The 103706-nt window shown below is 46.5% G+C and overlaps 1 protein-coding gene across 1 annotated transcript; it reads right to left on the bottom strand.

Moving 5' to 3' along the window:
* Positions 1-32708: 32708 nt before the first annotated feature.
* On the bottom strand, positions 32709-74989 carry c24h15orf39 (chromosome 24 C15orf39 homolog). Its single transcript, XM_038784416.1, has 3 exons — positions 74875-74989; positions 44102-47628; positions 32709-35443 (listed from the first exon to the last, which is right to left on the bottom strand). Exons 2-3 carry the CDS (start codon positions 47583-47585, stop codon positions 34347-34349), a joined length of 4581 nt encoding a protein of 1526 aa, XP_038640344.1. The 5' UTR covers positions 47586-47628; positions 74875-74989; the 3' UTR covers positions 32709-34346.
* Positions 74990-103706: the final 28717 nt, after the last annotated feature.

Raw genomic sequence — 103706 nt, 5'->3', positions numbered from 1 at the left:
TCACATCTGCAGCACAGTGGCTAGCACTGCCGCCTCACAGCGGCAGGGTCCCGGGTTCAATTCTGACCTCGGGTGACTGTGTGGAGTTTGCATGTTCTGCCCTTGTCTGCGTGGGTTTCTTCCCACAGTGCAAAACTGTGCAGATTAGGCGGCTTGCCCCTGCTAAATTGCCCCTTTGGATGGGGTTGCAGGAATAGGGTGGGAAATTGGGCCAAGGTAGAGTGCTCTTTCAAAGGGTCGGTGTGGACCCGATGGGCCGAATGGCCTCCTACTGCACGGCAGGGATTCTATAATTCTAAGGTGGAAAAGTAAACAGCACACATAAACATTGAAAGAACTCAGGGCGAAGTAAAAATGAGACCTTGGACTCCTGGGTAGAGTCTATGCTGAAAATCTCCAAGCTGTCAACAAAACCGATAGAATGCCGAACCTTATAGTCAAAAATGTTGTCTTTAAAGTAAAGGGAGCCATGATCCAAGTATACAATGCCATACTTTGATTATTGTGACCGATTTTGGTCACCAAGATACAGGAGGCGCATTCAGTGAGGGTAGAGGGATGCATTGAAGAGACACAAAGCTAATCCCTAATATCATGGAGAAAGACTTTTTTTTTTTTTTTTTATAAATTTAGATTACCCAATTATTTTTTCCAATTAAGGGGCAATTTAGCGTGTCCAATCCACCTACTCTGCACATTTTTGAGTTGTGGGGGCGAAACCCACGCAGACACGGGGAGAATGTGCAAACTCCACACGGACAGTGCCCCAGAGCCGGGATCGAACGTGGGACCTCAGCGCCGTGAGGCGGTTGTGCTAACCACTAGGCCACCGTGCTGCCCACATGGAGAAAGACTAACAGAGAAACTTGGGCTTTATGATTTGGGCTGCCACGTCACTTTGTGTTCAGTAAAAAGTCTTACAACACCAGGTTAAAGTCCAACAGGTTTGTTTCAAACACGAGCTTTCGGAGCGCAGCTCCTTCCTCAGGTGAATGGAGAGGTATGTTCCAGAAACATTTATATAGACAAAGTCAGAGATGCTGGACAGTGCTTGGAATGCGAGCATTTGCAGGTAATCAAATCATTACAGATCCGGAGATAGGGGGTGATCCCAGGTTAAAGAGGTGTGAATTGTCTCAAGCCAGAACAGTTGGTAGGATTTTGCAAGTCCGGGCCAGATGCTGGGGGGTGGATGTAATGTGACATGAATCCAAGATCCCTGTTGAGGCCGCACTCATGCGTGCGGAACTTAGCTATAAGTTTTTGCTCGGCAATTCTGTGTTGTCGCGTGCCCTGAAGGCCACCTTGGAGAACGCTTACCCGGAGATCAGAGGCTGAATGCCCTTGACTGCTGAAGTGTTCCCCAACTGGAAGGGAACATTCCTGCCTGGTGATTGTCGCACGATGCCCGTTCATTCATTGCCGCAGTGTCTGCATGGTCTCGCCAATGTACCACGCTTCGGGACATCCTTTCCTGCAGCGTAAGAGGTAGACTACATTGGTCGAGTCGCACGAGTATGTGCCGCGTACCTGGTGGATGGTGTTACCACGTGTAATGGTGGTATCCAAGTCTATGATCTGGCATGTCTTGCAGAGATTGCCCTGGCAGGGTTGTGTGGTGTCGTGGTCGCTGTTCTGAAGGCTGGATAACTTGCTGCAAACAATGGTTTGTTTGAGGTTGCGCGGTTGTTTGAAGGCTAGTAGTGGGGGTGTGGGGATGACCTTGGCAAGGTGTTCATCTTCATTGATGATGTGTTGAAGGCTGCGAAGAAGATGTCGTAGTTTCTCCGCCCCAGGAAAGTACTGGAAGACGAAGGGTACTCTGTCAGTGGTGTCCCGTGTTTGTCTTCTGAGGAGGTCGGTGCGGTTTTTTGCTGTGGCGCGTTGGAACTGTCGATTGATGAGTCGAGCGCCATATCCCGTTTGTACGAGAGCATCTTTCAGCATCTGTAGATGTCTGATACGCTCCTCCTCGTCTGAGCAGATCCTGTGTATACAGAGGGCTTATCCATAGAGGATGGCTTCTTTAATGTGTTTCGGGTGAAAGCTGGAGAAGTGGAGCATCGTGAGGTTGTCTGTGGGCTTGTGGTAAAGCGAAGTGCTGAGGTGACCATCCTTGATGGAGATGAGTGTGTCCAAGAATACAACTGATTTTGGAGAGTAGTCCATGGTGAGTCTGATGGTGGGATGGAACTTATTGATGTCATCGTGTAGTCGTTTCAGTGATTCTTCGCTGTGGGTCCAAAGGAAAAAAATGTCATTGATGTATCTGGTGTATAACGTCGGTTGAAGGTCCTGTGTGGTGAAGAAGTCTTGTTCAAAATTGCATGAAGATGTTGGCATATTGAGGTGCAAATTTGGTCCCCATGGCTGTTCCATGCATCCATGCAAAGACAAACACGGGACACCACTGACAGAGTACCCTTCGTCGTCCAGTACTTTCCTGGGGCGGAGAAACTACGACATCTTCTTCGCAGCCTTCAACACATCATCAATGAAGATTCGCTTTACCGCAAGCCCACAGACAACCTCACGATGCTCCACTTTTCCAGCTTTCACCTGAAACACATTAAAGAAGCCATCCCCTATGGACAAGCCCTCCATGTACACAGGATCTGCTCAGACGAGGAGGAGTGTAACAGACACCTACAGATGCTGAAAGATGCCCTCGTACGAACGGGATATGGCGCTCGACTCATCGATTGACAGTTCCAACGCGCCACAGCAAAAAACCGCACCGACCTCCTCAGAAGACAAACACAGGACACCACTGACAGAGTACCCTTCGTTGTCCAGTACTTTCCTGGGGCAGAGAAACTATGACATCTTCTTCGCAGCCTTCAATGCATCATCAATGAAGATGAACATCTTGCCAAGGTCATCCCCACACCCCCACTACTGGCCTTCAAACAACCGCGCAACCTCAAACAAACCATTGTTTGCAGCAAGTTATCCAGCCTTCAGAACAGCGACCACGACACCACACAACCCTGCCAGGGCAATCTCTGCAAGACATGCCAGATCATCGACTTGGATACCACCATTACACGTGGTAACACCACCCACCAGGTACGCGGGACATACTCGTGCGACTCGACCAATGTAGTCTACCTCTTACGCTGCAGGAAAGGATGTCCCGAAGTGTGGTACATTGGCGAGACCATGCAGACACTGCGACAACGGATGAACGGGCATCGTGCGACAATCACCAGGCAGGAATGTTCCCTTCCAGTCGGGGAACACTTCAGCAGTCAAGGGCATTCAGCCTCTGATCTCCGGGTAAGCGTTCTCCAAGGCGACAACGCAGAATTGCCGAGCAAAAACTTATAGCTAAGTTCCGCACGCATGAGTGCGGCCTCAACCGGGATCTTGGATTCATGTCACATTACATCCACCCCCCACCATCTGGCCTGGACTTGCAAAATCCTATCAACTGTTCTGGTTTGAGACAATTCACACCTCTTTAACCTGTGATCACCTCCTATCTCTGGATCTGTAATGATTTGATTACCTGCAAATGCTCGCATTCCAAGCATTGTCCAGCATCTCTGACTTTGTCTATATAAATGTTTCTGGAACATACCTCTCCATTCACCTGAGGAAGGAGCTGCGCTCCGAAAGCTCGTGTTTGAAACAAACCTGTTGGACTTTAACCTAGTGTTGTAAAACTTCTTACTGTGCTCACCCCAGTCCAACGCCGGCACCTCCACATCATCACTTTGTGTTGTCAACAGAGTTTGCCTTGTTGGCCTTAACTTGTTTGGCCTTCCAACGCAGTTAAGTTCCTCTTACTCTGAGCGTCGTGGAGATTGTCTGTATCTAGGCTTTCTTCAAAATGTTTATTCAGGGCTGTTTATGTCCAAGATCTAATGGTAAATCTATTATTCTCTGGGCACCGGCTTTTTTGTGTCTTGACCCCTTGGAGTCTCCTGGTCATGTAACTCTGGTGTCACGCTCGCATCATCATTAACGTCATTGTCTAATTACTGTAACCATTAACCCTTTATTCTGCACTTTTCAGCCCAGAGAAGAGGAGTCTTGAGAGGTGGAACTTGTAGATAGTCAATGGTACGGAATGGTAAATTACGAATATTAGTTTAAATTGCGGAAGTAGGGCAGACAATAGGGTTAAGGATAGGATCACGCTTCCCTATGATGCCTCTCTTGGCCAAGTGGTTTGTCGACACTCTTGGTCTGGACTCACACCTAAAGAATGTCAACCTGAGGGAACTTCACACCCATTGCCTTGAACAGGGTTTGTGCCCTCGAGAGAGGAGGAGAGGAACAATAAAAATTAAATTAAAAAGAGACTGACGGCAAGGAGGCAAAAATACTGTAGCAAAACAGGTTCAAAAGGATTTAAGGGCAACACTAATTGTCAGAATTATTCCCATGACAGGTACTCATTTGTGCTAATGAGCAGATAATTCAGACCAAGTTGTATATGGAATAACTTGGGCGCACTAGTATATTAAATGCTTACCTTAGATGCTTGATTCGCCAACACTTGAACGAGGAAGGATGGTTAAGTAAAATATTGTTGCCTTGGGTCAGGTTTCCCGATTAATTTGATAACACACTGGGCACAACTCGGGCAGCACGGTGGCGCAGTGGGTAGCATTGCTGCGTCACGGCGCCGAGGTCTCAGGTTCAATCCCGGCTCTGGGTCACAGTCTGTGTGGAGTTTGCTCCCAGTGTCCATGTGGGTCTCACCCCCACAACCCAAAGATGTGCAGTGTAGATAGATCAGCCATGCTAAATTGGCCCTTAATTGGGAAAAAATGAATTGGGTACCCTAAATTTATTTTAAAAAACACATTGAGCACAATTATTGATAATGGGTTCCCTCACCTTCTGCGATAAAATAATTTTTTAAGAAATAAATTTATTTAGAGTACCCGATTCTTTTTTTTCCCCAAATTAAGGGGAAATTTAGCGTGGCCAATCCACCTACCCTGCACATCTTTGGGTTGTGGGGGTGAGACCCACACAGACACGGGGAGAATGTGCAAACTCCACACGGACAGTGACCCAGGGCCGGGATTGAACCCGGGTCCTCAGCGCCGTGACGCAGCAGTGCTAACCCACTGCGCCACCGTGTCGCACTGCAATAATATCATGACGTAACTTCAAAAGTCCTTCAAAGAAAGGCACCGTGAGATGCTTTTTGTGAACCGTGCTATAAAAAGTCTTTGTTTGAATGTACGTGGCTATTTTGGTTGCCAGGCTAATTTGATCGATAGGCTAAAGAGTCATTTAGCTCAGAGAGTCGCACCAAAGGCCTCTTTTTTCCACTGGTGTCATGACAATCATATTCCCACCGGATTTTGCAGTCTTAATGAACCATCCTCTCCCTTGATACCTTGCTTGGGTAAAACGGCCAATGGCATTCTGCCTCGTGTCAGACGATAATGCAGTAATTAGTGCTAAGCAAGCTGCCCCAGCTGTCGCGCTGTTGTTAGCAATGACATTAAGGGTAAATGAACGCTCTTCATTCCAGAGATTAAAGTTTGGAATCGAAGCAGGCACCTTACCGCCATCGTCTACAGACGAGTTCATAAACCTGATGATGTTGAAATGTCAGAACCGTCCCATTGTCCGATCTCCACAGTCCTTCAGAGTCAAAAAAAATTGAAGGGAATATTTCGACAAAGCTGTACGCATTGAGTTCCAACGAAAACCCATAGGGAATCTTTCAGTCCCCCCCCCCCTCCCCCCCCCCCCCCCCCCCCGCCCCCGAGGGGGTAGAACTGGCATTGTGAAGCAGCAGCGTGGTGGAAACCACTCGATTTTTCTTTCCATGAAAAACAAGCAAGTTTCCCTGATGGGAGGGGTGGGTTGGGGTGGAGTGAGGGGGGGGGGGGGGGCAGACTTCCACTCGGGCGAGTTGAAATTGAGTTCATTGAACTGTGACGAGGCTCCAATTGGAACTCTGCTTCTTTTTCCTAGTAAACTAGGCTGATGGGAAGAATCAACGGAAAGCTACTTGCTTGGAAGTGCTGTGAATTCCACTGAGTTACGCAGCGCGAGGGCCCATTTTACCATCAGTCACACCCAATCTCACCTATTCATCGCTGGCACAACGCCCCCACCTGTAAGGAACAGTGTTAAAAGGGCCGAGTGTGGTGGTGGCTAGGGCTTTATTAAAATCCTAAACAGGATTGGAATCCGGGGCACACGTGCCACATTGGGGTAGGGGGTTAGTTTCGCCATTGGCAACTGATCATAGAATCCCTACAGTGCAGGGGGAGGCCATTCGACCCATCGAGTCTGCACCGGCCCTGGGAAAGAACACCAAACTTAAGACCACACCTCCACCCTGTTTTGTTATTCTCTTGACGTAGCATAAGCTCCTTCCTTGATGTGCACTCTGATAAAGGAAGGTTCAGACTTGGAGATAGCTTTAACACATTTATTAAACTGTTAACGATTCTCCTACTTGGATTCGACTCTCCTGTTAATCCTACTATAGCTACTCAGACTGACGAACCAGTCTGCTACAATCCACGTGGTGGGTGTGATGTGTTTCAAATCAACCCTGTGTACTCACTGAGAGTCTCCACTGGAAAGAGGAAGATCATGTGTGCTGTGTCCTGTTATATAGGTTGGTGTAATGCCCCCCTGTGGTAGTGTCACCTCTGTGTGTGTCGTGAATGGCCATTGGTCATGTCCTATCTTACTGACCTATTGGTTGAGTGTCTGTGTGTCATGTTTCTGATGCTCCTTCTAGTGTCTAGCTAGTCTACGTGTACTTACATGAACCCCTTGTGTACTTACAGTAATGCATATCACCACACACCCTATCCCCGTAACCCAGTAACCCTACCTAATATTTTGGACACTAAGGGGCACTTTAGCAAGGCCAATCCACCTAACCTGCACATCTTTGGACTGTGGGAGGAAACCGGAGCACCCGGAGGAAACCCACGCAGAGACGGGGGAGAACGTGCAGACTCCACACAGACAGTCACCCAAGGTCAGAATTGAACCCGGGTCCCTGGAGCTGTGAGGCAGAAGTGCTAACCACTGTGCCGCCCTTTTGTACTTGCACTTGCCAAAACTCTTTGTAGATTGTTCACCGAGGCCAGAGCGCTAACATTAGTGCTGTTCTGTCCTGTCGTGGACTCTCCTGTGCAGCTCTCTCCAGTGGCTTCCAGTGTAATATCCTGACCAGTGGGTATACTGCCTATTTGTGTCTCTGGCCGTCTCTTTCTTGTAAAAAAAATCCATCTTCAATCCTCTTGTTTGCTAGCAGCTCAAACATGGGAGAAGTACACCTCTGTGATTTTACGCCAAAAGCATGCACATACGGGGCATTGGCATCAAGTGTACGTGCAGGACAGGTTACCTGCTCACTGCAGCCTCTTGTGGTTGTGCATTTGTGGGGAGGAAGGAAAATTCACAACCAAACTAACAGATCTGGTAGCACAGTGGTTAGCACTGTTGCTTCACTGCACCAGGGTCCCGGGTTCAATTCTCGCTTGCGTCACTGTCTGTGCGGAGTCTGCATCTTCTCCCCGTGTCTGCTTGGGTTTCCTCCGGGTGCTCCGGTTTCATGCAGCAAGTCCCAAAAGGCGTGCTGTTAGGTGAATTGGACATTCTGAATTCTCCCTGTGTACCCGAACAGGTGCCGTAGTGTGGCGACGAGTGGATTTTCACAGTAACTTCTTTGCGGCGTTAATGTAAGCCTACGTATGACAATAATAAAGATTATTATTAACAGATTCAAAAACAGCTTCTTCCTCGCTGTTACCAGTCTCCTAAATTACCCTCTTATGGACTGAACAGATCTCTTCACTCATCTTCTCTACACAGTAGTACCACACTCCGTATGCTTCACCCGATGCCTGTGTCTCTGTATTTACTTTGTGCATTTATGTATGCCTTATGTAACCGAGTTCCCAGGCTCGATCGCGGCCCTGGGTCCCTGTCCCTGTGGAGTTTGCACATTCTCCCCGTGTCTTCTTGGGTCCTACCCCCACAACCCAAACAATGTAGGGTAGGTGGATTGGCCATGCTAAATTGCCTCTAATTGGGAAAAAAAAATTGGATACTCTAAATTTTTTTTTTAAATGTATGCCCTATGTTTTTTTTAACGTATGGCATGAGCTGTCTGGACTGTAAGCAGAATACTTTTCACTGTCTCTCGGTACGCATGGCAATAAACAAATCCATTCCAATCCTCTGGTTGTTGTTGGTTAAACACTGGACTACATTGAGAATTGAGATTGAGAAGTCCTATGATTCGGTTTTTTCTACACTTCCAACCAGAAGGATCATTGGTGTTGGGGAACTTACGAAGAATAGAAACCAGCAGAACCACGCAAATCAACAAGAACAATTTACGTTTGCATCACGCCTTGAACAATATCCCTCGGCACTTGTCTGGAGTGTTGTGAAGCAAGATATGACATCAAGTCACGGAGGTAATAATCAGGGTAGACGGCTAACGGGGTAGATTTTAAGGAACAGCTTTAAAAGGTGAGAAAAGTGGTAGAGACATGGAGAGGTTTAGGGAGGTAAGTTCTAGATCTCAGGGCCTTGGCAATGGAAGGCCAGTGATGCAGTGAAGTAGAAGACCACTGACGCTCAAGAGGTCAAAGTTAGACAAGTGCAGACATCTCTTGAGGGTTGTGCGGCTGGAAGGGATGACTGAGGTGATGCCATGGAGACACAGATGAGAACTGTCTTCGACTGGGAGCCACTGTAAGTCAGTGAGCAGGAGTGATACATGAACAGGACCTCGCTCAAGCAAGGGCGCAGGCGTGAGAGTTTTGAATTACCTCAGATTTATGGAGGATAGAATGGGGGATGTTGGCCAAGGGTAGGTTTGAAGCGTCAAGTTTAAGAGTTAACCAAAATGTTGGAGACGCAAGGAACAATCTGAAATGATATTTCTACACTTCCTCTTTTTTTTATTACACGTTAGTGGTCATTTTTAGCCAAAGTTGCTTCATTTCCTCTTTCACTTCCTTTTTTAAAGCCGAATGTCATCTCAATCTGATATTTGGTGAGCAGCTAGTTTCTAACATTTTTTTGCTAATGCACTGCTTATATTATTCTGTCTTCGTTGGAACCTTTGTGGGGCTGAGGAACATTGCTGTGGACTCCGAAAGGGAAAATGCTGGAAAATCTCAGCAAGTCTGGCAGCATCTGTAGGGAGGGAAAAGAGCAAACGTTTTGAGTCCGATGACTCTTTGTCAAAGAGTCTTACTGTGGACTCTTATGGGTGCCGTTGAAGAAAATCCCCAAATTATTTCTTTATACAAACTGAACAGTGTGGATCATTCTCAAGTTGACTTTGGACATGAGAAACCTGCTTTACATTGACTTTGTCCGTTTGCTCTCAACTACTCTTGCAAATGGTTTTTAATCTTCTAATTTATTTGATTCATCTTTTTAGTCATCGCTGAATCGCAGTGAGCCCCTTATTTTACAATATTGTTATTTTGTCTTTAATAATCTTTATTTATTAGTGTCACAGGTAGGCTTACATTAACACTGCAATGAAGTTACTGTGAAAATGCTCTAGTCGCCACATTCCGGCGCCTGTTCAGGTACACCGAGGGAGAATTCAGAATATCCATTTCACCTAGCCTGCACATCTTGCAGGACTTGTGGGAGGAAACCCACGCAGACACGGGGGAGAACGTGCAGACTCCGCACAGACAGTGACCCAAGCCAGGAATCGAACCCGGGATGCTGGCGCCGTGAAGCAACAGTGCTATTGGAATTGGTTTACTTGTCTATTTTGTCAAGTATCCTAATTCATTTTTCTGAAGACTTTATTGATCAAATATATTTTAAATGGACTGAACGTCATGCTTACTTGACCGCCAATTCCAATTACGAATGTACGAATTAGGGGTGGGAGTAGGCCGCTCGAGCCTGCACCGCCATTGAATAAGATCGTGGCTGCCCTGTTTGTCACCTGAACTCCACATTCCCACCTGCCCTGGATAATGGGCAGATTTTTCCTTTTTTTAAAACTAATTGTCGTTTTGTTTGGGGAAGAGGTGTGCTGGCCGCCGGCTCCACAGCCATATTTTCCCGCCGTTAATTTTTCGCTGACTTAGTTGAAAAAAATGCTGGCGGCAGTGTAGACATCCGGGATGGCCACTTTCAGTATATAAAATGGACGCTCGCAGAGCCTATAGGGAAAAATGGACAATACAAAGCAAACGAGCAGGCACAGAGCCTGAATGTATATTTGGAAGGTAGTTTGCAGACGGAATCAAAACTCTGGGTCGATTAGCATATCGATGGCCCATCTCCGAGGAACAAAGGACTAACACTCAGGTAGCCGATCCTGTCTCAGACATTCCGGCGCCACGACCCCAATCGAAAGACACAAACAAAGCAAGGCCAACGGCCACCTAGCACAGGCCCAGCCATCAAGGCACCCACCCCTTTATTGGTTTAGATCGATGACAATGGTCAAGAAGCTGCCCAATTAATTGGGACCAAGTTTAAGGCCCGCCTAAAAGCGCGTGAAGCCCCTCCAAGTATAAGAAGGAACCCCCGCCAAAGGTTCAGCCTCTTGGATTCGGCTCTCAAGCGGAGAGACCCGTCCGCCAGCATCACCAGAAGCAGTTCAAGGTCAACGGTCGCTACCAGACGGACGACCTTAGCTGTTCTCCTGTTACCTCTTCAAACCCTACAGCCTCAGATCCGAACAAGGGCCATTGTTCCTTTGACCTAAGTGGGCACCCGAAGTTAAGTATAGGTGTTAGTGATAGAGATGGTTGAGCTTGTTGTATTATTGTGCATGAGTAAATCATACTGTGTGTAAATAAAGTAGTATTGACTTTGAACTAACTAACTGGTGTACTGACTCTTTGGTCGGTATTCGGGTTGAACCTTGTGGCGGTATTGAGAGATACCTGGCGACTCTGAAAGTATGCTCATAATTAGGATTAAGAAAGGCGACCTTGTTAACCGCCATATTTATAGCAAGTAAACAGAGCAACAGCAGGTCCCGCAATGTCACACTGGCAGGACAGGTTCTGAACGAGCATCCCTCACTAGCAACCTTGGCCTTCAAGAGATTGGGGTGCCATTGTTTAAGTGTCTAACTGAGATAAAAATATACTACCTGCTGGGGGCAATGTGAACGAGGAGTGCAAGAGTAGCCATGGAGGCTGTTCTTACCTGTGTGTCGCTGGTGGGTTCTATTTCCCAGGAATAAGTGAAAATGACTGTGGATACTGGAATCTTGAACAGTAAATACTGGACAAGCTCAGCAGGTCTGACAGCCTCTGTGGAGAGAGAAGGAAGCTAACGCTTCGAGGCTGGATGATACTTTGTCAAAGTTCCCTTCTCTCCCTACAGATGCTGTCACATCTGCTAAGATTGTCCAGTATTTTCTGTTTTTGTCTCTTTGCAAGATCCCTATTGGTCCAGACCTGTTGTAAACCCCACCGACGTGACATCACATCGGTGGGTGGGTAATCAGAATGTGGGGGGACGATACAGCACGGAAGCAACCTAATGATGTGAGAACATATTTGAATAGAGTTCCTGTCACTGCAAGGCGGGAACCCCCTTATGTCACTGTTGGGGTCAATCGAGCGGGGACGTCCCGTTAGCGTGAAAGCCATACCGGGAACCCTCTCATCCCACCCCAATTCTCCGCTTCCGCTGCCATTTCCACCTGCCAAAGACAAGCGGGCGGGTGCGGAAAATCCCACCCAACGTTTCACCCACTTGCCGATCAGCAATCTATCTAGCTCTGCCTTGAAACATTCAAAGGCTCTGCTTCCACAGCCTTTTGAGGAAGTGAGTTTTGAAGATTCACAACTCCCGGAGAGGAAAAGAAACTTCACCGCGTATCTGTCTTAAATTGGCTTCAATAGGAAGTCTTACAACACCAGGTTAAAGTCCAACAGGTTTGTTTCAAATCACTAGCTTTCGGAGCACTGCTCCTTCCTCAGGCGACAGAGCTTGACGGAGTGAGTCCTTCTAAAACAAAAGCAACCCTGCATGTAGATCGGGGGAGGCAAACTCCAGCTTCAATGCTGAACTTTTGACCCACGTTGCAGAAGATGCACTTCCATAATGGTTTGGTTTACGTGCTCTGGTTGTGAAACCTTCAACTCCTGATAGTTTCACTTCCCCAATGTCGGACATGGCTTCGATGACTCCCAAATTTCTATCCAACTTTAGTGGGAGGGTGACAGGGACAGAGACTTGGCTGTGACATTAAAGTTGTCGTGTATAGGGCAGCACGGTGGCGCAGTGGGTTAGCCCTGCTGCCTCACGGCGCTGAGGTCCCAGGTTCGATCCCGGCTCTGGGTCACTGTCCGTGTAGAGTTTGCACATTCTCCCCATGTTTGCGTGGGCCTCACCCTCACAACCCAAAGATGTGCAGAGTAGGTGGATTGGCCATGCTAAATTGCCCCTTAATTGGAAAAAATGAATTGGGTACACTAAATTTATTTTTTTTAAAGTTGTCGTGTATGTCTTGTTTATATTCCAGGGGATGCAGTGACGTCCAGTGCAACATAACCCAAAAAGGAAAACACTTGTAACCCCTTTAACACTGTGGCGCTGTCAAATTTTATTCATGCCCTTTTATTATATAGCCTTTAGGCATTCATCCTTTATTCAGCTGAAACAAATCTCCATCCATCATCAGATAATAGTAACCTCGAAATGCATGGGTAGCACGGTGGCACAGTGGTTAGAGTAGTCGCTTCACAGCGCCAGGGTCCCAGGTTCGATTCCCAGCTCAGGTCGCTGTCTGTGCGGAGTCTACACTTTCTCCCCATGTCTTGCGTGGGTTTCCTCCGGGTGCTCCGGTTTCCTCACACAGTCCAAAGATGTGCAGGTTAGGTGGATCGGCCATGCTGAATTGCTGTTTGCATCCAAAAAAAAGTTAGGTGGGGTTACTGGGTTCCGGGGAATGGGTGGAGGTGTGGGGTTTAAGTGGGGTGCTCTTTCCAAGGGCCGGTGCAGACTCGTTCTGTACTGTAAGGATTCTATGATTAAACATTCATCGAATGGTGACAAATCACACCATCTACATATGTGTGCGTATGTGTAAATGTCTGTGTGTACTTTCTTAAAGTAATTCTAACAAACCACTGGTCAAAAATGCATTCTGGCCATACTTTTTGTTAATAGTTACAATGGAGCAGGAGTAGGCCATTCGACCCATCGAGCCTGCTCCACCATTCAATACGATCAAGGCTGATCATCCACTTCAGTGTCTTTATCCCACACGATCCACATATCCCTTTATTTCATTGGTATTTGGAAACCTATCAATCTCTGCTCTAAACACACTCATTGATTGAGCCTCCACTGCCCTGTGGGTGAAGAATTCCAACGGTTCACAACCTCGTAACAAAATGTTGCTCAACTCGTTCCGAAGTGGCTTCCCCCTTATTTTGAAATTATTTCCCCTGGTTCTAGACCCCCCCGCCCCCTCCCCAACCAAGGGAAACACCTTACCTCCATCTACCCTGTCTATTCCGTCGAAGTACTTTGTAGATTTCAATTATATCACCTCTCATTCTTCGAAACTGTCGAGTGTACAGGCCCAGTTTCCCCAATCTCTCTTCAGAGGACAATCCCGCCAGCCCGGGGAATAAGTCTGGTCAACCTTCGTTGCACTCCTGCTGTGGCAATAAGATCCTTCCTGAGGTAATGGGACCAAAACTGTGCGCCGTACTCCAGATGTGGTCTCACCAAGGTTCTACACAATCGAAAGAAGACCTCACTGCTGCTGCACTCAATTCATCTTGCGGCAAAGGCAAACACACCTTCCTAATTGCTTGCTGACCTGCATATTAACTTCCAGTGATTTATGACGAGGACACCCAGCTCCCCGTGTACATCTGCACTCTCTAACTTACCGTTTGAGAAATAGTCTGTTCCCCCCACCAAAGATTGCATTTTGCCACGTTTTTCCAAATAATTCTGATTAACGTGATTATTGTAGTAGCTGGGCAGATCTCCGTCACTCACTTGACTTTGGGTGTCAGATACCCATAGGCGCACCTCCCTCGAACCCCCCGCAGTGACGGCCCTTCATCTTCTGATCCCGTTGCTGTCAACGGGGTTTCCCATCATTTTGCATCCACCGCAGCTCCAAACCTGCAGCGGGGGGGGGGGGTTAGGAAATTTCATCCCACGTCACTCCATTACTATTGATGGTCACTCTACACTGGTACCTTTTCCCTCTTCTCTCATGACCTTTTTTGGTAGGATTTGGTTAAAAGCCTTATGTTGGCCTGTGGGGGGTGGGTGGGGTGAGGAGGGTGTGTGTGTTGAGGGGGGGGGGGGGGGGGGGAGCGTTATATCATGGGTCGTTGCACTTTATCTGGCAGCAGTCATTCTCTTTCTGTGCCCACATCTGAAAACACATTTTGAAGTTTGTCATCGGATTTGATTAAATTCAATTGTTTAGCCTGATTTATATCAGGGTTAAAGCTATTATCGAGCCTTGCACTCAAAAGGTCAGTCACTAATCGACTTGGAGGCGGCATATCTGCAATCAGCGCTTGGGAGGTAACCGTTCTCAAAAGAAACTTTTGACAAACAATTCATTTATCGATCATGTGTGGTTGATTCCTGACCCGTTCGGGAATCCGACCCAACTCCCTCTTCATGGTGTGGCATTCTATGGCATGATGCCATATCAAATCACTTCTAAGGCACACCCAGTGTGGTTTACTGGTTTAATTTGGCTGCAGTGCGATCGTACATCACAGGCAGAGGAAAGGCGGCAATAATTCTGGCCCTTGACCCTTGTTTAAGGAGACCTGCTGGTGTCTGAATACCAAGCCACTCTAGGTCCTTTGGAATAACCTGATTGCCACCAGTTCCGAAGCGAGGATCAGCAGGGAATTGTACTTCACTTAACCGTTGGATTTTTAGGGAACAGCCATGTCTTTTAGTCAATCGATGCCATCTTTCCCTAGACTAAACTTGCGTCATATCAATGAAACCTTCAATGAATGATCAGCCAATTTTCATTCAGTACACGAGATATCACCCTCTTCTCCTTTTTATGAAGACATCTAGCAACACATGACGCGATCCTCCCAGCCCTGCGCCGGGCTGGAGAATCGCCGCATACGCGCCGTGCCGCCCCGACGACGGCGCGCGATTCTCCGAGGTGCAGAGATCGGCGCCATTTTGCGCCGGTCACTGGGTGCTGTACAAGGCCGGGCGGCCGATTCTCCGGCCCGCATGGGCTGAGCGGCCGCGCAGAAAAAGCAGAGTCCGGCCGGCGCCGTCCACACCTCGTCGCTGCTGGTGGGAACTCTGGGGGGGGTGGGGGGGGGGGGGGCAGAGGTGCAGCTCCGTCCCTGGGGGGGGGGGGGCCTCCAATGGGATCTGGCCTGCGATCGGGGCCCACCGATCGGGGGACCGGCCTCCCCCCCCCCCCCCCCCCCCCCCCGGGCCTACTTTGTTGTGCGTCCAGCTCCAGAACCCCCGTGCCATGTTGCGTTGGGGCCGGAGAAATCCGTAAAGCCACCGTGCATGCGCAGGTTGGCGCCGCCCCCAGTGCCGCCCCCCCCCCCCCAGGAAGTGAGGCTGCAGCGGCGTGAACCGCTCCAGTGCTGTGCTGGCCCCCTGTGGGGGCCAGAATCCCAAGTCCCCACCCCAGTTTCGTGCCGTCGTGAAATGCGACGGCTTTCATGACAGCGCGGCCACACTGTCCCGCGATCGGAGAATCGCGCCCAGTCTTCCTCATGTAGAACTAACTCAGAGATCCAGTATTCCTGAATATTCACAGGCATCACTTGAAATGCATAAATTATGCTGTCATCTAATATTTGCCAACGTTTTGTCCTGAGTTCCTCTTCGTCAGAAACCCACTGTAAACAAGGCTTAAAGGAAAATTCATGCCACAAATTATTTGTAATTAAATCTATATTGGGATTGGGATTTTCTGTTGGGGAGCGGAATTTGATCTGTGCAGGTGTTCGGGGAGGAGAATGTGTGAGCATTCCAGGGAGATGCAATATTGGTTACCACTGATGTAGAAAGAGCAAAGCACACCTGGTCCACATGGTTTACCCATCTGGTTTGTTAATGTTCTTTAGGGAAGGAAATCTGCCACCCTTGCTTGGTCTGGCCTACATGTGACTCCAGATCCACAGCAAATGTGGTTGACTCTTAACTGCCCCCTGAAATGGCCGAGCAAAGCCACCTTAAACCTATGCCCCTAGTGATTGACTCTTCCACCCTGGGAAAAAGCTTCTGACTATCCACTCTGTCCATGCCCCTCGTTCGTTTATAGACTTCTATCTGGCCACCCCTCAACCTCTGTTGTTCAAGGGAGAACAAACCGAACTTCTCCTCATAGCTAATGCCCTCCATACCAAGCAACATCCTGGTAAACCTCTTCTGCACCCTCTCCAAAGTCTCCACATCCTTCTGGTTGTGTGGCGACCAGAATTGAACACTATGGGCTGGATTCTCCGCCCCGCCGCACCACATTTTCATTTCACCCTGTCGGCGGGATGCTCCATTACGCCGGCCAGTCAATGGGGTTTCCCATTGTGGGGCAGCCCCACGCTGTCGGGAAACCCCCCGGGCTGCCGGCAAAATGGAGAATCCCGCCGGCGGAGAATCCAGCCCTATATTCCAAGTGTGGCCTGACTAAGGTTCTATACAGCTACAGCATGACTTGCCAATTTTTATACTCAATGCCCCGGCCGATGGAGGCAAACATGCCGTATGCCTTCTTGACTACCTTCTCCACTGCATTGCCACTTTCAGTGACTTGTGGACATGTCACATGCCTGTCAATACTCTTAACGGTTCTGCCATTTACTGTATACACCCCCCCCCCCCACTTCCCACATTTGCTGTAGACCTTCCAAAACACACTACCTGACATTTGTCTAGATTGGCCATTCAGCCCATTGAGTCTGCACCGACCCTCTGAAAGAGCACCCTAACCTGGCTCCCATTCCATCCCTGCAACCCCACCTAACCTGCACATCCGTGGTAAGGGGCAATTTAGTGTGGCCATCCCACCTAACCTGCGTATCTTCGGACTGAGGGACGAAACCGGAGCGCTCGGAGGAAACCCATGCAGACACGGGGAGAATGTGCAAACTCCACACAGACAGTCCTCCGAGGCCAGAATTGAATGCGGCTCCCTGGTGCTGTGAGGCAGCGGTGCTAACCACTGTGTAACCCTGAGTCGTCCAAATCACTAATGTAAATTGTAAATAACTGAGGCCCTCGCACTGATCCCTGTGGCAGCCCACTAGTTATAGTTAGTCAACTTGAAAATTACAAATTTATCCTGACTCTGTTTCTTGTTAGTTCGCCAGTCCTCTACCCATGCTAATATAATTAACCCCAACCCTGTATGCTCTTATCTTGTGTAGTAACTTTTTATATGACACCTTATTGAATGCCTTTTGGAAACCCAAATACACTACATCCACTGGTTCCCCTTTATCCACCCTCTTTATGGATCCAGGAGACAGTGACATGGTGGTAATTGGATTGGATTGGATTGGATTTGATTTGTTTATTGTCACGTGTACCGAGGTACAGTGAAAAGTATTTTTCTGCAAGCAGCTCAACAGATCATTCAGTACTTGAAAGAAAAGGGAATTAAACAAAATTCAAGAAAGTACATGAGAATACATAATAGGGCAACACAATATATACAATATAACTACATAAGCATTGGCATCGGATGAAACATACAGGGTGTAGTGTTAATGAGGTCAGTCAATAAGAGGGTCATTTAGGAGTCTGGTGACAGTGGGGAAGAAGCTGTTTTTGAGTCTGTTCATGCGTGTTCTCAGACTTCTGAATCTCCTGCCCGATGGAAGAAGTTGGAAAAGTGAGTAAGCCGGGTGGGAGAGATCCTTGATTATGCTGCCCGCTTTCCCCCGGCAGCGGGAGGTGTAGATGGAATCAATGGATGAGAGGCAGGTTTGTGTGATGGACTGGGCGGTATTCACGACTCTCTGAAGTTCCTTGCGGTCCTGGGCCGAGCAGTTGCCATACCAGGCTGTGATGCAGCCCGATAGGATGATTTCTATAGTGCATCTGTAAAAGTTGGTAAGGGTTAATGTGGACATGCCGAATTTCCTTAGTTTCCTGAGGAAGTATAGGCGCTGTTGTGCTTTCTTGGTGATAGCGTCGACGTGAGTGGACCAGGATAGATTTTTGGTGATGTGCACCCCTAGGAATTTGAAACTGCTCACCATCTCCACCTCGGCTCCGTTGATGCTGACAGTGGTGTGTACAGTACTTTGCTTCCTGAAGTCGATGACCAGCTCTTTAGTTTTGCTGGCATTGAGGGAGAGATTGTTGTCGCTGCACCACTCCACTAGGTTCTCTATCTCCCTCCTGTATTCGGACTCGTCGTTATTCGAGATCCGGCCCACTATGGTCGTATCGTCAGCAAACTTGTAGATGGAGTTGGAACCAAGTTTTGCCACGCAGTCGTGTGTGTACAGGGAGTAGAGTAGGGGGCTAAGTACGCAGCCTTGTGGGGCACCGGTATTGAGGACTGTTGTGGAGGAGGTGTTGGTGTTCATTCTTAGTGACTGTGGTCTGTTGGTCAGAAAGTCAAGGATCCAGTTGCAGAGTGAAGAGCCAAGTCCTAGGTTTTGGAGCTTTTATGTGAGCTTGGCTGGGATTATGGTGTTGAAGGCGGAGCTGTGGTCAATAAATAGGAGTCTGATGTAGGAATCCTTGTTTTCGAGATGCTCTAGGGATGAGTGTAGGGCCAGAGAAATGGCGTCTGATGTGGACCGGTTGCGACGGTATGCGAATTGAAGTGGGTCAAGGCGTTCCGGGAGTATGGAGGTGATGCGCTTCATGATCAGCCTCTCGAAGCACTTCATTACAACTGACGTCAGGGCCACCGGGCGGTAGTCATTGAGGCATGTTGCCTGGTTCTTCTTTGGTACCGGTATGATGGTGGTCTTCTTGAAGCAGGTGGGGACCTCAGAGTGAAGTAGGGATAGGTTAAAGATGTCTGTGAATACCTCTGCCAGCTGGTATGCGCAGCCTCTGAGTGCACGACCAGGGATCCCGTCCGGGCCCATCGCCTTCCGTGGGTTCACTTTCAGGAAGGCCGATCGGACTTCGGAAACTGTGATGGTGGGTATGGGTGAATTATGGGCTGCTGGGGCACTCGACAGCGGATTGTTGGTTACCTGCTCAAACCGAGCATAGAATGCATCAAGTTCATCGGGGAGGGGTGCGCTGCTGCCAGAGATACTGCTCGGCTTCGCTTTGTAGCCCGTTATGTTGTTTAGTCCTTGCCACAACCGCCGAGAGTCTGTCTGTGACTCTAGCTTGGTTTGCTATTCTCTCTTGGCATCTCGGATGGCTTTGCGGAGGTCGTACTTGGATTTCTTGTATAGGACAGGGTCGTCTGCCTTGAACGCCTCAGATCTGTCCTTCAGTAGGGAGTCAATCTCGCGGTTGAGCCATGGTTTCCGGTTGGGGAACGTACGTACTGCTTTCTTTGGCACGCAGTCGTCCACACATTTGCTGATGAAGTCTGTGACGGTGGTGGCATACTCATTTAAGTTAGTCACTGCGTTCTTAAATATGGACCAATCCACTGTCCCTAAGCCGTCACTTAAGAGCTCTTCTGTTTCCTCGCACCAGCACTGCACAACCTTCTTAGCTGGATTCCCCCACTTGAGTTTCTGCTTGTAAGCCGGGAGAAGGAGCACAGTCTTATGGTCTGATTTCCCAAAGTGCGGTCGGGGGATGGGACGGTAGGCGCCCTTGATTTTTGAGTGACAGTGGTCAAGAGTGTTGTCGCCCCTGGTGGGACAGGAGATGTGCTGGTGGAATTCTGGCAGTACACTCTTGAGGTTGGCTTTGTTGAAGTCTCCGGTCACAATGAACAGGCCTCCGGGTGTACTGTTTTGTAGTTGTTTATGACTGTGTACAGTTCATCCAGCGCCTTCCTCACTTCTGCCTGGGATGGGATTTAGACCACTGTGATAATGGCTGAAGTGAACTCACGTGGAAGATAGCACTTTACGGTCAAGTATTCCAGGTCTGGGGAGCAGTAGGTCGCCAGGGTCACCACATCCAAGCAGCAGGAGGAGTTGATGAGGAGGCAAACCCCTCCACCCTTCGCTTTGCCTGAAGATGCCGTGCGGTCCGCCCGGTGAATAGAGAAGCCTTCAGGTTGTATGGCACAGTCCGGTGAGGCGGGGGTGAGCCATGTCTCTGTGAAACAGAGCACACAGCAGTCTCTTACTTCCCTCTGAGAGGTAAGTCTGGCGTTAAGTTCATCCAGCTTGTTTTCAATCGCTTGGACGTTTGCCAGGAGTATGCTGGGGAGAGGGGTTTTGAAACCGCGTTGCTTCAGTCTAACCTGCAGACCGCTGCGTTTCCCTCGCTTTCTCGGTCGGCGGCTGCTGCTGGATGATCCTGGGATCCGATGGGAGACGTCAGCCCTTGCGGAAGGTAGGTGGTTGCGTCTGGCGGGGTCCAGGGCACTAGCGAGGTCCAGGGCGCTGTTTACATTTCCGGGGTCGTGTCTGGCAGGGTCCTGGGCGCTGGTTGAGGTAGCGGGGTTGCTGGGGGGGGGGGGTGAGTTTGCGATCCGGATGGGTCCCGGCGTTCTGCAGGCGCGGGAATACCTTGCAGCGTGTTCGGGTCCTCGCGCGCGGTCTCCGTTGTTTCTGGGGTCCTGGGTCGTGGGCAGGGGCTTCCTGGGGCAGATTGGGCTCGGTCCCATGGTCTGTTCCCTCCCTGGGCGCTCCTGGGGTTGGATCTTGAAGTCGGCACGGTGGGGCCTCCATGTGGATCCATGTCATTGAACTAGTAATCCAGAGACCCAGGATAATACTCTGGGACATGGGTTCCAGCTGGTGGAATTTAAGTTCAATAATAAAATTTGGAATACTAAGCTAGTCTCAGTAATGGTGACCATTAAAGCATCCTTGATTGTCGTAAAAACCCATCTGCTTCACTAATGTCCTTTTTAGTGGAGGAAATCTGCCTTCCTTACCTGGTCTGGCCTACATGTGACTCCAGGTCCACCGCAATGTGGTTGACTCCCTGAAATGGCCTACCAAAGCCACTCAGCTCAAGGGCAATTAGGGATGGGCAACAAATGCTGGTCTTGTCAGCAACGCCCACATCCCATGAAAGGATAAATAAAACGAAAAATCCTCAAAGAACTCTAATAAATTCATTAAACACGATTGTCCCTTCAGGAAACGTTAGTTCTGTCCCATTGTTTGGTTTTCTAAATGTCTTGCTACTATCTCGTTAACGATGGATTCTAGCCTTTTTCCAACATCTGTCATTGCGAACTGGTCTATAGTTTCCTGCTATTCTCTGTCCCCTTCATTTCTTGAACAGGAATGTCACATTTGTGTCAGCAGAGAGAAATGTTTTCTTCGTGAATCCTCTTGTTCCAGGCCAAGATGATAGGGAGATGCGTCAGTTGCATCATTCATCCAACTTCTGTCTTAAAGCACGGAGGTAGTATCCGCAACATTCCGACTCGGGTTTTGAACTTTCTCGAACCTCAAGGCAGGAGGTGTGCCCAAGCCTGTCCTGGATCTGCCAGGTTAAGTGAAGATCACCCCACCCCCTTCAATTTGTTACAGATCGTCCTGAATCATAGAATTTACAGTGCTGAAGGAGGCCATTCGGCCCATCGAGTCAGCACCGGCCCTGGGAAAGCGCACCCTACCAATTCCACACATCCTCCCTATCCCCGTAACCCCACTTAACCTTTTTGAACACTAAGGGCAATTTAGCATGGCCAATCAACCTAATCCGCACATCTTTGGACTGTGGGAGGAAACCGGGGCACCCGGAGGAAACCCACGCAGACACGGGGAGAATGTGCAGACTCCGCACAGACAGTGACCCAAGCCGGGAATTGAACCTGGGACCCTGGAGCTGTGAGGCAACTGTGCTACCGTGCCAAAGTCCTTGGAGGACAGGATTAAGGGTTTCATTCCGATGCAATTCAAAGTCAGAAAGCTCATTCTGAAAGACCCCTTTTTGTAGCCATTGTCTTCACCTCCTCTCCTGAAGTCAATGAGTCGTGCAGGGGTTTGGTTGAGAGGAACCAAATATACGAGCTATCGCATGAATGGGCCTGAATAGAAGGGGGTGGGGAAATCCACCGCAAGGAAAGCAAAATCCAAGCAGTGCGTGTTGGAAATCTGAATGAAAAGCAGAAAATGCTGGGAAACAGTCAGCAGGTCACGCAGCATCTGTGGAGAACCAAACAGAGTTAATGATTCAGGTCAATGAGTACTCATCAAAACTCGAACAAAGTTAGAGATTGAACAAGCTTCAAACAAGCACAGAGGCAGGGGAAAGGCAAAGGTAAAGTCACGGTGGGATTGACTGACAAGGGGTAGATGCTGAGAAGTAATTTACCCCTTGTGGGAGAGTATAGGATCATGTGACATAATCTCAGAGTAAGGGACTGCCCATTTAAGACAGAGATGAGAAGGAATTTCTATCTCAGAGGACAGTGAATCTGGAATTCTTTACCACAGAGGCTGGGTCGTTAAGTATGTTCCCTTATTTAATCAGTAAGGGAATTGAGAGTAATAGGTATAAGGTGGGAAATATATTGAAATAAAGGTTAAGGCAAGATTATTGGAATGGCTTTGAACTTTAAATGATTTTTTATCCCATCCTTAAAGTTACAAAGCCAATGCGTAGAGTGGACAGGGCAAACCCTTAATCCACCTTATTGCTTGCTCCAAAAACCAACTCGAATTGAACCCAATTCATGGTCTCCAGAATGGAGACGTACATGATCCAAGCTGACAAAAGGCTTCGCACCTAATTTTGGGCTCGATCTGACCCTTGATCTTAGTCAAACGGCCAAGAAGCGATGGCTTTGAACTTCCCTCTGAGACTAGCTAACCCTTCTTAAATGTGTCAGCTGTGGCTTAGTGGCTTGCACTCTCGTCTTTGACGAGAGTGAGTTCCACTTCAGAAACTTCCAACGCAAAATCCAGGCCGACAGTCTGGTAGTGGTGAGGGAGCGCCGCACTGTCAGGAGCGTGGCTTTATTAGATAGGATATCCAACCAAAGCCTCCTTTTCAGGATGGCTGTGACTTTCGCCCCCCCCCCCCCATTCCCGCCCTGTTTTGGGGGGGCGGAAGTGGCTTGTCATTGGCCATCAGCAAGATGTTCCTACCCCTCCGAGATCTATGACATTTTGTCGGGCTCGTCCAAGTTGATCTGATCCAAGGAAATTACCACTGTATAATGCAAGTAACAAGAAATGAATCAAGAATAACCAAGAAATATAGATCATCCATTAATTAAATGGTAGAAACATCTCAAGGGCCTGAATGATTGGCCTGTAGTTTTTTTCTATTTTTTTAAATTATTTGTTCTTGGGATGTGGGCGTCGCTGGCTGGGTCAGAATTCATTGCGCATCCCTAATTGCCTTTGAACGGAGCGGCTCGCTACACCATTTCAGTGGGGGGGCAGTTAAGAGTCACATGTAGACCAGACCAGGAAAGGGCGGCAGATTTCCTTCCCTGAAGGATGTTAGTGAACCAGGTGGGTTTTACGACAATCGGCAATGGTTCCATGGTCATCCTTAGATTCTATTTTTATTGAATTCAAATTTCACCATCTATCATAGTAGGATTCGAACCCAGAATCCCAGGGCATTACCCTGAGAATCTGGATTACTAGTCCAATGACAATATTACTACACCACTGCCTTCACCCTACATCTCGACTAATCAATCTCCCCATAACTATGGAAAGGATAGATCATAAAATAACTTCCATTGCTTTTCTCTAGCAAGCTCTTTTGAAGGCCTATATCAAGGACACATCCATGACCCAGAGCAGTGGAAGCCCCCTGTACTTACAGCTCATGCCCAGCAAAAATATGAGGGAAGTACAAAAAATGGGAAGCTCTGTAGCGCAATGGGTAGCATCCTTGCCTCTGAGCCAGAACCTTCGGGTTTGAGTCCCACCTTAGGACGTGATGGCCAAGGAAGGTGCGTTCATAATGTGACCAAACAGGTTGAGTGTGTCAACCTGCAAAATCTATCCAAACAAGCCAATGGCTGGCGGTAAGAGCGGTAGAGACTTCTGGTCAGCCACGCTCAATGTGGAGTGGTACCCCTCAAACTCTGTCTCTGGTGACAGACAAGCGATCTTTGTGTTCCAGAAATTAGTAGCAACGGACAAAGATCTGCCTCAGCACACCACTAGGAACGGGGAAGAGAATTGGAATGGAAGTGGAAAGCCAGTGCAGGGAGACCAAACCAAATTTCCTGCACTGGTTTGTGCTGCCGGCGCACAGGAGCTCAATATCAGCCGAATCATTCAGTGAATTCCCAAACCCAAGACTGTTTACTTCTAAGCCCGGGTGGGCTTGGACACTTTTACAATGCCAGTATCGAAGCCAGGTCAATATGCTCTGCGAGCCAGCTGAAGATGAAAGGAGATTGGAATGAAATGACTGGTGGCAGAAGGTTAAACAGGTTTTAGAGGCACGATCTGACAAAAGAAACACTGAAAAAGGTTTATCAAAGAGCTGCAAAACATACCAGAAATACACTGGGGCATTGTTCGATTCATGAATGGATTGTTCGGGGGAAAGAATTCTTTTGAAAAATATAATCAACTGATGCATTCAGCAAGGAAATTCAAAGTTTTTTTCTGATGCAAAGTAGTGATTTTCAGTGATATTTGAGCCATAAAGACATTAAAGGATTAATAGTACTCAACATTCAATTAGAATTAAAAAAGCATTTCATTATAATAGATGTTCTACTTAACTTGATCAAACGGTTAAATGAACTTGGAGAATGGTCAAAAGTTTAGCATGGGTATTGGATTCAATTTAAGAATGGAGATAATTTTAGTGGTTGACGGTTTAAAACATCAAGTCGTTTAATTTAGTTCTTTGAAGCGATTTGCAGAGTAGAAAGATCATTGGGTCTACATGGAACTTTTGCTGAATTCAATCTGCTCCTTAAACTGTAGGTTATAGATTGAGAGAAAAATGAATTGGGTTAGAATTGGTTCACAGCAGTCAAAGAAAGCTTGAACTTTTGGAAAATTGAGATAAAAACCAAAAAATGATAATGCGAAAACACACAAATCCGCCTGTGGAGAGAAGATATTCGATGTTTTGGATTTGTGACCGTTTTCAGAATGAAAAAGAAGAGATGGGCAAGTGTATTCATAGAATCCCTACAGTGCAGAAGGAGGCCATTTGGCCAATCAAGTCTGCACTGACCCTCTGAAAGAGCACACCAGCCAGGTCCACATCCCTGGACACTGAGGAACAATTTAGCACGGCCAATCCACCTAACCCGCACATCTTTATACTGTGGGAGGAAATCGGAGCACCTGGAGGAAACCCATGCAGACACCAAAGGAATTGAACCTGGGTCCTTGGCGCTGAGGCAGCAGTGCTTAACACCGTGCTGCATTAATGAAGTCTTTTTCAGCATTTGCTAGAAGTTAATTTGGTGGCGAAAACATTGGGCTAGCTTTTCAGAGGTCATGACTTAAAATTGCAAGCTGTGGAATTGAATCCAATGAATATGGTTGTCTGTGGGCACACAAAAAATGAAAGTGGTATGCCAGGCTACCATAAAAACCAAATTGGTTTGCTAACGTCCTTCAGGGAAAGACACTGTTAGGGTTTAGTCTCATGTGAATAACCCACACCCAATATGTGGCTGACTGTGTAAATGTCACTCCATTGCAAAAACAAATTGCTACCAAGAAGAGGGAAGCCTATTGCGTAGTGGCATTGTCACTGGACTAGTAATCCAGAGACCCAGGAAAATGTTCTGGCCACATGAGTTCAAATCAGATGGTGAAATTTGAGTTCACTAAAAATCTGGAATTAAACCTTCTATACCTTTGCCAATTGCCGCAAAATTCCATCTGGTTCAATAATGCACTTGCGGGAAGGAAATCTGACGTCCTTACCTTTCTAACCCATATGACTCCAGTTCCACAGCAATGTGGTTGACTTGGAAATGCCTAGCCAGCCCATTCAGTTCAAAGACATTTAGGGATAGGCAACAAATGCTGGGAAATAAATCCCTTTTATGAATAGAAAAAGGGTTGCCACCCCGACGTTTGGGCAGCTGCCTTTTATTTCAGCGGCCAACAAACCTACGGTCATATTCATCATGCCCTATCTGTTGACTCATGCACAATGGTGTTTATTTTCCATTTAATAAAAAAACATTTCCAATTTAGGGCAATTTAGCATGGCCAACCCACCTACCCTGCACATCTTTGGGTTGCGGGGGTGAGCTCCACGAGGAGAATGCGCAAACTCCACACGGATGTGACCCGGGGCCGGGATCGAACCTGGGCCCTCGGCGCCGTTTCCATTTAATTCTTGCTGCATGTCTTTGCCCCGCTCCTCAACTTGAAGCTGGGCCTTGCGAGCATTGTTACAGGTGTTTAAAGGGTTGCAGCCGACTCTTAAAATTGGAACTAATCAGGATTAGCATCTTGGACACGGAAGTAAGTCCAAACATACAGCAGAACAGCTCGAGTATGCAATAGTTCTGAAAGGTATGGAGCAAATTAATCTATAATTTGGATCAATGTAACTATTGAAAAACAAACATTTTGTCTTCAGTAAACCTAGTGATCGCTACTACATGGGAGATATGTTTAGTCAAGGTAACTGCTGTGCACAATTACAATGTCAATTTTGTCGGGGTGCAAATTTGTCTTTTACACCATCTTCCTCCATAGATATTGGAAAATCACTTAACTCACCAAAGTCCAGTTCTTATGTCTAGTTAGTGAACATTAGCATCAGAGGGATACCATAGCCACACACACCTAACACATCTGATTTCTGCAATTGCACTTTGCATGAAGCATTACCAATTGTGAGCAGCATGAGAAACATTGATCCCCCCCCCCCCCCCCCCCCCGTTTCTTAATATGGAAGGGGCGGTGGTGAAATTGCAACAAATTGTAAGACCACATTCTGCGTTAGCTAACAGAGCAGGAATCAAACCACTTTGTGATGGATATAACTCAGTTTCACAGAATTGAGTCACCGAAGCATGGGGTGGGGGAAGGAAGTGAAACCATTCCAAAAATAATCTATATTCTAATGCCGCAACCATTCTTGGCATTGGTGCAGAAGAACTTGGTGATGCACTGGGGCAGGACTAACAAGGCAAGGCATGATAAACGCCAGGACCCTGGGAAGAGGGACCGTGGTGTGCATGTACACCTGTCTCTTAAGGTAGCAGAGCAGGTGGATAAATGGTTAAAAAGGCATATGGGTATACTTGCTTTTATTAGCCGAGCCATGGAGTTTAAGAGCAGGGAGGTTATGTTGTTACTGCATAAAGCGTTGGTTAAGCCACAACTAGAGTATTGTGTGCAATTCTAGAATCCACATTACAGAAGGGATTCAATAGCACTGGAAAGGGTGCAGAGATTTACCAGGATGTTGCCTGGGTTGGAGAGTTTTAGCTATGAAGCGAGATTGAATAGACTTGGAATGTTTTCCTTGGAGCAGAGGAGATTGAGAGCAGATATGATTGAGATGTATAAAATTATGAGGGGCATAGAGGAAACAGAAACAAACTTATCCCCTTGGTAGAGGTCAATGACCAGAGGCATAGATTCAAGATAAGGGGAAGGTGGTTATGAGATGGGAGGAAAACCTTTTTTACCCAGTGCGTGGTGTGAGTATGGAATTCGCTGCCTGAAAGGGTGGAGGAGGCAGAGACCATCAAAACATTTAAGAAGTATTTAAATGTGCACTTGCGATCCCAGGGCATTCAAGGCTATGGGCCAAGTGCTGGAAAATGGAATTAGAATGGTTAGGTGGCTATTTTTGACCGGCGCAGATGCAATGGGCTGGAGGTTTTTTGTGCTATATGGTTCCTTTATTCTATCTTCAATGAGATCAAGTAATTAAATTTTGCAATTCGGTTTTTAAAAATACCATATCACGGTGGTTCAAAACATTTTCATTCTAAGAACAATGGTTCATTTTTTGAAGATTCACCAGTTGGGAAGATGGCAGATGTTTGTTCTCAAGTTAAGGATGCTGCTCCTGTTCAGATTCCTCTCCTCTTAGTCTTTGAAAGGTTGTAGATGGTAGAACTGGAGTTTTTGGTGACTGAGATGGTCCCTTTTGAAGTAATCAGGGAGCACTGGAACAAAATGGACTTGAGGTGCAGAACAAGGGGAAGGGTTGAGAGGCTTCCTCCTCGTCCTACATAAGAACTAGGAGCAGGAGTAGGCCATCTGGCCCCTCGAGCCTGCTCCGCCATTCAATCTTTTGTGGACTCAGCTCCACTTTCCGGCCCGAACACCATAACCCTTAATCCCTTTATTCTTCAAAAAACTATCTATCTTTACCTTAAAAACATGTAATGAAGGAGCCTCAACTGCTTCACTGGGCAAGGAATTCCATAGATTCACAACCCTTTGGGTGAAGAAGTTCCTCCTAAACTCAGTCCTAAATCTACTTCCCCTTATTTTGAGGCTATGTCCCCTAGTTCTGCTTTCACCCGCCAGTGGAAACAATCTGCCTGCATCTATCCTATCTATTCCCTTCATAATTTTAAATGTTTCTATAAGATCCCCCCTCATCCTTCTAAATTCCAATGAGTACAGTCCCAGTCTACTCAACCTCTCCTCATAATCCAACCCCTTCAGCTCTGGGATTAACCTAGTGAATCTCCTCTGCACACCCTCCAGTGCCAGTACATCCTTTCTCAAATAAGGAGACCAAAATTGAACACAATACTCCAGGTGTGGCCTCACTAACACCTTATACAATTGCAACATAACCTCCCTAGTCTTAAACTCCATCCCTCTAGCAATGAAGGGCAAAATTCCATTTGCCTTCCTATGCTTCAAATGCTTGAAGTACAAACTAACTGTGTTATAGTCATCTAGCTTTATTGGCTCAAGGTGACTTCGTGGGGAGATATAAAATATTAGAGTTTCTAGAATAGACCCTTTTGTAATCTCAGGTTGCCTGAAGAGTTTACAGCCAATGAAGTACTTTTGAATTGTAGTCACTGCTGTAATTTTAAAAATATTGCACCAAATCACAAGTGGTAAGGGAGAAAGAACAAAGGACATAATTGTCATGATTTGGATAATACAGAGGAAGGAATAAGAAATGCGGTCACATGCAACTTAGTTTGACATCAAATACAAATTGTAAATCCCTCCACTAAGGATAATCTTTTTCAGGGACGTTTTCAGCTTTGCTGTCCTATCTCCATGGGATTAAATCATAGATGCTGGTTCTGAGACAACCATTCTAGTTGAGAAATTGATCCCACTGGCTGATGGCAAGCACAGCCACCAAAGATAGATGTCGGGGTCTGGAGCTCTTCTTAAGCTTGGCCCATTGGTGGTTAATGCGGCTATATTTAAGTATTTTGGATTTGCAGAACAATAATATCTTTTCCTCCATTAGTACACTTGCTTTACTCAAGATAACCCCCATAGCCATTCATGCATTCCTGTTATTACTGCTAACTCAGACACCAATCTTCTCGGCAAAGAATGCATTTGATTAAGTTGTTCCATAGCATTCCATTCTGGGTTGGTTGAGTTTGGGTTTAATAGAAGTGTGCTCATCTCATCTGTTCACATTTGCAGAGCTTCAAAAAAGCTTCATGTCCAAAACTATTAGGTGCAAGAGGCATCAAAGACAACGGTTGTAGCTGCCTGTTACTAGAATGGCCCATGAAGAGGCAATAAAAATAGCAACACCAGATTCTGGCTCACACTAGATAACATTTCAGGGAAATTACCAAAATCAGGCTCAGGCTAAAGAGTTTTCAAGGGGTAAGAAAAAAAAGCCCGACAATTAGCATGGTTGCTTCACAGCACCAGGGCCCACGGTTCGATTCCCAGCTTGGGTCACTGTGCGGAGTCTGCATGTTCTTTCCGTGGGTTTCCTCCAGGTGCTCCAGTTTCTTCCCACAAGGCCTTGAAAGATGTGCTATTAGGTGAATTGGACATTCTGAATTCTCCCTCGGTGTACCCGAGCAGGCGCCATAGTGTGCAGTGCACTTCATTGCAGTGTTAATGTAAGCCTACTTGTGGGCCTAATAAGATTAATAGGCACAGTCCACAGTTTGCAGGATTTAACTGGGTTCTCAATGCAAGTTCAGCAATTTCTAGTTCAGCAAAATTAAACTTGCATTCAAAAGCACAAAAAGTTATTTTCCTTACTGTGAGCAATAGCGGAGAAAACAGAAACAATACTTCAAGGAAGGATTGTCTTGATGTAGTGGGCAGTCTCTCATTGGTGAGACTACGTGACTTCACTGCTAACCCATTGCAAGTTCCTCCACAGGCGTTTTAATACCAGCACTGACAGATTTGCTACCGCTGGATGTGGAAATTCAGATTTGCAGTATTGAAACTGCAACGACCATTCAAAGCAGCACACACCTTCCTACAGAACAGCATCCAAGAGTTGCATCTGCCCAAGGGGCATAAGTAGCCCCAGATACATGTTTAAAAGGTCCTCTTGCTGGATGTGAGGGCCAAAACAACAACATTAATGGACACTGAACAGAGGTGGTCAAAGGCAGTGCAACTTCCAATACCCAGACTCTAAGATCCTGGAAAGAGGTTCAATGATCGTACAAGGAGGGCAGCACGGTGGCCTAGTGGTTAGCACAGCAGCCTCATGGCGCCGAGGTCCCAGGTTTGATCCCGGCTCTGGGTCACTGTCCGTGTGGAGTTTGCACATTCTCCCCGTGTCTGTGTGGGTTTCGCCCCCACAACCCAAAAATGTGCAGAGTAGGTAGATTGGCCACACTAAATTGCCCCCTTAATTGGAAAAAATTGGATAATCTAAAATTTAAAAAAAATTTTTTTTTTTAAATGATCGTACAAGGGTTGGCTGAGGTAAATCTGGGTACTGTCATCAATACACATCTTCGACCACTCATACCACCCATTTCCTTTTATTCATTTTTTTCTTTCAGTGCCTAGGTGTCAGGGAAACTCGCACATGATAGTCAGAAAAAAAAACACAGGCATATTAACCATGCCATCAACTCCTTTTGAACTAGCTGCAAAGGCTCTAGCTATTCTTCACAGGCACGTCATTTCTAGTAGCAATGTAACTAATCTTTTCATCGGCATGAGATAATGTCTTCATTCTTTATAATAAATTTAGAGTACCCAATTCATTTTTTCCATTAAAGGGCAATTTAGTGCGGTTAATCTACCTATCCTGCACATCTTTGGGTTGTGGGGTGAAACCCACGCAAACACGGGGAGAATGTGCAAACGTCACACAGGCAGTGGCCCAGAACCGGGATCGCACCTGGGACCTCAACGCCGTGAGGCAGCAGTGCCAACCACTGTGCTGCCCATAAGAGGCAAATGCTCATACCATTCAGGCCCGAGAACATTCTCTCATCTCCCACATTAAAGCTGGAGTCGTAACATTACACGTGGAAAGCAACCAAGAGCAGCAGCATCACTTCAAACGCCAGCGGAACAGGCCGTAGACATCACAGGCATTGACAGCCACTAACCAATGTGACAAGATTACAAAGCTGACTAGAAAGGTGATAATATCCCATTATACATATTCTCAGCTTCATGTGCTTAGTGAGCAATGATTGCTTTCAAGCAGTCAAGAAAGGTCTGTGTGCGTGACTAGGTAAGCTCTTCTATACTTCATAGTCACAAAAACTCAGAACTCCAATCGCTGGAGAACATCCTGATCCATAACTTCCAACAAGTGCCGTCTTACTGGTGCAAACAACTCCGAGCCACCCAGGAAGCAGCCAGTGAGACAGAAAAAGGTGCCAGTGGGCGAAGCACCGAGAGTGAAAATTAGGATGTTGAGAAATAATTGCAGATAGGACCATCAAAAGTATTGGGAAAATGTGACACAAGCATGGCTTTCTAAGGTGCCAGAATTTTATGTTTTCAACTTTTAGGCGTTTTATGTTGGCAGCGCTCAGACTAGGTAGAAGTTTGTGACAGTGAGAAATTTGATGGCCATGTAAAGAGAATAGGCACAAATGAAATGACCATCTGGCAGGTCAATCCTTATTAAAAGCTTCAGGCTCTTGGTTGTAATTTGCTGTAGTTCTGCTGGTCATCCCATCTCCCCTCTGGTGTCTTCCAAATTTGGCAGTATCATTCCCCTTTCCGAGTCACAGGGTTGCGAGTTTAAAGCTTGATAGGATAATGTGGAATGGAGTTGCTTCCAGTCATTCTTCAAGTTGAGGCCGACTGGCCTCTCAAGTGGCCGTTAAAGATCCCAGGATAGTTATTCCTCACCTGACGCCCGAGGCAGGTAATGTTCATTTATTTCATTGCTGTTTGTGGGACTGGACCATGCACAAATTCACTGCCACAATTTCCTACAACAGTGATGTAAAAATGTAAATGCCGCCACAGCCCAGAGGGCCAAAGGCTGCTCTCCTCTGGCTCAACAACAGTGACAACACTTTGGAAAAAAAAAGGCATTTATAATGTATGCTCTATATTGTTTCTTTTATCTAGCCATCCACCTGCTTAAAGGTCCTATAGCTGCCAGCGTCAGTAAGCAGGTTCTGTAGTAAACTGTTCGACATCGATTTCTGGAGATTCACTAAACCGCATGCGGAGCTCCACGCCATTTATCCAATCATCTAAAATAACTGTTCCCCTGCACTGCACATCGAGCTAATCTCTCATTCTTTACTTAAGTGCACCACACAAAAAAGAGGTGAAAGACAAGTTCAAAATGGTTTCAAATCTTTATACAAAAGGTACAGAGTTTGCAACATTAACCGGTTTTCAAATGTAGTATTTCAAAATTAACTGAAGTATGAAAATGTAACAGTAACATCTTTAACTTAACTAGTTAAGTTTTAAGTTTTATATTTATTACAAAAAAGTACATATAAAACACTACAGTTATCAATGCCCCAATTCTTCTCAAGTCTGTACACCAGCAACAATTTAGAGGAACACATTTGTCCCCAGAATTCACAGGATGAATGCATTATAAATACAAGCTTTCTTTGGGTGGAGGGAGAAAGATAAAAAAAACATACATTGCAGATCAAGGCGCTGCATATCGAGGCACTGAAAAGTATCAGAAGTACATTGGGCGAAGAAAAAAAAAACACAACTTACTGCAATGCCACAAACTCCAGTGATGTTTGTGGAATCACTGCCCAAAAATTGGTTTCAACTTGCTAACTTATTGAAACGAAACATGCGAGTCATCAATTCTTGATTAAATACTTCACCAGAGGTCAACAACCACCGCGGTTTTTTTTGCATTGAAGCATAATTTAAAACTCTGCTAGCATCCACCTCCCCACTTGTGTGATGCAAATGTATAGTGTATGGGTGGGGCGGGAAGGAGTTAACAATTGTGCTAGTACTTTGAAACTTTAAAACTAATTCTATTAATCAAACTTGCATATCTGGATTGCTGAACTGAATTTGAATGGCTGGGATATAAACATTCCCAGAAAATACTCAATGATTACAAGTTCTTCTCTTCGCTGCGCACCATCTGTTAAATTATAAATCATAAAATCCTGAGTTAGTGCATTTCCACCGGGGAAACGGTCGAGGAGGCCTCCAACCGACCTCGGTAAGCCTCGGCTCGGAGATTGGAAAAGACAATCTAGGGCGACGATTCTGAATGGCTACCCAGCAATTTCAACTGGGAAGCGCCAAGTATGGACATCCAGCAGCAGCAGGACTCAGCTGTAATGTTCCCCATCGCGAAACATCCCAACACTCGTAGATTGGCTAGCACATGAAGTATGGTCACTCGGTCGACCGCCGAAGGCAGTTGCCGGAGCATGAAATGTGCCCCAGACAGGGCCAGCATCTTCAGAAGAGTAAATTAAAACAGGAGGAAAATAGTGCAAAACAATTTCATCTAGAAAAGATTGATCCTTAGCTCAGGAATTGCAATAGGATGAGATGTAGTACCAGCCCTTTCTTCAATTAAATTGTTTGGGACATTGAGACATCAATCTTTCATTTAACTTTAGAAGGAACATCACCTGCTTCCATTTCCTTTGAACATTTCCAGATGTAGGTGAAATCAAAGCACTCAATATCATCTGCTTTTGGGATCATATTCCCTTATAACTGTGCAACAAGCCAAAAGTCCTCACATAGGCTGCCACAAATTGGTCTTTACCACACAAAATATTAAAGGGGCACTTCACGGCAAAAAGAAAATAAGACCTGCAGCATATTTTTCCCTGCAAATTGAACTAAGACCTGATGAATTACTGCTCCTGGATTGGCATCTACAATTCTATTTTACGTTCGCCAGTCACAGGTTTTTGAGACTGCTGTTATAGGCGCTGAAACAAAGACCATAGCACAGTGCTATAACAGTTTCACAAGTCAGTCATCAACCCGTAGCCACCCATTTTCATAATCCTGCAAGAGTTCAAGGTAGTACTGCCAGTCAGGTTCAGTGTCATATTTAACTTCATACACAGTCTTTAAAGGATTTTGGTGCTTTTCATGTACTTTGACCACTACACCTTTATACCAGGACTCGGATTTATCCTTTTCCTCATACAGATGTTTAATACGTTTGCCCACTAAATTTGGGTACTCTTTCCCTTGACGTTTTCTGCAGGAGGGGGGTTTGGTCATTTTCTGATCCAGTCGTGGGGAATTGTGCATTAATGAAGGCTTTCTTGCAGCAACGACTGATTTCAGTACTATGTTTCTGCTTGGAACAGTTTGTCTTGGTTTCTGAAATTTTAACCGCACAACTGAACTACGAAGATGGAGTACTTTAGACGTGCTTCTCGTTGGCCGCAATGTGCCATTATCCTTCTTCCTTATTGGTATTTGAGGCTCTTTGATCTTCCTGGTGCAGGAAATGCCCGACCCTTTATTGTCCCCGTTCACAGCCACTCGATTCAGTCTAACTACCAAAGTACTGCACTTCTTTTCAAAATTGCCTTTCACGAAAGCCTTTTCATCCCAAACTCCTTTTGTTCTTTTTTGTACTTTTCTGGGACCCGGTTTGGACTCCTGCCCTGACTGCACTCTACTAGCATCCTGATCAGGCACCATGCAAGATGGTTTCTCAGAGTGGGTAACGGATTGTGGCGTTACTTTCTCTCCAGATTGTGAATTATTGCTCGAATCAGCACATTTAAGGTTTGACTTTATGGGTGAGGTTGCAGCTTTTATTTTCCTTTGCCTTTTCCCAAGCTTGGCACTATTGCTCGAATCGGCACATTTAAGGTTAGACTTTTTGGGTGAGGTTGCAGCTTTTATTTTCCTTCGCTTTTTCCTAAGCTTGGCATTATGTTTGGCTATGGCAATTCCTTGGTCAGGCTTTGCTTCCGAGCAAGCAGTGTTTGCTACCGTTATGTTTCTGGTCTCTGTAGAGCTAGTCTGTGATTGATTTTCTTTAGCAGTTCCATCGGCTGGTTTCGGAGTGGCAGTCGCCTCTTTCATGTTTTCATCATTTTGCTCACCTTAAAAATAAAACAGAAGTTGTGTCCCATTAATATTTCAGACAAATCAAATGTTTATGAAAGAAAACAAAAAAAAGTGCTTCAGGATTCAAAACACTTGGTTAACAGATACCTGCACTGGAGCATCTAGACCAACATGTGAAGGTAGATCTGCAAAAAATAAATTCATTTACAATGATCTTTAACTATTAATGTAAGACTTATAGGTCTAATATATTCCAACTTGGTTGCTTTGATATCATTGTTCTTGTTGGCTAGAAAATATTTTAAAAAGGTATTTAAAATTGCTGGCCTTAACTAATACAACAGCAGCATTTCAAAAAAATCAGAAACTTTTATTTGGTAATAATAATCTCTCTATCTCTTCCTCTCCCATTTTGCAAGTCACCTAGGATTACTCATTTTACATTCAAGAAAGCAGTGTGATCTTATCCAGGGCATCAACCACGAGACAATTTGAAACATCAAATCAGGGGCATAACCTGAAACTCTGCTTTCAGTTTAGCTATACAGCACCCTGGTTAGACCCCACTTGACAGTCTCTGAGCAGTTCTGGGCATCACACCGGAGGAAGGATATTTTGGCCTTGGAAGTTTACGAAAGTGATACTTTGATTAGACCTGTTTTCACTGGAATTTAGACAGTTATGGGGTGATCTGATTGAAGTATTCAAGATATCAACAGGGAAAGACAGGGTAGATACTGTATCTCCACTGGTTGGAGAGTGTAAAACTAGGGAGTAAAACGAGTGGAGTCTTAAATGGCTAGACCGTTCAGGAGAATGGAAGAATTTCTTAACTCAAGGGGTAGAAGAATTTAGAGTGCAGGAGGCCATTCAGGCAATCGAGTGTGTACCCTTAGAAAGTAGCTCTTTCTACTTAAGCCCATGCCTCCACCCTATCCTCATAACCCAGTAATCCCGTCTGACCTTTTGGACACGAAGGGACAATTCTAGCATGACCAATCCACCTAACCTGCACATCTTTGGATGGTGGGAGGAAACTGGAGCACCCAGAGGAAACCCATCCCATGCAGACATAGGAAGAAAGTACAAACTCTACAGACAGTCACCCAAGGCTGGAATTAAACCCGGGTCCCTGGAGCACCTTCTCTCTCTTTATTGGTGTCACAAGTAGGCTTACATTAACACTGCAATGAAGTTACTGTGAAAATTCCCTAGTCACCACACCATGTCACCTGATCGGGTACAGAGGGAGAATTCAGAATGTCCAATTCACGTCTTTCAGGGCTGGTGGAAGGAAACTGGAGCACCCAGAGGAACCCACGCAGGCACGGAGAGAATGTGCAGAGTCCGCACAGACAGTGACGCAAGCCGGGAATCGAACTCGGGTCCCTGGCGTTGTGAATCAACAGTGCTAACCACTGTGCTACTGTGTCGCCCCAGGAGGTTTGGAATTCTCTCCCTCAAACAGCAGTTGAAGCTAGATCAGTTGATTTTAAATTGGAGATAGGGGATGTGGGTCAAAGGCAGGTGCATGGAGTTAGGTCACATATCAGCCATATCATTGAATGGCGGGACAGACTCGAGGGGCTGTTCCTAATCGGAGACATCTATAAAATAAAAACTCAATTGAATTTAGATTCAAGTTTGTGTAGGAAGGTGCACAAAATACAAGGTGCAAGATTCTCAATCTTTAAAAAGGCTCCACAAGGCTGAGTATTTTCAAAACGCTTGTACTGGACACTCATCACCGGGAGGGGGGAAAATTAGATTTCAAACTCAAGCTTAGCACCCCCAATTAAATGACACTTTTGTTGTTTAAAGTGAAGATTAACAGGAAAAAAAGCCCGTTAATTTTTACAGCAAATTGAATACACAGTCCACAGTGGATAAACTAAATGCCTTCATACTCATTTTGTAGGAAGTGAATTGGGGAAGTTGCAATTTAAAGATCCAGATCACAAAATTACTCCAATAGGGCATCAATAAGCAAACTAAACCCAGTAAGGATAGCTGGTGTCAAAAACAGAATGCCATACTGATCTGGTATATACCATTTTCTTGGTCTATGAAAGGCAGAGCATTTTTCCTGCAGGGACAGTAATGGAATTAAGAGTGCCAAAAACCTCAACGTGCCAGCATGAGTTTATTTTAAACAGCAAATGCATTTTTAAAATAACCCAAACGTTTTCCAATCTAGCAGATAGGGAAATTGGTATAAGAAGTCATTACTCTTTGATAATGTAACCTTTTTGTCACAAGTAGGCTTACATTAACACTGCAATGAAGTTACGGTGAAAAGCCCCAGTCGCCACATTCCGGCGCCTATTCGGGTACACAGAGGGAGAATTCAGAATTCTCAGCTGGTACGGGAATTGAACCTGTGCTGCTGGCCTTGCTCTGCATCACAAACTAGCTGTCTAGCCCACTGAGCTAAACCAGCCCTTGAATTACACAGGCCTAATCACCCTAGTGTAGAAGGGCACTTTGAGTGAGAACCATTAAGAACTGGAGCAGAAATAAACTTTTGCAGGTTGTTGACTTTCAGACTAAGCCCAAAGGTCACAAACTAATTTAATTTTGATTCCAAAAGGAAAGTTTACACTGTACCAGTCAAGAGTCAGTTTAGCCCATTGATGATGGAATCTTAGCCGCATGGAACAGGACAAAGAATATCATTTGAAGCTTTTGTTTCAACTGTTCCCACTGGGCAGGAAGTGGACTACATTGGGCCCGCTTTTCACTGACTAGGAAAAATTGGGAGGGATGCAAAACAGCTAGCTGACCTACTGCTGCTCTCATCGGTCCTGGCAGGAATAGTTAAAATGTGACTTTTACCTTACCTGGAGAAAGAAGGCACTGTTTAAATGAGAAGCATCAGACAAAGATTAGCTGGTAACAAAACAATGCCATTCACTGAATCTCCAGAGCAAGAGGAAAGTCACCGTTGAGATGACATTTAACACTCAAAAATCAAGACTCTTTTCCTGGAATCTATTGCAGAATTTTGACTGCTCTATATTTCTGCATAAGTTCACTGTAAAGGATATAGGGGGAAAAAATGGTAGAGGAAAATAGTTACAAGCACCTTACTATGGTTGCAATAAATGTTAATTGCTCCTTAACTCACTGGATAATATGATAGAATTATACAGAGAAGGATGATCTTAGGTTCAATTGCTGGTCTGAACTCAGTTTGCCGATCTCAGCAGTACTGCCAGCCTCAAACTGCAGGCTTGATGGGTTTCTGCTCCTGGTTGTTACCCAATGTCTCTCTGCAAAGCAATGCATGGATATTGGATAAGGGTGAAGTCAGTCTTGGCAATGGCCTTCTCTTTCCCCAAAGCCCACAGTTCAACTGTCTAGGGATTGTCAATTAAAAAGACACCACTTGGACAAGATGCTGTACTTCTATCGACAACCATAGTTTGTCCTAGCACCAGTGACCATCTTCAAAAAGAGGGAAAACCCCGAAAGTGGCTATCTTCGGGGTTCCAGGAGGAGGCCAGACACTCTTGCCTTCGCCTCCCTGATCGCCCGCCGTAGAATCCTGTTCGGCTAGCGGTCAGCAGCACCACCCAAAGCTGCAGACTGGCTGTCCGAACTCTCTGAACCTTTCCAAATGGAGAAAATCAAATTCGCCATCCGAGGGTCAGACGACAGCTTCCACAGAACGTGGGGGCCATTCACCCAATTGTTTAGTGACCTGTTTGTGGCCAACATCTGAACAGAAGAATAGCCAGGTGGCCAAGAATCAGGGGAAAGTAGCCCAAGCATGAGAGGGAGAGATAGACCGGGAGGGAGGTGGGGAGACAGCTAAAAGGAAGGAAAGGCGAACCAGAGGGAGGGGGTGTGGGAGGGGGGGGAGGAGAGAGAAAAGAGGGAAGAGACAGAGAATAATGGAGGAGAGACAGGGAGGTTGGGAGGCAGGGAAACATTAACAAACTTGCCATCCACAGGACCAGAGAAAAAGGGAGAATACAGGCGGAAGACGGGAGGGCCGGTTGAAGCGGAAGTGAGCACAAGACGACAACGGCAGCAAAATTCATCCGGGAGAAGCAAGGGACAACACTGGCACCAGCCCCATTCGAGTATTGCCCTCCGTAATTGTCTCTCCAGCATCCAAATGTATATCTACACACACACACCTACTTGGGTGTAAATAATTTTGCCAAGTGTACAGATTTGCTGCTGTTGAGCGGGTGCATAATACCCTACCAGTTACTTTATTTGATTTTGTACTTCTCACGTGTTGTTACTTTTTTTTTTACCCTTTATGATGTGTGTGTGTGTGCCCTTCTCTTCGATATAAAACCCAATTAAAAACATTTTGAAAAAAAGGGAAACTAAAAGGGAGGGGAAAAAAGCATTGACAGTACCTATGCCAATGAACCGAGGATTGGAGGTAGCGTTACAAAGGCAGTAACTATAAAGTAATAGGATATAATTATGCTGAGCAAGTTAGGAAATGGGGAGTCACATCATGTCAGAATGAGTGAAGAAAGAAGAGAGTAAAGCAACAGAACAAATGTTCAGAGGTGGTTGGGGTGTGGTGTTGGTGATGTAGGTGAAAACAATTAAGCCTAATAAGTAATTATAGGGAGCAGAATGTAGCCCACCTGATTAATTAAGAGGCTTTGAATGTTAACAGAATGAAAGAAAACAGGTCAGCGTACAAAAGAGGCCCTTCTGCCCATTGGGTCTGCACCTACACATGACCACATTTTGGATGAAGTGAACTTATGGGCCCAGACCACATAACCCAAAAGGATCATTGGCATCATTGGAGCCGCACGGTGCCTTACAGCACCAGGGACCCGGGTTTGACTCAGACCTCGGGTGACTGTGTGGATGTTGCACATTCTCCGTGTCTGCGTGGGTTTCCTCCGGGTGCTCCGGTTTCCTCCCACAGTCCAAAGATGTGCAGGTTAGGTGGATTGGCCAAGCTAAATTTCCCCTTGGTGTCCAAGGGTTGGGTGGGGATACAGAGCTAGCGGGGATTGTGCCCAGGTACAGTGCCCGTTCAAAGGGTTGGCGCAGACTCGATCAGCCAAATGGCCTCCTTCTGCACTGTAGGGATTCTATGAAAACAGAATGGGATCACGAGGCACATCAACTCTCAGAGAAAGAGCTTCACAACGCAATTGCCTGTGTGAATGTGAACCTGAATTTCATGCCAATGCTGCGTACCTGGAAGAAAGCTGCGCATTGCTAGAAAAGTACATCTCCACTATGTGTGGAAGCTAGATATTTTTTAAAAATGCAAACCTTAGAATTCATAGCTGGAAGACACCACTGTTTTCATTAAATAGGATTATGCACGAAGTACAGCGGAATTAAGTTACAAACATTATTTTTATAAGCAAACATTAACAACCAAACCATCCAGAGAAAAGCTTATCAGATGAATTCCTGTACATGTGAAGATGCTTCTAAAATAAGAGCTAGTAAATCTCTCAGCATTGCCCATGGCACTTGAAAGTTGGGCATGAAAATAAGGAAGGTACAATTGGCGGTATGGGGGTTTAAAGAATAGATTGGGATTTTTAAAAATTTTTTAAAAATGCAAAATGGGGGTCAATAACAGCTAGTGAGAAGTGAAAGAAAACTGATTGGCAGTTCAAGTGTAGCTCAATTAAATTAAATAAAAGTCTAAAAAATGACCGCAGGTCTGGTTTGGATAATTTAAGAAAGGATACAATTGGGCATCTATTGAAGCCCACTGCCTGTGGCCCTTAAAGCTACTGTCATTTTAGCTCAGTTGGCTCGACAGCAGAGCAAGGCCAACAGCACAGGTTCAATTTCCGTTCCGACTGAGGTTATTCATGAAGGCCCTGCCTTCTCAACCTTGCCCCTTGCCTAAGATGCGGCAATCCTCAGGTTAAACCACCACTAGTCAGCTCGCCCCCTCAAAAGGGGAAAAGCAGCCTATGGTCATCCCTCAAGTGTCCAGGGATGTGTAGATTTGGTGGGGTTATGGGGATAAAGTGGTGAATGGGCCTAGGTACCGTGGTCTTTCAGAAGATCAGTTTAGACTTGCTGAGCTGAAAAGCCTGCTTCTGCGCTACAGGGCTCTAAAAGGAGCAAGAGATCAGCATGCCAGACATCTCATGGAAACTAATACTGAATCGGGGACAGAGGTTCAAAATTAACCTAAACAAAACAGTATTGAAGAAAATGTTGGAAATGAGTAACAAATCCCCAGGACTAGATGTTTTCCATTCTAGGATTATTAAAAGGAAATAGGAGAGAAGATTGTCGATATCCTAACTATAATCTTCTAACTAATTGGAGAACTATGCATGCCACTAGTTGAGAAATGCGACAGGGAAATCAGGAAATAATGAGGCAAACGGGACTATATCCTCGGTCAGAAAGTTACCAGGGTCTATGATAAGGTGACTAGGGGCGGCATGTGGTGGTGGTTAGCACTGGGACTGTGGCGCTTTGGACCCGGGTTTGAATCCCGGCCCTGGGTCACTGTCCGTATGGAGTTTGCACATTCTCCCCGGGTCTGCGTGGGTTTCACCCCCACAACCCAAAGATGTGTAGGTTAGGCGGATTGGCCAGGCTAAATTACCCCTTAATTGGAAAACAATAATTGGGTACTTTTTAAAAAATGATAAGGTGACTAAATATCTTAAATTCTCAGCTATTCAGAAAGAACCAGTATGGATTTGTAAAGGGTCATGGTGCTTGACAAGCCTGATGGAATCATTTAAAGAGGTCACTAATGTAGAGGTCAATAAAATGTCTATGGATGATATAATACAGATTTCCAAAAAGCATTTGGTAAAGTTTTTTTTTAAATATTCATTCATGGGATGTGGTTGTCACTGGCTAGGCCAGCATTTATCAGCCATCTGCAATTGCTGTTGAGAAGGTGGTGGTGAGCTGCAGTTCATGTGGAGAAGTGCAGAGAGAAAGAGTGGCACAGACAGAGAGAGAGGGAGGAGAGGGGGGAGGAGGGAGAGGGGAGGGAGGAGAGAGAGGGAGGAGAGAGAGAGAGAGAGAGAACAAGGCACAGAGGAAGAGTAAGGAAAATTGAAAATAAGCAATAAAGGAAAAGAGGAAGTTCAGAAAGTTTATAACAGTGCATAATCTAGATGCCAGCATCATTATACACCATAAAAATCCTAGGAACAACCACCCTGATGTTAAGTAACAAGTTGGAAAGTTAAGATTAATTTTGAATATAAGGCAGTGATAGACAATTTTTTGGTTTCAGGGAATCAAGGAATATTGGGAATGGACAGGAAATTTTACTTGAAACCCAAGTTAAGTCATGGTCATACTGAATGGCAGAGCAGACTTGGCAAGATGGTCTTTCCCCATATTTTTTGTATGTTTTGCCATATGTGGCTAACAGCAGTCTTTTTCAGAACTTAGAAAATAACTTACAAGTATAATATTTTAAAATTATGTAACAATTATTTTAGTCGTGGTAAATCATACGAATACTAAACTTCAAAAATGTTAATTTTTCTTTGAGCCAACTATTCCTATCCTTAATTTTCTACTTTCCAGGGAATACTCCATCAGGTTTTTAGGTAACACTTTGTAAGTCTTGTGCTTACTGCAGAAAAATAAAGTTGGTTGCTGTGGTGCCACCATCTGCCTGGGTTCTAACATGCTTGGCTCCTGCTATTGAGCAGAAAGCCATCTTGGCCTCTCCCAAGAGGAAAAGGGGGTCCTGAGAAAAATCAATTACAGAGAATCCTTCATGGGATCACTAGCACCTTCCAGGATGTTCTACCCACTTGGCTGTCCAGTCAGTGAACAAAATTGTAATTGAATTTGCTGGAGGACGGTGTTCACTAACACTCAAGTGAGAAAGTCTTGGAAAAAGCCAAATAGGCCATTCAATCATACCATCATTTCACTTTGAGCCCTCACCTAATGTCTAAAAGGCAGTTTTTTCTTAGTAAAATAAACTCAAATTTGTCAATGACACAAAATATATATGCAAGTTACGCCACTATCCATTTTTCCCTCTTTTTGTTACCTTTTTTCTTAAAACACCAAAACAAATTCTCAGTGTTTTCAAATCAAAGAGAATTATGAAAAGCAGAATCAAATATAAAAAAACAGGGATAACTTGAATACTGTCTCTTCAAAAATAACCTGGCCATAGTTACAAAGTAAAAAAGTGCAATATGTGGGTTTTGTGTGTGGGGAAAACTTCTACATAGGATGTTTTTCAGAAGGCTGGTCAGTTCCAGTGTCCATACAAATAACTGTTTGACGACTGTTACAGTATTTCTGCACCAAAAGAAAAGTAACAAGATTAGTTTGATAATTAGTGTTTTGGGGGTTTAATATTCTTACAAGAGCCAACATTAACATTTTATTAGAAATAACAGGAAACATGCATTTTTTAAAATAATATATTAACATGCAGATATAACAAGTTAATTGGCACAATGAAGATGTATTACTGGAGTAAGTGAGAGAAAACTGGCAAGCAAATTTAAAGAGTTAGTGTAGCCTGGGAAGATATATTAAGATGCAGAGGAATTATGTTGAGACGCAAGGTTATTGATGAAATTACAGTAAAAGAATCCCTGTGATAAACATTTGACCTTTATTTCAGCTTCTGGTGTTTAAAAAATTTCCAACTTAACAAAGCATATAAATATTATTGAGATAAAGCTTCCCTGAAGAACTGCTCTCACCCGACAAAGTGCAGTACTCACCGAGATGAATTTTCACACAGGAATGCCAAAGAACATCCAGCAAATCTTGATAGATTTCAGGTAGCTGCTTTAAAGAAAGCAGCTTGATTAATCTGGAGGAACACCTTTGAAGCTGCAGCTCATTCTGCAGTTTCTTCTCCTCTGAAAGAGTAGTTGGTCGCAACTCTATTTTGTGCTCCTGAAAAACTTGGTCAATCGTTGCTCCCTTAAGGCTAGAAAAAAGTTTCTCCTTGACTAAATATATTGGGATAAAAATTGTGCCAGCCCGTATTACGTGTGGAAATGGGCATGTTCTAGAATAAATGTAATTCTCCAGGTGAGAAAGCAGCTTTTGAAGGGTCAGTGGAACACTGCCGTGGTTGCGCCAAATTCCTTTTGATTTTGACATCTTCAGTGCCTCAAAGGTTCTCACACCGTTCTTTGGCTTTGAGGAAGACCTCAATTTTTGATTTTCCTGTCCTTCAATGTCCTGCAAGCATGCACGCAAAACTTCTTCAGAACTCTCAGCTACGGACTGTGTAATCATGTCACACAGGGACTGATGAAGATGCACAAAATAATTGTAAGTGTCACTCTCATGCTGCATTAATCCACCAATGCAGGGCAAATCGACTTTAGTTTCACACGGTGACTTTCTAGCTTCTGGAACAGAACTCATAATTGATTTAGCCATGTCAGGTAATATTCGTTTCAGAGGTTTCAGGGGCCTCAGAATTAATATTGAAGGGTCAACTGATCCAATTAAACTAAATTTTTTAGCTTCAGTGATGCCTTCAGGTGACAGAATTGTATTACTTTCACCAACCTTTGGAGGGGCAGGTCTCAGTATTTTATATTTATTAATTTCTATCTTATGCCGGGCACTCATGATTTCAGGGTTTGTAACATTCGCTTTATTTCCAAGCTCAGCAGCTGATTCTTTGCTTTCTTGTTGTTTCACTACATTATCAGGTTCTGCAGTATTCTTTTCATTTGGTATTTCTTTAGCGCTTTTCAATTCTTCTCCAGTCCCAGCAGAAACTGGTGTTTCCCGAGTGACATCCAAGAGTAGATTTTTTGTCTTAACACTTAGATCCAAGGCCGTATCAGAATCCATTCTGTTCATCACACGCTTTTCATTTCCATGGTCAACTGCACAACATGGATCACAAATACCACTTTGCTGCTGTGTGTCATTTCCGAGGGTAGGAGTAAGATTGATCTCTTGGTGTCGAAGGTCTAAAGAGTTTGCCTCACTCACCGTTTTATTTAGCTCATCACCTGCTGTTGCACCTTTTGCAGTAGTAGATTCTATGCACATAGACGTATTCTTGGGTTGTAACTCATTGATGGCCTTTGGAACTCTCAAAGGACTATGCTTATTGGAATCCAGATCTATGACAACATCTCTGCAATTTTGGGATTGATTTTCCACAGAACAGGAACATGATTTATCACAGTCCGACTGGCATTTCAGACACTTTGAAAAGAACAGACCTGTGGCTTCCAGGTAAGCTTTGTAAGGTGCCAAACTGAACACGTTATTTATCACTGGCATAGGAGGGGAAGGAGGAGGAGTTACTCTCTTGCTTTCATTAGAAGCAGGAGAGGGAGCAGGAGAGAAATTAATCACAGACGTTCTTCTGGTTGGACTCTCAGTATAACTTTTTGGACTTTCAGTGTAACATTTTGGTGGGCTTTCAAGTCCAACCTCTACTGGTTTGTTATTTAGGTTTTCAGTTTCTTTACTGAATATAGACCTACCATGATCATCACTGGATGAAATATGAATGCTTGGGCTGTGCCCCTTCATATAAATGTCCTTTGGTCTTTGATCTGCATGGGAGCCAGTTGGTCTCTCAAATGGCCCCTTTAGATGTTTTCCAGATAGTACTGGGTGAAAGGCACTATGTTTACTTATCAACTGTTGCTGACCAGCATATTCCTTATTATAAAGCAAGTTTAATGAATTGTAGCACCGTTCATTTGTTTGTGCATCAATGATGTGTGACCTGAAGTGTAACATGTCCGGTGAAGGACGCCTTGCATATGTTGGATCTTGCTGAGATGGAGACACTTTGTTTCCGGTGAGACTTCGGGGCTTAAACTCTGTTGGCTGCGCAATAGGCTGTGATGCAGGGTGAACCAAAGGATGGGTCAGGGAGACACTTTTCTGCTGTGGAGGAGGATGAGCAGGATAGCCAAGAGATTCTGAAGGCTGTGCGTAGGGATTCCCTGAACTAAGTTGGCCTGCAAAAGTGGAACTGGGTGCAGGCATCTGCCCACCTGTACCTGGGGCTGGATAATGGCCCACCTGTGCTTTGTAGCTATGCGGATGTAACAATGAGTAATTACCTGTAGTTTGTTGGTTTGAAATAGAGTAAGTACCTGCAGTTTGTTGGTTTGAAATAGAGTTCCTAGAGTGCAAAACAGTTGGCTGAATTGGCATTGGATACTTTGGTGGAGATAGCTTATCACAATACAAAGGTGGTTGCATTTGTTGCCCTTCAGTTCTGGCAAATGGACGCACGGGACTTTTCTGAAAGTCTTGGATGTTACATATGGTAGCATTGCTGTGACTTGGTATATTTCCATTTGAGTTTTCATACGAGTGAGCAGAATATCTGGGATCTTGTAGGATGTTACTATTGTAAGTTCCATATCCTCGACACAGAGGTGAAGTCACTCCGGGTTGTTTTCCAGTTTCTTTGGTGATTCTGCCCATTGAGCTAACTTGTATGTTGCCAGATCCATGATGCAAGGAGTTATTTTTCAGAAGAGGGTTAACATATTGTGGACTATGCATCAGTTGATTGTTATTCACAAGTAAACAACTTGAAGTAACAGGAGGTGGCATCCTCCATTCAGTTTCTTGCCCTCTTCTACGAAAATGTTCTGCTGAATTTTCCAAAGAGCTACCAGCTCCTGAACAACAGACACTATTTCTATATACTGGTTGTGGAAATGCAACATTTGCACAGTTATTAACTGTAGATAAAGTGGGTGAAATTAAACTGTGTTTCTCAACCGCAGAAGAACAGAGCACAGCTGGAAGATTTTGGCTTTTTCTCAAGGTCTTCTGCCGTTCCACAAAAGTGACCCATTTTGACCGAACATTCATCAAATCTTTTACCAAGTCAAGTTTATCATTCTCACAGACAGATGGCTGAAATGGCCGGGGTCCAGTCTCAGGTTCTGCCTGATACACGTGGCTGCTGAGACGGGAAACATCACCTGGTTGCGACTGGATAGTTGGACTACCCATATGTTGCATATAAGGTCGTGGCTGGTCCCAGGCTCCTAGTAGATTAGTTCCGTCACTATTCCGAAGATGATATGCTAAATAAGAGCCAGTGTACTTAAGAGGATTTTCAGCAGCATAACTAGGTAGGGGACTGGGTTTACAGAACCCTGCTGATAATCCACTGTGTTCATTCTCCAGCCGAGGCATCTTACTACAAATAAGCGAATCCATACGTTCAAGGTTTCTTTTATTGGCCATCATGATGCTTCCAAACTTTTTGCTTCTCCAGATAAAGGGAAAGAGCCTAAACCAGAAGAAATAGAACAATGTTAAAATTAAGTCATATCTTTGTGAAGTTTTAATGGTGATGTTCTATATATGTCATAAACTTCATATCATTTGGAATCAACAGGAAGATAATGCACTGCAACAGGTAACTCAATTGTACATCGTTTTATTGAACTAACTGGAATGTATCCTACTGGAACTTACATTTATCTCAAATTGGTAACAGGAACACACAAGAGGCTTCATTCACAACGCAATTTTTAAAATTATGAATCAGAAGACTTGGTTTACCTCTTTAGCTATAGTCAATCTCCAGCTAATAAGACAAACATCAATTTTCCAGCTAATAAGACAAACATCTATTTTCTTTGTACCTGTGGTAATTCTTAGTTTGCCTGTTTTATTTGCATTATCAGAATTACAATGGACTGAATCTTACTGGGGGAAAGAGTACCAGCTCTTAACAAGGCTCAGTTAAAACCTGACATCGCAAAATATAATGATATATGAAAATCACAATTATCTACTCCCAATTTGTGGCATGCTAATCCTCAAAGGTGAATAAAATTGCCTCACTTACATCAATTACTTAGTTCATTTGCGCAATGAATCTCTCACTATTACTCACTGACTAGCCAGTCAAAGGCAGTGTAGGATACATAGCAAACAATGTTGCTGATTTAGCTACTAATCTATTGCATTTCTCATCAAACTTGCCGACAGAGATTTACATTGAGTTCTGAAGCATAAACAGAACTTGGAAGGAAATTAAGAGAAATCCGTTCAAAATTTCGAACTGTGATGAAATATTCAAACACAGGTCTTAGAACTATTACATGCCTTCCAATGCTAGAATCAGGACATCGGAACATAAAATTACATTCACGCCAACAGGATATTTTTATTTTAAAGAATGCCATTTAAAAAAAAAAAATCAAAGCTTTGAACCCCAATGTCACCATTGTAGATTGCACATGGTTGTAGAAAAGAGAACACCGCTGTGGTAAAGTGCTTTGCGAAGTGTGCATCTCAAAACTAGACTTAATAGCAATCTCAAATTAATAATACGTGAAAAGAACATTCAGTAGACTCCACATCTCCACCATGCTATATTAATTCAACGTTATTACAATTATGCAACTCAAGGTTTTTCCTGCCTGGTTGATGCTCTATAACTACAATGCTGAAAATATTTTTTATTAAGAGCTTCCATCTCACTCGGGCGGCACATCCAACAACTTGCTCTGAAAACTCTGCTCATATTTGGACAGCTGCGATGCATGCCACGCAGCAAAACAACCCATCCACAACATTCAGGAAAAAAAGGTCAATCTGTGCACTCTCCCAATGTTAACGGACCCTTAAATTCCAGGATTCACAACTTTACCAAAGGTGATCAGTTTTTTCTTGGACCATACCTTATTCACCAAGTTTAATCAAAATCCAGTCATTAGTTTTTGAGATATATTGTTTGCAAATAGGGTGGAAATGACATTCCGATTAAAATAAAACAAAGACATTGAGCCTGAAAAGCGAATTAACTGTTCTGGTGCATTTCCACAATATGCACTTTTTCTCCAAAATTGGCTTGGAATTCAATATTGGCTCACTCCAATTAGATTTTAGATACATTCATTGTAATTGTTTAATATAGTGTAAGCACTTCACAATATGCTCAGTCACGATCGTGGATCAATATAAAATAGTATTGTTACACAAAACGTCAAATTGGGTTCAAATTTGGTAATTTAAGGAATTCAATTATCTTTCACTGAATTTTGGTCAAATTGAAGATTACTGTTAGCAACTTTTAGCTGCGACTCTGCAAGTCTTAAAAATGATACAAAAATTAAAAAGGTTTTGACATGGTCATGAAAATCCATCACCCAATACACCTGTTTTGACGACATAACTCCTGTACGCTACAAGTTAAGAGGCTTACTCAAGTGATCTGTGTTTTGATATCATCTCAATTGAATGCCTCAAGTAAATTATCGGCTACTTCATGTGAATGTACGTTTCTAAATGAAAATGTCTATATTTCTATAATGTGTATATTTCTAAATGCAATGGAAATGACGGTGCAAAAACAAAATACCAGAATGTTAACAATTTCACATCAACCAACATGTTGTTTTATTCCATGCTGGTTGTACATTTTAAGCAGTGCAGCTTTTCCAAACCGCCACTAAGTGGCAGACAAACATAAAAATTCCTACTCAGCCTGGTTACATTGTCCTTTCTCAGTAAATAGATTGATCGGAAAAACATTCACCGAACACACTTAGCTGTTGGATTGCTACCATCAAGAGAAAAAAAAATTGAATTTTACAGATATTGCTCTGTAATTTAAGGAATTCAATTATCTTCCACTGAATGTCAAATTCACGATGACCCATTACAGTTAGCAACTTTTAGCGCCGACTCAAATATGCTGTTAATCACAACACAAATATACATTTAATATATTGCAATATTAAAGGGCAGGCATCTTCCACTCGATGCATTCTCAACCAAGTTTCTAAATGAATGTCTATATTCCTCATTTAGAAAAATGCTTCAGTATAGGGTGTTCCAGTATACGGTGTGCAGCTTAAGACCATGTTGAACGCACAAACTACTTTGATCTGAATTTTGAAATTACATTTATTTCGCAGGTATCTTTGCATGCTTGTTTTTCTTACCAATGAGTTAATGCAAAACATATCACATCAGAAACTTTAGATTAAAACCTCCTATTGCAAAAACGGTTGTCAAAAGAACACAAAAGAATGAAAATACATACCATTATAGGTCTTTACTAATGTAATCCATGATTAATTCCACCGATAAAAGACATGCAAAAACAACAGCTCATCAGAAACTTGAGGGAATTCAATCTATGACTGTCCTGTAGTAGAAGCAGTAACGAATGGAAGCCTTTAGGTGCTGCATGCTTCCTATTTGGCAAAGGAAACAGACTCGTGACAATCACTGTAGGATCAGCCAATAACTAGCTACCAAGTATACTCTTTGAAGTGCAGCTATCAGCAGAGATTGTAAATATTTATTATCCCCTATTCACCATCAATCTAACCAGTGATTCAATCATGTATCAACAAACGGGTTTAAAAATTAAGATAAGCACATGTTTACCTAGATTAAATCACAAAGGTTGCCTCGACTATAGCAGTAATGAACGAACCGGAACAATATTATTTATGGTTTCATGTATTTTGAGCTGAAGTCATAGCTTCCTCTACCAAGTTTAAAAGTGAAAATACACTTCACTTTCAATATTCACCAACTAGGGCCTGAACACAATTTTAAAAAGGAAACCTTTGAAAAATCGAATGCCACACACAGCCATTAATGCCCCATCTCTTTAATATTTACCTCCCAAGGTTCTGTAAAATACGGAACTTAATAATTCAATTTTTAACTTCTTTGGAAAGAAAACAACATGTTAAATGTCGAATGTAAGGGCAGCACGGTGGCCTAGTGGTTAGCACAACCGCCTCACGGTGCTGAGGTCCCAGGTTCGATCCCGGCTCTGGGTCACTGTCCGTGTGGAGTTTGCACATTCTCCCCGTGTCTGCGTGGGTTTCGCCCCCACAACCCAAAAAAATGTGCAGAGTAGGTGGATTGGCCACGCTAAATTGCCCCTTAATTGGAAAAAATAATTGGGTAATCTAAATTTATTTTTAAAAAAATAAAAAAATGTCGAATGTAATATTTGTTGATACCAATACTCAAAACAATCTGCTTTAATTAAAAAAAACATAATGTATCAGCTGAGTTTAATGCAATGAGTTTAATTTGGATTGAAACCCACGGGTGAATGCCAAGCTACCCCAGTCTGGCACACTAACTACTTACTGTTCCAAAGTGTTGATTTAGTTCCAAACCAATGATGCGAGTACCACAGCAAAAGCAAATGTACCAGATTTATTAACATAATTCGTTCCCTCCACATTATCCATGCAAACAGAGGTGCCAGGCCACAAGAATCAGTTGGAGGGATGGTAATAGGAAAAAACACTATTAATTTCCATCAATTAAAATATTTCCACAAGTTCTTTGCAGTCTTTTAAGCTGTCCCAATGTAGCTTTTCCAAGGAATAGGTGTCACAGTAATGTAAGTTTTTTGGGCAATACCAACACCTATAAGGACTGTAAAATGCACATTGGCCATTTTAAATGGTAGAAGTGGCCACGTTTGGCTGCAGAAACTGGCTGTTTCTCCCAGCAGGCTCAGCCCCCAGTCGAATTCACAAACAGTCAGAGCCCAGACAGACTGCTGATTAGATTAACTGACACACAAAGGGAGCAGATGACATCACCAGACCAGACCCGCATCAAGATTGAAAGATCTATACCAACCACAATGGACCTGGATAAAATACAATAGACACGAATATGGGGCTATCCAGCAGTAAGGAGAAACCCATCTCCATGATGGGAAAACAATCTGTAAGCCCCGGTAAAGTGATTAGGAACATCGATGGGGCCCATTCATACTGGACAGGGCAGTCTCAGCCGTTTGTGATTTCAATAGACTGTGCTATCACTGAGGCTGATAGCAATCCAGGACCATTGTTCTTGCAATTGCCGGTGGGGGCGGAGCTCGCGGGACCTTTTGAAATCTGAACTTTAACAAGTGTGGCTTGGCAGCCATTTGCTTTTTTTTCCTCTTCGGACCCGCATGGCAACTCTCTTTCTCTTCGGACTCTCCTGAACCGAGTTACAGACAGCAGTTTTTACAACACGCAGCCAGCCCAGAAGGTCATGGTCGACTCAACTGAGTAATTTATAATCCAAGATTGTGAGTATTTCCTAGTAATTCGTGAAGTTCCCGAGGGTAACATAGCAGTTGAGGCTTTGTGGGAAGGGTGGGTGCATGAACTTTTCATAGTGCAGTACATCGCTAATACTGTTTAAAGTTAGAATTTACGTGGTGTCCGTTTAGTTTTATTCCCATAGTCATAGTTATAGAGTATAAGATACCTATATGTTGTTTTCTGGTGTTGATAAGGTTTAATCTTGGTGTTTAATAAAAGATATATGATTTGAACTTGATTGGAGTCCATCTTGCTCTTTCATTTTCTCATCAGTTATCTCTGGTCAGGTCACAATTTAAATATCCCCTCACCATAATTCCGGAGTCGAGAACCGAGGGTGCTCTGGGCAATTCAAACCCGTCCACTCAGGAAAGGCTGCCAAGTAGTGGATAGGCAGCAGTTTCCTTTTCTCTCTCTTGGGGGGGCGCTACTCTAGTGAAGTAGGCGCAAGGTGGCTGCTGTTCCACCGGCGAGAGAGAGAATCACTTGGGCATTGGTGGGGTTTAGGTAATGGAGAATCAAACCCAAAATAAGCCAGCGAGTGGAGTTAAAAAGAGGGAGCCCGCTACATTAATTTAACAATCAACAACTACAAGTGTGATATTGGTTTCAATTTTCCCCCCCACATACATTAGGTCAACTGTTATAAATGACAAATCAAAATGTTGATGTTAATAATTTCCAACTGTAAGCTTCAAATTAGTATTTTGAATTAGAAGTCTTCAACTTCAGTAAAAATAAAAATGTGAAACAACTAGGCAAATTAATCACATCTAGTAACTCTTTTCCCTTTGACAGTATTAAATGTGTTTTCATGAAGTGTTTATTAATCGTAACTCCTTATGGGACAAATCCCAACAAGGAGCATTTCCTAATAATTACTCTCTCTCTCAAGTTTTAAACTAGCCAGATCTCTCGGACACCTCTTTAAGTCTAAGAACTGATACAGGTCTACAAACTGGTCTAGGTCTCCCTTAAGGAAAGGATGATGTGGAGATGCCGGCGGTGGACTAGGGTGAGCATGGTTAGAAGTCTTACAACACAAGGTTAAAGTCCAACAGGTTTGTTTCAAACACTAGCTTTCGGAGCACTGCTCCTTCTTCAGGTGAAAGTTACGTTAAGGAAAGGAATCAGCAAAGAATTTTACCTTCTTCCAGGTAACAAGTGTTGGTGTAAACTTTCTGCTTTGGTAACATACCTGGCTATATGAATTAATGCCTGCTTTTAAGTTGCTACGAATGCTGGACTAAGAGTGACTCTAACAGATGTATCCTCCAAAGACAATGGGCCAGAGATGACCAGTGCTCCATGAACTGCAGGAGCTGTTATTCTAAGAGACCGAGAACACGAGTGAGAGTGAACAATTCTTTCAGGGTCTAGAAGTTTCTGCCTTCAGACAACAGCAACAGAGCAGAGAGCGAGGCACTTCCACCTTGAGTGTCTATTGGCTTCTCCCAGGGTCTCTCCGAAAACTCCACCTGACAGGAACCAACTCGCTGTTGGTTGCCAGGCAGAATACTGTCCCTGGCCAATCTATTGCCAGCAGCCAATTGAAACAAACTCCTCCAACGTCTTGGGTGACAAAGTCTGGGTTCTTCTGCCCTAAAATCCAAAATTTTATAAGTGTATTATTTTGACACCGAGTTCCTTACTTCCTCTCCTTGACTTAAAGTCATGTCTCAATTAACGATCCATCGCCCAAACAAACAAATAAAAGAAATAGGAAATAAGGGAATCAACAGGAAATTCCCTTAGAATACACAAAGATGGCGTTTTGCAACATATAAAGATTTAAAAAGATGGAAAACAATCTTATTTCTAACACGGAAGCCAAAAGTTCAAACTCTTCAGTACAAAATATTTCAGCATATCTATCAAAATCTGAAATACCTGAATGGCCCGAGTACCACACCACCTCCTCAATAAGATATCTTGCCTCAAAGTGGAATCTGATCAGTTCATCTTTTGCAAATGTGGGTGTTACTTGTGTAGGTTCATCCCCTTCTCATTATTCTTAATGCTATGTCCCCTTTTCATTATTCTTAAGGCTAAAGAAGTTACTATTATCAATAAAATTCAACATTATTTAATTGTCAAGATTAACTACTATAACATATGTTTATTCGTTAATTTTATAATTGTTTTTTTTTAAATCTTTGAAACTTTTATAAAGAATGATAATCGTGGGGCAGCACGGTGGCACAGTGGGTTAGCCCTGTTGCCTCATGGCGCCGAGGTCCCAGGTTCGAATCCCGGCTCTGGGTCACTGTCTGTGTGGAGTTTGCACATTCTCCCCGTGTTTGCGTGGGTTTCGCCCCCACAACCCAAAGATGTGCAGAGTAGGTGGATTGGCCGCACTAAATTGCCCCTTAATTGGAAAAATGAATTGGGTATTCTAAATTTATTAAAAATAAATAAAAAAATTTTAAAAAAGAATGATAATCGTTTGTCAACCAGAGGGTACATTCCTATAGCATGCGTTCCATTTTTGTGACTGATTTTTTTTTTTGAATGAATGTATAATGGTGCACAAGATATGGGATATCTGGTTCTACCACGTACCAGTTTCGAACAAATTCCTTTCTCAAACTTAAACCAGTCTCCAGGTCACAGACAAATGGGACATGATTTATATCACAAAGAGAAGTCAATGTCCGTTAATACAATTTTCAAACATTCCTTTTGCCAAAAGCCATGTTATCAGGATTATTTAAAATAGACAGAACCTGCATATTTTGCCCTCATCGTATTAGTGTGTACCACCCACCTTATGTTCAAAGAGTTTTTTTTAAATGTCCCATGCCATAGGTCAATTCTTAGCATAATTAGGTATCAGACATATATTTCATGCCAGTGCTGTGTATCGCAGATATCTGGACAAACCTTTCAAACTGATCATTTATCTGTATTAATGGAATCTTTATTCACAAAATATAATTTTTCCAATTAACGGATAATTTAGCATGGCCGAACCTCCACATCTTTGGGTTTGTGAGGGTGAGACCCATGCAGACATGGGAAGCATATGAAAACTTTGCACGGACAGTGACCCAGGGCCTTGGCACCGTGAGGCAGCAGTTCTAACCTCTGCGCCACCGTGTCGCCCACAGCTTCCATTTTCTGGGGAACAGAATTCCGTACACCAATGACCCGTTCGGAGAAAAATGTTTTTGTCGTTTCAGCCTTAAAAAGGAGAACTGAATTTTAAACACCGCCCTCTGCTGGATTTAGTCTTCCCCACCAAGAGGAAAAATCCTCCAGATATTCACCCTAATGAGACCCATTAGGATTGTATACAGTTCAACAAGATCATTCCTCATTCTTCTAAACTCCAATGGGTTTAGGTCTAACCTGTTCAACTACTCTACTTAAGGCAACTCCTTCGTCCCCGGAATGAGTCCATGAATATTCTCTGAATTCCTTCTAAAGCTATATATTTTTACAATAAGGAGGCCAAATCTGCACAGTATTCCAGATGTGGTCTCTAATTTTATATTTTAACCTTGTTGTAATAAAATGCAACATTCCTAATTTTCCTAATCACTTACTATATTTGCATACTAACTTTATGATTCATATACTAGGGATCCCTAGATTCCTCTGTATCACCGAGTTCTGCATTCTTTTTCCATTTAAATAATATGCGGCTTTTCCATTCTGCCTGCCAAAGTGAATAAGTTCACATTTTCCCACATTATACACCATCTGCAAATGTTTCGTCCATTCATTTAACCGATCCATATCCCTTTGTACCTATTGGAAAGCCAAGTATCCGGCATCTCGAATGTTACCTCAGAAAAAGTCTCAAAGTTAGATTAAAAACAGATTCATTAAACAAGGTTTCCCTTTCACAAAGCCTAATGGATGCTCTCAGGAGTCTTGCTTGAGGTATATGAACAACATGTCCTGCCCAAAGGAGCTGGTTGAGTTATTAGTGCTTCGATGCGGAGTATGTTGGCCAGGGAGAGGAAGTTGCTGTTGGAAAGCCTTTTCTTGTCACCAAATCTGGAGGATCATGCAAAATCACTACAGATTGTACTTTTCCTGTGCTTGGAGGTACGTGCTGCAGGTGGTCGAAATCTCCAAAGCATGTGGGAGCACTGCTATCTGGTAAAACATAACTTTTCCCCCAGGCAATGCTTACTTTTTTTCTGCACTGGAATGGTATTACAAAGTCTTAGCAATTACACTGTTACCACAAATTCCATATGACAGGACAGGTTTACAATTGGATGCCTAGTTGGTTATCCATTCAATGGACTCCAGAGATGACGGAGAAATGCCATGCCTGCCGCAACAGACCTTGGTGGGTATACTGATTTGTCACGTTCCACAGCCTGGATTTCAAGAACACAACCTCATTTTGGGTCGTCGCTCATCTTATACTTGCGCAAGCATCAGATTCAGTTGAGCATTGTGCAGCCTTGGAGTGAGTTTGAAAGCAGGGATCTTTGCTGTTGGATTCATCTGTCTACTATGGGGACATTAGCTACTGTTTCGCAGATTGGACTGAGCATTTTAAGCACTTCCGTGGTGGGGCTTTCAAGTTATCGCAAATAGGATTTTATCGATCTCGCTTAGCGGATGGTGTTGCAATGAATGGCGGGACGTCAATGGGAGCCATTCTGTTGGAGCACTCATGACAACTGCCCGCATGGCTGCATATCCCAAATCTGTGTGTGGAAGATGCAGGGCCATGAGGCAACAGACTGAATTAGAGCCTTTTGCGGTGTTCAGGCTGTGCATTGCCTTGGGAAACTGATGACAACCTGCATGTGGACACCCTGTGTGGGCTAAATTATTGAGAATGTCAAGACTGCCATCAAAGATCACCTGAAAGTGGCCACCCTGTCTGCAAAGGACAAAAGCATCAACAAAGTTAGCGGTAACTGGGAAAACATACTAGAACACTGATTAAAGGCTCTGGAGATGATCCAGTCAGCATCTGAATGCATTACGGTAACTTTCAGTTAAAAATAGGCATGAATTTTATAGAATTAACTCAAGCACCTAATATCATGCAATTGTGGCAAGTCACACTTCGGTTTGTTATGGATTCAACTAATATTGCTCTCCTGTAATAAGCTGTTATTTGTTCTGATCGCTGTTTTGGCTTATTTTGCTTTTTAAATAAACGGCTATAATTGGAACAATAAATTTCCTACCCAAATCCAATATCAGAGGGACTAAGTGTCAGAATTTAGGGCTTTTATGCGATCCATATCATCCCAAAGACCAAGTACAGCACTAGGCAAAGAACATTTAATTCAAAATTCTCAACCCCAAAAATCAGGAAATGTATTGATGTGTTACCAACAACTAATTTATTTTCCAATTTCCACAAAGCAAAAGAATAACATGGCTCGGCTCGCTTTTTGAGTTGCAAACAGAGCCCTAAGTGGGGTTTAATTTAATATTACACAACAGTAAAACTGACGGGAATATATACACAATGCGTTTGAGGTCGCCTTTTAAACAGCTAGCTAGTGATTCCCCAAGCAAGAGGAAAATGCTGGCAATCTGAAATGTTGGAAATACTCAGCAGGTCTGGCCTGGCAGCATCTGTGGAGAGAGGAGCTCCAATGTCATATTCGACTAAACGTGTGCACTCTCTTCCTCACCATTTAAAATGTTCTATTCAGACCACACCCGAGTTACCATATTCCGTTTTGTACAACGAGGTACAGACGAGGCCTGAAGGCCTGCAAACTGACATGAAGCTGATGCGGGACTATCCCAAAACTCAGAAGGGTAACTTTGAATACTGGTTCTTAGTAGTGTATATTTTCAATTTGGTATACTGGGAGGAAATGTACGTGAACCAGGGAGGAATAGTTCAGCTATTATATGAACAATTAAGAATATTAAAAAACCACACAAGATGGACTGCAATACACTAGAACACATATTTCTGGCTCTTTGCACAATATTACATGAAGTTACGCTTTGGCTCCCAACTACCTACGTTTCTTAACTCAAATGCCCCTTTGTTCCCAAACAACATCCAATATTATATAACTGAGCTAAATCCAGCAGATAATCACCACACACAGATTATTTGGCCATGTTTGGGGAAACCGTCTTCAGTTTCAGCAAAGGCAAAATCTGCTTGGTTCTAGTTTTGGATCTAAACCGGCTGCCTATTTAACAATAACTTATTTTCAGGAGACTGTTTCTGCAGCTGAGTGTGGCTGTGATGGTAGCTGTGACTGTCTCTTTCCCCAGTCATCGTGCCATAGATACATAATTCTTTCCCTTACCCTTATGTTATCCACCCAGTGGAGTCAGCTTTTAGCATATACATGCCAATTTCCTTACCTCTCTACTTTAAAGTTACCGCTTCTCTACCCCATTGTTTTCTTCTAGTCACATAGGTAAACTTACTTTTCTCACCGATTTGTTAATTCTCATCTCAAAATCTCTTCAGACAACTGCCCTTATCAACTCAGTTTGATTTTCTTTTATCCCAATTTCATTTTTTAATCTTAATTGTCACCAATTCTTAACACTGATCCCTGTTGTAAAATGACTTGAGCAATCCAAGATGAAAACCAAGAAAGGACTTGGAACGAAAGAGGTGAACCCAGAACATAATCTCAAATTAGACAGTTGGACGAGGCAGCACAAAATGAAATTGGTGAAGTCAGAAAATTCTTCCTCCACAAAAGACTAACCAACATGTGGAATGGATGGCTTCTTTCAATGGATAAAGTGTTCTAAATGGTTTTCTTCTTCTGTACCCATCTTGCAATTGTGTAAATGGAAATCTGAAGTGGAAATTAGAACTGCTATGCCCAAACAGCCCATTCATCATCTTGTATTCCCAACTGTTTGGCAATCTTTTCCTTACTTTTGCCTATTACATTTTCAGTAGAATCAGGTTACAGCTGTCAAGGTAGTCGGTTAACCTTACAACAGATTGATTATTACTGATAACTGATGTGCACAGCACTTCCCAACAGCATATGGTGAAACCACTACTCTCAGAAACTAAGCAGATTCAAGCCTGATTAATACTTGGATGGGATCACGGCGCCAAGGACCCAGATTTGATCCTGGCCTTGGTTCACTGTCCGTGTGGAGTTTACACATTATCCTTGTGTCTGCGTGGGTCTCACCCCCACAACCAAAAAGATGTGTAGGGTAGGTGAATTGGCCACGCTAAAATGGCTCTTAATTGGAAAAGAAAGAATTGGGTACTGGATGGGAGACTTGACTGCTACTAAAGGGTGTCCCTGCAAACAGTATCAATACGATATATAATTGATAAGCGAAGGAAGGCTAAATATCCTCTATACCGTTATTCCAGGCACATAATGGGCGACATGTGGCGCAGTGGGACTACGGCGCTGAGGACCCCGGTTCGAATCCGAGCCTTGGGTCACTGTCTGTGTGGAGTTTGCACATTCTCCCCATGTCTGCGTGGGTTTCACCCCCACAACCCAAAGGTGTGCAGGTTAGGTGGATTGGCCACGCTAAATTTCCCCCTTAATTGGAAGAAAAAAAATTGGGCACTCTAAATTTTAAAAAGAAATTCCAGGAATGTATTCCCTGTCCTGTTTACAGGCCAACACCAGAACTCTAGAACTATGTTTTTCAAACATTTTTGCCCAAGGCCCATTTTTAACTAACCAGCCATCCTTCGTGACCCAGGTCGATCGATCATCGCGGCCACCATTTCCGCTTTCCGTTAATGTGACAGGTAAACCTACTTGGTCCTCACAATCTCACTTGCTTCCTCATTCAATGTTATATTTCTACTGAGGACTTCAGCTGACGATTTAAGTTCTCACTGCATCCATTGCAAAAGATCAAGAGGTTTGCACTCTAGCGCACCATGCTTAGTTTATAAATGCCTTTGAAGTTGGGGGTTTTAAACTTTAATTTGCCAGTATTTCCCTGCATATAACACACATGGGCTTAGAATCCTCTTTTCCATTGGCACAATTATTTTTTAAAATAAATTTAGAGTACCCAATTATTTTTGTTCCAATTAAGAGGCAATTTAGCGTAGCCAATCCATCTACCCTGCACATCTTTGGGTCGTGGCGATGAAACCCGCGCAAACACGGGAAGAATGTGCAAACTCCACAAGGACAGTGACCCAGGGCCAGGATCCGAACCCGGGTAAGCATTGGCAATGCTTGTTTGTAATACTTGTTCCGGATTTCAGCTTCTTCTTAAAGGCTGTTCACCAGAGGCCCTGGAGCTCACACCAGCATTGCTTTATCTCGCTGTTGAATCTCCCGATCAGCTCTCTTCAGCAGATTTAGTTGAGAGATTCGGGCCCGTTTGTGTCGCTACCCTCTCTTTCTTATTATGAAACAATCCCTTTTAAATTTATCAGTCCTGTTGCTTGCTATCAAAAGGGAGGAATCTCTCTTCAGTCCAGCGCACAATGACATCAGTATACAGGGTGCTGGACCTCCTCTCTGCTGCCACTCCAGGCAGGATGACTATCAATATTTTTTTACATCCACTTCTGAGTCAAAGAGGTCTGCCATGCTCCAGGCGGCATACTGCGAAGGGGAACGCATGCACGGGACGGCTGACATTCTAAAAACCGTCACGGTCATTGGGCACTACATCCTGCAATCAGGAACGCCACGATGCATGGCCCTGCTACCCTCCTGACGACACAAGCGCAACCGTGGGTTTAAAAATGACTGCTTTAGAAAAGTGCTAATCAGTAGTCACTGAAATTTTAAACAGCTGAGCAGAGCCAACAGGGCTGAGCTTGGGTGCAATTTCATACACGAGTGAAAACCCTGCAATCATTGGTCTCAGCCACAGTGCTTAAGCTTTTGTCGGAGCGAGCCACTTTGACGGCACATCATAGACCCTCGTGTGTCTAGAATATGCCAAGACAGAACATAAAAACTCATGGAACACAGTTCAAAACTAACCTAAAATTTCAGTTTTCTAACAACCAAAACATTTACACAAAAGTGTTTATCCATTGCCTTGCTTTGAATTCCTAAGTCATATTAATATGCTTTTTTGGCAATAAGGTTTGCAATAGCATTTTTTCTCCCAGAGCTCAATACAGATTTAGATTTTCATACCGTTACTTACTAAGTTCATGAAATTCTATACCCGTGTGCTCGGCCTGTTTCTAGTCTCTTCCTCATCAACTGGCTTCAATCTTCGTTCCATTCCAGATGTAGTGGCTGCTTCAACTTATTCTTTCTGACACATGCATAGAAAATAGAAGGCCTTTGAACCCTTCGAGCCTGCTCCGCCATTCATTACGATAATGGCTAATCGTCAAATTAAATACCCATCCCACCTTCCCCCCCTTCCCCCAATATCCCTTGATTCCTTTAATCCCAAGAGCTATAGCTTGGGGGGTCGCCTAACATATTGTGGTTCCAAGCTTCCCCTCCAATCCTCTGGTTCGGCACTCCTCAAGGTCATTTGCTTATATTTCATGCTCGGATGGTTTCCGGAAGAAATTTCCAAACTGCTAGATTCACAATTACTTTGGCTATCTCCTTTCAGTGAGCTGCAAACTGCACATACCATGTCCCAGCTGCAACTAACAACACACGCAGCAAACACCCGGATAAATTGAGACCACAAGATTTCCCTAAACCCTACCAATCTCCATTTTGTCATTGCATGTTTTGTGATATCCTCAAACAGTCCTTGAAGTTAAGGATCCCTCATTGAAAATTCCTTCTTTGGTATGAAGAAATGGATTTAGAACGCTTCAGGATTTACAAAGTGTTTCAAATTAATTTTGCTCTAACTCCCAAAACAAAAATATCTCTCTGGACTGCCCTTACTGATATGATTGAAGACATATTTCCAGTTCTTTAGCTGAATAAACGCACCTGCTGCTTAGGATTTCACTTGTTAATCATGCAAGACAATATAACCTCAACCGTTTAGGTGTAATAAACTCCCAAGTTTGTTTGAATTCCATCCACCTCAGAGTTGGGTCATTAGTTTTCCAACCAGGTGCCCCCATTCTCTGTGCTGCAAAGTTTGTTTTGTAACTGGCTGCATGAAAGCATGGTGGATAGCACAATGGCTTCACAGCTCTGATAATTCTAAATTTTTCAGTCCAGATGTATTCATCAGTCGAACACCAGATAACTTAAAATAACCTTTTATTTACCGCGGGGCTGTAGCACAGCTGTGACTCAGAGTTACAGCAAGTGAAAAAGCAAATTTCTCTGTTACAGTTGACTATATATTCATACAAAACCCATCACACCTTTCAATCATTAGTGATACAATTAGCTAATTACACCCCTCCTTTAAGTAATTATTTTCTTCCCATGATTAGTAATACAGTTAGTTTCATAGCATAGTAAATCTTTATCAAAAGTCCTAAGGAGTGAATCTTCCCCCGGCTGTGTTTCGTCCCCACCACAGATTCTCACAGACTGTCAAGGTCATGATAACGCGTTCTCACAGGAACATTTTATTTCACAAAGCTGGTATACAGACGTGACATTCCATTTCCCATCAGGCTCCGATTTAACTTGACCAAACTCTCATTCCATTTCCCATCATGCTCTGTTTCTAACTTGAGCCAGGTTCGATTCCTACTTGGGTCACTGTCTGTGCGGAGTCTGCACATCCTCCCCGTGTGTGCGTGGGTTTCCTCCGGGTGCTCCGGTTTCCTCCCATAGTCCAAAGATGTGCAGGTTAGATGGATTGTCCATGGTAAATTGCCCTTAGTGTACAAAATTGCCCTTAAGTGTTGGGTGGGGTTACTGGGTTATGGGATAGGGTGGAGGTGTTGACCTTGGGTAGGGTGCTCTTTCCAAGAGCCGGTGCAGACTCGATGGGCCTAATGGCCTCCTTCTGCACTGTAGATTCTGTGATAACAGAGAACTTAACTTTATAGGACATCAATGGAGAGAAACATGGGTGCACACCATGTGGTGAGTCACACTTTCGGTACAATCGCCGATCGTATGATTCCTCTTAACCGTGGGTTGAGAAGGACAGATCCTAAAAAATTCTATAACGATCTGAAAGTCTGATCGGTCTCTTCCCAAATGAAAGGAGCTTGCCGGGTATGCGACTATTCATTATCCTCTAGGTTGCCTCTAAATTTTATTTAGATTAGAATATACTGGGATACAGCTCCTCAGTAATGCATGAATTAGTTCATACATTGGTTCATGAGTTAGCAATATGGAACACAGACAGAATATAAACCATAAACTATATACATGTTTTTTTCAAGAAACCGAAAATGCAATCATGAGATGAAAACAGTCCAATGTTAGAACCTCTTACTTCCAGAAGAGAAACCACTTTTTAAATTAAATTATTGTTACAGTAAAATATTTTAAGCAGGATATATAATTATGAAAGTAACATCTAAATCCCCAAGTGAAGACTAAAGAAAGAGTGTGGTGAACTCAGCCCAACGCACCACACAAGCCTGCCATCCTCCCATTGATTCTGTATACACCTCCCGCTGCCTCAGAAAGGTAGACAGCATTGTCAGAGACCGCTCACACCCAAGCTTAGCCCTCTAAAAGACCCATCCATCAGGCAGAAGATACAGAAATCTGAAGACCCGCACATCCAGACATAGGAATAGCTTTTTCCCCACAGCTGCCAGACTCCTCAACGACTCCCCCTCGGACTGATCTGTTCCTGTAAGAACACTATTGACAAAGCCCTATGCTGCTCTTGTTTGGCCTTGTTCCGCACTGTAACCAATCATTATTTGTTTATGCACCACTGTCAATGTACTCTTTTGTCTACTATGTATGTTTCCTTGGCCGCAGATAAACACTTTTCACTGTACTTCGGTACATGTGACAATAAATATCAATCAATCAAAGAGTGAGATAGGTGACGGTCCCAGTTAGGGAGAGAATCATCATCTTACTCTCGTGGCCAGAAAGATGCTCAAGCAAATTGAGCTTTGAGTTTGGATGTATTTTGACTGAGAGTGTAATTACACTCGAGGTATCTTAATTGAAATTAGGGTCAGTCCCCTTCTGTTCCAACTTCCAAATGTGGACAGCCCTTTTTGACTACAAGAAAGTTCACATCATTGTTATTTTCCATATAATGGTCGAGGCCTCTAGCCGGAATCGTGGTGTTCAATTTTTCATTAGTCAGGAGTGTATTTCAATATTGTAATGCAAGTTTGATGTTGGGTTTGTTGCAAAAATTCCAGTAAACTGTGGTCTAGGGTTATCAGTATAAACTCATCAAATCATACAGCAAGGTGTCCTTCTTGGCTGTTGGCAAAAAGAACTTTTACCCTGCAACTTTGGGAATGTCTCTTATCAGGGATTTTCATATTGCTGTAAAAAGACAAATCTCTACATGCAGAGTCCTATGGGCAGGCAGAGTGAACTTTGTTACCATTTTTTTAAAAAATCCTTTCACTTTTTAAGCTTTTAATTTCTAAGAAAATAATTCATTTATAACCCTGATTTCTTTGCATGAATTCCTTCACAACAATGAGTATGCGATTCATCAACCTGATTTTTGTGATCAAACAATAGTCTAAATAAATTGATAATTCCAATCTGACAAGATCAAGTCACAAACTAAATTACAAAAATTCAATTTTTAAATCTATGATCAGGTTGAATAACACCACTTAAATTTTCATTACATTCATCAGCAACAATTTTGTGCAGAATCACCCTCTGAAGTTAATGTCAAAAGAATCACTTGCTTTTTAAGTACTGTTAATACAGTGACTGGCCTTTGGCAGTTGACTCCATCCTCCAGTGTTGAGCCAAGTGGGGCATCCCTCAGCAAATTCTACTCTTGCAAGATTATCTTCCCATCCCAACATTGTTGCCTCCTTGACTGAGCCTTGCCCCCTGGTTTCTCATCAATATAACACTCCTTGGTGGGTATGTGAATTGCGCTTTCACATAACCGTTCGTCAGTCCAGAAGTAAAACACTCGAACACGTCAGTAGCGAATATTCGTTTATTCACGGCCAGGACAAATCTCTAAGCAGTCGGGTAACCACCTTCGAGAAGTGCCAAAGTCCCAGAATAAGGACTGTATCTTTATACATTTCACAGCTTAGGGGTGGTCCCCTTAAATTCCTAGATACACCAATGATTTGGCAAGGATCCAGAACATGTACTTATATGGAATTATTCTTCTTCGAGGTCGGGAGGTTATTTTTGACATAATCATTAACACAGGTCACTATTAATGCTGTTACAAAGGTTTCTCTTATCCCATGGCCATCTGGCCCAACTTCCTCATCTTCTCCCTGCACTTACTCCAGAGCCAGTTGCCTTTACATTTCAATGCTTATTGTTTCAGTTGGTCAAACAAGCTTAGTTTCGCTGTCTCTGCAGTAAAGTCACGCTTCCTTACATTCCATTCCCTTGACCTTTTGACATCTCTGCTTCCACAGATGCTTTTCAGAACCTTGATTATAGTAAAGTCATGCTTCCTTTCATTCCAGTCCCCTGACCTTTTGACATCTCTTTCACAGAGCTTTTCGGAACTTCGATATTAAACATAGCAGCAAAGTTATAACAAAATGAAATCCACTTCCACAGGTACATCAACTCGTACCTCACAGCGCCAGGGACCCGGGGTGAATTCCGACCTTCGTTGATTGTCATTATTCCCATGTCTGCGTGGGTTTCCCCCCACAGTCCAAAGATGTACAGGTTAAGTGGATTGGCCATACTAAATTACCCCTTAGGTGGAGTTACAGGAACAGGGTGGGGGGGATTGGGCCTAGGTAGGGTGCTCTTTCAGAGCTTTGTAGACTCAATGGGCTGATTGGCCCCCTTCTGTACTGTAGGGATTCTACGATGACACCAACTACCTCAATGTTGATCATTCTACTGTATTGTCCATCATGCAATCTTCCTGGATGAGCCACAATTTCTTCCGTATTAAACATCTGGAAGACCCAAGATACAATTCTTTTCTTTTGTCACTGGTTCAATCCCCCTCACATTGCACCAGTTCATGTGGAACTAGATTGTTTACAACCTTGGGGTTACTATTGACCCCAGCTGAGCTTCCAATCCTGCATCCCTCCATTACAAGGATGCACGTAACATTGTCATCTCTGCCTCAACTCATCTGCTGCTGGCCCATACTTTTGCTACCTCCAGAATCGATTGTTCCAAAGAAGTTAAAAGCAATTAGGAGGCAAAACACACTCATCTTTCTTTGAGGCACTGCAGTTTTCCAGCATTAAACCATTTAAATCCCAAGAATTTTAGATCATAACCATCATTTCCTTAGACAGTAGGTGCTGGTAATGGAGAATGGCTGTACCAGAGCAACTGGGAGCAGAGGTAGTGTGAGGATCGCATGGGGTCAGCCGGAGAGATGTTTGGAATCCTGGAAGCCACCATTCCCTGGCTAGAACAGCATTTTATTCTGCCAGATTTTCCCCTTTATTCTGTAACCATTTACATCTCCTCCAGGCACACTTAGAACATAGAACAGTACAGCACAGAACAGGCCCTTCGGCCCTCGATGTTGTGCCGAGCAATGATCACCCTACTCAAGCCAACCCTATCCAACCTATAAAAGTAACCCCCCCCCCCATTAACATTATTTTTTAGGACACCAAGGGCAATTTAGCATGGCCAATCCACCTAACCCGCACATCTTTGGACTTTTGTTCCATTACACTCTTTACCTTGCACCATCATCCCTTTTGTTATTTAATCATATCCGTCTCCCACCTTATCTTTCACATTGTTCTTTACCGGCCCCCAAGCGCTGCACTTACTTAAAACCGGTTATGTCTAATCTGTTATTATATTCTCTCCTGGCTGCATCACATTTCCATCTCCATAAAACTTATCCAAATCTCCACTGTCTATATTCTAAATCGTACGAAGAGCCATTCGCTCATCATCATTCCTAAAATGTTGCATTCCTTCAATGCCTCACGGCGCCAGGGTTCAATTCTGAACTCTGGTGACTGTGGAGTTTGTAGGTTCTCTCGTCGCTGCGTAGGTTTCCTCCTACAGTCCAAAGAAGTGCAAGTTAAGTGGATTGGCGTGTGAAATTGCCCCTTAGTGTCCATAGATTGACGGGTTATGGGAATAGGGCAGGGGATTGCGTTTAGGTGGGGTGGTCTTTTACTGTGCAAGCTCCTTCTTGTCCTTCTGTGCTGTAAGGATTCTATAATTCTAACCCAACCGTTGCCCGTTCAACTGCCTAGGCCCCTACATCAAAACGTCCATGCATAAACCTCTCCATCTTTTTCTTCTCCTTTGTGAGGTTCTTTGATACCTTTAATTTATCCCAGGGTTTTAGTCAACTGTCCCAATGCCCGATTGATTCATTGGAATATGAAGAGCACTGTGCTCTCAAAATCTCCATTTTCCACCACTACTATACCTTCAGTCACAAAGGCACTGACCTCTAGAATTCTCTCTTTTTCTACCTCTCTCGCCTCCTTTAAGACACTGCCTAAAACCCACCTTGCTGACTGAGCTCTTAGTTACCTGTCCTAATGTGGTGGTGTCAAATTTTATTTGATAACGTTCTTGTGAAGCACCTTGGGAAAGAGAAATATGACCACGTTACAGGAACTATGTAAATGTGCCATATAAATACAAGTTGTTATTGAACTCCTTTGCCACTGTTAGAAAACATTTCATTTGAACCCCCACAGAGCAAAACAGCTTTACATTTAACATTCAACTGCACAGGATTTAAATAGGAAAGATAAAAATGGTTTCAGATTCTCCTGCTGCTACCTAATCTTGAAGATAGACAGAAGTCTTCCCAACAGTGTGAAACAATGCACCTTTGCAGGAAGCAGACTGTAAAGACAATGGTACAGGTGCCACCCGCTCTTTGTGTTTTGACACCTACAGTACGTATTTAAACAGAGCGCCAGATGAGCACGCTGTGCCTCATGTCTTTTCATACAACTGTTACTTTTCAGCTGGAGCCAGAGCAGAGCTATCAGCAAAATTGTCTTTTTACACAGATATCTCTTCTCACACACCTTCCCAGTTTTTTGCTATGACAGGAATGAGAAGGTGCATTCTCCATTAGAGGGTGCCACAAGCACAAACTATCAGACATGTACAGATTGGACAAAAATAATGAAAGGAGATTCACATTCAGCAGAAACTCGGAGATCTGTGACAGATGCTCACTGCACAAGTGACAATCTTAAATGTCAACCACCTTCCCAATGAATCAGCATTATTATGGTGCAGGCCATTCAGCCCATGTCTGCACCTGCTCTCCAAATGAGCATGACTTAGTGCCATTCCCCCCTGCCTATTGTTTCTATTCAAATAATTATCTAATGCCCTCCAATGCCTCAATTGAAGCTGTCTCCACCTCACTTGAGTGCGCATTCCAGACCCCATTGACTCATTGCATGAAAAGGTATTTTCTCACACTGCATTTGCTTCATTTGAAAATCACTTTAAATCTCAGCCCTCTCCGCTCTTGGTCCTTTATTGAGTGGGAACAGTTTGTTCCCATCTTCCTATCTACCGTGTGCACCCTCCCTCATGATTTTTATCTCCATCAATTCTCCTCTTGTCCTTCTCTCCAAGAACAGTCCCAAGCCCTCTAATTTATCCTCATAACTGAAGCTTATCATTGGAACAGTTCTTGTAAACCTCTTCTGCACTCTCTCCACATCCTTCCTATAGTGTGGTGCCCTGAACTGCATACAATATTCCAGCTGAGGTCTAACTAGTGTATTGTACGAGTTCAGCATAACCTCCTTGCTCTTTTACTCTACGCGTCTACTGATCAAGCCCAGAATCATGTATACTTTATTAACTGCTCTCTCTACACCCATCCTGACACATTCAATGATCTGTGCACGTATAAAGAAAAAAGATATTACAGCACAGGAACAGGTCCTCCGGCTCAAGCCTGCGCCGATCCACAATTCTCATTTAGACCTACTACTTATTACCCAAACGATCTGCATCCCTAGATCCCACTGCTCTTGTATCCTGTTTTACCCGTTGTTTTACATTGCCTCTCTCCACGTTCTTCCTACCAAAACACAACCTCTCAGTTCTCTGCATTGAACTTAATTGGCCATTTATTTGCCCTCTCCATCAACTTGCCTATGCTCTTTTGAAGTTCCACACTCTCCTCACAACATACAATGTTTTCATGATGTTCACTGACCTGAAATCCTCCTGTTCTTATTCACCTCATTTCTCATTTGTGGGATATCACTGACCAAGAAAGCACATCGGCACCTACACTTCGTCAGGAAACTAAGAAAATTTGGCTTGGCCACATTGACTCTTAGAATTTTTACAGATAAACATGCTATCTGGCTGTATCACAGCCTGGTATGACAACTGCTTGGCCCAAGACTGTAAGAAACTACAGTCATGAACACAGCTCAGTCCATCACCCGAGCCTGCCGCTCATCCATTGATTCGGTCTACACCTTCTGCTGCCTTGGGAAAGTGGGCAGCATAATCAAAGACCCCTCCCACCCAGGCTATTCTCTCTTCCAACCTCTTCCATCAAGTAGGCGATACAAAAATTCGAGAACAAAAGTTTGAGAACATGCACTAACGGGTTCAAAATCAGCTTCTTCCCCGCTGTTACCAGACTCCTGAATGCCCCTCTTATGGACTGAACTCTTCAAACATCTTCTCTGAGTAGTACTACACTCTGTATGCTCACCTGATGCCTGGGTCTATGTATTTACTTTGTGTATTTATGCATGTCCTGTTTTTCATGTATGGAACGATATGTCCAGACTATACGCAGAACAATATTTTTTACTGTACATCGGTACACGTGACAATAAATCAAATTGGTAGCTACATTTTAACCAATAATATTATACATTCCGAAAAGGGTTTGAGTGCATGTGTATTGCTCTAGGAAACACTCAAAACCTCTCTAGCAATTGGTGGAAAAGACACAAAAATGGTGACTGTAGTTATTGGGCAGCCAAAGACATTGGGTATTTTCTTTAAAAAATGAATAGTTAATTTCAATTGTGTTGCGACTCCGGATCAAGAGGGGCTGGAACTGACCACACACCAGCCAGGATGTCATAATGTAAAAACAGACAACAGCAAATACATCCTGAGCCGCAACAAACTTTGAGACCAGGGGAACACAGGAGGTTTGCACAAGAGCAACACCAGTTAAATTTCCTTCCTTTACTGTGGTTCAGGCACTTTCCTCTCGAATAAACAAATGACGACATTAGTAAAAGACCAGCAACTTTCCAACCTACTATGAAACACACCAAGTAAAAGCAACTTTGTAAATTAGAACTTCATTTATTTGATAAACTGCAGCCCTATTGCTGTGCAATTCTTCATTAGGCAAAGTGGATGGCATTGCTGTCTACAAATGCCACGTTTGCTGACAAATATTGCAAGAACGCAATCTTAAAATGCACAGCAAAATAGAAATAAAGACATTGGACCAAAATGAAGCAAAACATTTTTTTAAATTGAGAGAAGTTTATTCAAAATTACACTGGGTCAGCAAGTTAACGAGGTGGAAGGGCGAGTTGTAAGAAAACTATCAATGCCCAGGTATTGGTTTGAGGCCACTTCACCAGCCCTGCGGCGAACCGCAATGTCCTCCCACTCTTTACCGAACCATTCCACCGCTGCCCCAACCTCCCGCTCCACACGCACACACCGCCCAAACCAACCCACACTTCCCCACCCCCTCCCTCCGCCAGCACACACCCTCCCCCGTACACATACAACCCCTTCATCGCAAACTCCCTCCCCCGTACACACACACCCTCCCCCCGTGCACACACCCACCCCCTCCCCCCGTGCACACACCCACCCCCTCCCCCCGTGCACACACCCACCCACCCCCTCCCCCCGCACGCCCACCCACCCCCTCCCCCCGCACGCCCACCCACCCCCCTACCCGCACGCCCACCCACCCCCCTACCCGCACGCACACTCCCCCTACCCGCACGCACACACTCCCCCTACACGCACGCACTCCCCCTACACGCACGCACACACTCCCCCTACACGCACGCGCGCACACTCCCCCTACACGCACGCGCGCACACTCCCCCTACACGCGCGCGCGCACACTCCCCCTACACGCGCGCGCACTCCCCCTACACACGCGCGAGCACACCCCCTACACGCGCGCGCGCACACTCCCCCTACACGCACGCGCGCACACTCCCCCTACACGCACGCACACTCCCCCTACACGCACGCGCGCACACTCCCCTACACGCACGCGCGCACACTCCCCCTACACGCACGCGCACACTCCCCCTACACGCACGCGCACACTCCCCCTACACGCACACACTCCCCCTACACGCACACACTCCCCCTACACACATACACTCCCCCTACACGCACGCACACACACCCCCTACACGCACGCACACACCCCCCCTACACGCACGCACACACACACACTCCCCCTACACGCACGCACACACACACTCCCCCTACACCTACACGCGCACACTCCCCCTACACGCTCGCACACACTCCCCCTACACGCGCGCACACACTCCCCCTACACGCGCACACACACTCCCCCTACACGCGCACACACACTCCCCCTACACGCGCACACACACTCCCCCTACACGCGCACACACACTCCCCCTACACGCGCACACACACTCCCCCTACACGCGCACACACACTCCCCCTACACGCGCACACACACTCCCCCTACACGCACGCACACACTCCCCCTACACGCACGCACACACACTCCCCCTACACGCACGCACACACTCCCCCTACACGCACGCACACACACTCCCCCTACACGCACGCACACACTCCCCTACAACGCACGCACACACACTCCCCCTACACGCACGCACACACACTCCCCCTACACGCACGCACACACACTCCCCCTACACGCACGCACACACACTCCCCCTACACGCACGCACACACACTCCCCCTACACGCATGCACACTCCCCCTACACGCACGCACACACCCCCTACACGCACGCACACACACTCCCCCTACACGCACGCACACACACTCCCCCTACACGCACGCACACACACTCCCCCTACACGCACGCACACACACTCCCCCTACACGCACGCACACACTCCCCCTACACGCACGCACACTCCCCCAACACGCACGCGCACACTCCCCCTACATGCAGACACACCACTTGCCCATCATACCCCTCCCCCATCGTACCCACCCCCTCATCGTACTCACCCCTCTCCCATCGTACCCTCCCCCAACATACCCCTCCCCCCATTGTACCCTCCCTCTCCCCTCGTACCCGCCCCTCCCACCCATCGTACCTTCCCCATCCCCTATCGGACCCTTTCCCTCCCCATCATACCTCCCCTTCCCCACCATACCCTCCCCCCCCAATGTACCCTCCCTCTCCCCTCGTACCCACCCCCTCCCCTCCCACCCATCCATCCCCCTCCTATCGTACCCTCCCCTATCATACTCTCCCCCCCAACATACCCTCGCCCATCATACCCTCCCTCTCCCCTCCCATCGTACCATCCCCCTCCCATCGTACCCACCACCCCCTCACGTCGCATCATACAAACCACACCTGCCCTATCATACCCACCAGGCCTGCACATCATACTCTCCCCCTACCCCAACATACCCTCCCGCTCCGCTCCTTTCGTACCCACCACCCCCTCCCGTCGCATTATACATACCGCACTTGCCCTGCTATCGTGCACTCATCCCCAATCGTGCCCTCACCCACCCCCACCCCCACCCCCGGGTAAGGAGGCAGCCCAACAGCCCCCCCCCCCCCCCGGATAAGGAGGCAGCCCACACACACCCGCCCCCCGGATAAGGAGGCAGCCCACACACACCCGCCCCCCGGGTAAGGAGGCAGCCCACACCCCCCGGTAAGGAGGCAGTCCACACCCCCCGGGTAAGGAGGCAGCCCACACCCCCCGGGTAAGGAGGCAGCCCACCCCCCCCCCCCCCCCCCGGGTAAGGAGGCAGCCCACACCCCCCCCCCCCCCGGGTAAGGAGGCAGCCCACACCCCCCCCCCGGGTAAGGAGGCAGCCCACACCCCCCCCCCCCGGGTAAGGAGGCAGCCCACACCACCCCCCCCCCGGGTAAGGAGGCAGCCCACACCCCCCCCCCCCCCGGGTAAGGAGGCAGCCCCCCCCCCCGGGTAAGGAGGCAGCCCACACCCCCCCCCCGGGTAAGGAGGCAGCCCACACACCCCCCCGGGTAAGGAGGCAGCCCACACCCCCCCCCCCCCCCGGGTAAGGAGGCAGCCCCCCCCCCCCCCCCCCCCCGGGTAAGGAGGCAGCCCACACCCCCCCCCCCCCCCCCCGGGTAAGGAGGCAGCCCACACCCCCCCCCCCCCCGGGTAAGGAGGCAGCCCACACCCCCCCCCCCCCCGGGTAAGGAGGCAGCCCCCCCCCCCCCGGGTAAGGAGGCAGCCCCCCCCCCGGTAAGGAGGCAGCCCAGCCCCCCCCCCCCCCCCGGGTAAGGAGGCAGCCCACACCCCCCCCCCGGGTAAGGAGGCAGCCCACCCCCCCCCCCCGGGTAAGGAGGCAGCCCACACCCCCCCCCCCCGGGTAAGGAGGCAGCCCACCAGCCCCCCCCCCCCCCCGGGTAAGGAGGCAGCCCACCAGCCCCCCCCCCCCCGGGTAAGGAGGCAGCCCACCAGCCCCCCGGGTAAGGAGGCAGCCCACCAGCCCCCCCCCCCCCGGGTAAGGAGGCAGCCCACATCCCCCCGGGTAAGGAGGCAGCCCACATCCCCCCGGGTAAGGAGGCAGCCCACACCCCCCGGGTAAGGAGGCAGCCCACCAGCCCCCCCCCCCCCCCCCCCGGGTAAGGAGGCAGCCCACATCCCCCGGTAAGGAGGCAGCCCACATCCCCCCGGGTAAGGAGGCAGCCCACATCCCCCGGGTAAGGAGGCAGCCCACATCCCCCCGGGTAAGGAGGCAGCCCACATCCCCCCGGGTAAGGAGGCAGCCCACATCCCCCCCGGGTAAGGAGGCAGCCCACATCCCCCCGGGTAAGGAGGCAGCCCACACCCCCCGGGTAAGGAGGCAGCCCCTACCCCCCGGGTAAGGAGGCAGCCCACACCCCCCGGGTAAGGAGGCAGCCCCTACCCCCCGGGTAAGGAGGCAGCCCACACCCCCCGGGTAAGGAGGCAGCCCACACCACCCGGGGTAAGGAGGCAGCCCACACCACCCGGGGTAAGGAGGCAGCCCACACCCCCCGGGTAAGGAGGCAGCCCACACCACCCCCCCCCTCCCTCCCCTACCCCGGGTAAGGAGGCAGCCCACGCCACCCCCCACCCCCCGGGTAAGGAGGCAGCCCACACCCCCCCCCCCCCCTCCCTCCCCTACCCCGGGTAAGGAGGCAGCCCACACCCCCCCCCCCCTCCCTCCCCTACCCCGGGTAAGGAGGCAGCCCACACCCCCCCCCCCCTACCCCGGGTAAGGAGGCAGCCCACACCCCCCCCTACCCCGGGTAAGGAGGCAGCGGTCCCTCATTCACTCACTCACCCGCTCCTCTGAAAGCGATAACTCCATACGAGTTGACGGGAAATTGTTGTGTTGCTCCCCACAATTGGCCGTGTGAGGTTTGGGTCAGTCAGCCTGGCGGCTGTATTCCTTCCTCCCGCCCGCCCGCCCTCCCGCCCACGCTCTCTCTCTCTCTCTCTCTCTCCCCTTCACTCTTTCAAACCTCCGCCCCGGGCGCCGCCTCCGCGCGGGGGTCACGTGCGCGGTGACATCACCGATCGGGGCGGCCGTTGTCCGTTTGAAAAAGGGCGGGAAGTGTGGGGCGGCGGAGTAAGAGCTGATTAAAGGGGCGGGGCTCCGAGGGAAGTGGGGCGGGGCTGGGTGAAGCGGGCAAGGATGGATGGCGGGGCTGGGAAACAGGCTCCGGGGAATGCTGAGGGGCGGGTCTGCCGGGAAAGGGGCGGGGTCTGCCGGGAAAGGGGCGGGGCCGCAGGTTGGGGTGGGGGGGGGGTTCGTTCGGGGCTGAACGGAGAGCGGGACTGCTGGCCAGAGAGGCGTGGCTGAGGGGAAAGGGGCGTGGCTGAGGGGAAAGGGGCGTGGGCCGGGCCTCTGGTTGGAGGACGCTGAGGGGGCGGGCCTTCCCGTCTCGTGCGCTGCCTGTCACGTGAGCGGCAACTGGCTATAAAAGCCGCCAGCGGTCAGCTCCTCTTCAGTCTGCGGGTCAGCAGGGGGAAGCTGTGCTGGGTTTGAGTAGGGGAAAGGCTACAGTGGTAAGCTGCAGCTGAAAGGCATTTAGCGAATATGAGCGAGAAAGCAACAGGGGAAACGTTTCCTTGTCTCCAGCATATTGAGCTCAATGCTGTAGGAAACACTTCCTTCCCCCCCCATCCTCCTCTGCAGCTTCCCACATTCTTAACCATGACCACTGGCTGTAAAGCACTTTAGGATATGCTGAAGATGGCTGTGTGTTCATAAAATTCAAGCTTGCTTCATATACTCAGCTCAAGCTGACCTTTTGTCCAGAAGGAAGATAGAAACTTAGCAGTTTGTAAACCTGGAGAAGTGGGGAGCAAGTTTTTAAAAAGGTCTGCAGTTGGGAAGGTACAGTGCAGGCTGGGAGGGCCGAAGGGCCTGTTCCTGTGCTGTAATTTTCTTTGAAGAGACTTCACTAACATAATTTCAATGGGCAAAGAAACCAAGATTTTAGCATGGTAGTGCAGTGGCTAGCACAGTTGCTTCACAACTCTATGGTCCCAAGTTTGATTCCTGGCTTGGGTCGCTGTCTGTGAAGGAGTCTGCCCATTCTTCCCTGTGTCTGCATGGGTTTCCTCCCACAGTCCAAAGATGTGCAGGTTAGGTGGATTGGCCATGCAACAATTGCCCTTAGTGTCCAAAAAGATTAGGTGGGTGTCATAATATCCACTTGTGTGTGTGTATATAATGAGGTGCAGACAGGCAGTGATTGACACACAGGATGACCAGTAAGCACACAACACAGTGCAGCCAATCACCAGACAGGGCACTACCACTACAAAGCCAGAGGGCATGAGGTTTTCCACTCTCTGGACCCAGCCACTGAGACAGTCAGAGTCCACGAGCTAGCCAGTGCAAACACAATGCGGTGGCTAATAAGTCTGGACAGGCTAGTACTAGGTCAGTTCAGTATAGTGTCGACCCACAGCTGAACACTTATATCAGTTCTATAGTTGAATAAAACAGTGTTGGATTTTCTCCAGTGTTAGACATCTGCTTCTAACTTCCCTGCACCAAGTGCAGCCCACATCGAACCAACCTGCCTAACACATCAGTTGGGTTACGGGGATATTTCAAAGTGTTGACTCAAATGGGAGGCTCTTTCCAAGGGCCGGTGCAGACTTAATGGGCTGAATGCCCTCTTTCTGCACTGTAAATTCTATGTAAGATTATGCCTGGGTGAGCTGTGAATGGCTATATACCAAGCACGGAGTGTGACCTAGGGGTGATAAAGAATGTAGAAGCCAGCAAGCCTCCTCCCCCCCCCCCCCCCCCAAAGCTGCCGAACGAAATGGTTAGCTGGATGCGTGGGTTTCTGACCCCCATTAATATGGGGGGGGAGTGGAGTGTGCTGAAATTGTCAACACACCAGCCATATTCAAATCAACATACAAGGGTTAGTTCAGCTTGTTATCAACCACAATTGATCCTCAGAATACGCTGCCCGTACTGAAAAATGTATGGCATTGGGAGCTGGAAGCCCAATTTTGTTTACATAAGTGTAAAGGGCAGAAAGGAAAGGGGCTGCTCTTCAGGGGCTGCCCTGGGGCAATCCCCCACTGCTGAGACTGAACCTCCCTTTCCTACCTCCTCCATCCCTTAACCACCCCCCCCCCCCCCCCCCCACCCACGTGCACACATACTTCCCTCGCTAATGTTCTGACACACCCCTGGACTTGCCTGCTCTAGGGACCCTAGGCCTTGTGCTCTCTTTAGCAGCAATCCAGGCAGCAGCTACCTAAGCTCGCCTGGTGCTGCTGAGACTGATAAAGCTTCCGGGCGATAACTCCTGCTGTCCTTCAAATAGAATCGACTTGAGCAGCCAGGTGGGACATCAACAACATCTCAGCGGAGAGACAGCACTCCGGAGTGTTTCACTCTGGTGTCGGAGGCCTATTCTTTCCCCCCCCCCCCCCCCCCCCCCCCCTCCCCCCCGGGGGCTAGGAGCGGCGGAGCGTGAATTTTGCGCACCGGGCCATGACGCTTGCATCAAAGCGGCGTGCCCGGAATGACGTGGCCGGCGGCGCCTAAGTGATGTCAGCCGCGCATGCGCGGTTGCCGTCTTCCCCTCTCCTGCCCCGCAAGACATGGCGGCTTGATCTTGCGGGGCGACGGAGGGAAAAGAGTGCGTCTTTTAGAGATGCCGGCCCGACGATCGGTGGGCACCGATCGCGGGCCAGGCTTCTTCTGAGCACACCCATGATGCTCGATCCTCCCTCCGCCCCCCCACATGCAGCGGTCGCGCGATGTTCATGCCGGCAGCGACCAGGGGTGGTTGGCGGCAGCGTGAACCGGTCGGGTTCGGCCCATCCGAGCGACCTGTTGCAAAACGTGACACTCCATTTTGGGGGGGGGGGGGGGAGAATCGCGGGGGGTGCCAGGGTGGCGTGGTGTGATTTGCCCGGCCCTCCCGCGATTCTCCCACCCGGCGTGGGGGTCGGAGAATTGCGCCCGAGGTTTCCAGTATAGAAGCAGGGATGTGTTGCTGCAATTGTACAGTGCCTTGGTGAGGCCACACTTGGAGTATTGTGTGCAGTTGTGGTTGTCTTCTCTGAGGAAGGATGTTCTGCTCGCGAGGGAGTGCAGCAAAGGTTTACCAGACTGATTCCAGGGATGGCGGGACTGTCATATGAGGAGAGATTGACCAGGTTCATTTTTCATTTCATTTTTCATTTTTTCAGGTTGGGATTGTTCTCGCTGGAGTTCAGAAGAATGGGGGGCGATCTCATAGAGACTTTTAAAATTCTAACAGGACTAGACAGGGTAGATGCAGGGAAGATGTCCCCGATGGTGGGTGTGTCCAGAACCAGGTGTCACAGTCTGAGGATTCAGGGTAAACCATTTCGGACAGAGATAAGGAGACACTTCTTCACACACAGAGTGGTGAGCCTGTGGAATTCATTACCGCAGGAAATAGTTGATGTTAAAACTTTGAATATATTCAAGAGGCGGCTGGATATAGCACTTGGGGAGAATGGGATCAAAGGCTATGGGGAGAAAGCAGGTTTAGGCTTTTGAGTTGGATGATCAGCCATGATCGTGATGAATGGCGGAGCATGCTCGAAGGGCCAAAAGGCCGCCACCTGCTCCTATCTCTATGTATCTATGACTCAGAGTCAAGAATGCTACCAACAGATTGACGGCAATTATTGCTATTTGATATGTGGCTAAATAATGCAGTGATCAACCTAAGAAGTCAGTAGAGAATCACTACCTAGGCTGCAATAAAAAAATGTTATAATGCTGTTTTGGTTGGGCGTGAGAAATGCAGAAGCATAAACCGTCATAAAGTTGAAATAAATACTTCTGTCTACATTCTGAATAGAATTGCTAATTGCATTGTTTACTTGGAACCCCGTCTAGAAGCCTGGTTTACTAAAAATCGCTGAACCACAACAGCCATGACACAACGAGAATCATTTAGCACTCGTACAATTGGAGGTTTAATAATGCCATTTCCACTTTCACAGCACATTTTTTGCAGTGGACCTTGTCCCCTGTAAACGTAGCTTTTTCAGACTGTGTCCTCCAAGCACGTGTCTATCTTTGTAGGTGTAGCATGTGTCCGATAAAATTAACAATTACCCAGTTCCTATCATGTGCTTTGAAATCTCTCTGGCAGCATATCAAATTCCGTTCATGGTGTTTGCATAGTTAAGGTAACTAATGTAATTATTGACAAACGCACAGTAAAAATGAAACAGACTTGCTAGTTCCTGCGGGTACGGTGTAACACAAATCTGACAATCAATGTCCTGTACCTTTCATTTGACTTTTGAAATAAATTTGTCAGTTAAACTTAACGTGCCGATTGTCAGTTGCGCCATTCAGTATGTATTGCAGTCTTCTTCACTGAACACTTTAAATTTATTATTATTTTATTTTATTTTTAAAGAGTACCCAATTATTTTATTTCCAATTAAGGGGCAATTTAGCGTGGCCAATCCACCTAACCTGCACATCTTTGGGCTGTGGGGGTGAAACACACGCAGGCACGGGGAGAATGTGCAAACTCCACACGGACAGTGACCCAGGGCCGGGATTCAACCCGGGCCCTCAGTGCCGCAGTCCCAGTGCTAACCACTGCGCCACATGCCGCCCCTCTCTTCACTGAACATTTGATGACCCAGTCATCAAGTTCAGTTGGATGAGATCACATTCGAATAAAGAACGTTAGGGATTAGATTTTTTAAAAAGGACAAATGCAATCCGAAGAATAAATTAGGCAGTAACTCAAAAATATTAACATATGAACAACTTAGAACATAGAACAGTACAGCACAGAACAGGCCCTTCGGCCCTCAATGTTGTGCCGAGCCATGATCACCCTACTCAAACCCACGTATCCACCCTATACCTGTAACCCAACAACCCCCCCCCTTAACCTTACTTTTATTAGGACACTACGGGCAATTTAGCATGGCCAATCCACCTTACCCGCACATCTTTGGACTGTGGGAGGAAACCGGAGCACCCGGAGGAAACCCACGCACACAGGGGGAGGACGTGCAGACTCCACACAGACAGTGACCCAGCGGGGAATCGAACCTGGGACCCTGGAGCTGAGAAGCATTGATGCTAACCACCATGCTACCCTGCTGCCACTTGACATGGCATGACAGATCGAGGTAGCAAATTAAGAGTCTCGTCGGCTATGACCAGTGTTTGAAAGAGCTGTCCAATTTTTAGTCCACTCCCCAGCTCTTTCACAGAGCCCAGCATCTTTTTCGCCCAGCAATTATTTTTTTTCCAATTCCCTTTTGGGGGTTGCTATTGAATCTGCTTCCCACCACTCTTCCAGGCAGTGCGTCCCCTGAGGACAGTAGTTTGTTTACAGTTTGTAAGAATATTCAATATGTATCCATGTTACACTGGACCAAGGGCAGCACGGTGGCCTAGTGGTTAGCACAACCGCCTCACGGCGCTGAGGTCCCAGGTTCGATCCCGGCTCTGGGTCACTGTCCGTGTGGAGTTTGCACATTCTTCCCGTGTCTGCGTGGGTTTCGCCCCCACAACCCCCAAAAATGTGCAGAGTAGGTGGATTGGCCACGCTAAAATTGCCCCTTAATTGGAAAAAATAATTGGGTAATCTAAATTTATAAAAAAAAAAAAAAAAAAATGTTACACTGGACCAGGATATGGCTAGGATGTCATTAGGGCTGCAGTATGGCTGTCACAACCGAGATCATCATTACTGGGTCAGGAAGTGCAAAATTGGCTCAAGTTTCATTGTCCATTGATGTGCATGTAGACCCTCTTATGGATTGACCTGATTAACACGACAACCCTGTGTGCTTCACCTGAGGCCGGTGTTATCTAGTTACATTAGAACATAGAACATAGAACAGTACAGCACAGAACAGGCCCTTCGGCCCTCGATGTTGTGCCGAGCAATTATCACCCCCTACTCAAGCCTAACATATCCACCCCATACCAGTACCCCCCCCCCCCCAATTTAGCATGGCCAATCCACCTAACCCGCACATCTTTGGACTGTGGGAGGAAACCGGAGCACCCGGAGGAAACCCACGCACACACGGGGAGGACGTGCAGACTCCTCACAGACAGTGACCCAGCCGGGAATTGAACCTGGGACCCTGGAGCTGTGAAGCATTTATGCTAACCACCATGCTACCGTGCTGCCCAAGCTACACATTGTGTACCTTGTGTTGCCCTATTATGTATTTTCTTTTATTTCCTTTTCTTCCCATGGACTTAATGATCTGTTGAGCTGCTCGCAGAAAAATACTTTTCACTGTACCTCGGTACACGTGACAATAAACCAATCCAATCCAATCCAAATCAGACCCGAATCTTTTTTTTTTTTTTTTTTTAAATAATTTTTATTGAAAGAGTTTTTCCATACAAACATTTACCCCTACTAATTTTTAAATTATTTACAACACAATCCCTCTAGGCAAATGTCCCTCCCTCGCCCGCCCTCTCGCGCGCACCAGTCCTCCCCCCCCCCCCCCCCCCCAGGCAACCTTAACAAACAAGGCAGCCTACAGTTTCAGACATGAGCAGCGAGCAGACTTGCCCGCGTTACAGTCCTGCATGTCCCCCCACGACCCTTGCTGCCCCCCCCCCTCCCCCCCCTCCCTCCCCCCCCCCTCCCTCCCTCCCTCCCCCCCCTCCCCCCCCCCCCCCCGGGTTGCTGCTGCCACGACCCCGAACGTCTATCTCTGATCTAAAAAGTCAAGGAAAGGTTGCCACCGCCTGGAGAATCCCTGTACCGACCCTCTCAGGGCAAATTTGATCCTTTCTAGCTGAATATAGCTAGCCATATCGTTAATCCAAGTTTCAACGCTTGGAGGCCTCGCGTCCTTCCATTGAATTAATATCCTTCGTCGAGCCACTAGGGATGCAAAGGCCAGTATTCCGGCCTCCCTAGCCTCCTGTACCCCCGGTTCTACCCCGACCCCAAAGATCGCAAGCCCCCATCCTGGTTTGACCCTGGACCCCACCACCTTCGACACCGTCCTTGCCACCCCCTTCCAGAACCCTTCCAGCACCGGACATGCCCAGAACATATGCACATGGTTCGCTGGGCTTCCCAGACATCTGACACACCTGTCCTCACCCCCAAAGAACCGGCTCATCCTTGTCCCCGTCATGTGAGCTCTATGCAGCACCTTAAATTGAATGAGGCTCAGCCTCGCACACGAGGAGGAAGAATTGACCTTCTCCAGTGCATCCGCCCACGTCCCGTCTTCTATCTGCTCTCCCAGCTCCCCTTCCCACTTGGCTTTCAGCTCCTCCCCTGATGCTTCTTCCGCCTCCTGCATTATCTTGTAGATGTCTGATATCTTCCCCCCTCCGACCCAGACCCCCGAGAGCACCCTATCACTCGCCCCCTTACTGGGGAGCAGGGGGAACCCCTCCACCTGCCGTCTAGCAAATGCCTTCACTTGTAAGTATCTGAACATGTTTCCCGGGGGGAGCTCAAACTTCTCCTCCAGCCCTCCCAGGCTCGCAAACCTCCCCTCTATAAACAGGTCCTTCAGCTGCCGTATGCCCACCCTGTACCAGCTCTGAAATCCCCCGTCGATGTTCCCCGGGATGAATCTATGGTTCCCTCTTATTGGCGCCGCCAACAGACCTCCCATCAGACCCGAATCTTAATATACTACGACTGACTATTAAGGTTCCTCGGAAGGTTAACTACTTTGACAAGAGTATTGGAAGATGGTGAGCAATCAGCTGTGGAGGTGAACTTCTTGCAGGCGGTCAATGCCTTCAGGAATAAAGAGATCATAGATCATAGAATGTACAGTGCAGAAGGAGGCCATTCGGCCCATCGAGTCTGCACCGGCTCCTGGAAAGAGCACTCTACCCAAGGTTAACACCTCCACCCTATCCCCATAACCCAGTAACTCCACCCAACACCAAGGCCAATTTTGGACACTAAGGGCAACTTATCATGTCCAATCCACCTAACTTGCACATCTTTGGACTGTGGGAGGAAACCGGAGCACCCGGAGGAAACCCACGCAGACACGGGGAGGATTTGCAGACTCCGCACAGACAGTGACCTAAGCTGGAATCGAACCTGGGACCCTGGAGCTGTGAAGCGATTGTGCTATCCACAATGCTACCGTGCTGCCCTATTATACCTGTCTTGGAATGCACGACTACTGTATTACTAACTTACAACTAGCAGCTAATCCTTTAATCATTGGCACTGTGCAAAAGAGGAATAAAAAGGCTAACAGACCATTTTTGAGAAGACTGTAAATCATTCGGATCTTGCGAAACAATTGAAAGAACTGCACTGGCTCCATTTTAGACATTGGCCATTTGATACATTAGGGAACACAGGCCTAAGTATAACACAGCCAAAATGTGGGTGAAGCTAAAGGCAGATTCTGTTTTATTTTCCCAATCAAACATCTCCCAGTTTAAAAATAACACAATTTAAATGGGAATCTTATTTATACTGTCGACCTTGTACGCCAATCCCTGCGGTGTGGACCCTCGGTTGTTTACCTTTTGTAGTCAAAGAATTGTCTTTTGACTTTGAGTCAATATTCTAGGATATTGAAAGTGCACGAGAGTCCATATCATTGTACTCTAGGAACAGCTCTGCTTTTGCCATGCCATTTCCTGTGCCACTAAACCTCCGTCATCTCCTCACTCACTCCAGCAGTTTCTGTGATAGATAATCAGAGTGGCATTTTGTGTGTCTTTGAACAAGAATAACAGGAAGAACGTGGCCTAGTAGTCCTTGTAAAGTACTTTGGAGCCCAGCCGTCTCGGGTTCATGTTATATTGAGTGAGTTCAACAAAGGAACAGTTAGACATGGGTAGGGTAAAAGCAAATTACTGCGGATGCTGGAATCTGAAACGAAAGAGAAAATGCTGGAAAATCTCAGCAAGTCTAGCAGCATCTGTAGGGAGAGAAAAGAGCTAATGTTTCGAGTCCGATGACTCTTTGTCAAAGGTAACAGACAGAGAAAGCGGGAAATATTTATACTGTGCGATGTGTTGGGTAGGTTGGTTCAATGTGGACTGCACTTGATGCAGTGTGGCGAAAGACAGACCTCTATCACTGGAGAAGATCCAACACGATTTTATTCAACGATACAATTAATATACATGCTCAGCTGTGGGTCGACACTATACTGAACTGACTGGAGACCTAGTACTAGCCTGACCAGACTTACTAGCTACCACATGGTGTTTGCACTGGCTAGCTCGTGGACTCTGACTGTCTCAGTGGCTGGGTCCAGAGAGAGCGGGAAACCTATTGCCCTCTGGCTTTGTAGTGGTAGTGCCCTGTCTGGTGATTGGCTGCACTGTGCTGTGTGCTTACTGGTCATCCTGTGTGTCAATCACTGCCTGTCCGCACTTCATTATATACATGAGTGGATATTATGACACTGTGGAGTGAGAATGAAAGATGAGTCATAGCCACAGAAACCAAGGGGAAAGAGTGCTAATGGCAGTTCCCTAGAGGACAAAAGATGTGAAAGGTCAAACAGCAGGGAAACTAACATCAGAGGATGAACTGTAGATATGGGGGGAGGGGAAGGGGTGAGCAAAGAGGAGAAAGGGGAAGGAAAGATTTGGGGGGAATTAAATATATATTAAGAAAGAAAGAAATGGTAAAAGACAGTTAAGATGAAATGAAAACAAATGGGGTCGAGGTGGGAGGACTCGAAATGTTAGCTCTTTTCCCTCCCTACAGACTTGCAGAGACATGGGTAGGGTGTTCCTTTTTTTTCTCTAAATTTAGAGTATCCAATTCATTTTGTCCAATTAAGGGGCAATTTAGCATGGCACATCTTTGGGTTGTGGGGGTGAAACCCAGGCAAACACGGGGAGAATGTGCAAACTCCACACGGACAGTGACCCAGAGCCGGGATCGAACCTGGGACCTCGGCGCCGTGAGGCAGCGGGCCTAACCCACTGCGCCACCGTGCTGCCCCGGTAGGGTGTTCCTTTGATCTTAACTGTAGCATATGGAGTCCACAGAAATTAGGGGTGGGTTTTTCCAGCCTTTCCTCTCCTGGTGGCATCTACCTGTCCTGGTGAAGACGATCCACCCCCCGCCTCCCCCAAGGCAGATTCCCTGGTGGTGGATGGGTGAACCACAAAAAACACCACAGATACCAGCAGGACCGTACGCTCCCGAAAGCGCCAATGGCAGGCTGCCTTTGCTGTTGGGAAACACCGCGGGCTGGCTGGAACATCCCATCTTGGATCTTTTAAAAATTAATTTAAAGTACCCAATTCATTTTTTTCTTTCCCAATTAAGGGGCAATTTAGCGTGGCCAACCTACATAGAATTTAACAGTGCAGAAGGAGGCCATTCGGCCCATCGAGTCTGCGCCGGCTCTTGGAAAGAGCACCCTACCCAAGGTCAACACCTCCACCCCATCCCCATAACCCAGTAACCCCACCCAACACCAAGGGCAATTTTGGACACTAAGGGCAATTTATCATGGCCAATCCACGCAGACATGGGGAGAATGTGCAAACTCCACACGGATAGTGGGCCGGGATCTAACCCGGGTCCTCAGTGCCGTGAGGCAGCAGTGCTAACCACTGCGCCACCATGCCGCCCCCTCCCATCCTCGATCTTTAATTGGTCTCAACAGTAAATCATTTTTGAAGATTAAAAAGCATCAGATTGTGGGGAAAGAAGTAAAACAGTGAAATTCATTCTTCTTGTACAAGTGGGGCCTCACGGTAGCATGGTGGTTAGCACCAATGCTTCACAGCTCCAGGGTCCCAGGTTCGATTCCCGGCTGGGTCACTGTCTGTGTGGAGTCTGCACGTCCTCCCTGTGTGTGCGTGGGTTTCCTCCGGGTGCTCCGGTTTCCTCCCACAGTCCAAAGATGTGCGGGTTAGGTGGATTGGCCATGCTAAATTGCCCGTAGTGTAAGGTTAATGGGGGGATTGTTGGGTTACGGGTATACGGGTTACGTGGGTTTAAGTAGGGTGATCATTGCTCGGCACAACATCGAGGGCCGAAGGGCCTGTTCTGTGCTGTACTGTTCTATTCTAAGTTAAGCTAATAAAAAATTAAATTGCAGCACAAATCCCCCAATTAACCGCTGAAGAATTGATTTAAATAAATACTGATGATATTATAGTGTGCAGGTTCTCTGCACATTAGGGTTTATTTTCTAATAATATCTGACTATATTAACATTGCAGGTTTACCAGCAGTAAAGCCGGCCTTTATAATCCTTTTGCAATATCACAAAGCACTTCACAGTCAATGAAGTACTTTTTAAATGTTACCATTGAGTAAGGTAAGAAATGTTGCATCTGATTTACACATGGCAAGGTTCCACAAACAGCAATGTGATAATGGCAAGAAAATCTTCTTTAGTGATTTTGATTGAAGGATGAACATGCGTTAGGGCACTGGGGGAAATCTCCCTGCTCTCTTTCACAATAATGTCACAGGAACTTGTACAGCCCCTGAGATGCGAGATGGGGCCTCGCCTCATCCAAAAGGCAGGACCTTCAGTCGGATAGTACCCCCTCGTTACTGCACTGGAGTGTCAGCCTTTCTCTTTGTCTTCAAGTGGGCGGCATGATCGCACAGTGGTTAGCACTGTTGCTTCACGGCACCAGGGATTTTCATAGAATTTACAGTGCAGAGGGAGGCCATTCGGCCTATCGAGTCTGCACCGGCTCTTGGAAAGAGCACCCTCCCCACCTCCAACCTATCCCCATAACCCAATAACCCCACCCAACACCAAGGGAAATTTTGGACACGATGGACAATTTAGCATGGCCAATCCACCTAACCTGCACATCTTTGGACTGTGGGAGGGAATCGGAGCACCCGGAGGAAACCCACTCAAACACGGGGAGAACGTGCAGACTCCGCACAGACGGTGACCCAGCGGGGAATCGAACCTGGGACTCTGGAGCTGTGAAGAAATTGTGCTAACCACTGTGTTACCGTGGTGGCCACGGCTTGGGTCACTGTCTGTGCGGAGTCTGCACGCTCTCTCCTTGTCTGCGTGGGTTTCCTCCGGGTGTTCCGGTTTCCTCCCACAAGTCCCAGAAGACGTGCTTGTCAGGTGAATTGGACATTCTGAATTCTCCCTCTGTGTACCCGAACAGGCGCCGGGAGTGTTGCGACTAGGGGTTTTTCACAGTAACTTCATTGCAGTGCTTTTTTAAAAATAAATTTAGACTACCCCCAATTCATTTTCTTTTCCAATTAAGGGGCAATTTAACGTGTTCAATCCACCTAGCCTGCACATCTTTGGGTTGTGGGGGTGAAACACACGCAGACACGGGGAGAATGTGCAAACTCCACACGGACAGTGACCCAGAGCCGGGATCGAATTTGGGACCTCGGCGCCGTGAGGCAGCAGGGCTAACCCACTGTGCCACCGTGCTGCCCCATTGCAATGCTAATGTAAGCCAACTTGTGACACTAATAAAGACTGTCATTATTGTTAAGTTTTGAAGACAAGGTCTCACAACCCACAACCACTGCCTCAGAGGCAAGTGCGCTACTAAGCGATTCACAGTCGTTATCAATAGTTCAATCTCTTTCATGTAATGAATCAGCTCAGCTTTCCCTGAAAGTGCTGTCACCTCAGACAGCAACAAAATAAATCTTCATATCAGAGCATTTACACTAATTCCACATGCAGAGATTCACACCATCCAAGGAGATTACAATATCTCCAAATTCAGCGCCATAACTGCTGCTATTATTTCTGTTTATAGTCGTCAATCTGACCATAGAAGCAGGAGTAGGCGATCTGACCCCTCGAGCCTTCTCCATCATTCAAAAGGATCATAACTAATCTTTGAGTGGACTGAGCTCTACTTACCCGCCCGCTCGGCCGAACCCTAATTCCTTGACTATTCAAAAATCTATCAATCTTTGCCTTAAAAACATTCAACGGAGTAAGGTCAACTGCTTCACTGGGCAGGGAATGCCACAGATTTGCAACTCTTTGGATGAAGAAGTTCCTCCTCAACTCAGTCCTAAATATGCTCCCCTCCCCCTTATTTTGAGGCTATGCCCCCGAGCTGAAGATTCACCCACCAGTGGAAACAACCTCCCTGCTTCTATCTTATCTATTCGCTTCATAATTTCATATGTTTCTATAAGATCCCTCCTCATTCTTCTAAATTCCAATGAGTTTAGTCCCAGTCTACTCAGTCTCGCCTAAGAGCCAATCCTCCCAACTCCGGAATCAACCTAGTGAATCGCCTCTGCAACCCTTCTAGTGCCAGTAGAACATAGAACACACAGTGCAGAAGGAGGCCATTCGGCCCATCGAGTCTGCACCAACCCACTTAAGCCCTCACTCCCACCCTATTCCCCCTTACCCAATAACCCCTCCCAACATTTTGGACACTAAAGGGCAATTTATCATGGCCAATCTACCTAACTTGCATGTCTTTCGGCTGTGGGAGGAAACCGGAGCACCCGGAGGAAACCCATGCACACACTGGGAGAACGTGCAGACTCTGCACATCCTTTCTCAAGTCAGGAGACCAAAATGGCATACAGTACTCCAGGTGTGGCCTCACACTATACTGCTGCACCCTTTGCATTAAATCTGGGCAAGCACGGTAGCACAAGTTCTATGTTCTAAAACCTCTAATGTTCCAAATCTGGATGGCAAAGAGGTAGCTCCATTCTCTCTCCACAGACACTCTACATTTGCTGAGATTGTCCAGCATTTTCTTATTTTGTGCTGGATTTAACGGAAGAGGTTTTAAAACTTCTCTTTCCCAAGGAACTGCTCAGATACTCCTGGGAATCCCTGGCAAATCTGAAAACGCTCCCGGGGACTCCAAATCCCACCTTCCCAAAGACACGACTTGTTCAAAGCAAAAGGCCGTTATCACGGCAAAAAACATTATTATCCAGTGATGGAAATAATATGAAAGTACTTTGGAATGACAGAAACCATATACAAATGTTGTTCAGATAGACTCCAAAAGGCATTTGATGAGGGTCCACATCAAACATTATTCACAAAGATTAGAAGGCAGAACATTATTTCTCCCTGGGCTGTGAGGTTCTCCAGCAAGGCCCGCACCTGTGCATCACAAACAATTCCTTCCCTCCCTCCAATACATTTGGTAATCTAATTGAGTGTCAGCAGCCTGCGATAAGGAACACAAACGGCATACAAATTCCAAGGTTACTTCTGCAGATTTACATCTATTTGATTGATTACTCGCTTCAGACCTCACACCCCAATCAGGTGCGAAGGGACAGTAAATGGCCTCTTCTCAAAGGCATTGTTCTGTGAACAATGGCTCGCCAATTTGAATCCCGGAGACAAAGACTTCCTCAGGCTATTAGATGAGGACATAGATCAGGGTCGGATCAGGAAATTGGTGGACTGATCTCTGCTAAGTAGCTAATGGCAGCCGTCTCTTTAGCTAGACAGAGGAATGTTCAGAATGCTATTCTTCATTTTGTTCCAGTGACGCTCTTACCCTTCAAACTCACAAGGCTGCCAGACCTGCGCGTATGGACTTCAGCAGGCACAATTGAAGGCAACTGGTCTGCTCTTCCCCCATCTAAATGAAAAACATCCAGCTGAATTGAAGTTACGATATTGCCATTAGGTGAGAAAGAGGAAGGCACATTCAGGGTGGAGGTGGATCTCAAGATAATAGATAATAGAATTTACAGTGCAGAAGGAGGCCATTCGGCCCATCGAGCCTGCACCGGCTCCTGGAAAGAGCACCCTACCCAAGGTCAACACCTTCACCCTATCCCCATAACCCAGTAACCCCACCCAACACTAAGGGCAATTTTGGACACTACGGGCAATTTATCATGGCCAATCCACCTAACCTGCACATCTTTGGACTGTGGGAGGAAACCGGAGCACCCGGAGGAAACCCACACAGACACGGGGAGGATGTGCAGACTCCGCACAGACAGTGACCCAAGCCGGAATCGAACCTGGGACCCTGGAGCTGCGAAGCGATTGTGCTATCCACAATGCTACCGTGCTGCCTCAAGATGAGCAGTAGAATTCTCATGGCACCTTGGCCAATATTCATCCCTCACCCAGCACCTTCTAAACAGATACAAGCATCATTTATTATTGTGGGACTGTGTTGTGTGCAAACTGGCTGTTTCACAAATGTGACTCAAAAAATAATTACTGATAAGCCAATCTTGGGCTGAGCTGTGAAAGGTGATTACAAATCTGTTCAGGCAATTGGGGAGGGTTTTCAATTCAAATTAAGGGATGTCACTGAGCTATGTAGGAGCATGTTTCTTTTTCATTTGGTTTAGCTCACTGGGCTAAATCGCTGGCTATGTAGGAGCATGTTTCTTTTTCATTTGGTTTAGCTCACTGGGCTAAATCACTGGCTTTTAAAGCAGGCCAGCAGCACGGTCCGATTCCCGTATCAGCCTCCCCAGACAGGCTCCGGAATGTGGCGACTAGGGGCATTTCACAGTAACTTCACTGAAGCCTACCCGTGACAATAAGCTATTTTCTTTTTCATTTCATTTCATTACAGTTAACTTGGAAGGACCAGACAGAGTCAATGGGAAAGTATCCCACTCCCAGCCTTGTCTGGATCAGATGAAAATACAAATACTAAAAATTAGAATAATATTTCTGTTTTATGAAAACTGCAAGGAAGCATTGGCCTTCACTTGCCAATGTTTTTAATGAGCATGTTTGTTCTCAATCATTGTCTTCTGCTGACTAAAATTAAGTTTACAGGGGCAAAAGTTAAATTCCCACGAAAGTTATGCCCGTCTGCGAAGGGAGAATGTGGTTGCCCTGGCAACAATGAGATTATAACAAGGACACCGTTGACAAAAACAGACAAATTGTTTAGAATTCTGATATGAAGAGAGCAACTGTAGCTTATATGAAGATGTCCAAATGTCATGTGGGAAAATCCCTGCACTGATAAGGCAAATTATCAAAGAACAAAGAGGACGTTGTCTGAGCAGGAGCTCAGGCAAACAAGACATCTACACTCATAAAGCATGTGATTTGAACTCTTGAAAACAATGGACTTTTAAAAGAAATTATAGTGCCCAATTCTGTTTTTCCCAATTAAGGGGCAATTTAGCGTGGCCAATCCACCTAACCTTCACAGGTTTCAGTTGTGGGGGTTAGACCCACACAGACACGGGGTGGGGTGGGGGGGGGGGGGGGGGGGGGGGGGGGGAGAGAAAGAGTGCAAACTCCACACAGACAGTGACCTGGGGCTGGGATTGAGCCCGGGTCCTTGGTGCCGTGAGGCAATGGTGCTAACCACTGCACCACCGTGCCACCCTAAAACAATGGGCATTTAACAAACAAAGGAACCTTGAGGATGGTTAACATAGAACATAAAGTGTGGAAAGAGGCCATTTGGCCCATCAAGTCTGCACTGACCCACTTAAGCCCTCACTTCCACCCTATCCCAATAACCCCTCTTAAGTTTTTTGGTCTCTTAAAGGGCAATTTGTCATGGCCAATCCATATAACCTGCATGTCTTTGGACTGTGGGAGGAATCCAGAGCACCCGGAGGAAACCCACGCAGACACGGGGAGAACGTGCCGACTCTGCACAGACAGTGACCCAGCGGGGAATTGAACCTGGGACCCTGGCACTGTGAAGCCACAGTGCTATCCACTTGTGCTGCCATGCTGCCTATGCTTCCGTGCTGCCCAAAAGGCAGATCAAATGTCCTGCTGATTTATGTCAGCAATATCATTTGCTCCCCTATCTCTTCAATGCTCATTAATAGGCCAACACACCAGTAACTAGTTCCCCATCCATAAGATTAAGAACAAATAACTCTGATGGCATGGTGTCGCTGTGGTTAGCACGGCACCGAGGACCTGGGTTCAATCACAGTCCCAGGTCACTGTCCGTGTGGAGTTTGCACATTCTCATCCCCACAACACAAAAATGTGCAGGGTAGGGGGATTGGCCTAAAGAAGATGAGAAGACATTTCTCCAGTCGGACAGAAAAGCCAGACGCAAGCCTAAAGATCTTTGCCACCCAAAAACCTGCTGCTTTTTCTGTACACAAGTGAAGATAAATCCATATTTTGTATGTTAACCAAAGCTAAGGTTATTCACATAATTGAATAAGCGTTAATCAAACTACGAGACCCACATTGACCTTTGGGTCAAACTAATTGGGAATCGGTTATTCACCAGTTTTGACACTTCCCGATTTAAATAGCTGGGATGTATCAGGTGTCTTATGGGTCAGATATCATTTAAAGGAAATAAATTAGCTTTGGTGCACTGCTGCTTGTGGGCAGGTGACTCGAACAACAGTTGTCTTCTTCAGTTATGCATATCAAATTGAGAATTATGGGTAGCATGGTGGTTAGCATTGCTGCCTCACAGCGCCAAGGACCCGGGTACAATTCCGACCTTGGGTGACTGTCTGTGTTGAGTTTGCACATTCTTTCCCCCCCCCCCGTATCTGCGTGGGTTTCCTCCCACAGTCCAAAGATGTGTTGCATGTTAGGTGGATTGGCCACGCTAAATTGCCCCTTGGTGTCCAAAGATGTGTAGGTTAGGTGGCTTTCTGGGGTCACGGGGATAGGGCCGGGAGTCTATGTAGGGTGCTCTGTGTCGGTGCAGACTCGATGGGCCGAATGGCCTCCTTCTGCACTGCACGGATTCGGTGATTTAATTTGGATGTGGAGGAAGATAGCTGAACATACAATTAGGAGCAGGCCTTAAGGCCCCTCGACCCTGCTCCACAATTCAATAAGATCACGACTTATCTGATGGTGGCCTCAGCTCCACTTTCCTGTCGATACCCCCATAACCCTCTGCCTCCCTTGGCAATCAAGAATCTATCTAATCCAGCCTTAAAAATGACCCGGCGCCCAGTGCTCCCTGGGGAAGACAATTCCATCGATCGATGTCCCCCCAAGAGAGATTAATTCTACTCATCTCCGTCTTAAATGGGAGACTTCTTTGTTTGAATCAGTTGTTCCCCCCTAGTTCTAGTCTCTCCCACAAGAATAGAGCCAAACACATTACTGTGCGCCTGGAGTCGCATGTAGGCCAGACCGAGTAAGGATGACAGATCTCCTTCGCCAAAAGGACATTAGTGAACCAGGTGGGTTCTCGCAACAATTCATGATATGTTGTCATGGCCACCATTACCGAAACACTATTCTTAGTTTAGTTAGTTTAGCGATGCCCTGAAGGACAGTGGCCATATCCATTCTAATATTATTGTCACAAGCAGGCTTACATTAACACTGCAATGAAGGTACTGTGAAAAGCCCCCAGTCGCCACACTCCGGCTCCTGTTCGGGTACACAGAGGGAGAATTCATGATGTCCAATTCACCTAACAGCACGTCTTTCGGGACTTGTGGGAGGAAACCGGAGCACCCGGAGGAACAGGGCCGGCTCAAGGCACCGGCAACTCGGGCAGTTGCCCGGGGCGCCATGTGCTAGGGGGCGCCAGAGACTCTGGTCCCGCGCATGCGCAGTTGGACCGGTGCCAACCAGCGCATGCGCGGTGGCCGCCCTCCCCCAGGGCGGCCCCCCCTCGGTCCGCCCCCCCCCCCCCCCCCCTGTCCGCCCGGCTCGGTCCGCTCCCCCCTGCCCCCCACCCCGCTCGGGCCCCCCTCGGGTCCGCCCCCCCTCTCGGCCCAGCCCCCCCCCCTCTCGGCCCAACCCCCCCCCGCCCCGGCCCAAACCCCCGCCGCCCCCCCCCAAGGGCGCCTAAGTTCAGCTTGCCCAGGGCGCCAGCAACCCTAGGGCCGGCGCTGCGGAGGAAACCCACGCGCGCACGGGGAGGACGTGCAGACTCCGCACAGACAGCGACCCAAGCCGGGAATCGAACCTGGGACCCTGGTGCTGTGAAGCAACAGTGCTAACCCCTGTGCTACCATGTTTCCCTAACTGACCTGGTCTAGAGTCAGCCAGTCGGGCACCGACTAGCGAAGACCCAGTAGGGAAATACCAGAGCTGTGCATAATAGTCAACGTGTTAAATAAAAAAAAAGTTCTGTTTTCTCTACCAACTCACTTCGTTGTCCCTTACAAAACAGCTGGGAATCGAAAAGGGACCCTGGTGGCTGTGAAGCAACAGTGCTAACCACTGTGCTACCGTGCCACCCTTGGTGACACCAGGCCAATGTGATGTCACTCTTTTTTTTAATATCGCTCAAGTGAAAAATCATCCAACCTGGTTATGACCAGACAAGGTGGTAGATTGACTATTTCCTTCTATTGGGTGGCTTGTGCAATATTTAAATGGTAACTATTAGATACTGTTGAGCAGATGAGTTAAAGACAAGGACTGATTGTGAGGAGTTACTGATTACACAAGATTTATTGTCGATTATCAGTGGACTCTTATCATATTGGACCTAGAAGAATTAGATCTGGTGGCTGTGCATCACTCATGAGACTCCTGGGCAGCTATTTAAGCAGAACTATTTAAAGGTGTAATAATATTCTCCTGTTTTGTGTACAAGGCCGGGATTGTGAAATCATAAAACTAGACAGATGAAATAGAACAGGCCACAAGTCAAAGGAAACCACAAACGAGAACTAGCTCCATTCCACACAAAAATGCAGGCGATAGGAGAAATGAAGAACTGTGGCTGAGCCAAAGGAGACAGCAGTAAAACACCCAATTTGCTATTTGAATAGGTCCAGCAGAACACGCTGTAGCCTGAGGTGCGATGCATTGATTCACGTTTGTGCTTTTTCCTGATTCATTTCACACAAGCAATTATTCTGTTTTGACGTCCACTGTCCTTCAAGCATCCTCCTCTCGGTCCCCTCCTCCTTCCCACCCCTCCCCCTCTCCTTATCTCTGTACATTCCCACCTCACCACGTTTTTTTCCCCTCCACACCTTGATTCCCCCTCCCACATCCTCACTCTTAAGCCAATAGCAGGCATGCCCAGGGCCATTGACAAGATTTTAAAAAAACTGACACATGGAAGTTTTGTAAGGGACAACGGAGTGAGTTGGCGGAGAAAACAGAACTTTTTTATTCAACACGTTGACTACGTATTATGCGCAGCTCTGGTATTTCCTTACTGGCTGACTCGATTTATACAAGGTCAATTTCGGCAACACGGTAGCACAGGGGTTAGCACTGTTGCTTCACAGCGCCAGGGTCCCAGGTTCGATTCCCAGCTTGGGTCACTGTCTGTGCGGAGTCTGCACGTTCTCCCTGTGTCCGTGCGTTTCATCCGGGTGCTCCGGTTTCCTCTCACGAGTCCCGAAAGACGGGCTTGTTAGGTGAATTGGACATTCTGAATTATCCCTCCGTGTACCCGAACAGGCGCCGGAGTGTGGCGACTAGGGGCTTTTCACAGTAACTTCATTGCATTGTTCATGTAAGCCTACTTGCGACAATAAAGATTATTATTATTTCAGTGAACATTGTTAAGGGTCTCCCGTCCCCTTATCCGGGGAGCTCCTATTCTGCAAGCTCCATGGGACAGTGGATCAACCCTACCCCGGGTGGGCTATGGCATCCCTCCTACACAAAGTCTGATGAATCCTCCGAAGGAGGGTGCCGGACCCCCCCTCGTGTTTGGCGGTTGCTGCATGCAAAGTGGTCCTGTAGCTAAACAGGAAACAAGCGAGCCTGGTGTCCATCGAACGCAAAGATTTTTTCTGAAGGCCGCGTTTGAAAGTCTGCACCACTTGCTCCGCTAAACCAAGCCTGATGGTATGGGGCGCACTCCCTTTGGCTTCGGAAATCCAGAAAACGTCTGACTCGTGGAAAAAGAGTGCCGTTATCAGAGACGGGTTTTTCGTGCAAAATGATAAACTTAGGGGGCGATTCTCCGCTGCCCACGACGGGTCGGAGAATAGCGGGAGGGCCTTCCTGACATTTCTCACCCCCCCCCCCCCCCCCACGGCCACCCCACGACACGAATCGCTGCTCGCCGTTTTTTTACGGCGAACAGCGATTCTCCCCAGGCCGATGGGCCGAGTTCCCAGGCCTTTACGGCCGTTTTCACGAATGCAAACACACCTGCTCTCACCGTCCGTGAAAATGGCCGCAAAGGGCCGTCCCGGACAACCATGGCACCGATTAGCACGGCTGCACCATGGCCGTGCCAAGGGTGGCATGGGCCTGCGATCGGTGGGCACCGATCGCGGGCAGCGGGTCCGATACCTGCGCACTCTTTGTTCCTCCGCCGCCCCGCAGGATCAGTCCGCGGGGTGGCTGAGGGGCACGACGACCCGCGCATGCGCGGGTTTGACGCATATGCGTGATGACGTCATGCGCGGCTGATGTCATCATGCGCGTCAGCCGCCGTGACGCTTGGCCCGTGGGCTTAGCGACGGTCGCTAAGCCCGCGATGCCATGCTTCACAGGGTCGCGCTGCTAGCCCCGCCCGGGGGGGGGAGAATCGGGTCCCGGGAGGGGGCGTGGAGGCTGCCGTGAAACACGGCCACTTTTACGGCAGCCTTTACGACTCGCCGCATTTGCGGAGAATCGCGCCCGTAACTTCTCAATGAACTGAAATGAAAATCGCTTATTGTCACAAGTAGGCTTCAAATGACGTTACTGCGAAAAGCCCCGAGTCGTCACATTCCGGCGCCTGTTCAGGGAGGCTGGTACGGGAATGGGTGCCCGGGACGTGGTTCCCGCCATTTGTGTTCCTCAAGCCACTTCGAGTGTGCGCCAATCACTAAAAGGAACATGGACCCCCGAAATGGACTGGCAACGTCGGCATGCAACCGTGCCCACGGTCGGCCTGGCCATTACCAATGATGCAGGGGTGTGGCCAGCGGGAGCTTCTGATGCTCTTGGCAAACTGAGCATTGCTGGGCCATCTTCTCTCTGTCTGCATCGAGGGTCGGCCAACATACGTAACTGCGTGGCAGCCTTTTCACCTGGGATACGCCTTGACGACTGTTGTAGAGGTCTTTCAGGATTAATCCTCTCCCTTGTCCGGTATGACTACGCGTGCATCCCACAGCAGAATACCATCCAACACACTGAGTTGACAGCTTGGGGGAAAATGCCTTCAACTCACCTGGGAGTTGTCGACGCTGTCCACCGTAAAAACACCACGGATCGAACTTTGGAGAGGATTGGGTCCGTCTAGGCCCATTCATGGGATCCGCATGCCCTGACAGGCAAAGAGTCCATGAAATTCAGGGTCGCAACTATCTCGACCGCCGTGAGGGTTGACAAGCGGCCAGTCAATAAATGCAACCGCTCAGTGCGTCTGTGTTCGCAATTTGAGTCTGTGTCCAAAAGAATACTCGTAAGCGGCTAGTGATAGAGCTCAGCGCTGGATGTGCAGGGAAGCAATGGGCAGAATCGCTTTATCCTCTCTGATGAGGCTGAGTCAAGGTTTATGATCTTAACGAGAATAAAATGGCTCCTCCATTGAATGGTACCAGTCACACTGGAAAGTATTTACATGTAGCGGCAGAGTGGCACAGCGGTTAGCACTGCTGCCTCACAGCGCCAGGGACCTGGGTTCGATTCCAGCCTCGGGTGACTGTGCTGAGTCTGTGCATTCTCCCCGTGTCTGAGTGGGTTTCCTCTGGGCACTCCGGTTTCCTCCCATGTCCAGGTTAGGCCATAATAAATTGCCCCTTAGTGTCCAAAAGGTCAGGTGGGGTTACGGGGACAGGGTGGTGGCTTGGGACTAGGTAGGCTGCTCTTTCAGAGGGTCAGTACAGACTCGATGGGCCGAAGGCCTCCTTCTGCACTGTAAGGATTCTATGACCGTCGTAAACAATGTGCATATGTTGACCGAAATTTTCCAGCCCACCCGTGTGGCGCGTTTTACCGGCGGCAGCGGTGGTTTGCCATTGGCCGCTGGGGGGATGGACCAGTCCCACCGAGATCATTTGTATGGCTCGCCTGTCCCGCTGCCTTCCGTGGATCACCTTCAGCAGGGACGGAGGACCCCACCGGGGCAGGGCACCGCACATTTAAAAAAGATTTTGGACTGGACCCATCAGGAACACAAATTATTTGTGTGGTTTACAATACAAGCAATGGATGCATTGCGGAGGCAAATGATATGTTAATATAATCGAAGCTGATATTTACAGGATGTATCACCATTAGTCATTCCCACACTTATTGTTGGAGTTAGTAAAACGATGTGTAAGTGATGTAAAAAGATGTGTAAGTGATGTAAAATGATGTGTAAGTGATGTAAAGTGATGTAAAATGATGTGTAAGTGATGTAAAGTGATGTAAAATGATGTGTAAGTGATGTATGAGTGCTACTCCACTGAATTCTCCCTCCTGTATGCATGCCACATTCTGGGATCACTTGATCACTTTTTTTTTCATGGAAGGGATTTGACAAAATAAGAAAATACTTTGCTCTGAAATAACACTCTCGATGACCACCACATCTCAAAGTGCTTTCCGGTCTGTGAAGTACTTTTGAAGTGTCACTGCTGTTGCAATATCGATGCACAACAAGCTCCGACAAATAGCAACGTGACAATGACCAGATCATGTTGTTTACAATGTTTTTTTAAAAAAAAGTTAATTTAGAGTACCCAATTCATTTTTTCCAATTAAAGATTTTAATCATAGAATTTACAGTGCAGAAGGAGGCCATTCGGCCCATCGAGTCTGCACCGGCTCTTGGAAAGAGCACCCTACCCAAGGTCAACACCTCCACCCTACCCCCATAACCCAGTAACTCCACCCAACACTAAGGGCAATTTTGGACACTACGGGCAATTTATCATGGCCAATCCACCTAACCTGCACATCTTTGGACTGTGGGAGGAAACCGGAGCACCCGGAGGAAACCCATGCACACACGGGGAGGATGTGCAGACTCCGGACAGACAGTGACCCAAGCCGGAATCGAACCTGGGACTGTGGAGCAATTGTGCTATCCACAATGCTACCGTGCTGCCCAAAATGCTACCGGGCAATTTAGCGTGGCCAATCCACCTACCCTGCACACCTTTGGGTTGTGGGAGAGAAACCCGCGCAAACACGGGGAGAATGTGAAAACTCCATACAGACAGTGACCCAGAGCCGGGATGGAACCTGGGACCTCGGCGCCGTGAGACATCAGTGCTAACCCACTGTGCCACCGTCCTGCCCATGTTGTTTACAATGTTGATGGAGGGGTACATATGGGTCCTGGACGCAGAATTGTGTAGAAGGGGGCCATTTGGTCCACTATGCCTGCAACAGGGATAATTCTTCTTCAAAGGTTCGCTGTATTAGGATTTGAATCCATGACGGACAGTGCTTTCAACTGAGCCACATGTAGGAGGGAAAAAAAATCAGTCAATTCTTTGAAATGATTCACTCACGCTGGGCCAGCATTTATTGCCCATCCCTAATTGCACTGAGCAGGCCATTCCAGAGGGCAGCTAAGAATCGACCATGTCAGTGTGATTCGGGAGTCACGTGTAAGCCAGACCAGGTGAGGGCGGCAGATTTGGTTTCAAGGTCATCAGTAGACCTTTAATTCCAGATTTTTACTGAATTCAAATTTCACCACCTGCCGGGATTTGAACCCAGGTCACTAGTCCACTGACAACATTGGTGTGTCACCACCTCCCCTAAAATGAGGACAGAAAATGCTGCGATTACCCGGCAGGTTTGGTGACCTCGATGGAGTGATAAACATAGTTAATGTTTCGAGTTTGGTGTGTGTGATGAATGGTATCGGTAACTGCTGTAACTGTACCTTGCCTTTAATACATTGGCCCTTTAAGACCGGGCTTGGAACCCTGGGGGACTCCGCCTCTGGCTCCGCCCCCAGGAAACGGTACATAAGTTGAGGCTCACTCGGCAGCATGTGGTGAGCACACTTCTCGGCTGCTGTTCAGTTCTCTGATGATTAAAGCCTTTTGAATTACCAATCTTCTCTCCTGTGTCGTAATTGAGGGTATCTCAATGTGACTTCTTCAGAGCTGAAGAAAGGTGGAAATGTGATGGGTTTTACGCCATCGAAAGTGGAGACAAAGAGAAAGACGAAGAAAAGGGACAGTTTGGGATAGGTTAGAGGCTGGGAGAGGTCAAAGGCAAAGGGAGTGGTAATGCTTGTAGTAAAGAGACCAGAATAGATGTCCAGGGGGCAGCACGGTGGCCTAGTGGTTAGCACAACCGCCTCACGGCGCTGAGGTCACAGGTTCGATCCCGGCTCTGGGTCACTGTCCGTGTGGAGTTTGCACGTTCTCCCCGTGTCTGCGTGGGTTTCGCCCCCACAACCCAAAAATGTGCAGAGTAGGTGGATTGGCCACGCTAAATTGCCCCTTAATTGGAAAAAATAATTGGCTAATCTAAATTTAAAAAAAAAAAAGAATAGATGTCCAGAGTGAGTGTAAATACCACAATAATGAACCGCTTGGCTCAAAGGGAAAAAAACCCAAGCAAGATTTAAATCGGCAAATATTGCAAAAAAAAAAAAAAAATCCAGAATCAAAATGGGGGGGGGGGGGGGGGGGTGTGGTGAATGTGTAACTGGTAATTCACACTGTACCTTACTGTTGTCCCTGTGGGGCCCCATCTGTGAGCCGTTGCATGGCTCTGCCCACAGGGGGAGATGAGGAGCTTTTACAGGGCTCCGCCCTAGGCTCCGCCCCCTTTAGGGAGTATAAGTGCTGCGGTCCTGTGAGTCCGCCCTCAGTTCAGCACAGTCGCAGGCAGGCTCAGTTGTAAGCCGATTAAAGCCACAGTTTACTCCCAACTCGTGTGAATTGATGGTCGTATCAATGGGCAAGAGTTCATGGCCTGAAATTGTTGAGCTCCTTGGTGAGTCCGGAAGGCTGTAAAGAGCCGAATTCCGAAAAAGAGGCGCTGTTCCTCGCGCTTGTGTTGAGCTTTACTGAAAAACTGCAGCAGGCCGACAGTAGAAATGTGAACATGGAAGGTAAACGGTCAACTAAAATGGAAAGAAACTGGAAGCTCGGGTCTTGCTTGTGGACTGAGCTGAGGTGTTCTGCAGAGCGGCCAGCCAATCTGCGCCTGGTCTCCTCACTCAATGTCGAGGAGACCGCACTGCGAGGTGTCAATACAGTAGACTAAATTGAAAAATGTACAAATAAATCCTTGCTTCACCTGGAAGGAGTGTTTGGGGCCTCGGATGATGAGGAGAAAGGAAGTGAAGGGTTCAGGTGTTACCTCTCCTGCAAATGTGGGAGAAGATACCAAAGGGAGTGAGGTGTTGGGATTGTGAAGTAGACTGGGGTATCATGGAGAGAACTATTGTGGCAGAAATGGCAGCATGGTGGTACAGTAGGGCAGCACTGTGGCACAGTGGTTAGCACTGCTGCCACACAGCACCTGTGACCCGGGTTCAATTCCTTTCTTTAAAAATAAATTGTGTACCCAATTCATTTTTTTTCTAATTAAGAGGCAATTTAGCGTGGCCAATCCACCTACCCTGCACGTCTTTGGGTTGTGGGGGCGAAACCCAGGCAAACACTGGGGGGATGTGCAAACTCCACACGGACAGTGACCCAGAGCCGGGATCGAACCTGGGATCTCGGTGTCGTGAGGCAGCAGGGCTATCCCACTGCGGCACCGTGCAGCCCTACCCAGGTTCAATTCTGACCTTCGGTGACTGTGTGGAGTTTGCTCACTCTCTCCGTGTCTGCGTGGGCTTCCTCCGGGTGGGCTCCGGTTTTCTCCCACAGTCCAAAGATATGCAGGTTAGGTGGCTTGGCCATGTTAACTTGCCCCTGAGTGTCCAAGGCTGTGTAGGATAGGTTTTGGAGCTACAGGGCTGGGAAGTGGACCGAGGTAGGCTGCTCTTTCAGTGTAGGTGTAGACCCGATAGACCGAATGGCCTCCTTCTGCACTGTAGGAATTCTATGGTTGTATAGGATCCTTTGAATGTGGAGAATGGTGGGATGGAAAGTGAGGTAAAGGGGAACCCATATCCAGTTTTTGGAGGGGACGGAAAGTGGGAGAGAGCAGAGGAGTAGGCAATGGGTCAGACATGGTTGAGTGCCTTTTCCACCATACTGGAGGGGAGGAAATCCTCAGCTGAGGGGAAAGGAAGCCATGTTTGTCCCTCCACAGACATCGACAGATCTGCTGAGTATTTCCAGCACTATTCCTGAACCTGCACTAATTTGTTTTACTCCTTTTATGTGGTGTGATTTTAAAGCCAATTTAAAAAAAAAAATAGCTTTGAGATTACATGTCGGTAAGATTCTAATGAACGAGATTTGAAGCAGTTTCCTCACAACATGTAATATGTTAGCTTGTCTGTGTAATCAGTACACACCTCACATCAAAGTTCCCTGTAACTGCGTAACCCAGCAACCTGAATGACCCTGCGCAGTCCATGCATAAGCCAGTCCCTTCAAGTTACCATGGGTACACGGCAATGCAAAAAAAAAACTAAAGGGGCCGTGGCCTTAAATGCATCACGCGTGGGCCTCAAAATAAATTGGGAGTGAATGTTATCTCACGCCCACTGTTTTGGCAAGTGGCTTTATCCCTTGTCCTTGGCAGACTTTCCGGTGAATCAGTCCTTTCACACTGCAGGTAAAACACACTGAGCCAGGAAACTAAACAGACACATTGAAGCATAATGTTGTGAAGCACTCAGCCAGTAAAAGGTTGATAGAAGATTGGACTGCGGGAGGTCAATCATCTCAGTCACAGGATGTTGATACAGAGTTCCTCAGGGTGGTGTCCCAGGTCCAACCATCTTCAGATGCTTCATCATCCCTCCATCAGAAGTGGAGATATTTGCCGATGACGGCGTAATGTTCAGCAGCATTTTCAATTCCTCGGATGCTGAAGCAGCCCATGTCCATTTGCAGGACGATCCGGACGTTAATGCTTGGGCTGATGAGCGGCAGGTAACATTTGCGCCCTACAAGTGCCAGCCAATCGTCGAATCATAGAATTTACAGTGCAGTAGGAGGCCATTTGGCCCATCGAGTCTGCACCAGCCCTCGGAAAGAGCACCCTACCTAAGTCCAGACCTCCACCCTATCCCTATAACCGAGTAACCCCACCTAACCTTTTTGTTCACTAAGGGCAATTTAGCATGGCCAATCCACCTAACCTGCACATCTTTGGACTGTGGACATGACCATCTTCGAGAAGAGAGAATCTAACTCTGTCCTCACGACATTCAATGCCATTACCATCACCAAATCCTCTATTGATAATATCCCAGAAGTTACCATTGACCAGAACCTGAATGAGACTAACTATATAAATGCTGTGGCTATAAGTTAAGGTCAGAGGCTGAAGATCCTGCGATGAGTGGGTCTCCTCCCAATTCCCTAGAGCCTGTTCACCACCTACATGACACAAGTCAAGGGTGTGATGGAATACAGACCAATACAGACGAGCGTAGCCCCAACAACACTCAAGAAGGTCAACACCATCCAGGACAAAGGAGGCCCACTTGACTGGCGCTCCATCTACAAACATGCACTCCCTTCACCACTGACGCACAGGCAGCAGTGTAACATCGACAAGATGCTCCATCGGCAGCACCTTCCAAAAGTGTGATCCCCTTGGGGGACAATGGCTGTGCTCTATACGATTCCCCCCCTTTCTTTTTTTAAAAATAAATTTAGATTACCCAATTATTTTTTTCCAATTAAGGGGCAATTTAGCGTGGCCAATCCACCTACGCTGCACATTTTTGGGTTGTGGGGGCGAAACCCACGCAGAGACGGGGAGAATGTGCAAACTCCACACGGACAGTGACCC

The sequence above is a fragment of the Scyliorhinus canicula genome, chromosome 24 (genome assembly GCF_902713615.1).
Source record: "Scyliorhinus canicula chromosome 24, sScyCan1.1, whole genome shotgun sequence".
Taxonomy (NCBI): Eukaryota; Metazoa; Chordata; class Chondrichthyes; order Carcharhiniformes; family Scyliorhinidae; genus Scyliorhinus; species Scyliorhinus canicula.
This window is presented reverse-complemented; position numbering and strand designations above follow the sequence as displayed.

Excerpts from the sequence above, each read along its gene's own strand:
- c24h15orf39 (XM_038784416.1), bottom strand. The coding sequence starts at position 47,585 with ATGATGGCCAATAAAAGAAACCTTGAACGTATGGATTCGCTTATTTGT. Across the intron at positions 35,444-44,101 it reads CTGTGTGAAAATTCATCTCG|GTGAGCAAAATGATGAAAAC; the intron begins GTGAGTACTGCA and ends TTTATTTTTAAG.